This window comes from Eleutherodactylus coqui, chromosome 2 (genome assembly GCF_035609145.1).
Source record: "Eleutherodactylus coqui strain aEleCoq1 chromosome 2, aEleCoq1.hap1, whole genome shotgun sequence".
Classification (NCBI taxonomy): domain Eukaryota; kingdom Metazoa; phylum Chordata; class Amphibia; order Anura; family Eleutherodactylidae; genus Eleutherodactylus; species Eleutherodactylus coqui.
The window spans coordinates 319,971,506-320,115,684 of record NC_089838.1 but is presented as its reverse complement, the minus strand read 5'-3'; the positions used below and the strand labels follow the sequence as shown (position 1 = coordinate 320,115,684).

General features: G+C 43.4%; 1 protein-coding gene across 1 annotated transcript; it reads right to left on the bottom strand.

Moving 5' to 3' along the window:
• Window positions 1-33,558: 33,558 nt before the first annotated feature.
• LOC136612969 (complement C3-like) lies at window positions 33,559-142,035 on the bottom strand. The gene is made up of 41 exons (XM_066593743.1): window positions 141,944-142,035; window positions 137,539-137,731; window positions 133,961-134,123; window positions 130,717-130,787; window positions 110,449-110,540; window positions 106,449-106,531; window positions 102,107-102,194; window positions 101,453-101,555; window positions 100,941-101,061; window positions 100,500-100,615; window positions 97,959-98,102; window positions 82,352-82,564; window positions 82,061-82,261; window positions 79,437-79,592; window positions 78,428-78,557; window positions 77,507-77,572; window positions 77,063-77,269; window positions 71,909-72,065; window positions 69,810-69,895; window positions 68,454-68,593; window positions 63,209-63,421; window positions 58,797-58,860; window positions 58,545-58,634; window positions 57,430-57,633; window positions 57,252-57,327; window positions 55,140-55,299; window positions 51,543-51,638; window positions 49,093-49,243; window positions 47,846-48,009; window positions 47,598-47,756; window positions 44,062-44,121; window positions 43,706-43,796; window positions 42,801-42,852; window positions 42,605-42,692; window positions 41,377-41,466; window positions 38,456-38,561; window positions 38,238-38,327; window positions 37,197-37,283; window positions 36,165-36,248; window positions 35,529-35,664; window positions 33,559-34,238 (listed from the first exon to the last, which is right to left on the bottom strand). The coding sequence occupies exons 1-41, from the start codon at window positions 142,009-142,011 to the stop codon at window positions 34,100-34,102; spliced, it is 4,998 nt and encodes a 1,665-aa protein (XP_066449840.1). The 5' UTR covers window positions 142,012-142,035; the 3' UTR covers window positions 33,559-34,099.
• Window positions 142,036-144,179: the final 2,144 nt, after the last annotated feature.

Sequence of the window (144,179 nt, the reverse complement as noted above, 5' to 3'; positions counted from 1 at the left end):
ACAGGATAAGTAATGTATATACACAGTGACTCCACCAGCAGAATAGTGAGTGCAGCTCTGGGGTATAATACAGGATGTAACTCAGGATCAGTACAGGATAAGTAATGTATGTACACAGTGACTCCACCAGCAGAATAGTGAGTGCAGCTCTGGAGTATAATACAGGATGTAACTCAGGATCAGTACAGGATAAGTAATGTATGTGCACAGTGACTCCCCCAGCAGAATAGTGAGTGCAGCTCTGGGGTATAATACAAGATGTAACACAGGATCAGTACAGGATAAGTAATATATAGTCACAGAGGCAGAAAAAAGTCTAAATTATTTCTCAAAGCCCTTCACAGTTTAGACATAAATTATTGTAATGTAACTGTATAATCACAAAGTTACTCAATTGACAATCATTGGAAATAAACTTTTGGGGTTTTTCTTTCCCAATACCAATGAAACTGTTTAACACTCCACTCTCTGATACAGAGAGATCATGAGCCCCTATATATTTATACTTCACCTGGAGTAAGAACTATTTGTTTATACTGCCAAAATATAGGGTACACGCTCTCTGTATTTGAGAAATCTTCCCTCTTATAATACTTCACATAAAATACTAGCTCAGTGTCGCAGGGTAAAAGGGATCCCATAAGGCTGCTGTGACACATGAGCTGAGTACAATAGTGACAAATCCTTATTATGAGATAGAAAAAAATATGGGAGGAGAGATATAAGAAACAAATTTGATTTCTTCCGTATCTGAGTTCTTTTGACACCGCGACAGCAGTCATACTGTCTAATACAGAGTGCTCTTTCCTTATCGAGGAAGGGCACACAAATAGCATTAAGACAGTACTAGTCGCTTACCTTCAATTAAGGTCTATACACCTCTGGTAACTCAGAGGGCTATCTGTAGTGCCCTGTTTTTTGTTTATTGTGTTTTTAAATTATCTAATAAAAGGAACTGATTTTAATTTATGTCTAAACTGTGGAGGATAAGTAATATATGTACACAGTGACTCCACTAGTAGAATAGTGAGTGCAGCTCTGGAGTAGGTTGTGTCTTGGAGAGCTCTGCAGGGTCCAGGGTGTGGTCAGAGTCACAGATCAAAGTTTTGTTGGGATCCTAGTAACAGTGCATGTTTTTCGGCTTTGTTTGCTATTGAGTCCCGAACCTTCTCCCTCTCATTTCCGTCAGAGGGATGACAAAGATGGCAGCAACAACATCAGCAGTGGTGCCATTGGCTGCTTCAGCTTCAAGGGGTTCAGCAACAAAATCCAAGAAACCAGGAGCTGCGGGTGAAGCACTAAAGAGAACGGGTCCAGGTCATGGAACTGGTGACACAGCCTCAGGTTGCGGGCATAGTAATGTGGCGCAGTTTGTCAGTGCAGATGCATCTGCAGATGGTGACTCGCACTAAAGGAGGTAAACAACAGGCGTCTGCAGCATCCAAGGAGCGGGCCCCAGCCTAGTAGACAGCGGGGTAGAGTTTGGGCCTTGTCACAGTGGCTCTACCATCTCCCACCCAGAGTGTAACCAGGGACACGTCCAAGGGGCTGAGGCCAGGCTATTAAACAGGGGAACCCCATGATAAATTACCTTAGTGTTTTGTGTCACGCGTGACCCCACTGTTCCATCCTCTGCTGTGAATCCAGTTGTTGGTAATAAAGAGTCCACACACAGGGAGTTAACTTTCTGAGCCAAACCGGGAACGGTCGTTGAAGCTTGTTTGCTTAGAGATAACTTTATAATACACGCCAGCAGGTAAAACAGTGCAAAACGTCAAAGTGGTGTGACCGAAAGGATTCATGGGTGAACAGGAGAAACCAGTCCTGTTATCTGTGGGTCCTGGTCCCGGCAACACACTCTCTTCTCTTCCACACTCTACCGGTCAACACTCACATTTGGAAAAAGGGTGCGCTGCATGGCGGCTCCTCATTCTCTCTCTCTCTTAGCATTGAAGGGGTACGTTCACATCTCCTGAGTACAGCAAGCCCAGGGCAGGCTGTGGATTTCTTTCAGCCTCCATTCTGGGCCACACAGGCTGAAGGTGCCCATGTGGCTTTCTTGCAGAACTCCTCAGAACTCCTCTCTCTTGCAAGCCCAGAACAGAATTCTCCTGCACACACCTTGCAATCACATATATCCAGCATGGTCAGGTGACCACTAACTCACAATATAAAACGATACATTTCCAGACAGACATCTCACATACCAGACGGTTAACCCTTACAGTTCTGCAGCTATGCAATACACATCAATCATGCAACACAGAAGACACTGACATTACAGTGGACAAATGCATGCATACTGTTATGGAGGGACCCCATTGTTCTGTGCCACTACACATCTCCAAAGTGGAGTGACAAACAAGAGGGAGAGTCAGTAGTAGCGCTGGCCTCCCATCTAGCAAAGAACATTAACCCTTTGCAATCCAAGTTTGGATTCAGGGTTTCCTAGGTGGCTTTCTCTTTCTGGCATTATACAATGGCGCCCTCTGCTGGCTAGAGCCAGTACTGCGGTGTGGGACATGCTGGAGAGGCCCCCGACAACAGAGCGGCCAGTAATATACAGTAAGAATATCCTGCCGGACGTCTTACGACATCGGAGCTGTACAGCCTTCAATCAGAATGTCTTCAGACGTCAGACAGTGGATTGGAAAGGGTTAACGCCTATGAGACTGCAGGGAAGCAGATAGTTTTGCAGAGGGAGAAGCTGCGGTCTGCAAGGCTGCAAAAAGACGGCTTCTAAAGGAAAAAGAGTTTCTTAAGTAATAGAAAACTGCAAAGACTGCGTTAAAGTGTGAAAGGAGGTGAGGGAGGATTTTGGAGGAGAGCGGTCTCTTTAAGGAGAAACTCATAGCCAGCAATCAGTTTGCCAAGGTGGCTGCAAGACACAGTGGCCACAAGCAGACTGATCCGACCAGTGATGGTGACGACAGCTCGGATGAGGATGCCTATGAGGATGTGCAGGAGAGTCTGGGGGAGCAGCCTGCATGTTCAGCTGAACAACCCCTGACACAGAGCAGCACTACAATGGTTGTTGTTGCAGCTGCACAAGCAGGAGCAGCAGTGTCGCCCGCTATGTCTACCAAGACCCAATTGGAACCTGATAATAACCCAAAAATCTGGTCCGGATGGTGAATATGCGTATGGGAATTAATCATGTGAATGCTGAAAATATTCCTGGTACGGCTCAGGTTTCTTAATGCTATTAGGCGCTCAGAGACCCAGGGAGCTCTTGGCATTCCTAGTACAGCAGCAGCAGGTACGGTTTATATGAGTAGTCAAGAGGGGTCACAGGTTCCAGTCGCCCCTCCAGTAGTGACAACATCTGGTAGGAGTTATGCCAGTGTCGCCACTGGAGAGAGGGGGTTCTCCTTGTCTCCAGGCTCTAGGGAGGGCATTTTGCAACAGCACCTTCTGGGGGCTTTATGGAGAAGAGTTCAATTACACTTGGAGGAGGAGAGGTGGACCTATCTCTCTGGATAGAGAGAGCAGCTTAGGTGCCTTCCGAGAGCAAAGGGGGAGATCATATGGTCCGTACTGACACCTGGGCAGGATATAGGCTGTAGGAATGTAGTCAGTCTTCGTGGAGAGGCAATCATGCATGTCCCCAAAGGGGGAAGGTAGTGGAGCTTTGTAGTGAGACACTGCCATCCAGGTGGTGTCTTGCCAAAGCAAGATCAAGACAGTGACCATTTTGACCCATAACAAGTTGCTTTATTGCTTTGATATAATGACGTGGCTCGATTGGTATGGAGAAGTGACAGACATGCCCAAGAAGAACAGGGACAAGTATGGCATCTGGTCCAACGCCTGGCGCATCTGGTCCAATGGTGGCGCACATACCATCTTCAGCCTTCCTCGGCAGGGATAGTATTCTGGCCTTTTGCCGAGGTCAGCTTAAACTCTGCCACAGGTTCAGCGACCCCTCGCACTTGTACAATGCTCATAAGACCTTGACGTTGCTCTGTGTGGGGGGTGTTGGTCATCTAGCTGCCTCCTGTGCAGAGATTAGGTGTAACCTGTGTGGTGATCTTTGTCACCCATCTAGCCGCTGTCCACACTCCTTTGTCAATGCAGTCTGAGCCTTTACGGATGGGGGCTGTGATGTGGCCTCTGGGGAAGAGGGGGCTAGCAGAGGTATGGAAGCTCAGGAGCCAGGGAAGAACCGGCAAAAGACAGCTGTTCAATAGAGGCATCTGGAGAAACAGATAGAGCAGGGAGCCGACAGGAGCTCACGTGGCAGGTTGGTCAATGGTGGCTCCTGTACCAGAAGTGAATCTCGCAGCAGAGATTTTGAGGGACAGCAAGTTGGATGAGGAGGAGAGGAGGGTCCAAGTGGAGGAGGATGAGACCAACTCTTCAGATTAATTATGAAAGTGTAGATGAAGAAGGCAAGATATGTTAGAGAAAAGGTGTAAGCTAGGTGCGACAAGGAGGAAACGAAAGGGGGATTCAAGATCTTCTCCCACCTTGGGCCAGGTGCTGGAAGGAAAAGCCTGCTCACCTGCAGTTGGACTCTCCAATGAGTTCCGAACCCCCCAAGACATCTCTTCCTCCTCTTCTGAGGGGGAGGCAAAGGACAAGGTTCCTAGGGCGAATAAAGGATCAATGGGAGGGGGGTGCTGAGTCTTCTTCTCATGGAGGTGTACTTCCTTCTGGGGAAGGGGATACTCTAGAGCCTGGAGACATGGGCGACAGGGTTAGGGGGACCCCTTGCTATGAACACATTTGTATACAAATAAAGAAGCAAGGGGCTTTCCTCTGACCCCGAGAAAGGGAGTGTGAGGAAGAAAACCAACTAATTTAATCACTAATGATGGTGGCAATCACTCCCCTGATGCTGGCATCGACTAACGTTGTCAGCATTGAGTCAGATCCAGCTAGATTTGCTGCCTTTGATTTTCTTGGCCGGGTTGAAGACGACATTTTATTTTAACAGGAGACCAGGCTGTTAGATATGCCAGTCATACATAAGAAAAAAAAGAAGTGGAGGTCAGGTCTTTCCTTTTGGTCTCTTGCAGCCGAGCCGAGTTATTGAATTAGAAACGGAAAGGTGCCTGATCTTAGATGTCCTCATGAAGGCACACGAACTAAGACTCATCAACATCTGTAATCCCCAGTCAAAAAAGGACAGGAAGAGTCCTTTCATGAGAATCAAGCCCTGCCTTTCTATTAGCCATCAAGTTATCTTTGGAGGTGACTTTAATACAGACACAAAGGCCTGTAATAGAGGAGGCTGCAAAGGCAGACGGTTGGCTTTTGACAGTGTCGCACTTAATAGCATAGCTAGTGAAGCTTGCCTGGTGGATGTCCACATCCGGCACACCCCAGGCCACGAGGGATTCACCTTTCATAGAGGCAGCAGCAGGTCTAGAATAGACAGATTTTATTTGAAGGGGGAGGCGATCTCCTCACCAGTGTCCATCGTTGAGGTAAAATTCTCCAACCACTGTCTAATATTGTTTTTTCTAAGTGTTTCAGAGATACCCCGGATGGGCAAAGGCCTATGGAGACTGAATTCGTCACTCCTGGAGGAAGCAGAGATAGGATGGCCTTTTGAGATTTTCAGCAGGTACTATTACTGCATCTCTCTAGAATCAAAGAATGGTGGAGTTGGAAGGGACCTCAAGGGTCATCTGGTTCAACCCCCTGCTCAGTGCAGGATTCACTAAATCATCCCAGACAAATATTTATCCAGCCTTTGTTTGCACACTTTCATTGAAGGGGATCTCACCATCTCCCGTGGTAACCTGTTCCACTCATTGATTGTAGTAAGTCAGAGTGGTGGGAGAAAAAAGCTGATGAGAGACGGCGCTCCAACCGCTATGGTATAACAACTATACAGATAATGCAAAGTGGGACTTACCTAACCTTAGGTGCCTGGACAAGTATCACCTGCATCAGGGCCTGAGGAGGAAACTTGAACATCTTGTTTTCACTGGAGGTAGCCATGAGATCTCCAGGGGAAAATATTTATTCAAGAAATGCCAGTACGATAGACACGCATCCTTGGTTTTTGGGAGGGGTTTTGGGAAGTACCCCTTGCCCGACCCTTACAGAAACGGTAGCATGTCAGTGAATAGTAAAGTGGTCACTGGACTGGTTAATAGCACAGTGGCCCTGAATTGATCCAGATCAGGAATTCTGGAGGTTGTCACATTCTACTGCTCAGAACTATTGAGAAAAAGGGATCTGCATTCAGACGGGATGTCAGCTTTCCTGACTGAAACTTTCCTTCAGCCAGGGCTAAGACAGCTCTCTTGATGTTTTGAGAGAAGAGATCAGGGAAGAGAAAGTTAGACAGGTAATTGATGGGCTCCAGCTCAAAAAGTCACCAGGTCTAAATGGCTTAACATTTCAGTATTATCAGACCATCAAGGCCCTGTTGAGTCACCTCTTGATGAAGGTATTAAATGAATGTATTTCCTCGGGCACTCAGCCTAGGTCAATGTGAGGGTCAGCCTTGATCATTCTGTCAAAGGGAAAAGATTTGAGGCATATTGAGAACTGGTGTCCCATAGCTCTTCTCAATATTGGCAGGAAGGTTATGGCAAAAGTGCTGGTGACGTTTGTGCCCTGGCTCTTCTTGGGGGCCCAGTATTGCTCTGTTCCAGGCCATAGCACCTTAAGTGCTGTTATTGGTGTCCGGGAGGCAGTGGAGTAGGGTAAGGCTGGTCACTGGGAAGGGAACTTGCTGTCTCTGGATCAGACAAAAGTGTTTGATTGGATTAATCATCAGTACCTCTGGTCAGTCCTTCTGAGATACAACCTACCATGGGGGTTTGTTGATTGGCTTTGAACATTGTATGCAGGGGCTGAGACTTTCCTGTGGGTTAACGGTTGGCTTGGCTGCCATTTTGAGAGTTGAGCGGGGGTTGGGATGGAACGGGTGGTCCCCGGGGCAATTTTGGGGGCAGTAGCATAGGCCAATGGTGTCACATTCTTCATGTCCTAGAGAGGGGAGATTGAGTTTGTGGTGTTGGAGAGTCTCTGGGATCAACTAGGATAAATGTTAGAGTCTCTGGTTAGGAAGGGGAAATCCTACGTTTTATCTTCCGGACACCGATGCCCCAGACTTCGTCAAAAATTCTCAGCATCAAATTTGGCCAGGGGGATTGCACCATGCAAAATTGAGTAGGCAGGCTGGATGGTTCCACTCAGAAGTTGAATTAGTTGAAGGGTTGGTCTTTGACCCTTCGGGAAAGAGTTAGCGTCATCAAAACATACCTGCTCCCTTTATTCATCTACTTGGGTAGTGTATACATTTTCCCAGAACCTCTCTGGACCTGGGTTTACAAACCTGTTCCTCCTAATCTTGTGAGGGAATAGGTTGAACCTAATCAGGAGAGCTGTTACTTATCACACGAGGAGACTATGGGGGTTATCTATGGTCAAACCTGTGGTGTTTCTTGTAAACACCTTTTTTTAAGATCAACATAGGTAACATTTGGCAGGAGAGGGCTCCTCAATGGGTATACTCCTACAGGAAATGGCTTTGGTCCTTCTTCCAGAAATGGGAGACAGAAGGGCGGATGAAGGATCTTCACATGCAGCACGAATATCTCCCGGTTTATGCTACTCTGGCTCTGAAGGTGATATGTGGTGGAGTCTGGGAATGTTGGAGATCAGGACTCTGACTAGGAGGTTTCCCGATGATAGAGTCTTGTTGACCCATTTCCAGAAGCCCTGGCGCTCAAGGACTGCCCAAGTTGGAACCTGGAGGGAGGGTAACGTTTACTGAATTCAACCTAGATCGCCTTGAAATTTTGGAATGTGGCTTGGCACTGCTTTCACAGGAGACTGTATGCAAGAGTTAATCTGAACTGCAGACCTATGATTGATAGGGTTGCCTCCTGTCAGCAGTGCAGCAAGGTACTGGAAAGCATTTCCAGCTTCAGTGCCCCTTTAATACAGAGGTATTCGAAAAGGTAGGGGTCTCAATAGGCTGGCCTCGGCTGGCAGACCTCTCCTATGCGGAGTGGGCTTATGGATCATTCAGAGGCATTGACGTTAGTTAACCTAATGGTTAGGTTACACATCCGGCGTGTACGGTGCTTAATCTCAATGGAGCAGAAAATCCTCCCCATGGATAAGGTATGTAAGAACATCTTGGGTGACCTGGTGTGGGTATGTTCTGTGGAGTATGAGAGCCTTGGCAAGTTTAAGGCCTATCTCTTATGGAGAGGGTTTATTTTTCATTCTGGATAGTCTTTTCTTACAGTTCTAGAGAAGGGAGAGAGTAGGGTCAGAATAAAGAGAGGAAGGATAGGATAGGGACAGTTTTCTATGAAAGGACAGACTGAGGGGCAGATTAAGGACAGTCTAGGGTAAATTAGGGAAATAACAGGGAGACCTTTTTAAAAAGAAAGGGAAAACACATTGTCATGTCTGTGCCTGGCCTATCATCCCCAATCCCGGTGGGGGGGCTGCGAGTGCACCATGAAGCTTTTTGTTTTGATTTGAGCAAAATGGAAAAAAGTAGGGCTGAGGGTGAGCTGACCTTGCGCTTTCGGCTTATGTGAATATTATATGATATGTATATTGGTGTATGTTGGTTTATTGGCGTTTATTATGTGTTTGTGTATATTGTTTATATTTACTTTTTGGATGTTAGGTAGGTTGGGTGGGGAGTGGGATTCATGCCTTGAGCCGTAGCCTGGTACGTCCGGAACATTGAACTCTGGGCATGGACTGGTGGAACAGGTGTGGCCGCCACCCTGTGGAGGGCACAGTGTTGTACTGTTATTAAAAATGAAACATAAAAACCCCTGATGTGGCTTCGTATGTCCTGAACTTCGAACTCTGGGCACGGACTAGTGGAACAGGCATGGCCCCCAAGCTGCACTAGGGACCCCAAAAAATTATAAAAATGTAGGTAGTTTGTTTATATGCTACTTGGCTTAGTCCTTTATGTTAGTATGTTTTGGTTAATTATTTATGTTGGTAACATAGTATGTTAGGCTAAATGAAGACAATGTCCATTGTAACGTTATGGAGGGTTAATGTATACACCAGTCGGTATTTTTATTTTCTTGGTCGGTTTATTCAATGTTAATTTAGTACAACAGAAATGACTGGATCTCCAGGAAAATCAGAAAGTTTGCCAAGTCCATGAAATTTTATCCTTCCACAGTCCACTGGAGGAGCGACTAAGTCCACAACTGATTTCAATAGCAGTAAGTCCGTTTTACATTTGCAGCATCCCATAGGGACACCCCGGACACCTGACATACGTTGGAAGCTGGGATGGTAAAGTGATGGGTTGTCACGGCGGCACTTACCAGGCTCCTTTCCCTGAGCGATGACACGCAGCCAAGGCCAGAGTAGAACTGCAGGCCACCGTTGACACCCTTAGGATAGGGAATGCTAATAAACAGGATGATGGAGGTTGTAGTTGTCACGGGTGACGCCACCATTCCTACACACCGGTATGATACATGGCAGAGAATAATCACAGACACAGTCTCTGAGTACCTTGGGTCCCTAGGAACGGTTAGGGCTTGGTATAAACTTTACTTGCGTAAACTTGCAGAAAGCAATTATCACAAGGCAATTCAAGTGGAGTCTTTACAGTGCAGGTAAGAAAGAGATCAGAGGTCAGGAAGGAAACATAGGATGACACCATTCCTGCAGTCTACGTTATCTGTCAGGTACCGCTCCTGGAAAAGGGAACACTCCAGAGGAGGAAGGGGTTGGGTCACTCCACAGATACTCTGGCAGCAATTATTGACTTTCAGTATTTGCACCCCACACTGGAGATGCATGGGTGTGACAATTAAAGAGCTAATTCTACGCGGTCATCCTGGCTCTGGATGGCCACGTAGGAAAACTTGAAGAAGTATTAAGTACCTTTGCACTGGCCTTGTCAGTAAAAGTGATTACTTACAATTGTTCTCTCTCTTATTTGGGGGGCTCACTCCACTCACATCGAGAATTCAATCATTACGGGATATCTCTCCTCCTCTTCCATCTTCACCACAAGGAAGCTGAAGGTGCTTCCATGTGGCTCTGTGTTTGGTGGCAGTCAGGTAGCAGGCAAGATGGAAGACCTTTTCCTGCTCTCAATCACTCCTATTTATACCTTCTCTCATACCACATGACATTACAGATTGATACATTTACAGGCAGACTATGATTTTATTAAAGTTAACCTCTCAAGCGCCACAGCTGTGCAACACACACACTGGATATAACAAGACAAGCTTTTCACAGTGCAGCAACAAAGGACAAACATGTATGACATTTATAGAAGAGACTAGGATTATGTACTGGGCCGCTACACATTCACAGACCTGTAGCCTTCCGGAGGCGCAGCTTGTCTTATGGTATAGGGTCTCCAAGCCCCAGTCCCAGAGCCAGGGTTCCCCAAGCGTCCTGCCGGGACAACTTGGCTCTCCGTCTGTTTACAGCCTTCGTTTGCTTACAACAGAAGTCTGGTTCTCCCAGACACACACCCTCACTTCCACCTGTCTCTATATAGCTTGCTGGTTGAGGTGGAAGATCTGTCCCGAAGTAAAATTGGACCGATCTACATCACAGAGGCTAACAACCACTGTGACATATATCTTCCATTCCAGACCACATCTCCCACCCTGTTACACCATCTTGTTTAGCCTGTTTCAAGCCCCTCCTCTTGGTCCAGAGGAAGGCAAAAAAAAACCCCTAATAAGCCAATTTAGAGGAATTTGGAGGAAAAATGTTCCTTCTTAAGGGTGACTACCCACTACAGTTGTTTTTTCACTGCGAAATTCGCAGCGTTTTTTTTCTGCAGGGGTCTATGGGACTTGTAATGTTAAAATCGCGATTTTAACATTACAAGTCCCATAGACCTCTGCAGAAAAAAAATGCTGCGAATTTCGAAGTGAATAACAAAAACTGTAGTGTTTAGTCACCCTAACTCTATTACTCTATTCAGAGTAATCCCTGGATCAACATTTAAGATCAACAACCCCACTGGTCACCTAATGTCTATATCCTGTAATATCCTTCCACTCTAGAAAGACATCTAGTCCCTCTTAAACTCCTCTATAGATTTTGCCATGCCCACATCCTCAGGCAGAGAATTCCACAGTCACACTGCTCTTACAGTAAAGAGCCCCTTCTGTGTTGGTGATGAAACCTTCGATCCTCCAGACGTAGCGGATGTTCTCTTGTTACCGTCGCAGTCCTGGGTATAAACAAATCATGGGAGAGATCCTTGTATTGTCCCCTCATGTATTTATACATAGTTATTTGGTCGCCCCTTAGCCTTCTTTTTTCCAGAGTGAATAATCCCAATTTTGATAGCCTCTCTGGGGATTCCAGTCCCGTCATTCCATGTATTAGTTTAGTTGCCCTTCTTTGAACCCCTTCAAGCACTGCAACATCTTTCCTGACCAGTGGGGTCCAGAACTGTGCACCGTATTCCATGTGAGGCCTGACAAGTGCCTTATATAGTGGGAGGATAATGTTCTCATCCTTCGCCCCTATACCTCTTTTAATGCACCCCAAGACTTTATTAGCTTTTGCAGCAGCTGACTGGCATTGGTTACTCCAGTTTAGTCTACAGTCCACTAGTACCCCCAGGTCTTTTTCCATCTCACTTTTCCCTAGCAATACCCCATTTAGTGTATATTGGTGACATCCGTTTTTGCTGCCTATGTGCATAAGCTTACATTTATCAACATTGAACTTTATTTGCCATTTTTCCGCCCAAGCCCCCGGCTTATCTCGGTCTGTTTGTAGCCGCACATTGTCCTCCTTTATCAATTATCTTGTATAATTTCATATCATCTGCAAATATTGATATCTTACTGTGCAGCCCCTCTATCAGGTCATTGATAAATATATTGAACAGAATGGGGCCCAATACTGAACCCTGTGGCCCCCCACTAGTAATGGTGGCCCAATCAGAGTATGAACCATTTATCACCACCCTCTGCTTTCTATCTCTGAGCCAGTTCTTTACCCAGATACACACGTTTTCACCCAATCCGAACTGTCTCATTTTATATATCGACCTATTATGCGGCACAGTGTCAAATGCTTTAGAGAAGTCCAGATATACGAGATCAATAGTCTCCCAGGTCCAGCCTAGAGCTTACTTCATCGTAGAAGCTGATCAGATTGGTCTGACATGATCGACCCCTCATGAACCCATGCTGATGAGGAGTTATTCCATTTTTCTCCTTGAGGTATTCTAGGATTGCATCTCTCAGAAACCCGTTGCATATTTTTCCAGTTACTGAAGTGAGACTTACCAGCCTGTAGTTACCAGGCTCTCTTTTAGACCCCTTTTTGTATATTGGAACCACATTGGCAATGTGCCAATCCAGTAGTACAACACTGGTTTCAATAGTGTCCATAAATGTAAGAAATAGCAGTCTAACTATCACGTCACTTAGTTCCCTTAGAATCCTTGGGTGTATTCCATCTGGGCCTGGCGATTTATCGATTTTAATCCTCTTTAACCAGCTCTGCACTTCCTCCTGTGTTAAGCATGCAATATTTATTGTGTGTGTGTGTGTGGAGGGGGGGGGGTCGAGAAAAAACTATTTAATAGATTTGCCTTCCCCCCATCGTCTTCTATGATTTCTCCTGCATTTTTTGCTAAAGGGCTAGTGCTTCCAATGCAAATCCTTTTACAGTTTATATAACTGAAGAATAGTTTAGAGTTATTTCTGCTCTCTTTGGCGATCAATCTCTCTGCCTCCTTAGCAATTTTGATCTTTTCTTAACATATTTTGTTTTTTTCCCTGTATGATTTTAGTGCTTCTTCGCTGCCTTCTTGTTTTAGTCATTTAAATGCTTTCTTTTTTTTGTTTATTTCCCCCCTTACAGTCATTGGTTTCCCCTACTTGTAGTTTTTTTGTTTTTAAAGGTCATAAACTGGATGTTTTTAAACTTCTCCTATTTGTTGTCTATACTGTTATCTTGGAGGATGTTGTCCCAGTTAATGTTACCGATAGTGGTTCTGAGCTGATCAAACTTTGCTTTACTAAACTTTAGTTTTTTTGTTGCTTCCTGATAAGGCTTCTTATTGAAAACCTGGAGAGAGCAGTGTGCTTTTGGTCAATGGAGCAAAGCATACTGAGGAGGAGTTTGTGGTCAACAGTGTTGAATGCTGTGGAGAGGTTGAGGAGGATCAGTAGGGAGTAGTCACCCCTCGATTTGGCTGTCAGGAGGTCGTTTGATACCCTTGTAAGGGCAGTTTCTGTCGAGTGTTGTGGTTGGAAGCCACACTGTAGGGGGTCGGGAGAGAGTGCTCTGATAGATTGCCTACTTTACTCCCGTCTTGTAAGCTTTCTAGTAGGGGAGATTAGAGATGGGTTGGTAGTTGGCAGCATCAGTCGCGTCAAGAGTCAGCTTCTTTAGCAGTGGGGATATGATGGCTTGTTTGAAAGAAGAGGGAAAGAGGTCAAAAAGAGGTTGAATATAGTGGTAAGATGGGAGATGACCACTGAGGAGAGGGATAGGAGGAGGTGGGAGGGGACAGGGTCACTAGCGCAGGTGGTGGGGCGAGTAGAGGTAAGCAATTTGGAGACTTCTTCCTCTGTCGTTGGTCTAAGTACAGACAGTGAGCAGGAGCTAGATGCAGTGCTGACAAGACTAGGGTCAGGGCTAGTCTGGGATTGGGAAGTTATTTCCTGATGGATGTCATCAATTTTCTTTTTGAAGTAAGCAGCCAGCTCTTCAGCACTGAGATCCGTCACCGGGGGCTGTGGTTTAGGGCTGAGAAAGGAGTGAAAAGTGTCAAAGAGCCATTTAGGGTTGTGCGATAATGAGGAGACGAGAGAGGTGAAGTAGACTTGTTTGGCGTGGTAGAGGGCGAGGTTGTAGGTTCTGGGCATGAATTTGTAGTGGAGAAAGTCCGCGGACGTTTGTGACTTCCTCCACAGCTGTTCAGCACTCCTAGAGCACCGCCAGATGAAACATGTTTGAGGCGTGAGCCAGGGTTGCCGCGTTCAACATCGGATGGCTTGGGTCATGGGGGGTGCCGCTTCATCCAGGGTATGTTTGAGAGTGATGTTGTAGTGAGCGGCAGCCAGGTTGGGGCAGGAGAGGAGAGAGATAGGGGACAGAGAGAACTGTAGGGACTCAGCAAAGTCCTGGGTGTGAATGGCCTTAAGGTTCCTGTAGGTACGGTAGGTAGATGGGTCTGGAGAGATGTTAGGGAGTGTGACAGAGAAAGAGAGGAGGTTATGGTCCGAGAGGGGAGTTAGTGAAGTGGGAAGCAGAGCAGAGACGGAGGAAGACCAGAACAAGAGTGTTTCCATCCCTGTGAGTTGGAGAGGCTGTGAGTTGAGAGAGACCAAGGGAGGAGGTGAGCGAAAGAAGCTGAGAGGCAGATGGAGAGATGGGGTCATTAGTGAGGATGTTAAAATCACCGAAGATGAGGGTTGCAATTTTGCAGGATAGGGAGTGGGGAAGCCAGGCAGCAAAATAGTCCTAGAACAGGCAAGGAGCACCTGGGGGGCGGTAGATAACTGCTATTCGCATGGACAGTGGACGGAAAAGCCGTAGCATACCTCAAATGATGGGAAAGTGAGTGAGGGTACGGGGGGGATGCCCTGTTAGGTACATTTCGGGGAGAGAAGAGCACCTACTCCTCCACCAAGCCTCTCATCTGGTCTCGGGGTATGGGACAACTGCAGGCCATTGTAAGACAGTGCAGCAGGGGAGGCCGTGTCAGACTGCTGTATCCACATTTCTGAGAAAGCTAGCACATTTAGAGATTTAGCAATAAAAAAGTCGTGGATGGTGGGGAGTTTATTACATGCTGACTGGCAGTTCCAGAGCACACATTTAATGGAGTCAGGGGAGGGTTCGCACGGGCTAGCAGTTGGGCTTGAGGGTTTTCTTAGTGAGTCAGGTAGGGGGTAGTAGTTAGGAGTCTAAGTTAATAGTGAGTCCAGAGTAGCTCTCCCTCTAGTTGGCTCCCGTACAAGTTGAGTCATTTAGTTATTTTTAATTGTTCTCAAGAACTTATCACCCTTGTGAGATTTACAGGTTTCCTCTTCCCATATTATATCCGGATAATTAAAGTCCCCCATAACAATTACTTCATTGCGGTTTGACACCTCTTCTATTTGTCCTAATAATAAGTTTTCAGTTTCTTCTGTTATTTTTGATGGCCTATAGAAAACCCCTATCAGGATTTTATTTTTTTCTCAGAGATTCCATGTGTTCATCTCCTACACCTATATCTTCTCGTAGTCTCCACATTAGGTAGGATTTAACGTACAGACATACCCCTCCCCCTTTCTGGTTTCTACGGTCTCTTCTGAAGAGATTATAGCCCTGTAAATTCACTGCCCAATCGCACTTATCATTAAGCCATGTTTCCGCTATTCCCATATTCGTTGCTATACAATTTACCGTATATACCGGCATATAAGATGACTTTTGAACCCCGAAAAATCTGCTCTGAAGTCGGGGGTCGTCTTATACGCCGGTAATACAAAAAAAAGAAAGTGTCAAAAAAAAAAAATCATTACTCACCTCCCCTGGCGTTCTGCGGCGCTGCTGCAGGCTGTCGCTCCCTCCTGGTCCCCGGCAGAGCATTGCTTTCTGGACGCAGGGCTTGAAATCCCCACCTCCAGAAAGCTAATACTGTGATTGGCTAACACACGCTGTCAGCCAATCACAGCTATTCAATGACATCATTTAATGACTGTGATTGGCTAACACACGTGCGCCTTCAGCAAATCACAGCCATTCAATGATGTCATTGAATGGCTGTGATTGGCTGAAGGCACGTGTGTTTTAGCCAATCACAGCCATTCAATGATGTCATTGAATGGCTGTGATTGGCTGAAGGCACGTGTGTTTTAGCCAATCACAGCCATTCAATGATGTCATTGAATAGCTGTGATTGGCTGACAGCGTGTGTTAGCCAATCACAGTATTAGCTCTCTGGAGGCGGGGATTTCAAGCCCTGCATCCAGAAAGCAATGCTTTGCCGGGGACCAGGAGGGAGCGACAGCCTGCAGCAGCGCCGCAGAACGCCAGGGAAGGTGAGTAATGATTTTTTTCTTTTTGCTCCACTGTATTCCTGGCGTAAAAGGTGACAGTTGGGGGGTCGTCTTATACGCCCCGTCGCCTTATACGCTGGAATATACGGTATATGGTATTTATGTTATTGCTTAATTTGATTTGTGTTCTTTCAGTGTGGTTCGGCTGGACCTGTAGTTTTAGTTTCTGCAGCTTTATGTTCCCTTTTAGTTGCATGAGTTATATGCTGTGTGTGTGAGTGGAAGGGAGTCCGGAGGTAGACAAGACCTGATTTTATGAAAATTCTTGTTTGTGGATCATGGCCTGGTGGTGAAGGGCCTTATCTTGCTTGATACAGTTATGTTATTGTTACCTTTTGATATTTTTGTTTTCCACTTTTCTAATAAGGCCTCCTGCACAAGGGCGGGTCGGACCCCATCTGCAGGATTCCCGCAGCGGAGTGTGACCCGGTGCCCGTCCAGTGACCCCTGCGTACCTGTCAGGCACTCCATCGCGCATGTGCAGTAGTCGACGGCGCTCTGCGATGACTCCAATGGAAGCCGGCTGTGCATAGCACGTACAAAATAGAACACACTGCAATTTCTCAGTTGCGACTGGAAAATTACAATCGATTTCCGCTTGTGGGCAGGAAATCAGGTATTGTCATACCCTGCTATGGGCTGGATTTGTTGCAGAATCCTGAGGCAGAATACCGATCTGGATTTCACAATGCAAATCCACCTGTGTGCAGGAGGCCTAAAAGATATATAGGATGACTCTACCCACAAATAACAGAGCAGAGGAGAAACAGGTACAGCAAGAAATTACTCTACTCACAAAGAACTGGGTAGTAAACTCACAGTCATCTTGAAAGGAGAAAAATAAGTGCTGTTGTGAAGAATAAAGGGGGAGTGGTGGTTGTAGGGGATTCCCTACTGAGAGGAACAGAGGCCGCTGTCTGCAGACCTGTTACCTCATCTGAGGTGTGCTGTCTTCCAGGTGCACAAGATGTGTTTGATAGGTTGTCAGGACTCTTCAGTCCTACAGAACACCACCCATTCCTACTAATACATGTAGGGACAAATAACACTGCAAAAAAGGACCTTGCAACTATCTGCAGAGACTTTGAAGACCTTGGAAAGAAGGTGAAGGAACTAGGAGCACAGGTGGTCTTCTCATCCATCCTCCCAATGGATGGCCATGGAATAAGAAGATGGAGCAGGATTCTAGAGGTGAACAACTGGCTACGTCGGTGGTGCTGTCAGCAAAGATTTGGATTTCTAGACCTTGGAGTGAATTACCACTATGATGGACTTCTTGCTAGAGACGGGTTGCACCTTACAAAAACAAGTAAGCATATATTTATACTAAAACAATCTGGGAAGGGAAGTGAAAGGCCAGGAAAAATATACAGATAAGTAATTCATTTGAGAACCTCGCTATTAGAAGTGGAAAGAAAGAGCAAAGACAAAAAAATCTGAAGGAAAGTAGAGGAGCAAGAGACACCGATCACAAACAAAAATGCACAGAGCATGGAAAACAGACAAGGAGAATTGGAGCTCCTAACACAGGAAGAGAAATATGATGTCATAGGCATCACAGAAACTTGGTGGAATGATACACATGACTGGAATACAAGGCTTAAAGGATACAACTTATTTATAAGGAACAGACCTAAAAAGAGGGGAGGAGGTATTGTGTTGTATGTTAGGAAAACCTTCATCTCCACAGAGATTCAAGTTTCAGAGGTGGGATTCTCTAGAAACTGTTTGGGTAAGAATTCAAGGAGAGAACAACAGGTCGGACACCATTGTGGGCATTTACTACCACCGGGACAAGCAGAAGATATGGATGAACTCTTTCTACATCAGATGGCCAAGTTCTCAAAAAAGTATGACATAGGTAAAATCTCCCATAATCACTATTAGACATTTGTTGGGAATCTCTCTCAGGTAAAAGTAATGGATCCAACAAATTCTTACCCACTCTTGCTGATAACTTTATCCTCCAAAAGGTAGAAGAGAAGACAAGGGGATCTGCTATCTTTGACCTACTTCTTACCAATAGGGAGGGAATGGTGGAGGAAGTAAGGGTGGCTGGGACCTTAGGAGTGATCATGGTATCCTTGAATTCTGGATAAAAAGGGGAGGAAGACCTGAGAAAACTTAGACCTCAAGGTTGGATTTCAGAAAGGCAGATTTTAATGAATCCAAAAAAAGGGTAGGAAGAATTCAATGGCTAGATGTTCTTAAGGCCAGAAATGTCCAAGAAGGTTGGGAAATATTGCGAAATGACATTCTCAAAGCACAATCGTTAACAATCCCTAAAAGAAGGAAGAGTGGGAAGCATTTAAAGAGACCAGGATGGATGAACACAGAACTTGCACACATGTTTTAAAATAAAGAAAAATATGTTTATCAAATGGAAAGAGGGGGGAATATCTAAAGAAGAATATAATCCGGTCTGCAGAAACTGTAGGGCAAGTGGCAGAACAGCTAAAGCTAATAATGAATTGAGGCTTGCAATAGAGGCCAAAAGCAATAAAAAAGGATTTGGGGGTTGTGTCAAAAGCAAAAGAAAAGTCAAAGATGCTATAGGATACTTACAGGATGAAAATGGTAAATTGGTTAAAAATGATGTTGAGAAGGCAGAACTTTTAAATTCCTATTTTGTATCTGTTTTCTCTCAGAAAGTAGATGTAGCATTAACTGATCTTCCCTGTGCTATTGGGGGAATAAAAGAATGCAGGCTACCTATAAGCAGACAGATGGTGAGGGAACACTTAGCTAACTTAAATGAATTTAAGTCTCAAGGTGCAGATGAATTACATTGTAGGATACTAAAGGAAGCAGCGGAGGTAATTGCTGAATCACTGGCCATAATCTTTGAAAATTCCTGGAGAACAGAATAAGTCCTAGAAGATTGGAAAAGGGCAAATGTTGTGCCTATATTCAAAAAAGGGAAGAAGGTGGATCCAGGAAACTACAGGCCTGTGTGCCTGACTTATATAGATCTATGAACAAATTATTAAACAGCATGTATGCAAGTACTTAGAGAAAATGGAGTAATTAACCAGAGCCAGCATGGGTTTGTAACAAAAAAGTTGTGCCAGACAAATCTAATTTCCTTCTATAACAGAATCACCGACTGGGTTGATCATGGAAATGCAGTGGACATAGTATATTTTGACTTTAGTAAAGCATTTGACAAAGTATTTCATACCATACTTATTGAAAAAATGACCAAATATGGGATTGACAAGACAACTGTTAGGTGGATTCACAACTGGCTGAGTGATCGTACTCAAAGAGTGGTCATAAATGGCTGCACATCCAAGTGGAAGAATGTATCAAGTGGGGTACCACAAGGCTCTGTCCTGGGCCCAGTGTTGTTCAACATTTTTATAAATGATCTGGCAGAGGGAATTGAGGGGAAACTGATCAAATTTGCCGATGACCCAAAGCTAGGAGGGATAGCTAACACTAGGGAAGAGAGTATTCAAAAAAATCTAGAAAAGCTTGCACAGTGGGCAGCAACTAAAAGAATGGTATTTAACAAGGAGAAATGCAAAGTCCTACATCTGGGCAAGAAAAATGAAAAAAAAAACACATACAGAATGGGAGGAACTGGGCTAAGCAGCAGCACATGTGAAAAAGACTTGGGTATACTGATAGATCATAGACTGAACATGAGTCAACAATGTGATGCAGCAGCCAAAAAGGCAAACACAATTCTGGGATGTATTAAGAGAAGCATAGCGTCTAGATCACATGAGGTAATCCTCCTCCTCTACTCTTCCTTAGTCAGACCTTATCTGGAATACTGTGTCCAGTTTTGGGCATCCCACTTTAAAAAAGACATAGACAAACTGGAGAAGGTTCAGAGAAGAGTTACCAAGATGGTGAGCGGTCTGCAAATCATGGCCCATGAGGAGCGGTTAAAGGATCTGGGAATGTTTAGCTTGCAAAAAAGAAGGCTGAGAGGAGACTTAATAGCTGTCTACAAATATCTGAAGGGCTGTCACAGTGCAGAGGGATCAGCCCTATTCTCATCTGCACAAGGAAAGACAAGAAACAATGGGATGAAACTGAAAGGGAGGAGACACAGATTAGATATTAGAAAAAAATTTCTGACCGTGAGGGGGATCAATGAGTGGAACAGTCAGCCATGGAAGGTGGTGAGTTCTCCTTTAATGGAAGTGTTCAAAGACTGGACAAATATCTATCTGGGATGATTTAGGGAATCCTGCACTGAGCGGGGGGTCGGACCCGATGACCCTGGAGGTCCCTTCCAACTCTACCATTTTGTGTAACTCAGGATCAGTACAGGATAAGTAATATTTACACAGTGACTCCACCAGCAGAATAGTGAGTGCAGCTCTGGAGTATAATACAGGATGTAACTCAGGATCAGTACAGGATAAGTAATGTATGTACACAGTGACTCCACCAGCAGAATAGTGATTGCAGCTCGGGGTATAATACAGGATATAACTCACGGTCAGTACAGGATAAGTAATGTATGTACACAGTGACTCCACCACCAGCTGAATAGTGAGTGCAGCTCTGGAGTATAATACAGGATGTAACTCAGGATCAGTACAGGATAAGTAATGCATGTACACAGTGACTTCACCAGTTCCTTTTGCTCACAGAAAACTCAGCACTGCATATGAATGGGACCCTTATTTGCCACGGATCTCTAGTGTCCAGTGCCATTGAGAAGACACCACTTCTAGTGTACCAATTATATCACCGCACTTCCCAGGTACAAGATGACCCAAGTGGGTCTGGGCTACTGACCACTTGTGACCAAAATAAGATGGCTTTAAGGGGTTAAAAAATAAAAATTTGCAGGATGTGTTGATGAGTCACAGATGGACGGCCTCCAAGAGCGCAGACAAAAAACACTTACTAGAAATTCCTGTAGTAGGATGAGGGAGCGCCGCGCCAGCATGTAATACTTGTGACGGGAAGGCAAGGAAGAGCGCTCAGCTTCTTGGAATTGTTCACTGAATGCTGTGTGTGCAGAACGGCGCTGGATTATCAAATATTTTGGATTATTTGGCGGCCATAGATGAAACTTCCTATCAGTGGTAGTACTCCTCCGAGAGGTTCTCTCTGCTCAGTCATTGGGGCCTATTTACATAGACTGGTGTTTCATACTCTGGTCTAAGAAATAGTTGTGCCCTGCTAACTGTGACAAATGTATAAGAGGCTTGCGCTTTTTAATACATTAATCCCATCTGGCGGCGCCAGATTAACACCTACGCTGGCTCCAAACTGGGGTAGACTTCAGCTATAATATACCCAGCTTCTGAAGTAAATTGTAGTGGATGTGATAGGCCATGCCCCCTGTGGTAGGCACTGCCCACTATTTCAAAAATTAGTGGGCTCAGCATGAGAGCCCAAAAAGTTGTCATTTGCAGAAAAGTTGTGCCCTCTCAGAAATCTGTTGTATAGATTTATCCTTTTATCATTATGTCTTGGAGTTTAGCGCTGTAAATACCGGACTATCAAAATTTTGGGATTTTGGATATGATGCTGCAACAGACAGACAAATATGAGAATATAAGATAGATAGGATAGGATTAGAGATGAGCGAGCACCAAAATGCTCGGGTACTCGTTACTCGGGACGAAATTATCGCGATGCTCGAGGGTTCGTTTCGAGTAACGAACCCCATTGAAGTCAATGGGCGACCCGAGCATTTTTGTATATCGCCGATGCTCTGCTAAGGTTTTCATTTGTGAAAATCTGGGCAATTCAAGAAAGTGATGGGAACGACACAGCAACGGATAGGGCAGGCGAGGGGCTACATGTTGGGCTGCATCTCAAGTTCCCAGGTCCCACTATTAAGCCACAATAGCGGCAAGAGTGGGGCCCCCCCCAACAACTTTTACTTCTGAAAAGCCCTCATTAGCAATGCATACCTTAGCTAAGCACCACACTACCTCCAACAAAGCACAATCACTGCCTGCATGACACTCCGCTGCCACTTCTCCTGGGTTACATGCTGCCCAACCCCCCCCCCCCCACGACCCAGTGTCCACAGCGCACACCAAAGTGTCCCTGCGCAGCCTTCAGCTGCCCTCATGCCACACCACCCTCATGTCTATTTATAAGTGCGTCTGCCATGAGGAAAAACCGCAGGCACACACTGCAGAGGGTTGGCACGGCTAGGCAGCGACCCTCTTTAAAAGGGGCGGGGCGATAGCCCACAATGCTGTACAGAAGCAATGAGAAATATAATCCTGTGCCACCGCCATCAGGAGCTGCACACGTGGGCATAGCAATGGGGAACCTATGTGCCACACACTATTCATTCTGTCAAGGTGTCTGCATGCCCCAGTCAGACCGCGGTTTTTTATAAATAGTCACAGGCAGGTACAACTCCGCAATGGGAATTCCGTGTGCACCCACAGCATGGGTGGCTCCCTGGAACCCACCGGCTGTACATAAATGTATCCCATTGCAGTGCCCATCACAGCTGAGGTAACGTCCGATTAAATGCAGGTGGGCTTCGGCCCACACTGCATGCCCCAGTCAGACTGGGGTTCTTTAGAAGTAGACACATGCAGTTACAACTCCCTGTGGACCCACAGCATGGGTGGCTCCCTGGAACCCACCGGCGGTACATAAATATATCCCATTGCAGTGCCTAGCACAGCTGATGTAACGTCAGCTTTAATGCAGGTGGGCAAAAAATTAATTGGATTACACTGTAGGCGAGGGCCCCAAAAAATTGGTGTACCAACAGTACTAATGTACGTCAGAAAAATTGCCCATGCCCAACCGAGAGGGCAGGTGAAACCCATTAATCGCTTTGGTTAATGTGGCTTAATTGGTAACTAGGCCTGGAGGCAGCCCAGTTAAAATAAAAATTGGTTCAGGTGAAAGTTTCAACGCTTTAATGAGCATTGAAACGTATAAAAATTGTTTACAAAAATTATATGACTGAGCCTTGTGGGCCTAAGAAAAATTGCCTGTTCGGCGTGATTACGTGAGGTTTCAGGAGGAGGAGCAGGAGGAGGAATATTATACACAGATTGATGAAGCTAAAAGGTCCCCGTTTTTGATGGGGATAGAGAACGATGCTTCCATCCGCGGGTGCAGCCTACGTATTGCTTAGGTATCGCTGCTGTCCGCTGGTGGAGAAGAGAAGTCTGGGGAAATCCAGGCTTTGTTCATCTTGATGAGTGTAAGCCTGTCGGCACTGTCGGTTGACAGGCGGGTACGCTTATCTGTGATGATTCCCCCAGCCGCACTAAACACCCTCTCTGACAAGACGCTAGCCGCAGGACAAGCAAGCACCTCCAGGGCATACAGCGCGAGTTCAGGCCATGTGTCCAGCTTCGACACCCAGTAGTTGTAGGGGGCAGAGGCGTCACGGAGGACGGTCGTGCGATCAGCTACATACTCCCTCACCATCCTTTTACAGTGCTCTCGCCGACTCAGCCTTGACTGGGGAGCGGTGACACAGTCTTGCTGGGGAGCCAGAAAGCTGTCAAAGGCCTTAGAGAGTGTTCCCCTGCCTGTGCTGTACATGCTGCCTGATCTCCGCACCTCCCCTGCTACCTGGCCCTCTGAACTGCACCTTCGGCCACTAGCGCTGTCGGATGGGAATTTTACCATCAGTTTGTCCGCCAGGGTTCTGTGGTATAGCATCACTCTCGAACCCCTTTCCTCTTCGGGTATGAGAGTGGGCAGGTTCTCCTTATACCGTGGGTCGAGCAGTGTGTACACCCAGTAATCCGTAGTGGCCAGAATGTGTGTAAAGCGAGGGTCACGAGAAAGGCATCCTAACATGAAGTCAGCCATGTGTGCCAGGGTACCTGTACGCAACACATGGCTGTCCTCACTAGGAAGATCACTTTCAGGATCCTCCTCCTCCTCCTCAGGCCATACACGCTGAAAGGATGACAGGCAAGCAGCATGGGTACCCTCAGCAGTGGGCCAAGCTGTCTCTTCCCCCTTCTCCTCATCCTCCTCCCCCTCCTCCTCCTCAACACGCTGAGATATAGACAGGAGGGTGCTCTGACTATCCAGCGACATACTGTCTTCCCCTGCCTCTGTTTCCGAGCGCAAAGCGTCTGCCTTTATGCTTTGCAGGGAACTTCTCAAGAGGCATAGCAGAGGAATGGTGACGCTAATGATTGCAGCATCGCCGCTCACCATCTGGGTAGACTCCTCAAAGTTTCCAAGGACCTGGCAGATGTCTGCCAACCAGGCCCACTCTTCTGTAAAGAATTGAGGAGGCTGACTCCCACTGCGCCGCCCATGTTGGAGTTGGTATTCCACTATAGCTCTACGCTGCTCATAGAGCCTGGCCAACATGTGGAGCGTAGAGTTCCACCGTGTGGGCACGTCGCACAGCAGTCGGTGCACTGGCAGATGAAACCGATGTTGCAGGGTGCGCAGGGTGGCAGCGTCCGTGTGGGACTTGCGGAAATGTGCGCAGAGCCGGCGCACCTTTCCGAGCAGATCTGACAAGCGTGGGTAGCTTTCCAGAAAGTACTGAACCACCAAATTAAAGACATGGGCCAGGCATGGCACGTGCGTGAGGCTGCCGAGCTGCAGAGCCGCCACCAGGTTACGGCCGTTGTCACACACGGCCATGCCCGGTTGGAGGCTCAGCGGCGCAAGCCAGCGGTCGGTCTGCTCTGTCAGACCCTGCAGCAGTTCGTGGGCCGTGTGCCTCTTATCGCCTAAGCTGAGTAGTTTCAGCACGGCCTGCTGACGCTTGCCCACCGCTGTGCTGCCACGCCGCGCGACACCGACTGCTGCCGACGTGCTGCTGCTGACACATCTTGATTGCGAGACAGAGGTTGCGGAGGAGGAGGAGGGTGGTTTAGTGGAGGAAGCATACACCGCCGCAGATACCAGCACCGAGCTGGGGCCCGCAATTCTGGGGGTGGGTAGGACGTGAGCGGTCCCAGGCTCTGACTCTGTCCCAGCCTCCACTAAATTCACCCAATGTGCCGTCAGGGAGATATAGTGGCCCTGCCCGCGTGTGCTTGTCCACGTGTCTGTTGTTAAGTGGACCTTGGCAGTAACCGCGTTGGTGAGGGCGCGTACAATGTTGCGGGAGACGTGGTCGTGCAGGGCTGGGACGGCACATCAGGAAAAGTAGTGGCGACTGGGAACTGAGTAGCGCGGGGCCGCCGCCGCCATCATACTTTTGAAAGCCTCCATTTCCCCAACCCTATACGGCAGCATCTCCAGGCTGATAAATTTGGCTATGTGCACGTTTAACGCTTGAGCGTGCGGGTGCGTGGCGGCGTACTTGCGCTTGCGCTCCAACACTTGCGCTAGTGGCGGCTGGACGGTGCGCTGACAGACATTGGTGGATGGGGCCGAGGACAGCGGAGGTGAGGGTGTGGGTGCAGGCCAGGAGACGGTAGTGCCTGTGCCCTGAGAGGGGGGTTGGATCTCAGTGGCAGGTTGGGGCACAGGGGGAGAGGCAGCGGTGCAAACCGGAGGCGGTGAACGGCCTTCGTCCCACCTTGTGGGGTGCTTGGCCATCATATGTCTGCGCATGCTGGTGGTGGTGAGGCTGGTGGTGGTGGTTCCCCGGCTGATCTTGGTGTGACACAGGTTGCACACCACTGTTCGTCGGTCGTCTGCACTCTCAGTGAAAAACTGCCAGACCTTTGAGCACCTCGGCCTCTGCAGGGTGGCATGGCGCGAGGGGGCGCTTTGGGAAACAGTTGGTGGATTATTCGGTCTGGCCCTGCCTCTACCCCTGGACACCGCACTGCGTCTTGCAACCTGCCCTGCTGATGCCCTTGCCTCCCCCTCTGAAGACCTGTCCTCAGTAGGCGTAGCAAACCAGGTGGGGTCAGTCACCTCATCGTCCTGCTGCTCTTCCTCCGAATCCTCTGTGAGCTCCTCCCTCGGACTTACTGCCCTTACTACTACCTCACTGATAGACAACTGTGTCTCATCGTCATCGTCCTCCTCACCCACTGAAAGCTCTTGAGACAGTTGCCGGAAGTCCCCAGCCTCATCCCCCGGGCCCCAGGAACTTTCAAAAGGTTGGGCATCGGTCACGACAAACTCCTCCAGTGGGAGAGGATTCGGGACCCTTGCTGCCCATTCTGAGCAGGGGCCCGGGAACAGTTCCTGGGAGTCTGCCTGCTCCTCAGAATGTATCATTGTAATGGAGTGAGGAGGCTGGGAGGAAGGAGGAGCAGCATCCAGAGGATTCAGAGTTGCAGCAGTGGACAGCGCAGAACTCTGGGTGTTCGATAGATTGCTGGATGCACTTTCTGCCATCCACGACAGGACCTGCTCACACTGCTCATTTTCTAATAAAGGTCTACCGCGTGGACCCATTAGTTGTGAGATGAATGTGGGGACGCCAGAAACGTGCCTCTCTCCTAATCCCGCAGCAGTCGGCTGCGATACACCTGGATCAGGAGCTCGGCCTGTGCCCACACCCTGACTTGGGCCTCCGCGTCCTCGCCCGCGTCCATGTCCTCTAGGGCCACCCCTACCCCTCAGCATGGTGTATTACCAGTAGTGCAGAAACAGAACGCTGTAATTAAATGTGCCGCTTATTGGCCTGTGATTGGAGGCTGACTTCGCTTAGGGAACGCACAGCAGAGCCAGGAAATAATTTTGCGCAAGCCTGCTGTAACACTTAGCTGGCTGCGTATGAATTAGGAGGACAACTACCCCCAGCACAGACCCAGTACACTGAGGACAGTCACAGGCAGCCCAAATAGATTTTTTTTCCCAAATGTTTTTGGAAAGGCCCACTGCCTATATTCAATAAATATGTCTTCTGTCCCTGCCTCACCACTACTGGCCCTGGAGTATGTAAAATAACTGCAGACTGTTGCACTGTGGACTGGAATACAGCGGTGATGTAACAGCCAACACAGAGCCAGGAAATAATTTTGCGCAAGCCTGCTGTAACACTTAGCTGGCTGCGTATGAATTAGGAGGACAACTACCCCCAGCACAGACCCAGTACACTGAGGACAGTCACAGGCAGCCCAAATAGATTTTTTTTCCCAAATGTTTTTGGAAAGGCCCACTGCCTATATTCAATAAATATGTCTTCTGTCCCTGCCTCACAATATATGTCTTCTGTCCCTGCCTCACAATATATGTCTTCTGTCCCTGCCTCACCACCACTACTGGCCCTGGACTATGTATAATTACTGCAGGGCGCAATGCTCTGCACGGCCGATATACAAAAAAAAAAAATGTGCAACACTGCAAAAAGCAGCCTCCACAGTACTGCACACGGTTAGATGTGGCCCTAAGAAGGACCGTTGGGGTTCTTGAAGCATAAAATACTCCTAACACTCTCCCTATAGCAGCTCCGGCACCAACAGCACTTTCCCTCCTCTATGTCAGAATGCATCTGTGGCGAGCCGCGGGAGGGGCCGATTTATATACTCGGGTGACACCTGATCTCGCCAGCCACTCACTGCAGGGGGGTGGTATAGGGCTTGGACGTCGCAGGGGGAAGTTGTAATGCCTTCCCTGTCTTTCTATTGGCCAGAAAAGCGCGCTAACGTCTCAGAGATGAAAGTGAAAGTAACTCGAACATCGCGTGGTGCTCGTTACGAGTAACGAGCATCTCGAACACGCTAATACTCGAACGAGTATCAAGCTCGGACGAATACGTTCGCTCAACTCTAGATAGGATAGATATGAGATAGATAGATAGATAGGAGATGGATGGATGGATGGATAGATAGATAGGAGAGATAGAGGAATGGATAGATAGATAGATAGGAGATGGATAGATAGGAGATGGATAGATAGATAGATAGATAGATAGATAGATAGATAGATAGATAGATAGATAGATAGATAGATAGATAGATAGATAGATAGGAGATGGATAGATAGGAGATGGATAGATAGATAGATAGATAGATAGATAGATAGATAGATAGATAGATAGATAGATAGGAGATGGATAGATAGATAGACAGATAGATAGATAGATAGATAGATAGATAGATAGATAGATATGGGATAGATAGATAGATAGATAGATAGATAGATAGATAGATAGATAGAATCATAGAATGATAGAGTTTGAAGGGACCTCTGGGATCATCTGGTCCAACCCCATGCTCAGTGCAGGATTCACTAAATCATCCCAGTCTTCATCATGGGAGAATAAAGAGTTGTCTATTTTCTACTACACCTTGATGCTGCCATTCTTCATTTACTATTGATACTTAATATGGAATTGGTCTCATCCGTGTATGGCTGTTGCATCTACCATCAGGATCCAACCACAGGTGTGGGTTTATTATTATTTTTTTGTGCTGCTGGCAACGTATTATATAAATCATCCCAGTCTGTCCAGCCTCTGCTTGAACACTTCCATTGAAGGATAACTCACCACCTCCCATGGTAACCTGTTCCACTCATTCATCACTTTCACTATCTAATATCTAATCTGTGTCTCCTTCCTTTCAGTTTCATCCCATCTAGTATTTTATTGTGCAAATGAGAATAGGGCTGATAGCTTTGCACTGTGATAGCCCTAGATCCTTTAACCATTCCTCATAGGACATGATTTGCAGACCGCTCACCATCTTGGTAACTTTTCTCTGAACTTGCTCCAGTTTGTCTATGTCTTTTTTACTTTGGGGTGCCCAGAACTGGACACAGTATTCCAGATGAGGTCTGACTAAGGAAGATAAGAGGGGGATAATGACCTCATGTGATCTAGACTCTATGCTTCTCTTAATACATGCCAGAATTGTGTTTGCCTTTTTGGCTGCTGCATCACATTGTTGACTCATGTTCAGTCTATGATCTATTAGTATACCCAAGTCTTTTTCACATATGCTGCTGCTTAGCCCAATTCCTCCCATTCTGTATGTGCTTTTTTCATTTTTCGTGCCCAGATGTAGGACTTTGCATTTCTCCTTGTTAATTACCATTCTGTTAGTCGCCGCCCACTGTGCAAGCTGGTCTAGATCTTTTTGAATCCTCTCTCTTCTTCGGTGTTGGCCATCCCTCCTAGCTTTGTGCTGTCAGCAAATATGATTTTCCCCTTAACCCCTTCCCACTCCAGGATGTACATTTATGTCCTGCAGCATCGGCGTATGTATGAAGAGAGGTCGTGCGGCGACCTCTCTTCTTATAGCGCGGGCGTCAGCTGTTTATTACAGCTGACACCCACGGGCAATAGCTGCAATCGGCCGTGCAGCTGATTGCGGCTATTAAACCTTTAAATGCCGCCGGCATTTAAATCCCCCGAACATCCGGTACGGATCCCCAGTGATGAGATCGGGGAGCCGTGCAGGTGTCATGGCAGCCAGGGGCCCACCTGAAAGCCCCAGGGCTTAGCTATAGCATTACATCATACCGCAGGAGCGATCAAAGTATCGCATGTTGTAGTCCCCCAGGGGGACTTAAAAGTAGAGTAAAAAAAAGATCAATAAAGTTGTTTTTTTAATTGTAAAAAAAAAAGTTATAAAAGTTTAAATCACCCTCCTTTTGCCATATCTATAATGAAAAAATCAAAATCATAAAATAAAAATACATATCTGGTATCGCCGCATCTGTAAATGTCCGATCTATCAAAGTGGCGCATTATTTACCACGCACGGTGAATGTTGTCCTTAAAAAAAAATAATGCACTTTTTCACTCACCCCATCTCCCAGAAAAAACGCAATGAAAAGCGATCAAAAAGTCGTATGCATGCCGAATTTGTACTAACGGAAACTACAGGACATCCCACAAAAAATGTCAACTACATCGACGGAAAAATAAAAAAGTTATTGCGCGCAAAAATGGCGGCAGAAAATAATTGAAAAAAATTAAATGTCTTTGAAAAAAAAAAGAGTAGTTAAGTAAAAAAAAAAACTATACAAGTTTGGTATCGTAGTAATCGTACCGACCTATAGAATAAAGTTATCAGGTCATTTTTGTTGCATTTTTTGTGCTGTAGAAATAAGACGCACTAAAAGATGGCGGAATGGCTTTTTTTTCATTTTACTCCACTTAGAATTTTTAAAAGGTTTTCAGTACATTATATGGTACTTTATATAGCACCACTAAAAACTACAACTCGTCCCACAAAAAACAAGCCCTCATACAGCGATGTCGATGGATAAATAAAGGAGTTATGATTTTTCTAAAGGGGGGAGGAAAAAACGAAAATGGTAAAAAAAAAGGGGGCAGCGTCATTAAGGGGTTAATTCCCTCTGCCAGATTATTTATAAAAATGTTAAACAACACTGGGCCCTGGACAGAGCCTTCTGGTACTGCACTTGGCACATAACTCTAAATGGATGTGCAGCCCTTTATGACCACTCTTTGAGTACGGTCACTCAGCCAGTTGTGAATCCACCTAACAGTTGTCTTGTCAATCCCATACTTGGTCATTTTCCCAATAAGTATGGCATGAGATACAAATGCTTTACTAAGGTCAAGATATACTATATCCACCGCATTTTCCTGATCAACCCAGTCAGTGATACTGTTATAGAAGGACATTAGATCAGTCTGGCATGACTTGTTTGTTACAAACCATGCTGGCTCTGGTTAATTACTCCATTTTCATCCAAGCACTTGCAGTTTCCTGTAGTTTCCTGGATCCACCTTCTTCCCTTTTTTGAAGATAGGGACATCCTGTTCTCCAGTAATTTTCAAAGATCACAGCGAGTGGCTCAGCAATTACCTCTGCTGCTTCCTTTAGTATCCTAGGATGTAATTCATCTGAACCTCGAGTCTTGAATTCATTTAAGTTAGCTAAGTGTTCCCTCACCATCTCTCTGCTTACAGATAGTCTGCATTCTTTTATTCCCCCAATAGCACAGGGAAGCTCAGTTGCTGTTATATCTAGTTTCTAAGCGAAAACAGATACAAAATAGGAATTTAGAAGTTTGGCCTTCTCAACACCATACTTAGCTAATTCACCATTTTCATCCTGTAAGCAGCCAATAGCATCTTTGACTTTTCTTTTGCTTTTGACATACCCCAAAATCCTTTTTTATTGCCTTTGGCCTCTGTTGCAAGCCTCAATTCATTATCAGTTTTAGCTTTTCTGACACTTGCCCTACAGTTTCTGCAGACCCCATTATATTCTTCTTTAGATATTCCCCCTTCTATCCATTTGATAAACATATTTTCTTCCTTTTTACCATGTGTGGAAGTTCTGCTTTATTACTGTACCTTCTATATAGCATGGTGCACCCAAATACTGACCTCTGGAAATAATGGTGCCATAACTATTTTTAGCCCCCCCAAAAAGTGCCACACAGACTGTTCTTTAGGTCCCACTCTCTCATCTAGACTACTGTCCATGCTTCCATATCTTGTAAGGAAGGAGCCCAGGTTCGAGTTTGTGCTGTAATGAATTATCTCATGGTTCCTATAGTTATGTAATTTGGGTAATAAAAGGGCGACCTCTACTATCCGTTATACATTACTGCAGTGTATGTATTTCTCTATGGAGTGTTGCATGCGACATCCCATTGGCTGAAGAGGTCAGGTGGGAGATCTGGAGGACTAGATATCATACAGAGCTGCAAGCTGGAGAGTAGTTCCACTGATATTGAGTCTTAAGAGAGATAGCATTACCAAGAGAGCTGCCAAAGCATTGGGGAGTCGGCTGAAGGAGCCGCATGAGACATGTCCTGGGGAATCTGTGCCTTTTAGAGAGGGACAGTGGCACAAGAAAGGAGACAGCCGGTGTTTGAGACGCACAGCTCCATAACGCATCAGAACGGATGTCACCGGGAGAACAAACCTGCAGCGACTACAGCTAAAGAGACTGCTACAAAGTATTTACATCCTACTGCGCTCTGCGAATTGGGGAACCCCCAACAGATGTACGAAGATATGTACCTATGCTATGGTGCTGTACATACTGGAGATATGTAAGTGAGGTGGGTCCTCGGGAAAAGCCCCAACGTGTGCACACATGACTCAAAAGCAGACTTGCCAGTGAAACTAAACAAGAACCATCCCCAGAGGAACACATATTCATCCGCCAGTTGCAGGCAAGTTACTGGATAACACTTGTGTTACTTTTAGCTTGTGTGCGGGCGACCGCCATTGCTGGGATGAAACATTCAGTGGTTCTACCACGTGTCCTACAGTGAGAGGTGTGTTGCTGATCTTAGTGATTTATAACAGATTGCTGCCCCCCCCCTCCCCCCTCACATTAGAGTTCGGCAGACTCTTAGTTGGAGTCAGTTAGACAACCTAACGTTTCGGAATAGCCGCATACTAATTATCGGTTAACAGAAGTTTCTACGGCATCTTCACCTCCAAGATTATTAGTTAAAATTAAAAAAATATATATTTTTGTAAGCGTGCTCTCTGCATCGTACTCTGATTTCTGAGTCGCCTGCACCAACTGCATCAATCTCATAGAAAACTCTCCATGCATCCCTCTTTTACAGACTGCTCCCCATTTCTCACTCTCACATAGACTATTCTCTATACTTCCCTTACGCTGTACCTCACAGACTGCTCACCATGGCCCTATATATTACAGACTGCTCAGCATGCTCTCCCAGACTGCTCCCCCATATCCCACAGACTGCTCCCCATTTCTCACTCTCTCTTACATAGAGTATTCTCTATACTCCCCTTACGCTGTACCTCACAGACTGCTCACCATGGCCCTATATATTACAGACTGCTCAGCATGCTCTCCCAGACTGCTCCCCCATATCCCACAGACTGCTCCCCATTTCTCACTCTCCTCACATAGACTATTCTCTATACTCCCCTTACGCTGTACCTCACAGACTGCTCACCATGGCCCTATATCTTATAGATTGCTCAGCATGCTCTCCCAGACTGCTCCGCCATATCCCACAGACTGCTCCCTATATCTGACAGACTACACTCTACCCTTACCTCCCAGAGTCCGTACCAGATGGCTTATCTTCCCGTTTCCTACTTGCACTGCTCATAGAGGTGAGTACAGATGAGGCCCCTTTGAGGATGTGCGCCCTGTGCAGTTGACCAATTTGTCCCCACATTCAGGTCAGCTTCACAGAGGCGTATTTGTGCGCACAATATGCAGAGAATAGAACCCATTTTGCGTGCGTATTTCTATGTTCAATTTTTCTGCATATTTGTACACCAAAGGTCGCCATAGAAGTCAATAGGGGGTGGGCAAATGCTCGCACAATACGCAAAGAGATGCGTGAAACACTGCGTAATTCCACTGGAAGAAGAAGAACACATCTCAAACTCATTAAGACTAATTAGCCTTTTCAATAGGTGCGTCTTTGTTTGCCGCATGCAAATGAACATGCCTAGTGGGCGCAAAAGCTGCAGTTAAATACACCGATGCGGGTTACTGAAAAGTTCGTTGGGCAAAAGCGCTATGCTCAGGCACTCGCGAGTATACCCTATAGATCAGGCACGTAAGAATACACGTGTGATACGGGGCGTAAATACGGTCATATGAATGAGCCCTTGAAGATATTTTGCTTTGCAGCCCACGAGCTTCACGTTACATCGATGTCCAGAAAGTGATCTCTTCTTCATCTTGAAAAGTCCAGATTATCTTGCAGACTATCAGAATTTCCGGACTAGTGGAATTCTCCAGAACACGCAGCAGCAGCCGGAGCCGTGTCTTAGTTGGCCTCACCATTTAATAATACATATAATATTTCACACCAGGAACCTTATAAAATCACATGACTACTTAGTGATGATAGTAAAACGGGGGGTGACAGCGACAAAAGTCATTTACTCACACAAATAAAAAGTGCGCGGCTATGAAAACCGGTCCTTCATTTACGTGAAAAACACCATAAGAGGATTCTTCAGCCACAATATTACCGTCTCCAGCAAATATAGATCTATTAGCGAAGATGTCTGACAACCAACATGGCCGACATTATGGCACCCGCAGGAGTTGTCATCTTAAATGGTAAATATACCTAGTTAGTAAGTGATGAATATATTAGTGATGCACAGGTGGGAACCGCGCCATTAAGGCAATTCTGGAAGTTAGAAAAGTTGGATGACTGCTAGGATGGCGGCCATGTTGGTTGTCATCTAGCTTTCCCAGAAATACTTGCAGTATGCAGGCAAAGTCTCATTGAGTTGTGTTAGGAGGCTGGAAGCAGTGGACACTAGCACCCCCTAGTGGTGAGTATAGTCGAGGGTCTCAGGTTCTGCAGCCAAACAGTCGCAGGTCATCCGCAAACTTGTAGATCTCTTCACACTCGTCCTTCTCGGTGGTGGCACATTTCTCCTTAGTGGGGACACTTTCAAACCACGTATCACCATTTATGATGTAGGTCATCCTGAAGAAAGGTAAAGCAGACAAACCGTGAGAGCGCTGCGGAATATGTTGGCGCAATACAAATAAAGAATATTGTTGGAGATCCATCTATCTATCGCTCACTGCATTCTGGGAGATATAGAGGGACAAGACCAGTGTTCTGTATGGTGGTCTTGATAGGACCCCCACTGGGGCACAACAGGGCACCTTACCTTAGACCAGTGTTTCCTACATTGGTCTAAGTAAACTGAGTTTCTGGCTAAAAGCAAGCTGGGAAGGGGTCACTCCTTAAGGAGAGCACCTAGAAGGTGAGTGATGAGACTTTAAGTCCATTCATCCTCCTCTGGGTAATATGCAAATAAGGAAGATGGAGCAATACCTCCGCAGTGCCACTAACTGGATGGCAGCATTCCTACAAATCAATGCCCGACCCCTTATACAGGTCTGTAGAGCAATGATTGGGAATTGAAAACCAAGCCAGAATACCATACACGGACAGCTGCTTCAGGGTTTTATTGGCTAGTGAGAGGCCTATGAGGTGAGTCAGGAGCGGTATCATCACTCCTTAGGGAGAGCACCAAGAAAGTGTGTGAGACCTCTCACCAGCCAAGCCAGAAACCTACTGCACACTGATAAGGGCAAACGCCCGAAACAGCTGTCTGTGTATGGATACTGGCTTGGTTTTAAAAACCCAATCATTGTTCTAAAGACCTGTATAAAGGGTTGGACGTTGATTTGTGGGAATGTTGCCTTCCAGTAGGTGGCACTGCGGAGGCATTGCTCCATCTTCCTTACAGGCTAAGAGCAAGAAATGTAAGAAGCGACATATTCGCCTTAACACAATTGGCTCATCTGGTGGCAACTCCTTGCACCATATGGCTGGAGTAAGTCTCCGCTATAAAGGTATGTCAGTTACTAGTGTACATTATAGTAAATTTTATGAGCTGTGCAAAGGTAGCCCTGCCCTCTAAAAAAAGAGAAAAGAGTACGCCAAACATTATGACCTTTTCACTCTAGGTTCAATGTGATATATCCCCCCCCCCCCCCCCACACTGCTTCTTTCAGCCGGTGTATGAAGGACAAGACAGGTGATAAATGTATTATTGCTGGGGGTCTGACAAGGTTCCTGAGCTCCCGGTGTGAATGGAGTAGTAGTGTCCATGTATCATGTACACAAGGGACTCGGGCCCCCCTGTCTTATGATCAGAGGTCAGAGGTCGGACCCTCAGCAATCGTACATTGGATATGTGATAAAGGTTTATTCATGCCATGCAGGCCTGTGTAGAATATTCTATGGCCTCGTTCTACTCACTCGTTCCTCATCTCCCAGATATCCTTGCTGCGCCCCCAGATGATGTAGGTCTGGTTGATGTTCACCTCCACGGAGTCTCTGCAGCTTTTGTGCATGAAAAAACGCCGTTTATCACCATCTTGTATCTCATCTGATCCTGTAAAGAGAAAATCGGGAAGGTCTGATCATCTGGCACAGTATGTCACTCATTGGAACAGCGGTTTGTGCTCCAGAGCTGTTCTTCCTAACTAGAAACAGGAAGTTATAGCCATCTACAGACATTTTTGGCACTTTGGAGACCTGTCCTTTATCATCTGGTCATGGGATATGCAGGTATCCCCAGGCACTTTATACAGTGTTTAGTATAGACTTCAATACACAACCAAGAGGGATAAAACACCCACATGACAGCCTGAGGAAGAGCCCTGAGTAGGTTGGAAAGCTCGCTATAACATCATGTATTTTTGTTATCTATTAAAAGGTATCGTATCTACAAGATTACTTGGTCTCTCTTAGTGAGAACAGTCACATCTTACACCCTGAAAACTAGAAATGCCAGTTCTTTGGGTTTCCATTTATTTCATTGGGAGAAGTCTTGCAATAAACTGCTGTAAATACCCCCACAGGCAGATGTCCAGTGATGGCGGATGTACATACCCAGTTTAATGACCTGTGTGACTACCATGGTGTGGACATCATAGGCCCCGGGCTTTTCAATATGCTCCACTTTGCATTCATAGACTGTAAGGAAGAGAGAAAATAAATCCATCATGTCCTAGAAATGGGGGTCAACAGACAGAAATTCTAACACTAGGGCTCCATTGTGTTTATCTCATATCTATCTAGCTATAGATAGATATCATTGAGTGGTGGACATCTTGGAAGGGATCCTTATGGAAACAGGCTGGATTATCGGAAGTTTATTATGTATCCAGCATGGGAACAACGATATACAGCAAACTAAAGAAACTGATAAGACTTCTTGAATGCCTTAGAATTGAAGAGGTCTCCACAGAAATACCATTATGGGTCCTGGATGAAAGGCCACATATATGTGGTTGTACAGTGCCATACAGTGCTGTAATATATATAGACGTCAATAGGGACATAATGTACCTCCATATGGCTCTGTTCCATCATATTACATCTAAGGGAGAATACCTCCGTAACATGGTCCCATATGGAGGCACATAGGGTGCCGTAGAGCCTGCACTGCTTCCATATGGGTTCTATATGTGTGACTGTGCCTTATGTTTAGACTGGAGCTAGTAAAGGCAATGGGGTCTTTAGACTGATACAAACTGCACTAGTTTGGGCATCCCATTATGGCCACCTTTGGTAGATAATGTTTATAACCATCCATATATTGTCGTGTTTCTCCCATATTTACCATCTGCCTTAGCACTAAATACCCAGACCAAGGCAGAGTGGCTTTCTGGCACCTGAGCAGCCATGGCACATGCCATACTGGCTTCCCTCTATCTATTTTCCACTATATAGAAATATATACAAGAAAATGGATTAAGACAATCGAAGAAAGCATCTACACATTTTTGAGAAACCTGAAGATTCAACCACAAGATAAGACATCATGAAGAACCACCACTCATATCCCATATCGTTAACAGGTGTCACAGCCAGCTTGCAGCGTGGAGATAATTCATGATACAAAGAGAAGTGTCTCCTCACCAAAATCCACCCCATGGACACAAGCCAGTTCCACCCGAGCAGTAGCGTTCAGTGGGCCACTGTGGGCGTTTTTAAGGTTGCATCTTTCTGGAAGAGAAAATGTTTAAACTTGTGTTTAGTATTACGTTCACCTTAAGTCACGTACATGAAGGGGCAAAATGTCAAGAAAGGCACTTCCCAAACCATTTGTAGCTTAAGAGCTAGCTGAGTTGTCCATCTCAAGCAGCCTCATTAATATGAATAAAGTGGCGGTGCACACGCATGTCCTCTGCCGCTCCATGCTTCAAGACGCGCTAGGCTGCATTCCAGGTATCGGAAGTCATGCGACAACCCCCTTAAGCTCCATAATATCAGTCTTCGCTGTTCTTGAGTTCTTTAGGATCCTTGTCGATGTTTTATACTGAAGCTCTGCTTGTTCTGATTGACTGCTATATATAAGCACAAGCCCTCCACAACCTCAGCTATATCAGTGCAGCTGGAGAGCCGATTTCCTTTGATATAGATCTTAGTTCATTTGTTTTGACCCATGAACATTAGAGGACTAATGATATGGAAATAACAACCTTAGAGTACTGGGGTATTAGTATCATCAATGCCCAAATGTTAATGCTCTAGAACCACTTACATTAGTACTAGTGTTCTGCTGACACCAACATTACATTGGTAGTGATCAGGGCTACAGACAAGTGATAATACTCTGAGACTTGAGGCAATGGATAACTACTATTCTGGGACTATTAATATTAGAGGTCTACTGGTCAGGATTCTAGGACTACTACAGTGGGTATTGGTACTGGGCCATCATTAAATCCCGCTATTCGAGAGTCATGAAGCAAGAACAGTTTTGAGTGTTGAGATAAAGTCTTTGGAAGATTGCATTGGCCCAAACTATAGGCTCAACTGGGGCAATAGTGTGGTGGTCTTTCTGCAGCCCTGAAATTATAGTTGGGCGGCCCAGTGTCAGATTTTGTCATGGGGCCCAACTATGCCTCAGACACAATCCTAACTCTGTAATGTTATCCACAATATCCTATAAGGTACCTGAAATACAGTGACATTCGGCATCCTTGCAGATCTTTCTCAGCTCCCCCCCTTCTTCAGTTGGATGATAAAACTTGGTACAACGGTTTTCTAGAGGGGAAGAAAAACAATTTTGTATTACTTTAATAATTTATGGGACATGATCAGATATAATGGAGGTCCAGTTATATTGTCCTCTCTCAATGCTACCGGTAAGTCTATAGAAGTTTATAAGTTACCTAAAGCATAATATTCATAGATGGTGGCTGCTGCAGGTTGCAAGACTGCGACTTCGAAATTCTTATGGATCTTAAATTTCAGACATTCTTCCTGGGACATGGAAACCTAAAAATGAGATGAAATGAGAATGCTAAAATTATGTAATATTTTACCACAGTTTTACTATCGGAACAAAGGGAAGTCTACAGGAAACCTCAAAATGTGGCCTTATCTAGCTGGTTCATACCGCCACTAAGTCCCCATCCCAATAAGAGGGCCTGTACCTGAATGTCTGACATCATATCACCTTGAGTTCATTTTGCCTGACATGGCCCTTTGCCTTGTGTCCCTGTAGCGTATATGAGGATTTGCAGTAGCACATTCATAGATTTAGAACAGAGAAAAATATTACTTGGAGCAGTTGATGCGATGATTTAGGCTGGGTTCACACGGGGCGGATTTTCGTCGGAAATCTCGCGGTTTGGCCGCAGCAAAAACCGCGAGATTTCCGCCGGGAGAACCGCCGCGGTTTAAGCCGCGGCGGCTTTGAAGCATAGAGGGGAGCGCGGCCGCAGCGAAGAATGGACATGCTGCTTCTTTTGAAACCGCGGCTGCGCCCGCCACAGCCGCGGTTTCAACCGGATTTACCGCAGCGGATTAGCCGTCCCGTGTGGACGAGATTTCTGAGAAATCTCATCCACATGGCTGGCTAATCCCGGGATTAGCGGCCGCGGGCGGATCTGCTGCGGCAAAACCGCGGCAAATCCGCCCTGTGTGACCCTAGCCTTAGAGTAGTCAATGAGATAATTTAGAGTAGTCAATGAGATGATTTAGAGTAGTCAATGAGGTGATTTAGAGTAGTCAATGATAAGACCCAAGGAGGTGGAGCAGTTCGAGAGAAGATAAGAAGTCAACAAAAAGACTAAAGGCTTTAACATGGCCTGATTATCGGGCATGAATGTTCCTCTGAACCTTCCTACTGGTTTATCAGTTGACTCTTCACTTTAAACAACCATAAAAATGCTTGCCGATTGTCTGTACATCTCCCAATGTGAACAAGGAGGTCTTCAGCCCACTTATGGGATCACACAATTGTTTGCTCCCATAGCAGTAGCTCTCGGCCCGTGTAAAACAAAAGCAAATGAGTTTGGATCGACATGCTTGGGTGTTGGCATTCATTTACATTGGCACCGGAATCAGCCCAAGTAAAAGTACCCTAAGGCTGGCCATATACATTAGATAGCTTTCGGCCAAACACTGGTTCAGCTGACAGCTATCTCTACTAACTCCCTTCATGTTCTGTTTGAGGGGAGAAGAGTAAGCCGCTGTCAGACATATCTGGTAACGGCTTATCTCCATAAAAAGAGAAGGTCCGGGTACATTGAAATCCAAGTGCCCAATCGTTCCTTCTCCCAACATCTACCATCGGGGCGAGTTGGGCAACCCTCATACACAGATGATCCTGCTGTAATCAGCAGCAAAAAATAGAGAAGATTTAGAGAAATATATGAGAAGATTTGGAGTAGTGAACAAGAATATATTGAGAAGTTCATGAGAAGCTTTGAAGCTGTCAATTGGAAGATTTTGAGAAATGCATGAGTGTAAAAAAGCACTGTTCCAGCGCTCCAGCAGACGTTCCTCTTCTCCCTGGTATAATCTTTCGGCTTTTTGCAGTGCTAGAACTTCCTCTAGTGACCAACACATGGTACTACAATGCCCAGCTCCATCTAGTGATTGGCGTGTAATATTTAGAAGACCTTCCTCTCATACTATATGGTTCAAAAGGATTGTGTACAAAAGTCTTTGAGTGTCAACAGTTATTATATCCCATCCTGACTTCTGTCTTTGTATCGGAGATAGTCTGTTCATGTACCTGACCTTGGCTTGTGACTTCGGTTCTGAACTTTAGTCTGTGACCCAGTCTCATGCTTGTTCACCATCTTTGAACCTGAGCTCATGACCCTGACTTTGGAATCATCTTGACTATTCTTTTGGATCTTGATTTGGCACTGCAACTTCATACTGTCATCTGTCTCTATCTAGCCACAGGGTTGTGCCTAATACACAATCTCTCCTAGAATGCAGAACAACTGATCACCCCACGTCTTGCTCTCAGCACCCCCAGAAATCAGTTGATTTTGCTGGTTAAAGTCATGGCCAGCTGCACAATTGCTGCAAGGAAAATGTAGTATTACATTATATATCATAATATTGGCTGTCCTGTAATACCAGGGTGGTTGAAGGTCCACCAAAACAAGAGCCACTCTCACTGAGCAACTTCTGGGTCACAGAGGGGGGTTCCTGAGTGGAGGACACAGCTCTATAGCTCATATATCCTAAGACAGCATATAAACAAGGGTTGTGCTATTGGCCCAATCCCTTTGAGAGGACAATTACAGGGCTGCAACCTGCAGGTCTAAGGAAGCTAAGTCCATACCACCTTGTAGTGGTCCTTGGTGGAGATCTAGGAACCTGTTAGACTTTGCATCTTGACATTTCCAGTGTTAACCTTAAACTAGCAAAAAGGAATCCAATATGTTCTGTTAGCTTCATGTTAATGAGTAGAATTTGACAACTTCTTGAGAATATTTGGAGCAATGCTTTAAAAGACTTAAGAGAAGTTCATGAGAAGATAGGGATAAGTCAATGAGAGATATTTAGCAGCTCATGAGAAGATTTTGAGCACTTAATGAGTAGATGTGGAGTAGTCAATGAAAAGACCTGGAGCATCACATAAGATTTAGAGAACTATATGAGGACCATAGACATACTAGTAGGAGATTATGAGAAATGTACTGTATATATGCAACATATTTAATATAGCTGGAGCCAGTGTAGAATATCCTTGAGTAGACACTGGGTAAGACAAAACAAGATGAAGACGATAATCAAGAACGAGTACATGAGTGATCTCTACTGAACTTCTTGAGTGATCTCTTACCTTGTCCAGGTATAAAATCAAGGAGCCTTTTTCCGAACGTTCTGTGTCCATCTCATATTTAGAAATGTATTTGTCCGCACGATTCGTGAGCTAGAGCAAAGGTTTCAAATCAGAATCAGTAAGTTGTTACGCAGTCGTTTAATAACCATAGAGGATTCTAAGATTTCGGGTTACATGTGACCTCATACCTGAAGATGGTCAAATGCAAGAAGACATTTCTCAGAGACTAAAATGGACTTCTCTGCGGTCCTGATAAATGCATATGATAAAGGGTTGTCCAAAGTGGTCATGTCAAGTTCCCATCTCACTGTTCAAGTCCTCAAATCACTATTGTTTATGCACATTAAATGGGCACTCAACAACTTCCTTAGCTTCCTCCCATCCCAATTTGGCACCCACATCCTTCCAATATTAAAGGCCATTTAAGCAGATTGTTTTGGTGGTCCTATAGCAGGGAACACGGGATGTGTGTTGATGTAGTGAAGAGTATATATCCCATAAGCACCCTATGCGCTCTGCATCTGCCACGTGCCTTATCTTTGGTATAAACAGTACAGTTACACCCAGAGACGTAACTTGAAGCTCCTGGGCCCCAATGCAAAATCTGTAACAGGGCCCCCAACTATAATGCTTTATTCATAGTACTGGGCTCCCTATATGGAGAAGAGAGGCCTTATGGGCCCCCTAAGGCTCCTGGGCCCGGGTGCAACCGCATCCCCTGCATCCCCTATAGTTACACCCCTGGTTACGCCTATTTTGCGCTGCTGTTCAGTCAGTTGTGCACAATAGCAGCACTAATATCATTGCACAGAGGCTTTTCTCATACAGGATAGGTACAGCTGAACGGGGCATGTGTGTCCGAAAGTGCGCATGTGCCATTTCATTGGAGAGAGCCGCTACGTGCTGAACGGGTGACATCTGCGCAAACTCAACTGCTTACTGATTCAACTACTGCAGGATGTGTCCATTGGCAACAGTAGGAAGACAATCAGAGGATGGCCTTTCCACAGTGGGTGGAAACCCAGGCCTCCTTTACTTCCGACAAAGGATTGTATTTGCGAAAACATGTCTATCATTGAAACTGGCTGAGGTTTGGGGAAACAGTCTTTACGTCTAGGGATGCCACCAAATATCCTATTAGATACTGTTAAGAAGCCCAAATTCTATGGAGTTAGGTTCTTTGAATTCGGACTCATTGGAGTTCCCTTCAGCATTGATCGTAACAAACCTTATCCAGGTCATCCATGTCAGGTGTGAAGCCTGTGAGAAGAGTCAAATCCACGAGAGTCATTGTAGAGTCACTGGCCCCGAGGTATCTGCAATGGAAACCAATCATGAGTTCATGAGGATCACACAGTACACACAACACGTCAGTGATGCCAATCAGCGTCCCCCCCCCCCCCCAAGTATCCCAATCTGCTTACTTCATGCACATATTTACAAACATGGATTTTAGGGCTCCGACCGGCTTCTTATCTGAAAAAACATAAAATATGAGGATAAATGAAAAACATTTCAAAAACTTTTCAAATTTTCTACGTTTTTGGACTGACCACGTCTCATTTTTGGTGGAAATGATATGAGCAAAGAAATACGGACACAAAGGAAATCCCATGTATCACTCTGATGTCTATTTACGAGACAGAGCAGTCTTCAAGAGCTTTGAGGCACTAGGGTCTGAGTGCAACTGCCAGCTCTACACCCCCTATTGCTACGTCTCTGTTGACATCATTGGCCTTGGACCATGTACTGTAGGGTTAACGTTCATCTCAGTTGCTATATTATTTTTCAATTTAGAATTTTTTATTTTCGGTAATTCTATGACCCTAAATACAGCTGTAAGTGAAGTGAGCCAAGCTTTGCTCCCCTCAATGCTACTCTGGAGTGGAGGCCTGTTCACAGCCACTATCAGTCACTCTGTGGCATCCAGGACAAAGCCTTGGAAAATCCTACAGGCCACAGTACTGAGTTTGACAAAAGAAGGAGCCTTAAATCTCATGCGCGAACTGGCTGCTAATAGGAGTCCATTGTGCTGTATTTTTGAGGCCGTCTTCTTTGGTAGCAGCACAGAGGCCACCAAAGGCCCTGATGACCTGGGGGCTGAAGTGAGCATCAGCCATTAAAAATGGGAGAGTGACCAGATCACTAGGGTGAAGGATGTGACCCCATCTCTGCGGGGAAGGACAACACACGGGAGGCAAAGGAAGTCTTCCTCCCTGCAACTCCCGGCCCAGAGGCTGTGTAACATTTGGCAAGGTGCTTTATTGAAGCGCTATATACAACACCAGCAGCTGTTTATACAGTCTTCTTTTGTTAATTAAATGTTCACCTTGTGGTGCATCCTGAAGCGTGATCGAGAAATTGAAGTTCTTGCATGGGAGGGTTCCTTCAGCTAATGGTGCGTAATAGACTGACATCACCTGGGATGAGAAGGGTCAGACATAAGACAGCAGTGATAAGGAGGGAGAAGAGGGAGCTCTTACGTTTTATACTTGCTCTTTTATACCTTCATCACGCTTTATGGAGGTATTAGAGCTCCCACAATGCATATATAAAACACAATGACCCACATTTACTACGACTAGTGTGTTTTTCACCAGTCTAGTAGAGAAGGCCCAAATGTTTATAAGATTTGGATAAATTCTCATATTGCAGACATAGTCCATCCGCCATACTGTTACTCACCGTTAAGGTGCCCGTTCCTTTTCCTTTGGCTGTGACTTTAATCTTGTCTTTCAATGTGGTCTAAATGTAAGATAAACACATGTATGACTGCGAGAGCCACAAACAATGCAATAGTCACCAAAGACCATCAACACTGGAGGCACCAAGATACTTCAAAGGTCACATTCATATCCGGCACAGATCCAACATCTGGAGGGCATAACAGAAACTGGATGGACCTAATTATAATCAATTGGGACTGTTTGGCACTGTTTGATTCCAACACAGGACAAATATGTTTGGGCAGGGATTCCATTTTCCTGCTCCTATTAAGGTGTGGAAAATCAGAAGCCCCAACACAGATGTGAATATGACCTTATCTGTCCCACCCAGTATTAAAATCTATGGGTACTAGTGACATATAGGACACACTATGGCACGACCATCCATTGACACAACTTCAAAGATGTGGGTGCACTCATGTGGCCTGGGCATAGCTGCATTACACCTGAAACAATGGGATTTTTATCAACTGCACAACTGGACCATGAAAAGGGTATTATATAGATTTTCCCACCAGAAGAAGTAATGGTATATAGCCAGGATATGGCACTTCTTCAGTGGTGGAGGTGACACTGATCCTTGGAATGAAGAGGCTCCTGCGCTAGTTGAACTCTACAGTTCCTTCACAGGAAACTTGAACACACTTAAAGGGGTTATGTCAAGATATAAAATCACCCGCTATCCAACTGCTGGGACCTACACTGATCCTGAGAACAGGGGTCCTGAAGGTCCCTATATGAACGGAGAGGAGGTTGTACAGGCGTGACTCAGAATAAGCAGAGAAACTGCAGAGGAGACTTTAGTTTTGTGGAGAGCTCAGAGACTGGATAATGACATGATGGCATATTCTTTTTCTGGGGCTTTAAAGGGATTGTTTGACTGTAAAGTATTGATTGCTATCCTCAGAATAGGCCATCAACAATAGATTAGTGGAGTTTGGCTGTCCGGGACTCCTGCTCATCAGCTGTTTGCTGGGCCAGTGAGCTCATGCACTGAGTGGATTTCTACAGGAAGCAGATAGCTCCATCCTCTCTGCAGTGGCCAGTTTTTTAATTACACCCATTCACTTCAACTGGAACTTGGCCTGGAATACCAAGACTGGCCACTACAACGGGAACAGAGCTGTCTTCTTCTTGCAGAAATCAGTTTAGTGCATGAGTACACCAGTCCAGTGAACACCTGATCTGCAGGGTCACCCGCCGATCTACTATTGATGACTTATCCTGCGAACAGGCCATCAATAGTTTACAACTGAACAACCCCTTTAACCCTATATGATGTACGTTTACATCCTAGCAGGGTGACACTTAATGCACCAGAACGTAAACGTACGTCATGTGAATGGCACAGGGTCAGAACCGGAGCCCGCACCATCCCACAGCGGGAGTCGGGTGTAACAGATAACTGGCCTCCCGCTGCAACACTGGAGATCGATGAGAATGGCATGCAAAGGGTTCACAGAGGGACGTTATTGGACCTCTGTGATGTAATCTGGCATCCTTGCTTGCCATTGCCTATGATCCCTATTATGAGCAATAAGGCATTGCAGTACAGAAGTCTTGCAATGCTCTATAATGATAATTATCATAGCAATCATAAATGGGACATAGTGTAAAAAAATTACAAAAAAAACTTTTTGGGGTACTGTCTCCTATTTGTATAAAAAAATAAAAGATGTAAAAAATCCCACATATTTGGTATAATCAGAGCCATGTATAGCAAACTGGACACTATTTATCCTGTATGGAAAAAACTAAAAAAAATACCCTAAAAAAACGAACGCGAAATACTGATTTTGTTCATTTTGCCTCCCAAAAAATGCAAAAAAGCCGTATGTACCCCAAAATGGAATTAATAAAAGCTACAGCTCATCACGCAAAAAACCAAACCTGCACAGAGCTCCGTCCACAGAAAAATAAAAAAGTTCTGGGACTTTGAATGCAACAATACATAAAAAGAAAAAAAAAGGGTTTTTAATGTGCTAAAGTGAAAAAAATAATATTTTTGGTATTGTCATAATCGTACTGACCGGCAGAAACAATGTACTGTGTATTTATGCTGCATGATTAATGTTGTAAGAAAATAATCTCAGAATTGATGTTTTCTCTCCCCGCTCTCAAAAGAAATTGATAATAGTTTTACAATACAGTTCCAATAAAAGCTGCAGTTCGCCATTAAAAAAAAAACAGACCCTTATACAGCCAAGCCAACGGAAAAATACAAAAGTTATGGCTCTCGAAAAGTGGAGATGAAAATCCTCAAAAAATTGTTGCGTCTCTAAGGGTCAATATTGAACGATTATCTGTAGGATAGGTGATATGATATATGATGGTTGGGGTACTGAGCTGCAGTACCAGGCTCTGCCACAACTGTCTCTATAGTGCTGTTACTATGGCCTCAAGGTGTTTTGCTGGTGGTAGAACTTGTCATGTTTCCTCCTCCTTCTCCGAAAACAAAAATTTTCTAGAGCAAAAGAAACATCAGTAGCTCTACAGCTTTTCCTTGGAGAAGGTCCGTGCTCGGCTGTTCTGTTCACCAGGTAGAATCTGTCTTTTACAAACTTTGACATTGTCTTTGACACTGCTTTGAAAACAATCAGCACACTTGCTGTCTTCCTTGGTGCAATTTTTGGTCTAGGAGACCCTATGTGGGTCTTCAATTGATTTCAGTGACACCCTTGTGCTATGATTGACCACTACACCACTGTACATTGTTTTGACCAGTTTTTAGGAGGAACACTATCTTCCCAGATGCGTGGCTGTATTTTTGTGCACTTTGAGGGCCTTTGGATGCATTGGGGACCTTCTGGAGGGCAAATTAGTGAAACAGATTTTTACTCCCTTCGACTTTAATGGGAGTCGGAATTGGCCGTCCCGATTCCTGATTTTCATTAAATCAGCCTGATACCGACACAAACCAATTATTCCACTCATCACTATTAATGTCCTGACTTGTGGCATCTTAAAAGCCCTCTAAAGCCCCATTTACATGCAATGATTATCGCTCAAAATTCATTCAAACGATACGATATGAGTGATAATCGTTGTGTGTAAATGCTACCATCGTTCACTTTTCGGCTAAACACTGATTTTAAGGTGAGCAATCAATCATTCAGCCGGACAACAGTAATCAATCATTTAGCAGGAGAGACAGCAGGGATCGCATGCTGTGTTCTACATGGGAGCAGCTGATTACATTGTATTCAGCTGATAGCCCATGCGAGAATGAAGGAGCTGATTGCAGAGTTCAGACTACCTGCTGTGTTCTGCAAGCAGCTCCTGGAGGGTCATTTACATGCAAATGAAGATAATAAAGTGCTAATGGGCATTAGTGTCCATTAGCACTTTATGCAAAATGATCGCTAGAACTGTCAATCTTTCAATCCTTTGAAATATTGTCTTTGCGTGTAAATTAACCTTAAGATGGGAATACCCTTTCTACTAGGATGACATTGGACAATGGAAGGTAGAGATGCATACAGCGGTTGTACTCACTTTCTCACTGCGCTGGAGCATAGCATTATCTGTGTTGATTTTCCAGGTAAAAGGTCTATCTCTCCCGGGAAGAGACAGAGTCACGTCCATGTCAACTTCATTAATTTCTGGTACATGAATCTGGTACTCTGACATAGCCTGGAACACCATGATGGTGGCCTGGAACAATAACAAGATAAGGAAGAAGAAACATGGCTGACATTTATATATAGCTTCTCGAATTTCACAATGATTGAGAGGTGGTCTACCTGTGTTGAGCCATAACCTCCTCCGTAGAATCTCTGCTCAGTCAACCACCGGGCCACTGGCTCAGCCAAGGAGTAGTGTATGAGCTTGAGGAGAGCAAGCAAGGCATAGGAGGTCGCTTCAATCTTGTAGAGATCGGAGGAATAAGCACCCCAGTGGGTGCCACCTAAGAATAGGAGAAGTAATACAGTGATGTCTACTGATCATCTCCCACTTAGTGGCCAACAACATGGAGAGGTAACTTCCACCATCTGCTACATCATCCACGTGATTGCGCCACCACTAACTATCCCATGTTCCTTGCGATACATGTGGCAGTGACATAGCTTTGGGAAGCAATGTAGTCCAGTGATCTACTTTACAATGGTGACAACCCCATATGAAGCTGTAATGGCTAACAATGAATGACAAACAAAAGTATTGACACCTTTTTTTGCTGCTAGGTCATGTGGCTAAGAAGTAAAAGTTGCTAATCAGTTCCGTGCTGACAACAAAGTGCTTCCACTGGGGCTTGAGTACAAGGACAGCGCAAGGGGCATATGCTTGAAGACCAAAGGAGCCTCCATCAAGGCCAGTTCTTTCAATCCATCCCACCCAGTATTTTTAGTTATGCCCCATCACTATACAATATATGTATTGTTAATGTGTGCACTGCTCACCTATGCAACTCCCACCTCTCTAGAAAACTGGGGTCTCCGATCCCACTCAAGAAGATCCAATGATCCTTACTCAAGAGATGGCCATGCATATCTATGGAATTGGCTGGCTAATTGAATTTGTTGGAGAGGTCTGTGCATATATACTGTCACCTTGCCTGTATGTAACTTAAATAGGAGGTCAGGTGAGGTTCAAGTTCCAATAGAGAGGGCCCAATGAATCTTAATCTGGCCAAGGCTGCTATCTCCATAGTATTCAAGCCTTTGGAAGTATGGTTTACTCTGGTCCTAACCAGAAGAAACTCAAAGTCTACATTTTGTCATCTTCAGATGGCTTGGAAGTATTTGAGATGCAACCCTCCTGCTGGCTACTGATATTTTTGGAAGGAAATGCACATATTAGTGAGATGTCTTTAAGACGACCACCCAAAATTGTACTGAAAAATGGTCTTCTAGGCAGCTAGTCCAGGTAAGAGGGCCATCACAGAAGAATCTGGGCTAGTCTAGTCTTCTCAAAGAGGTCTCACTGTTCACAGTCTTCTTCAAGACAAGAAGAGAAATATTGTGATCTGTGGAGCCCATGCAATACTAACCAGTTGAGCTTTTCATCAGGTCAAAGTCCTTGGGCAACTTGTCCACCAGGGTCAGAGCGTAGGATGTGATGCAGATGGTATATGGTTTCTTCAGGGTCTTTATCCGACCCTCCAAGTAAGCAGCACTCTTATCCAGACCAGTTTCCAGATCCTGAAAAAGGACTTAATGCTTTAGTCCTTTCTCCCGAAGACTATACATTGTGCCTCCATTCGTAGCCTCACTCTAACTGCAAATATGTCTCTTCATCTTGTTCAGATGTTCCAATACTCTAGTCAACTCCAGAGCTGTATTCACAATACTGCTACATGCCTTAGGAAATGGTCTGTGATTAAGCTGTACCCAACAGATGGTCATGTGATGTAATAGCTTAGCTCTAACTGGTGATACCCTTATTTCCTGAAAGGTGCTCTCACACATACTGGAATATTTCACAGTACACTGCGGAATATTCTGCACCAAAATCTGCAGGTCTAACATACGGATTTTATGCATTCTTAAAAATGGCAAATTCTTTATCAAAATGGATTTGACAGCGCAATATTCTGGTATGTGTAAAAGTGCCCTAAATACTCTGTGCTACAGGAGGACCCTATGGTCTCCACTATCTGCACCCTCCCTCTATATATCACTAGCTGATATACCCGGCTTCGCCCGAGTTGATTTGGTACTGGTGTTTATCTGGTGTTCACACGGAAAATCTTATGAAGTCGTGGTTACTTTAGAGATACCGGGAAAAAAATATGTTCACCATTTTGCATGGTTCTTTGTGTTACTCAGAAAACACCACGTGGAGGTAACCATGCGACGTTTCCTTCATATAAAATGACATCAGGAAGTGAGAGAATTACATTCCGTACGCATAATTTGGACGCTAATTCTTTTGCGCTTAGAATTGAATAATCGAGTTGGGACCCCTTTACTTTTCCTATTTATGATATAATCAATGCCCGTGCCAAATTTCAAGTTTCTATGACATCGGGAAGTGAGAGAATTAGATTACGTACGTAAAATTTGGATGCTAGTTCTTTTGCGCAAGAATTGAATAATCGAGTTGGGACCCATTAGCTTTCCCTATTTATGACATCATCAATGCTCGTGCCAAACCTCATGTTTCTACGACATCGGGAAGTTGGAGAATTAGTGGCAAGTCAGTGAGTCAGTCAGTCAGTCAGTCAGTCAATCAGTGAGGGCTTACGTCTTTATATATATAGACCAGCTGATATACCCGGATTTGCCCGAGTTAATTTGGTACTGGTGTTTACCTGGTGTTCACACGGAAAATCTTATGAAGTCGTCGTTACTTTAAAGATACCAGACGCTAATTCTTTTGCGCTTAGAATTGAATAATCGAGTTGGGACCTATTAACTTTTCCTATTTATGACATAATCAATGCTCATGCCAAATTTCATGTTTTTATGACATCGGGAAGTGAGAGAATTAGGTTCTGTACGTAAAATTTGGACGCTAATTCTTTTGTGCTAGAATTGAATAATCGAGTTGGGACCCATTAACTTTTCCTATTTATGACATAATCAATGCTCATGCCAAATTTCATGTTTTTATGACATCGGGAAGTGAGAGAATTAGGTTCTGTACGTAAAATTTGGACGCTAATTCTTTTGTGCTAGAATTGAATAATCGAGTTGGGACCCATTAACTTTTCCTATTTATGACATAATCAATGCTCGTGCGAAATTTCAAGTTTCTATGACATTGGGAAATGAGAGAATTAGACTTCGTACTTAAAATTTGGACGCTATTTCTTTTGCGCTAGAATTGAATAATTGAGTTGGACATAATCTATGCTCGTGCCAAATTTCATGTTTCTACGACATCGGAAAGTTGGAGAAATAGTGGTGGGCGGGCTGGCCGGTCGGCCAGTCAGCCAGTCAGTTAGCCAGTCAGCCAGCGAGGGCTTTCGTCTTTATATATATCATGGCATTGCTTCTGTCTCATTTGTGTGGTATCTAACATAAGTGGACATGCCACAGCCTGCAAGATCAACACAGTCATCTCCTGAAATACATTTTTACAATCTTACCTATTACACCCATGACAACTTAGAATTTCAGCAGAAAAAGGAAGAACAAATATAACAATGCTGAAAGCTTCAAAATAGACAGTAGAGCAGACAAAATTATATAATATTAGATATAAAAATAGTTCTGGTATAGCAGAGTTGTCATAGGGACGCTGGGCCTCTAAAACCAAGAAGCGCAGGAGTTGCCAGAAGATTACTTTGATCACATGGAAGTAATCTATCTGATGCTTAAGGGCCATTGTCCCTATGACAGTTCTTAACCAGGGAGTGTCGTCATGGGGGAACCAGAACAGAAAGAAGCTCTTCTCATAGGAAGAGGATATCCTCCCAGATTTAGAAGTGACCCCGGCACTGAATCCCAGGATACTCGAAGATACAAGTAACTCAGCAGCAAACACTTAACTTACCGGGACCTCGTCTTTACAGAAACTCTTTGCCTCCACGAGGGCGATCAAGACAAATGCTGTCAGACTGGCATCGGGGTCGGTGTTTCCAGTTCCACCCTACAGAGAAAGGACAGGTCCTCATAGCTTTTGTATAATTTGACTTGTCACTTAGCACAGAGCGGTGCCATGTGTAAATTTACATAGGACTGCATAATCTTAAAGTGCACCAACCGTTACAAGGTTTTTTTTTAAACAAAACATCAGCATTAACGATTTGGGGCGCTTTCCTGATATATGTGAAAAGGCTTTGCTACTGTGTTTTTCTGCTACAGAGCATCGCTCTCATACTCCTCCACAGATGCTAGAAAAGTCTCACTTCCTGAGACCACCACTAGAGGGTGGTGTATCTACTGTTTATGGCTCCTTTTGACTGCTGTGGTGCAGAGAAAACTGGTGATGGTAATGGTTGTGGTGCTGAGATCTTTTTTGTGTGAATGGATGGGAGACTTATCACATCTTGTATCCAAGCTAGAGGCGGTACAGCAGGGTACTAAAGCCTCCTTACAAGGGGTCAGTTCCCCACAATAAATGTTGCTTTTGCTCTGATATTGTAACCATTTACTTATAACAATGTTACAATCACACAGAAAGTTTCATTCCATCTGACAACTTCTAGGGGAGGGAGTACGGTAGTCTAAGTGTATATAGAATAATACATTATAGAATCCTAGAGCGATTGAAAGGGACCTCTAGGGTTTATTGGGTCCAATCCCCGGCTCAATGTAGGATCACTAAATCATCCCAGACAGATATTTGTCCAGCCTCTGTTTGAAGACTTCCATTGAAGGAAAACTCACCACCTCCCACAGCAACCTGTTCCACTCATAAAATCACCTCACTGTCTAATATCTAATCTTGTATTTTTCCTATCAGTTTCATATACATTGTTTCCCCCCAAATAAGCCCTACCTGAAAAATAAGCCCTACCCTGATTTTGGCAGGATTTTCAAGGAGGCTTGACATATAAGACATACCCTGAAAATAAGCCCTAGCTGCATTACATTAAAAAAGAAAAACCAATACATTACCTAGCAGGCTCAGTACATGCCCCTTACACTGCACCGGCAGGCTTTATGTAGTCCCTGGTCACCAACAGAAGATTGCTTCCTCGTTACAGGATCCATTAATATCGTCTCCAGGAAGCAATGGCTCAGGTTGTTTTTTGAGTGCTGCTCAGTCAATCAATGCATCGCTTGAAGAACCAATGTGATGGCTGTGATTGGTTCATCCAACACTGCATTGTTTGGCTGAGCATCACTCGAGAACCAATCACAGCCATTGTGTTGTGGAGGTGGGATTTATAAATCAGCCATCAATGCTGCCTCCACAATGTGATAGCTGTGATTGTTTCTTGAGCACTGTTCAGTCAATCAATACAACACTGGATGAACCAATCACAGCCATTGCATTGGTTCATCGAGCGCTGCATTGATTGGGTGAGCAATGCTCAAGAACCAATCAGAGCCATTGCTTCCTGGAGGCGGGATTTATGAATCTCGTAACCAGGAAGCAATCTTCTGTGGGCGGCCGAGAATTGCAGGCAGCCTCCCGGAGCTCCTGAGAGCAATGGGAGGGACATGGACTGAGCCTGCTAGGTAAGGTGAGAAGACATCCCCAGAAAATAAGACCTAGTGGCTCTTTTAGGGAAAAAAAATAATATAAAACAGGGTCTTAATTTTGGGGAAACATGGTAATACTCCTTCTAGGGAAGGGATTGTTCTTACAATAAGCACTTCATTCAGTCTCCCCCTCACTGGAGGAAAGGATGGGGTACACGGAACTCCCATTCTTGAGCCTGGCAAAGGTATCAGCAGTGAGACCTCCATGGTCAGCAAGTGATTTCCTATCCTGTAGGGGAGACTTGTAAATTGCTTCACAAGCGCTCTGTCCTCCTGGGTTGCTGCTGACATGTGACTGCTGCAGCCAATCAGTACTGTGGCCGGAGACTGGCTGTAGCAGCAACCATTAACAGGTGGGTGTGGAGCAATTTTAAGTGATGGTTCAACCCTTTTAAGTGGCATAACCTGTTATATTTCCAGACCTCACTAAACTGTATTGCGGATGACCACAGAGGCTCGCAGGCGGTCATGTACGGTACAGTTTATTTTTAGTTTGTTTGTATATCCAGCGCTGTCGCTTAGCGATGACGCAGGGTATCCGCAGTGCATGCACAATGTTAATGGCGTATGGGCTGCGGGGCGAACACCTCTATTGATATCAATTGAGGCCATCCAGACAGATTCCACGGTAAAACAGAGCATGCTGCGATTTTTCTTCCGCTCTCAGAATACGCAATTCTTATCCGCAAGTGTGGAGGAAAAATTCAAAAATGCATGCCTTTCAATGTTGGCGTTTTACCTTGGAAAGTCCGCCCGGATGCTGTGGAATCCGCTATACAAATCCTGCCGTGTGAGACCGGCCTGAGGGTGCATTCAGACCACCGTATATCGGCTGGGTTTTCACGCCAGCCGATATACGGTGTCTCTCTCTGCAGGGGGAGGAGGCTGGAAGAGCAAGGAGCAGGAACTGAGCTCCCGCCCCCTCTCTGCCTCCTCTCCACCCCCTGCACTATTTTCAATGAGGTGAGGCAGGGCAGGGGCGGAGCCAATTTCCAGAACTTAGCCCCGGCCCTGTTCCGCCTCCTCTCATTGCAAATAGTGCAGAGCGGCGGAGAGGGGGTGGAGAGGAGGCAGAGAGGGGGCGGGAGCTCAGAGCACTACTCCCGGCTCTTCCAGCCTCCTCCCCCTGCAGAGAGAGACGCCGTATATCGGCTGGGCGTAAAAACCGAGCCGATATACGGTCGTCTGAATGCAGCCTGAGGCTTGTTTTTTGCAGGACAAGTTGCACTTTTTAATGATACCATTTATTGTACTACATAATGTATTGAAAAACTTAAAAAAAAATCCTAAGTGAGCTAAAAATGGAAAAACAAACCAGCAGTACCATCGCTTCTTGTGTTTAGTTCTTATGATGTGCATGGTACGATAAAAAGTTCATGTTAACTGTCTTCAGTATTGCAGTGTATTATATTTTCGACTTTAGTAAATTAGGCTTAAATGTAGCGCAGCTCTTGTAGTCTTTACTAGATCTAGGGCTGCCATGGCAATCATCAGCAAACCAGCATCACAAGGGGGCAGACAGTGTGCCGAAGGGCATTAACCCCGGCAGCTAAGTGGGTAAGTGGTCACTATTGAAGCTATTTCCAATCGCGGCCATTGAGGGTCGGTGACAATAGTTTTATACAGTCAGCACCCACTATAAATGCACATAGCATTGGGAAAAGGGGCTAATAGTAAGTTGAGCGCTGCTACATTTGTATCATCCACTTTTGCATAGCACATTTCTCCTAATAACGCAGCGATACATCCCGCTCTCCTGCAGTGCTGCACAAATTTACTGTTCAGAAGTCTGAAAAAGCTGGGTGATAAGCTGGATTTTATAATGGCGGCCATAGTGGTTGTCACCCAGCTGTAACCCAAAAAATTGCTAAAAAGAATTAGGGGACATTTTTTTTTTAATGGGGAAGGGGTAATACTCATGAACTGATCCCCAACGTACCACCATCTCTCCATGTATGACAGGGGCATCCTCCCGAAATACGCCATTTGGTTCCTGCTTCTCTGTAAGTAGCCATTTTACGGCTCCACATAGAACGCCTTTATCTATGGGGATCAATTTATAAGCCATGGAGAAGACCTTCACCACATAGGCAGTAAGCCTGCAGGGAAAAACAAAATAGAGGAAAACAGAGGGTGAATGGTTAATTGGAACAAATTTAAAGCGGTTTATCTTGCACCTAAACTTGGTATAAAACAATGATGGCCTATCTTTAGCATAGGCTAACAATAGTAGATCATTGGGGGTCTGCCACCTAGAAACCCTGATCAGCTGTTTGCCAGGTGGCACGCATGTACACTGAACTGATTTCTGCAGGACTTGGGCAGCTCTGTTCCCACTGCTGTGGCCAGGCTTGGTATTACAGGCAAAGTTCCCATTCACTTCAGTAGGAGCTTGGCCTGCAATACCATACCAAGCCAGTGCAGTGAGAATGAAGCTGTCCACTCCTCGCTGAAAGCAGCTTAGTGTACAAGGGCAAACAGCCAATTAGCAGGGGTCTTGTGCTCAAGATCTCCACTGATCCACTAAGTTTGGCTGTACGAAAAATAGCAGTTTTCTATAAAAACTCAAAAATGTGATGTATAAAGTGAAAAAATGTTTAAGATTTGACTTTACTTTGAATGACTAAACTAATATTTATTGGCATCACTACTGTCTCAGAACTGTTGCACTTGTATGTTTCATGGAGTCTACCAACGTCTGGCCCCTCTGAACAGATATATCCCAGTCCAGGAACATTGTTTTACATTCCACAGATCTTATGATTTATAAGGCAAAACCCCCCAAAAAGCACATTTTTGATGTCGCCCCACAAGTTTTCTACGGGATTGAGGTTAGGGGATTGGGACGGACACTCCATTACCTAAACCCTGCTTGTCTATTACCAAGATGTTTTTCGCTTCCTGTTGTGTTTTGGGTCATTGTTATGTTGACACCCAAGGGCATTTCTTCTTCGGCATCGGGCAACATGATCTCCTCAAGTATATTCAAACTGATCCATGATCCTTCATATGTGATAAATAGGCCCCAGATTGTGGTAAGAAAAAACACCCCCACCACCATGTCTTCACATCGTACTGTGGCTTCAATACAGTGCTTTTGGGTCATCTGACATACCGTCTACGGCCTCTAGACCAAAGAGAACAATTTCGCTTTCATCACTCAACAAAATGTTGCATTTATCTTTGGCCAGTCAATGCGCTCCTTTGCAAATTTTAACCCATTCACGACACGTGTGTTTTTTTCAACAAAGAGACCTTGTGGGAAGTTCTTGCCGGTAACTTGTCTTCACTTAATCGTCTTCTGACTGTAGCAGTACTCTCTGGTAAACTCAGATCTTCTAGTCTTTTTGGAGGTGACCACTGGCTGATTCTTTGCCATTTTGGCTATTCTTTTATCCATTCGAACATTAGTCGCTGTTTCCTTTCACATCTTTCAGGTTTGGGTTACCACTTTAAGGCATTTAAAATTTTAGCTGAGTTGCCTATTATTTGCTGCACTTCTCTAGATGTTTTTTCCTCTCGAAGCAACTTTTTAATCTAAGTCCGTCCTTCATCGGAACAACGTCTGAAACGACCCATTTTGATCAGTATTTCAGAAGGAAATGCTCTATTACCAACATATACAACATTTGCCGCCCTCCTACCATAAATAAGGGCTAAAATTAACTTGGAATAATTAATTTGGAAACATATGCGCAGAGGTGGATAATTTTGCCATATCTGTTGTGGGCTCCAAAACATTTGGAAATACCCTTTAAAAATCATATGTTTGCCCCTGGCCAGATTAGTGCCAATCCACAACTGAGATAACGGCTTGAGCCAAGGCAGGCAGACTTGGTAAATTCTTCCTAACAGGTACACCCATAGCAACTAGTGTGTCTCAGATTACTCAGGTCTTTGAGTCAAGGTCAGATTGGCTCTAAGAGGGTGGGAGAGAAGGAACCTTGGCAATACTCAACATTTTATTCTGTGCCTCAAGCTGTCATATGGTAATTATCAAACTTTGTTGGAGAACACCTTCAAGTGATGGCCTATGTCAAATGTATCTCACCAGGTACTCGCTGGTCGGTTGGTAAATGCAGAATAAGAGTTGTCAGCTTTCCGGTAGACCAACTGCTGGACATATCCTGGAATACACATCAGTTAAATATATGTTGATATGTAGTTAAAGCCATCATTATTCTGTACTAATCTTCTCTCCTACCACCCTCTGTAGATTCCTCACTCACCTAGGTTAATGTTTTTAATGGCTTCATCTCGGCGTTGCACTCCAATTTTTTCCCACTGGTTAGTGACATCCAAGTAGTGGGTGGCAATCACAGTTGGAGTCATGCTCATCATGTTCTGCTCTCCACAACCAGATGGCACCATGATGAGGTCTTTCAGTTTGGCACCATCAATAGAATTCTCCAGTGTTTCTCCAAGAAAACCACCTGATATAATTAGGTTAGAGGGTCATTGGACATAGTCACTGATTATGAGCTCTCTCAAGAAAAACAATCTAATCATACTTAAAGTTTTAAATGAGACCATTCAAAGCCCAAGACCAAATAATCTGAGGGGATTCACAAGACCAAACTTAAAGACCTCCACTGGAGAGCAATAACATCACTAATTTAGAAAAAGCAAGAGCTACCAGACAGTCTCAGCCATAATCGCAGCAGCAGATGTTGATGGAGGGACCTTGGATTGAGACTAATTTATAATACATGATCAACGGCTCATAAGTAATGTTTTCCAACTTAGAAAGTGTTGCGTCTTAAGAACGTGCAACCTCAATAAAATAAAACAAAGGCACAACTGTGCAAAAGGAAACAAAAACTAAAGGGGAATGCTCTCCCTATTGTCCCCTAACCCGGGACAGGGCCCTGCCTACTCGGCAGACTGACCGCGCTGATAAGTGCGAGCCTGCACTCGTACCTGGGCCGCTGACCAGTCCCTCACTGGGGGCCCTAGCACAAAATCAAAAGGAAAACAAAAACCAAACCAAAACAGCAAAGCACTTAGCTTTAAGATGCAGAGCTTCCACCTCTGTGTGTTGCACTGTCGCTGTCCAACATAGAACTGCAGCGAATCATTGACCAGCACAGGAGTAACAGTTAGCACTGCTTAAATAGGAGCAGAGCTACTTAGCACCAGGTGCTGACTGACATTAATCTTGCAACCTCCACACCTCTCAGCTCCAGGAGAGGTAGGAATGCTGCTAAACCCTGGTCTGGCCTAAAGACAAGGTGGGAACCTCAGAACGGCTTCAACAAAAAGTAGTTCTATGTCTTGGATACCAAAGTATCTTTCCAACCATTCCTTATCACCAATGATGTGATGTCTGCAGTTGTCTACTTACCTTTGACACTGACATAGGTCTCCGGCTCGGTGTTGGGTACAATATCATTTGGTGGAACAGTGTCAATAGTTACCTCTTGTATTCCAGGGACTGTAAGGTGATTAGGAGAAATAGAGATGGTTATGTCCAGGAGTGTAAAGATACAAAACAAAGGCATTAATACAAGACTGAGAAGGAAAAAGTAATGATCAACCAAAATCAAACTGTGGAAACAAAGGATTTGCTGTACTCTGGATCTTCACATAACCGTACCTGCTGAACGTAGAGGATCCAAGATGAGACTCTGGATATTTCTAAGGATCTTCATACCTTCTGGCTGTGACAAAATGAAATAAGTAAAGGAAGTGATCAGTATTATAGTAGTTACATTCTTGTACATAGGAGGCAGTATTATAGTAGTTATATTATTGTACACAGGGGGCAGTATTATAGTAGTTATATTCTTGTACATTGGGGCAGTATTATAGTAGTTATATTCTTGTATATAGAGGGCAGTATTATAGTAGTTATATTCTTGTACATAGGGGCAGTATTATAGTACTTATATTATTGTACATAGGGGAGCAGTATTATAGTAGTTATATTCTTGTACATTGGGGCAGTATTATAGTAGTTATATTATTGTACATAGGAGCAGTATTATGGTAGTTATATTCTTGTACATAGGAGGCAGTATTATAGTAGCTATATTCTTGTACATTGGGGCAGTATTATATTAGTTATATTGTTGTACATTGGGGGCAGTATTATAGTAGCTGTATTCTTGTACATAGGGAGCAGTATTATAGTAGTTATATTCTTGTACATAGGGGGCATTATTATAGGAGTTATATTCTTGTATTCAGGGGGCAGTATTATAGTAGTTATATTCTTGTACATAGAGGCAGTATTATAGTAGTTATATTCTTGTACATAGGGGCAGTATTATAGTAGTTATATTCTTGTACATAGGGGCAATATTATAGTAGTTACAATCTTGTACATAGGGGGCAGTATTATAGGAGTTATATTCTTGTACATAGGAGGCAGTATTATAGTAGTTATATTCTTGTACATAGGGGCAGGATTATAGTAGTTATATTCTTGTACATAGGAGGCAGTATTATAGTAGTTATATTCTTGTACATAGGGGGCAGTATTATAGGAGTTATATTCTTGTACATAGGAGGCAGTATTATAGTAGTTATACTCTTGTACATAGGAGGCAGTATTATAGTAGTTATATTCTTGTACATAGGAGCAGTATTATAGTAGTTATATTCTTGTACATTGGGGATACTATTATAGTAGTTATATTCTTGTACATAGGGGCAATATTATAGTAGTTACATACTTGTACATAGGAGCAGTATTATAGTAGTTATATTCTTGTACATAGGGGCAATATTATAGTAGTTACATTCTTGTACATAGGGGCAATATTATAGTAGTTACATTCTTGTACATAGGGGGCTGTATTATAGTAATTATATTCTTGTACATAGCAGGCAGTATTATAGTAGTTATAGTCATGTACATAGGGGGCAGTATTAAAGTAGTTATATTCTTGTACATAGGAGCAGTATTATAGTAGTTATATTCTTGTACATAATAAGCAGTATTATAGTAGTTATATTCTTGTACATAAGGAGCAATGTTATAGTAGTTATATTATTGTACATAGGGGCAGTATTATAGTAGTTATATTCTTGTACATAGGGGGCAGTATTATAGTAGTTATATTCTTGTACATAGGAGGCAGTATTATAGTAGTTATATACTTATACATAGGGGGAGAATTATACTAGTTTTATTCTTGTATATAGGGAGCAGTATCATAGTAGTTATATTCTTGTACATAGGGGGCAGTATTATAGTAGTTATACTCTTGTACATACGGGGCAGTATTATAGTAGTTATATTCTTGTCCATATGAGGCAGTATTATAGTAGTTATATTCTTGTACATAGGAGGCAGTATTATAGTAGTTATATTCTTGTTCATAGAGGGCAGTATTATAGTAGTTATATTCTTGTACATAGGGGGCAGTATTATAGTAGTTATATTCTTGTACATAGGGGCAGTATTATAGTAGTTATATTCTTGTACATAGGGGGCAGTATTATAGTAGTTATATTCTTGTACATAGGGGGCAGTATTATAGTAGTTATATTCTTGTACATAGGAGCAGTATTATAGTAGTTATATTCTTGTAGATAGGGGGCAGTATTATAGTAGTTATATTCTTGTACATTGGAGCAGTATTATAGTAGTTATATTCTTGTACATAGGAGGCAGTATTATAGTAGTTATATGCTTGTACATAGGGGAAGTATTATAGTAGTTATATGCTTGTACATAGGATGCAGTATTATAGTAGTTATATACTTATACATAGGGGGCAGTATTATAGTAGTTATATTCTTGTACATGATGTATTTATATTAGTGTAGGGACCCACTACAACGCAAGGAACCATGAAGTGGTTAGTGGGCTCATGTATCTTGGCCAACATTCAACTAATGCCTTGCATTTATTATCTATCATTCACATGCAGTGTGGCATTAAGACTTCAGGGGGAGCCTAGGGTGGCAGTGCCAATGTGGTTCACTGATGGAAATGCAGGGCAACCCACCGAATTATCATGGCATCATTAATAGGTTGCTGGTCTGCATGGTGAACTACATATATCAGAATGGTCTGCCACCCTGTATCCACTATGTGTGGGAGTGTACGCCAAGCATCCACCCCCCTCATTATCAAGAGGCAGTGTGAGTGGTTGTTTTATCGGTGTCCTGCACAGGTGTTATTTGCTCCTCCATTTGGTAGTCAGCTACCTGCATGGTGAGAGGAGGATGCATCTATATGCACTCCTCAGTCAGTAAGTAACGGCCATTTTCTGTGATTGTTTTTAATTTTTTTCCCCCCTTCTGTGATGTATTTATTCTTGTACATAGGGGGCAGTATTATAATAGTTATATTTTTGTACATAGGGGGCAGTATTGTAGTAGTTATATTCTTGCACATAGGGGGCAGTAATATAGTAGTTATATTCTTCTACATAGGGGCTGTATTATAGTAGTTATATTCTTGTACATAGTTGGCAGTATTATAGTAGTTATATTATTGTACATAGGGGGGGCAGTGTTATAGTAGTTATATTCTTATATATAGGGGGCAGTATTATAGTAGTTATATTCTTGTACATAGGGGGCAGTATTATAGTAGTTATATTATTGTGTATAGGAGGCAGTATTATAGTAGCTATATTCTTGTACATAGGGGGGCAGTGTTATAGTAGTTAAATTCTTATACATAGGGAGCAGTATTATAGTAGTTATATTCTTGTACATAGGGGGCAGTATTATAGTAGTAATATTCTTGTACATAGGAGCAGTATTATAGTAGTTATATTCTTGTACATAGAGAGGCAGTATTATAGTAGTTATATTCTTGTACATAGGGGGAGTAGTATAGTAGTTATATTCTTGTACATAGGGGGCAGTATTATAGTAGTTATATTCTTGTACATAGTGGGCAGTATTATAGTAGTTATATTCTTGTACATAGTGGGCAGTATTATAGTAGTTATATTCTTGTACATAGGAGCAGTATTATAGTAGTTATATTCTTGTACATAAGGAGCAGTATTATAGTAGTTATATTCTTTTACATAGGGGGCAGTATTATAGTAGTTATATTCTTGTACATAGGGAGCAGTATTATAGTAGTTATATTCTTTTACATAGGGAGCAGTATTATAGTAGTTATATTCTTGTACATAGGGAGCAGTATTATAAAAGTTATATTCTTGTACATAGGAGGGCAGTATTATAGTAGTTATATTCTTGTACATAGGGGGCAGTATTATAGTAGTTATATTCTTGTACATAGGGGGCAGTATTATAGTAGTTATATTCTTTTACATAGGAGGTAGTATTATAGTAGTTATATTCTTGTACATAGGGGGCAGTATTATAGTAGTTATATTCTTGTACATAGGAGCAGTATTATAGTAGTTATATTCTTTTACATAGGAGGTAGTATTATAGTAGTTATATTCTTGTACATAGGGGGCAGTATTATAATAGTTATATTCTTGTACATAGGGGGCAGTATTATAGTAGTTATATTCTTGTACATAAGGAGCAGTATTATAGTAGTTATATTCTTTTACATAGGGAGCAGTATTATAGTAGTTATATTCTTGTACATAGGGAGCAGTATTATAAAAGTTATATTCTTGTACATAGGAGGGCAGTATTATAGTAGTTATATTCTTGTACATAGGGGGCAGTATTATAGTAGTTATATTCTTGTACATAGGGGGCAGTATTATAGTAGTTATATTCTTTTACATAGGAGGTAGTATTATAGTAGTTATATTCTTGTACATAGGGGGCAGTATTATAGTAGTTATATTCTTGTACATAGGGGGCAGTATTATAGTAGTTGTATTCTTGTACATAGGAGCAGTATTATAGTAGTTATATTCTTGTACATAGGGGGCAGTATTATAGTAGTTATGTTCTTTTACATAAGAACAGTATTATAGTAGTTCTATTCCCGCACATGGCAAGCAGTACCAAAATAGTTTTTTTTATTGTGTATATAGGGTGCAGTTATATTTTGTATGTTTTTAATATCCATGATGTTGGAAATTCAAATTTGTCTCTGTAACTTACCACAACTTTCAGGTCTTTTACCACTCCATCAGTCATAAAGTAATCCTTCACTGATGCCTTTACTTCTACCCGAATATTCCCAATCTCTAGAGGAACAATAACAAATGGTATGACGAGGGAGGCCATTTTATCCAAAGTGACCACTTGGCGGAAGTTGGCTTGTGCTGTTGCTGAGCTGCACATCTTCTCATTGTATGTCAGATCTACTATTACCTAGAAAATGTATGATTGCATTAATGACAATTGTTGCTGATGCTCTTCAACATTGCTTGATCCTTTATATTTTCTATCAGTGCACAAGATATGTGCTAAATATTCTTCAATTGCTAAAACATGATTAAAAAAATATATGGGTTCAAAAAGGGAAATAGCTCATCATATCTGCCGCTAATGAGCCTAATCACACACTGAACAGAACCCCAAAGAGTCCTATTAGATTCTGTCTTGTTCTGCTAAACTCCCTCCTTTTCTCTCCTACCCTCCGGCTTTTTGCAATGGGAGGGGGCGGGACAGGGGTAGAGCTCAGCTCTGCCCCATCCCATTGCTAGCTGCGGAAAAAGGGTGGGGAGAGGTGAGAACTTAGCTGCACCCCTCCCATTGCAAACAGCTGGAGGGGAGGAGAGAGGAGGTGAGCCGGGGTGGGGGAGGGAAGGGGAAGACAGCTAAGCTGCGGCCCAACGGCATTGCGGCCTCAGCGTATATGAGTCGGTGGGCACATGTAGAAATGCCTACGGCCGTGTAAAGGAGCCTTCAGGCCGGCATCACATGCGCATATTTGCCCATTTAAAATTTGTGCAATATTTTCTATGGGTTAATTCACATGCATGTATGTTCTGCGCATTTTGGTCACACAAAAATAAATTGCAGGGTGCTCTTTTTCGTTGTGCATTTGCGCTCCCAAGGTCCCCATAGAAGAATGCATGTGGAACTCATTAGACTAATTTGCCATTTCAATTGGTGCATATTGTTTTGCCACATGCAGCTGAACACGCCTCATGGGCACGTAAAGTACTGTACAAATATGCTGATAGACCAGATAAAGCATCATTCATTCCGCAAATATGCAGCGCTCAGATGTGTGTAGATACGCATACGCTCATGTGAAGGTGGTCTTTGGGTGCATTCACCAAGGGGTATTGTTGTGCCAGTTTGGTGCATTATGAGGGTGCTTTCAGATGAGCGTGGATACTACTACATTTGCCGTCACAAAGCGCAGTTGCGCCTGATTGAAGGGAAATTTTTGCCGGGTTATTAAAATCTGCACCAGGAGTTTGTAAAAGACCGCGGGAAGAGAGGTGCCGCTCGATCCTCCCCGCACCATGTATTCACTACATGAGGGAAAGATAGGGTAGGTCCTATCTTTTCTTGGCCATACGATTAACAGGTGAGAATACCAATAGTGAAAATGAAAGCATTAAAATCCTATTGAGATCAGTGGTTTCGTTTTGTCCTATTATGCAGCTATGATTATCATGGCCGTATAAGGGGAGAATCCGCCCTGAGATGCACAGACTTTTGACGACCCTTCTGAATTCCCTCACATATTTTTGGGTCGGGTCTTGATCCAGTCTGGTGTAGTATCTGGTGTCAGTCAGCTGTCTGTCTGCTTCCTTCTCATAGTCTAATGTATTCTTGAGGACTCTAGTACCACCCTTATCTGCAGGCTTAATGGTGATCTCCTTGTTGTTTTTGAGAGCATAGATGGCTCTTCTCTACTGCATATTGATATTAAATGCTTCCTTTTTCTGCTTGGCCAGTATAATGGATTGCACCTCATGTCTAAAGGAGTCTATATATTTGTCCAAAGTGGGATTGCGGCCAGTGGGGGATGTCCAATCAGATTTCTTCCTGGCCCATAGCTTCTCCTGGGCTTGGTTGCTCCACTTTATCATGGAAGAACTCTTTCAGTCTTAGTCTCCTGAAATATTCCTCCATGTCACTGCAGAGTTCTATTTTGTCAAACATTTTAGTAGGACAGAATGAAAGTCCCCTGGAGAGAACTCTGAGCTCCAAATTACTAGGGTTGTGAGATGACAGATTGATAACACAGCTGATTTTACTGGTGTCCATGTCCTGTTGGGATTCTGTTCTATCCTGACGGACTCGGGGTGTTTGAGTACAGGCCTGCTCTGGACTTGGGGGGTTCCTGATCAGTGTTTGGGTACAGGCCTGCTCTAGACTTGGGGTGTTCCTGGTCAGTGTTTGAGTACAGGCCTGCTCTGGACTTGGGGTGTTCCTGATCAGTGTTTTGGTACAGGCCTGCTCTTGACTCAGGGTGTTTCTGGTCAGTGATTGGTTACAGGCCTGCTCTGGACTCGGATTGTTCCTGGTCAGTGTTTGGTTACAGGCCTGCTCTAGACTCGGGGTGTTCCTGATCAGTGTTTGGGTACAGGCCTGCTCTGGACTTGGATTGTTCCTGGTCAGTGTTTGGTTACAGGCCTGCTCTGTACTCGGCGTGTTCCTGATCAGTGTTTGGGTACAGGCCTGCTCTGGACTTGGATTGTTCCTGGTCAGTGTTTGGTTACAGGCCTGCTCTGTACTCTAGGTGTTCCTGATCAGTGTTTGGGTACAGGCCTGCTCTGGACTCGGGGTGTTCCTGATCAGTGTTTGGGTACAGGCCTGCTCTGGACTCGGGGTGTTCCTGATCAGTGTTTGGGTACAGGCCTGCTCTGGACTCTAGGTGTTTCTGGTCAGTGTTTGGTTACAGGCCTGCTCTGTACTCTAGGTGTTCCTGATCAGTGTTTGGGTACAGGCCTGCTCTAGACTTGGGGTGTTCCTGGTCAGTGTTTGAGTACAGGCCTGCTCTGGACTTGGGGTGTTCCTGATCAGTGTTTTGGTACAGGCCTGCTCTTGACTCAGGGTGTTTCTGGTCAGTGATTGGTTACAGGCCTGCTCTGGACTCGGATTGTTCCTGGTCAGTGTTTGGTTACAGGCCTGCTCTAGACTCGGGGTGTTCCTGATCAGTGTTTGGGTACAGGCCTGCTCTGGACTTGGATTGTTCCTGGTCAGTGTTTGGTTACAGGCCTGCTCTGTACTCGGCGTGTTCCTGATCAGTGTTTGGGTACAGGCCTGCTCTGGACTTGGATTGTTCCTGGTCAGTGTTTGGTTACAGGCCTGCTCTGTACTCTAGGTGTTCCTGATCAGTGTTTGGGTACAGGCCTGCTCTGGACTCGGGGTGTTCCTGATCAGTGTTTGGGTACAGGCCTGCTCTGGACTCAGCGTGTTCCTGATCAGTGTTTGGGTACAGGCCTGCTCTGGACTCTAGGTGTTCCTGGTCAGTGTTTGGTTACAGGCCTGCTCTGTACTCTAGGTGTTCCTGATCAGTGTTTGGGTATAGGCCTGCTCTGAACTCGGGGGGGTTCCTGATCAGTGTTTGGGTACAGGCCTGCTTTGAGTCGAAGTCTTTGGAGTTTCTTTTCCTTGTTCTTTATCAGGTACAACTATAGTGTTGTGTAATAGCATTGCATTTTTAGTTTAAAGTCCTCTGTAAGCTTGTTCCTTAAAGTTTGTATCTCCATAAGGGCCTTTTTCTTGATGCTGTGAAGATGTGAATAAGGTGGTTCCGCAATCTCTCAGAAGTCCTGAAGCAAAGACGTTGTGCATAAAGAGTATTATAGGTGTGCAGAATGGGATTCCTTAGGCAAAGCCTTTTGGGAAGTAAATAATTCTTGAGAGTACAAGTTCATAATAATCGCTGACACTCTCAAGATAGGAATTAAAATCGGAGGTGGTTTCATGCATCACTGGAGAATATGAGAAATCTATAGCTGTGATAACACACAGGCCTGGTGACCCCCTAACACTAATTTAAAGACCATAAAACTTTCACATCCCTTATCAATGGACTAATTAAGTATTTACCCTTCCATTCACCCTGTTCTGGTATTGTTTTAAGCGCAAATTAATCACACCATGTCTGTGCCCTTTTCATATGTATGTGTATATATACTGTATATATATTTGTGTAGCGGTTTCAGGCACTGGGTTGGAGCCTCAGATGTAATAGCCACAGGTCTGGAGAGTAGTCAGGGCAGAGCCAAGAGTCAGCAATGGGAGGTCTTAATTTGCAGTACAAGTGGATGAAGTGAGTAGCATAGTCAGAAGGGAAGCCAGGGGTCGATATCAGAAGGTCTCAGTAGAATCGCAGAGGAGCAGGCAGCAATGGAGCTTGATGAAGGTTTGGAGCATAATAATCACGCAATGCATTAAGGGACAGGGACAGGTTTATATAGATAGCTTAATTAGTGGCAGGGCGAGGCCAGGACAGGAGGCAGAAATATATAACAAGGCCAGGTATTCATGGGAACATATCCAAAGGCCTGAATGGCTCAGCAGGGTGCAGGTTCAAGTCCCGACAATATGCCTCTTTGGATCTATTCCATTAAACCTGCAGAAGAACCCTAAGTAGGTTTAAAAGCTCCCTATAACATCATGTCTTTTTGTTAGCCATTGAAAGGTATCACATCTACAAGATTACTTGGTTTTTCTTGCTAAGAACATCACATTTTGCTCTACTGGCTAACACAGTACCAAACTTTTTTCTTTTTACCTGTCAGGTTAGTGTAGTGAATCTGAAGGATTAACATATTTACTGTACTGCTCTCTAAAAAGTGCAGAACCGTTTTGCTTTTGCAGTTTATCTGTAACTTCGGTGTCTGCTTCGTATCCTGGTCCCTGTATTACCTACCACCTACTACGACAGTCACAAGGTTTGTTACCCCTGTGAACTGTTAACTAAAGTCACTGTGTCCTCTCATGGAGAGTCAACATGCACATAATATATAGTTTTTGTGTGCCACAAATTGAATGTTGTCTCCACATGCCAGTTATTCCTGTGCCATCCAAGAGAACCTGCTTCCTAAATACTACATCCTTACAGCATCTACCTCCTGATGGCCTGGGTGTATGTGGCCTTTAATCATTCCCTGCAATTGGGCTCCTATCTTTGAGGGAGCCATACCTAATTTTTGGAGCTTAGGCAGTTTAGTCAGACCAGAGTATGGAGGGGTGGCCACTTGTTTTGACCCTTGCAGGGTCTTCTGACCTACATGGTTAGCAAGTGGGTTTGGAGATCTTTTCACCTTCGAAAAAGGGTTTACAATAGACTTTATAGCTGAGCACTTTTTGTGTTTCACATCAATTTTTTGGCTCATTGATCTTGTATCAGATCTCAGTCAATCTCATCCAACTGACTGGACATTATTAATAATAATAATGCCAACATATTCCGCAGTGCTTACATTACCTCAATTGGACTGTCCACATAACTATATAGGATGGCTCGGATTTCCACTTGCTCATTACGAACCACTGAATGGGGAAGCCGAAGATCCATGAAGAACTTTTTCTTGACCAGCATTTCGTAAGGTTTAGAAACGCAAATTCCTGTGAGCCAAGAAACATATTAAGAATATAAGAGATCTATTATAAATGTTGGACCTATTATAACATATGCACTAATTTTGGACCCTCTAGTGGCTGTTATAGTGATGTTTGTCTATTAGCTGGTATTTAGAAAGGATTGCCCATTTTTTTCATTAGAAGGGTCATCTAATAATAAACTGAGCCCTATGTGACCAGATGTGATCTGTGGAAGGATTCGGCACCAAGAGTTCACCTGCAGTGCCTCCACTGGAGAAGTGAAGCATTACATGCTTCCCATTTTAATCAGTGGCCAGACTGTGTAATCAATAGGTGTTTAAGGTCCTCCAGAGTAAAAGAAGCATCCTGTATACCTTCTTAGATCCAGATAATAGCCGAGGGTCATGAATAGGGGAATCTCCTTGGAATATGTTCATATGGTTGAATCCAACACAGATTTTTCAGCACAGATGCTGCCTCTAAAATCATGGCAGAAATCTGCAGCAAAGTTGTGGATTTCTACTGCATATTTTGCCATGGATTTGCACATAGATTTAACCCTTTTGAATTGGGCAAAATCCATGCGCGGAATTCCCTACGTGGATCTGTGCTAAAAAGGGACATGGATTACCTTTCTACTGAATGGGTCATGGATTTGTCGTGAATTTTGACATAAAATCTGTGCCAACATCTGCAGTGTGAACATATCCTTGATTATCCGTTTGGTCGCATCCGACCTTCGGTCAGTCTATGGATCAATGTTCTCCGTTACCCTTAGAGTATTTGAAAATAGGTTTTCTAAATGATGCAACTTCTTTACTGATGTGAACATTTCAATGCTGGTATATCATCATGTCAGCATCTTTAGTAGCTGATATCTGACAATAACACCATTATTATATATGTAATCATGTGGGTACCCCTACTCAGCATCATGTTAGAACACCTCCAATTTCAGAGTCAGACACAACACAGTACAACAAAAATTGGATGCCTTGGAAGACAATGAGAGAAATTATGTTTTTGAAGTTTAACTTTCTACTCTTTACAATTTTTACTGTCTTTGTCCATGCTATAAGAAAACGTTTTGATAAGTTCTGAAGATACTAGGGTCACCATTGGGGCAATGAGTATTCAGATACAACTGAATGTTGTGATTGCTGGTCCCAAGAGACTCGGGGCACTAAGCTATGGACTCAGGTGCCAGGTACTAATAATGCCACTATTTGCAGGAAATTACCTGAGGTTGGAGAAATGCCGATTGCCAAAAATTGCCAGGTAGTGATTGACTCTGGCAAAACGGCCTTAACAACCAATGATGAATACCTGTGTGAGTTAAAACAGAGAAGAATTGAGAGGAGCAATGCCCAAATTGTATCACAATGACTTCAGCTAATCATTGACATGAGATATTTGTTGGCAAATCATCCCGTTTTTTTGGGATCCGCCAGCAATCTAATTTGTTTAGGCCACTGTATCTCATTTATATGGACAACTTAAAGAGGCAATTAACTTAATGGGACTTAAAGGTTAGGGGTTCTTTTTTCATTATTTATTATCAACTTCTTTAAAGGCTCCTGGTGTATGTGGTCCCTTGAATCGCAATCCCTTGCAGTGAAAATGATTACTTGAGTTACCATTGGTTCTTCGACCCCTGGCAATTGCCCAGGTTCACTCATCATAACATGAGTGTTCACTACCTTTTAATCTTGCCAAATCTTCTGATTTGTCTCCATGACAAGTAAAACATTGCTAAAGTTTAAAGGCAGTATGTTAGGGCCTGAGAAAGATTAGTGTAGGCCCTTGGGCATTTTTTTTTTTTTTTTGGTTGAAGGCCTTCCTTCTCAGTAGCAGTTATATAATGAGTGAATGACTTAATATTTGTGTCAAAGATCCTGGAACAGCACGGCCACATTGAACTGTCCTCCAACCTTTCATCTAACTAGCTATTTGACCAACTGCAATCTGGCTTCCATTCTCAATACTCTACTGAAAAAGCAAGACAAAAGCCTCACAACATTAACCCTTTCCAATCCACTGTCTGACCTCTGAAGACATTATGATTTAAGGCTGTACAGCTCCAATGTTGGAAGACGTCCGTCGGGGTTCTCTTACTGTATATTGCCAGCCTCTCTGCTGTTGGAGCCTATCCAACGTGTCACCTCATGCAGTACTGGCTTTAGCCAGCATATAGCGCCGTTGTATAACAGCAGAAAAAGAGTAAGCCCCCTAGGAAAACCAGGATACATATTGGATTGGAAAGGGTTAATCTGTGCTTCTTCTGAACCTGTCCTCTGCCTTTGGCACAGTTGACCACTTCCTCCTGTGACAACCTCTGTCATCCCAGACTTGTCCTTCACTGGATATCCTTGTAACTTAATGACCAAATATGTATTGTCTATCACTCACACACCACCTCATCGTCTTGCACTTTCTTTGTTGGTGCCCCCCAACACTCTGTCTTAGGCCCCCTAGTGTTCCCTTCTACACATTCAGTTTGGACAGCATATAGACTTCCATAGATTTCTGGAGCCACTTTTATTCTAATGATATATTTACCTCTCTGACCCAAATATTACCCCTCTACTATCCAGACTCCCAGAGTGTCAGCCACATTCTTCTCCTTTTCTATCCCCTATCTAAAACTGAACATGGAAAGAAATGAACTATTTCCTCATCTCACTCAGTCCCGCACAGAACTATCAATCACACTTTCATCAGTCTCTCTGATACCCCTGGGTAAACTTTGATTCCACCTTCTCCTTCAAACTGTATATACAAGCCTCACCCCCTGCTGCTCCCAACTCAAAAATGTCTCCTGAATCTACTTCTTTGTCAACTTCTAATCAACAAAAATGCTCGTCATCATCTCCTGCCTAGACTACTGCAACATCTTCCTCTGTGGCCTCTCATCCAAGACTCTTGGTCCTCTCCAATGCAACCTCAACTCTGCTGCCTAGTTACTCCACCTCTTGCCTCCTTCCTCTACCTCTGTCAATCTCTTCATTGGCTGCTCGGTGTCCAGAAAACTCATTTCAGGATATTATCAATGACATTCAAGGCTGTCCACGACCTGCTCCCCTCCATACATCTCTGATCCCCCAAAGGCAAGTCTGATTGACAGCTTTCTTCTACTTAAGAGTCCAGACAAAACTCTGGATGGCTGAGGTCTAGGGGTAATTGCCCCATTTGCCTTTCCTTATAACCTAGGCTATAGTCAGGGGCCATGTTACATTACCAGGATGGGAATAGAGATGAGTAGAAAGCCATAGACTGACAATGGATGGAGCAGGATCCACATAGGACAGACATATATTAGAATTCTAGAGGAACACTTACCCGTGTGAATCAGCTTTCGCAGGGAGAGTCTCCACCTTCCACAGCCAGCTCTCATAAAACATACTGCGCGAGTTAAAACTTTCCATATTTGCATATGAATCCTCATCAAGATCGTCTTTTCCGAGTCCTGTGGATTCTATCTTGGAGGCAGGTCGTGCTAAAAGGGATCAAAGACAGAAAAGAGAGACAAGAGAACAATATGACATCTGAGAGATCAAGAAGAACATCAGAATAAGATGAGCCTCATGCCATCCAAATGTCTCCTTCAGCCTAAGGGTTTTTGTCATCCGTGCCCCTTTTTTCTTCTGACAATGGAGTCTATACGGGTTCAGGCATCTTACGACCTTGTTAGTTTGCATCGGTGCCACTTTTGGGTACATTGACTACATTGTAAAACTTTTATTATTTTTTTATGATAACAGGGAGAGAAAACGCATCAATTCTGACATAGATTTATTTTTTTTTGCAGCGTTAATTATGCAGCATAAATGACACAATCCATTTTTTCTGCGGGTTGGTACGGTAACAACGATACCAAAATTCTTACATTTTTGGGGGAGTTTTCCACTTTTCTGCAATAAAAACCCTTTTTTGGAAATCTTTTTTCTTTTCTAAATCGCTGCATTCAAAGTCCTGTAACTTTTTCATTTTTTTATGTACGGAGCCCTCTGAGGGCTTATTTTTTGCGAGATGAGCTGTAGTTTTTATTGGTACCATTTTGGGGTACATACTGGTTTTTTAATCACTTTTTTTTGCGTTTTTAGGGAGGCAAAATGCTAAAAATTAGCATTTTGCCTCAGTTTTTTAGCGGTTTTTTTAACGCTTTTTTCCCCTGCACAGTCAAAAACGTGCAGCTTATTGTACGCGTAGCTACAGATGCGACGATACCAAATATGTGGGGTTTTAAATTTTTTTAACCTTTTTTTATGCTAATATGAGAAAAGCATAAAAAAGATTTTCTTTTACTTTTTTTTTACATTTTTCGTTTTTATTCATTTTTTAAAATATTTTTTTTTTACACTATTTGTGTCCCTCTGAGGGACTTGCAGCACAGCACTGATGATCGCTGTGATAAGACAGCCTTATCGCTTATACAGCGATCATAGGCTCTGGCAACACAGGACGCCAGTGTCTGGCGTCCTGTTGCCATGGCAACAGGCCGGGCTCTCTGCGATTATATCGCGAGAGCCCGACAACTTCACAGAGGGAGCGCGCTCCCACTGTGAACCCTTCCAATGCCGCGATCTACATAGAACGCGGCAGGGAAGGGGTTAACAGCGGGGGGCCGGCTGTAACTGACAGCCAGCTCCCGCTGCGGGATACTTATGATCTCGCGCTTTCCCCAGGACGTAAGTTTACACCCTGTTGCAGGAAGTACCCCGCTGCCAGGACGTAAACTTACGCCCTGCAGCGGGAAGGGGTTAAAAAAAATAACCTTTTCATTTTTCCGTTTAGGTAGCTATACGAGGGCTTGTTTTTTGTGGAACGAGTTTTATATTTCAATGGTACCATTTAATGTATCACATAATTTACTGGAAAACTTTTAAAAAATTCTAAGTGGACTAAAATGGAGAAAAATGCAATTCCGCCATCTTTGGAGACAGCCGGCACCAGATGTTTTTGGGGTCGATCACACTCTGTTCAAACGTTAAACCCCCCATGACATAATTGTATGTCCTGGGGAGTGCAGGGGTTAATGTATTAGAACCTTTTAAAAAATTGTTTCTGCTGCACATTCTGAGACCAATAACTTTTTTATTTTTCCTATGGCTGTATGAGGGCTTGTTTATTGCAGTGAGACCGGTAGTTTTTATTGGCCCTATTTTAGGGTAGATTTTTTAACATGAGAAATAGGAAAGGGTTTTACTCTAAAGTTTTACACTTTTCAAATATATTTTTAAAAAACGTATTCAACTCATTCCCATAGAGAACTTGGATTTAAAATAGCTTGATCATTTCTACAATAGACCACAATACTTCAGTATTACAGTGTATTGTTCTTTTTAACAATAGTCTATTAAGCTTTGCCTGTGGTAGAGCTTCATAGACTGCAATGTATGGCAGCTATGATAGTCTTCACTAGGCTCCATTCTGCCTGGTGAACCCATCGGCACCCTACAATTGCATTGTGGGGTGCAGAGTTGATCCAATACCAAAGTGGCCTCCCCTCGGACTAGCTGCTTAGATGCGCTGCACAACTTTCACAGTGGCATCTAAATAGTTAACTGCAGTGATCATCACTAGCTTTGATTGCTGCAATTACAGGTGAATGTCAACTGTCACAAACACACGGCACCCTCCAGGCATGGAGCAGACTTGGCTCCCGTGCCCTCTCCATATACCACCTGCGACTTCCTGACATATATCTATATAGGGTGAACCTTAAGGGATTAATAGCACTGGCATTGCCTACATCAGCTCCTCATCACTGGCACCACTTACATCAGCTCCTCAGCAGGGGCACCACCCATATTAGCCCTTCAGCACTGACACCAGCTACATCCTCTCCTCAGCACTGGCACCACCTCAATTATCTCCTCAGCACTGACACCGCCTACATGAGCACCGATACTGCTTACATCAGCTCCTCAGCATTGGCATTGCCTACATCAGCTCCTCGTCACTGGCACCACTTACATCAGCTCTTCAGCAGGGGCACCACCCATATTAGCCCTTCAGCACTGACACCAGCTACATCAGCTCCTCAGCATTGGCACTGCCTATGTAAGCTCCTCACACTGGCACCGCTTACATCAGTTCCTTGGCACTGGCACCACCTACATCAGCTCCCCTCTCTTATTTTGCATATACAGAGCTAAAGGACTAATTAAGTAGCTCTGCTTTCTCTTGTACCCCAGTAGTACACACCTAATTACCATTATTTAGGGGTCCAACAAGCCCTAACCTTGTTTGCTACTCATTCATGTACTTAAACAATTTTTGAGGGATTTGTTTTAATAATTTCACATATAATGTTAAAAGCATGGGCATACGCACCATAGAAGTAGATCATGCGTATGCTATGGGGCCCATGGAGAATGGGAACACGGTGATCTTTGCACCCAACCCTACAGGGTGACTGGAACCGATTCAGGACTTCCCTCCCCAGAGGAAGGGAATTGCTCAACAACAAGGGGGTTGGAAATTGTCTTAAGGTTAAGGGAAAAGGAGTGGAGGCAAAAACAAACACTAGACCCTTCTGTCCTGGGTGCCAAAATCCAGAGCCTTAACAAGGGACCTCTTTGGGCTTCGCTATCGGGTCCCTCCTTTTCTGTGTACTCCACTGGTCAAAAGGAGTGCAACAAATACAATGCCCTCAGGATGTGCCATATAGTATCCAAGTAACAATGCCTAAACAATACAACTATTACCATGATAGACCTGCAGGAGTACGCTGCATGAGGTGTTGGATACACCGATGCCCAAAACTGTACACAATTTTCCATGTATGGTCTGACTAGTGACTTGTATGATGTACTCATCCCGTGCGCCTACATGTAGCTAAATACACTACCAGTCAAAAGTTTCAGAAAGCCTCAACTTTTCCAGTTATTTTTTACATTAACGTAATTCAAGTCCAGCAAATAATGTGAAATAGTTCAAACGTAAATTAAAATTCTAAAAATATTATGACTTTTTAATCTGCTAGCTGATCGTTGAATTCAGTCCAACCTAAAAGTTGTCATTCAGCCTTATCAGCAGTTCTCCGCGGGTAGTGCTGATAGCATTGTTTCCCGCTGGAGAACAAAGGAACTGAAAGCAGATAAGAGCCCTCCAGCTATTAACTGCTTTCAGCTAAGGCTTCATTTGCACACTTAACTTCTTTTAAGTAGCTACTTTAAAGTTTATGCAAAATGATCGCTCAAAGCTGTCACTGAAACTGTCGTTCGAGCGATCATTGCTCCGTGTAAGTGGGCCATTAGACAGTTTTGCTCTTAAGAACAGAGCAGATGGCTATCATAATGGCAAGAAAAGAGCAATTAACTATAGAATACAGACAGATAATTATAACCCTGAGAAGTGCAGGTCTGTCCTACAGAGAAATTGCCATGAAAGCCAAGATGGCAGTGAGTACAAATTTCTAAACCATCAAAAGGCACCTGGAAACTGACAGGAGGAGATCCGGAAGACTAAAGGCCACTACAAGTTTTTGAGAGTCAGTAGTTAATGTGATCGGCAGCTCACAGGAAAAAACTTCAGGCACAGATTAATGCCGCAAAGAATAAACAAGCTTCCATTTGTGAGTAGAGAAGACTTCTATCTGCAGGTCTGACAGGTAGAGAATCAGTAAGAAAGCCACTGCTAAGATTGCAAAATAAAAAAAAAGTCTTGCCTGGGCCAAGCAGCATCTCCAGTGGACTACGGAAGAGTGGAAGAAGGTCTTATGGATTGGTGAATCAAAATTTGACATCTTTGGTGCATCATGAAAGGTTTTGGACGCCATCAAATTGGTTCCTGAGTGTGTGACACCAACTGTCAACCATGAAGGAGGAAGCGTGATGGTCTGGGGCTTTTTTGCTGGATCCCGAGTTGGCAACCTGCACAGGGTGACTGGCACACTGGTCAAAAAGCGTGTGCGCATAGTTAGTGTGCGCATAGTTGGTCAGGGGTTCATATTCCAGCAAGACAATGATCCAAAACATTCTTCTAGGTTCTGTCAGAACTACTTAAGGAGATAAGAAGCCAGCAGGTCTCAAAGAATGCAATGGCCTGCACAGTCTCCAGACTTAAACCCCATTGAGCTTGTTTGGGATCAATTGGACAGAAGGGTGAAAGCAAAGCAACCTACAAGTGCGGCACATTTGTGGGAACTTCTGCAACAATGTTGGGAAGAAATGTCTGAGCAATATCTGAGTGTAACTGTAGAGAGAATGCCTCTATGGTGTAAAGCTGTTATATAGGCCAGAGGGGCGACTGCAAAGGGTCGCAAAATCTAGAATTAATCTAGTGAACAAAGTTAATCCATTATTATTATTATTCATCTTAACTTGTTTTTTTTTTGCTGTAATTTCATTTTAAAGAACATTTGAGACATTAAACTGTAAATATCAATAAAAGCTGGAAACATTGAGGTGTTCTAAGATGTCTGACTGGTAGTATTAATCCTGTATGTGGCGCTATGGAGTACATCGGTATTAAGCTCGTCATACTTACCAATGCTTATTAATTTCTTTCTTATCAGTTTAACTTTGATGGCCACTTCGGGCTCAAATATAAACTTGCAGCATTCCAAAAAGATCCTGGCACATTCCCCGGCCTCTAAGACAAATTCAGAACGCCTCTGGCATGTGTAGCCCATAGGATTTTCCAACATCCCGTCCTCACAGCACTTCTGCAGGCGTGGATCACTATACTGACGGACTGGTGATGCAAAAGAGGAAAGAGTTAGACTTTACTGCAGAGCAATGAGCTGTCACCAAGGCTGTAGATACCAAGGAGCAGGATGGCACTAAGAGGCGATACAGGGGGAACCATTGTGTACAAGAGGGCCTAAAGGCCTAAAGGCCACATATAGAGCCTCTAGTATTATAAAAGGCACATGGTAAAGTTGCCCGCAAGACCATGACTAAACCAATGGCTTATGTTTTAGACAAATACCTTTCTCAGCTTTGTTTTCTGCTAGTAGAGACCTCTTTCTTCTCTGAGGTTTTTCACAGCTCAACTCTGCAGATAAAAACAAATCAGTCAAAAATGGGAAAAATTTCACAAATTACAGTATAAGGTGCCCATAAACACTAAATAGAAATGGGCTAATTCCGCTGGCCAGCTGACTAATGCATACCCAGGTGTCCCAACTCTCCCTCCAACAGCTAATGTTGAGCAAAGAAAGATTGGGCATGTTAGATTTCATTATGCCCAATCCTTCGTTCCCTGAAGGGATACACTACTGCTACAGAAGTCTGGCAGCAGTTATTTCCCTGTCCTCATTGAAAGTATATGTGTGGAGGTGCTCCATACTCCTCAACTAAAGAAATGGGCACACGGGCGCTGGAAGAGGAGTGTAGCTCACAGCTGTGATGCGGGTACGATCTGGCTAGAGGTCACAGCCCGAAGTAATGGAAAGGGAAGGATCACCACATCAATTGACGTAGTAGCAAGTCATTACACAAAGTCAGTTGATCTGAGTATGCATGTGTTTGAGGGAATTGGGAGGAACAGCATTTGGATGAAGGCAATCTAAAATATATGATCACTTTCAAGGATATTTCCATCTCAGAACAATTTATGGTCACAAAGGCTAGCTTGCTCAGCTGTTTCTGTGACTCCCATAGTCTTAAAGCGGCGAGCACATTGGCAGCTTTTTCTCCATTCATTCGCTGGGTGGATGCATTGCCATTAGCTGCTTAGCCAGGATTGCCCTATTCCTCCGCCAAGTGGGCCTCCTAGAGGAACATGACATAAATATATGTGGTGGGAAAACTAATTAAATCACTACCAAAGCTTCCTCAGGCCCTGCACTAAGTATAACTCTATGTATCAGTTTTATCTGAAGTGTTAATACAATCTTCCAAACCTCACCTATTCGGGTTGGAGTAGTAAGGCGTATAGTGGATTCCACCGAAAGACCAGCATCCGTAAAGACTCCTGCATTATCTTTGCCGCCACCTGGGGTACATCCAAGGTCACTTTTGTCTACTTCTTGCCACACCTTAGAAACATGAAATAAAGGGTTATATTTTCTTTAAAACCAGGCCTGGACTGGGAATCTGCATGGTGGGCTGTCTGATTTTACTGGTGTTACTATAGAGGCTGGAAATGGCTACAGATGTGAGAATCCAAAAAGATGTCTCAGCGGAAAACTCTGCAGTTGTCAGGGGATGTCGTCATGGTGGTCTGGACTTGGTGGAGAAGAAAAGGTAATAGAATATTTAGAGTCAGAGAAGGCATCACCTGTGAGTCACTGGATTTATAGAGAAGCTGTCCACTCTCCTGATATGTTTGTTTTCAGTACCTCATTAGTAACAATTCTGGAGAATCTACTCTTTGTGAATTTCCTCTATTATTACTCCTGTAAATGTATACCTAAGGCCTGACCTACACAGAGACTTCTTTGGGATGCAACAAACTGATTTTAACTATAGAGCTACGGCTGCTGTACAAAAGCCATACACTAAGCAGCTGTCACAAAATAGTTGAAATCAATCAGTAGAGCTACAGAAATTCTACGCCTAACTCAGGCCTAACTAACAACTGGGGGTTCCCATTCCCTATGTCAATAGGATGTCTCCCTAGTCTGATGCCATTGGTAATGAGTGGACACTGTCAGTATGTAGGAACACCACATTTTGTAATTTAGAATGGTAACACCCATCTCTCAAGTTTTTCATAGATTTCCAGGAGGAATAACAGAGGAACGGCTGAATGCACAATTCTAAGAAATACTACAGAATTGTTATTTCATGGATAATACAAGGGACATAACCAAGTAAAGCAAATGTTATCGCGGCGTGGGCGCTGCACCGCCCCTTTTTCGATATATGGGGGGACAATACTGACTGTCATTCATCACCAGTGTCAGATGTCTTACCTTGTTCTGAGACATCCTATTCTTCCTGTTCAGCACAAACACAGCTTTGTCCACAGCCACCAGCCCGACGCTGGCACCGGGTTCTCCTGTCAGTTTCATGGGCATCGGTGTTCCTGGTTGAGGGTCGAGGACCGGGTTGTTTGGAGAAATTTCAAGCTGCAAGAAAGAAAATCCAGTACAAAACTGACATTGATCTCAATGATCTTACAATAAATCCATCGTGTATCTTATAAACACTGATCCCTTCAAACTGCATGCTTGCTGGACCAGTATGCCTGTGCAATGAGCTGATTTCCATAGTAAGCAGACAGCTTTGTTCCCCCTGTAGTGGCCAGTCTTGGTATTACAGGCAAAGATTTCAAAACTACATAACACAACGTTATTGTGAACTGATTAGTTAGTAATATTTACCCTGGTTTTGGCTTGAAGGTCTTCAGCTGCTCAGGCTGAATGTGAGTCAAAGGGCTTATATTTTCTCCTCTTGTTATTACAGGCAAAGTTTTCTTTGAAGAGAATAGTAACTTTACATGTAATACCACACCTGACCCCTGCAGTGGGAACCACACTGTCTACTTCCTGCAGGAATCCGCTGAGTGCGTGAGCACACTGGTTTAGATCTATGTAGATTGTGGCATTGTAAAGGGATCTTAGCGGGAGCGTGCTCCCTCTGTGACGTCATCGGACCCCTGCAATGTAATGGCTGAGAGCCAATGAGACATTCAACAGGATGCCACATACTGGCGTTCCTGATTGCCATTGACTATGATTGCTATTGCAAGCGACAAGGCATTGCAAGACAGAGGTCCAGCAATGCATTATCATGGCAACGAGAGCTGATATGGTTCAAGTTCCCTACAGGGATATAAAGAGTGTAAAAAGGAAATAAAAATAGCATTAAAAAATGTGAAGAAAATTACCAAAAAATGTAAAAAAAATTACCACTCTCCTATTTGTATAAAAAAAATAAAACATTTTAAAAATCCCACATATTTGGTATTGTCGTATATGTAACGACCTGTACAATAAATACACTATTTATCCTGCAGGGCAAAAAAAGTGTAAAAAAAAACCCCTACAAAACTAAGATGAAATGCTTATTTTTTTCATTTTGCCTCCCAAAAAATGCAATAAAAGTGATCAAAAAAGCCATATGCACCACCAAATGGTACCAATAAAACGACAGCACATCACACGAAAAAGAATCCCTTACAGAGCGCTGTCCATGCAAAAAAAAGTTATAGGACTCTTACAGAAAAGAGTGTTTTTTGTAAAAAAAAATTTTAAAAGAATAAGTAATTTGGTATCGTCATAATGTAAGAAAAAATGTATCATGTCATTTATGCTACATGAATAACGCTATAAAAAAACCCCCAAAAAAACAATGGGAGAATTGATGAGTTTTCTCTCCGTGCTTTCAAAAAGAATGTATAAAAGTTTTACAACATAGTATTTGTACCCAAAAACGGTATCAAGAAAAGCGTACTGCTTGGCAAATAATAAACAAGCAGTTGTAAGGCTATATCGACGGAAGAATAAAAAAGTTATGGCTTTTGAAAAGTGGAAATAAAAATCCCCAAAAATCATTCCATTATTATGCCCAAAATAGGCCTTAAGGGGTTAATGATTGGGCAGAGTTCTCCTGAAGAACACAGCCCAATCACGGAGAGGTTGTAGCAGTTGTGCTCCCATTAAGTTAGGGCTCTTTCACATGACTGTATGTGTATTCGCGCACATCTGAGTGTAGCGTTTTGTGAAATGAACAATTTTTTTTTGCGCGTGCGTCCGCGTATTATACTGTACTTTATGTGCACACAAGTTATGTTCATTTGCGCACTGCAAAAATATATGCGCCTATTGAAATAGCTAATTAGTCTAATGAGTTCCAGATATGTTCTTTTTCCTAGCATATTGCACATGAATTTGCGCATCCCCATTCCCGTCTACGTGGGGTTTGGGTGCGCATGTGAACGAAACCATTGAAATCAATGACTTCCATTCTCTGCGTATTGTGCGAGCAAGTTTACGATGGCAAATACGCCCATGTGAAGGAGCCCTTACAGCTGCTCCGTCCTCTCGATCGCCTCCCCTCCCTGTACTCTTCTCTGTTTTCTGACACGACTCTGCTGGATCAGACTCCATCTCTTCTGCACTGGTTGCATAGCCATTTTGAAGACTTAAGACAGCCAATGGCTGAAAATGACATCAAGCCTGTTGGCCTATACAAAATGTAATCTCCCTGCCGTACTTCACCTCCTGATTGAGGTTAATTTCCTGCCCTGACTCTCATTTCTTGTGCTATTATTCGGATTCTGACTCTTAAAGGACCCTGATTCTAGCTCTGACCCTTGGTTCAATCTTTTACTTCACTTTAGTCTGATTCTCTGACGCACCCTGACCACTTTCCTGCTGACGATATCTCAGTACCATTTCTGACTACGCTACTACTCCATCAGTCCTACTGCCACCATGACTGTTCTGGGGGGCCACGACCTGGGATGCTGCCTGTAGCAAAGTCCATAGGTCCTTGCAGTGGTTAAAGGTAAAGGCCATGCGATTTGTTGGATTTGAAACATTTCAAACCAACCATAAACCATAGAGTGCCGTCCAACAATGTTGGTCCTTACTTTTTTTATGCAAGAGTTCACCGTGTTCACCCACACCGAATCCGACACAATCTCATTCTCGTTGCCCGGCACGGTATAATAAGCCACAATGCGGAAGGAGGGCATGTATTTTTCAGAGACCACCAGTGACAAAACAGTAAGAGTCTGTTCAGGATCTCGCTTCTGTCGGTCCATTTTTATGAGCTGGCCCTTACTCAAGATCTGAGGAGACAACAGAATATAAACTCACGGCTGTAAACTGAAGAAGATACTGAAGGCACTGATGGTGCAGCTATAATTACTATCCATTACCATATATGTGATAAAACTGAAGCTTTTTTGGATGTTTATGTTCTTGGTCTTCACCACAAATTGAATGGAAAGAGTATCCCCAATACTGACTTTGGCGGATGGGATACCAATATGCAGATAATTCTGTGATCCCTGCTGTGGGGTGTAGGCTGTCACAGCCAACAGGTTGAACGCCTGTCTGTGGGAAGGAACACCTACGGCCTTTGTGCTCATCTAGATGAAATAAAAAATACTACAGTCAATGTGCATAGCACAGATAATATGACAGCTAAAGTACTGCTCCCATTTACAAGAACATAACTACTATAATACTGCCCCTATGTACAAGAATATAACTACAATAATACTGCCCCATATGTACAAGAATATAACTACTATAATACTGCCTCCTATGTACAAGAATATAACTACTATAATACTGCCCCCTATGTACAAGAATATAACTACTATAATACTGTCCCCTATGTAGAAGAATATAACTACTATAATACTGCCCCTATGTACAAAAATATAACTACTATAATACTGCCCCCTATGTACAAGAATATAACTACTATAATACTGCTCCTATGTACAAGAATATAACTACTATAATACTGCCTCCTATGTACAAGGATATAACTACTATAATACTGCCCCCTATGTACAAGAATATAACTACTATAATACTGCCTCCTATGTACAAGGATATAACTACTATAATACAGCCCCCTATGTACAAGGATATAACTACTATAATACTGCTCCCTATGTACAAGAATATAACTACTATAATACTGCTCCCTATGTACAAGAATATAACTACTATAATACTGCCCCCTATGTACAAGAATATAACTACTATAATACTGCCCCCTATGTACAAGAATATAACTACTATAATACTGCCCCCTATGTACAAGAATATAACTACTATAATACTGCCCCCTATGTACAAGAATATAACTACTATAAGGCCTTAGTCACACGGGCGTTTTTTCACGCGATTTGCGCATCGCATGACGGATGCGCATGCGCAAATCGCGTGACCGGCGCCGAAAAATCGGCCCAAAAATCGCCCGAAAATCTGCTCCTAGCCGCGTTTCATTAGAAACGGGCCGGAGCTGTCCAGCGCATTGCATTCAATGGAGCCGGCAATACAGCGGCTCCATTGAATGCAAGCGCTGCGGGCGAGTGTGGGATGAATTGTCGGGAAGGGGTTAAATATATAACCCCTTACCTGCAATGCATCCTTAAATGTGAAAAAATTAAAAAAAAGGATGTACTCACCAGCTCCCGGCAGCTGGAGATCCCGGCGGTCGGCCTGCAGTGGGTGTGAAGGAGGTGTGACTCAGGCTTGCCCCTGATTGGCTCAGCGCTGAGCCAATCAGAAGCAAGTCTCAGTCACACCCATTCATGAATTCATGAATGGGTGTGACTGAGATCAGCCTCTGATTGGCTCAGGCTGAGCCAATCAGGGGCAAGCCTGAGTCACACCTCCTTCACACCCACTGCAGGCCGACCGCCGGGATCTCCAGCTGCCGGGAGCTGGTGAGTACATCCTTTTTTTTTATTTTTTCACATTTAAGGATGCATTGCAGGTAAGGGGTTATATATTTAACCCCTTACCGACAATTCATCCCGCGCACGCCGGCAGCCCATTGCTTTCAATGGAGTCGGCTGTATTGCCGCTCCATTGAATTTAATGGGCAAACATTGTTCTTCTCTGCCACAGCTGTTCCAGCTGTGGCAGAGAAGAATGATTTGTCTTCTGTATGTTCTCAATGGGGTCGGCGCTGCTGCCGCCGGCCCCGTTGAGCGCATATAGAGAAGAGAACAGGAATCGCAGATCGCAGATAGGTGCGATCTGCGATTTCTGTTCTCTAATTTATCGGACGAGCGCATAAAAAGCGCTCATGTGTCCGATACCATTGCAAAGCAATGGTTTTAAAAAGTCGCCGGACGCATGCGCATGCGCAAATCGCGGCAATAAACGCCCGTGTGACTAAGCCCTAATACTGTTCCCTATGTACAAGAATATAACTACGATAATACTGCTCCTCTGTACAAGAATATAACTACTATAATACTGCCCCCTATGTACAAGAATATAACTACTATAATACTGCTCCCTATATACAAGATTATAACTACTATAATACTGCCTCCTATGTACAAGAATATTACTACTATAATACTGCTCCTATGTACAAGAATACTACTACTAAAATACTGCCCCTATGTACAAGAATATAACTACTATAATACTGCCCCTATGTAAAAGATTATAACAACTATAATATTGTCTCCTATGTACAAGAATATAACTAATATAATACTGCCCCCTATGTACAATAATCTAACTACTATAATACTGCCCCTATGTACAAGAATATGACTACTATAATACTGCCTCCTATGTACAAGAATATAACTACTATAATACTGCCCCTATGTACAAGAATATAACTACTATAATACTGCCCCCTATGTACAAGAATATAACTACTATAATACTGCCCCTATGTATAAGAATATGACTACTATAATACTGCCTCCTATGTACAAGAATATAACTACTATAATACTGCCCCTATGTACAAGAATATAACTACTATAATACTGCCCCCTATGTACAAGGATATAACTACTATAATACTGCCCTCTATGTACAAGAATATAACTACGATAATACTGCTCCTCTGTACAAGAATATAACTACTATAATACTGCCCCCTATGTACAAGAATATAACTACTATAATACTGCTCCCTATATACAAGATTATAACTACTATAATACTGCCTCCTATGTACAAGAATATTACTACTATAATACTGCTCCTATGTACAAGAATACTACTGCTAAAATACTGCCCCTATGTACAAGAATATAACTACTATAATACTGCCCCTATGTACAAGATTATAACAACTATAATATTGTCTCCTATGTACAAGAATATAACTAATATAATACTGCCCCCTATGTACAATAATATAACTACTATAATACGGCCTCCTATGTACAAGAATATAACTACTATAATACTGCCCCCTATGTACAAGAATATAACTACTATAATACTGCCCCTATGTACAAGAATATGACTACTATAATACTGCCTCCTATGTACAAGAATATAACTACTATAATACTGCCCCTATGTACAAGAATATAACTACTATAATACTGCCCCCTATGTACAAGAATATAACTACTATAATACTGCCCCTATGTATAAGAATATGACTACTATAATACTGCCTCCTATGTACAAGAATATAACTACTATAATACTGCCCCTATGTACAAGAATATAACTACTATAATACTGCCTCCTATGTACAAGAATATAACTACTATAATACTGCTCCTATGTACAAGAACATAACTACTATAATACAGCCTCCTATGTACATGAATATAACTACAATAATACTGCCCCTATGTACAAGAATATAACTACTATAATACTGCTCCCTATGTACAAGAATATAACTACTATAATACTGCCCTCTATGTACAAGAATATAACTACTATAATACTGCCCCCTATGTACAAGAATATAACTACTATAATACTGCCCCCTATGTACAAGAATATAACTACTATAATACTGCCCCCTATGTACAAGAATATAACTACTATAATACTGCCCCCTATGTACAAGAATATAACTACTATAATACTGCTCCCTATGTACAAGAATATAACTACTATAATACTGCCCCATATGTACAAGAATATAACTACTATAATACTGCCCCCTATGTACAAGAATATAACTACTATAATACTGCCCCCTATGTACAAGAATATAACTACTATAATACTGCCCCCTATGTACAAGAATATAACTGCTATAATACTGCTCCTATGTACAAAAATATAACTACTATAATACTGCCTACTATGTACAAGAATATAACTACTATAATACTGCCCTCTATGTACAAGAATATAGCTACTATAATACTGCCTCCTATGTACAAGAATATAACTACTATAATACTGTTCCCGTGTACAAGAATATAACTACTATAATACTGCCTCCTATGTACAAGAATATAACTACTGTAACACTATCTCCTATGTACAAGAATATAACTACTATAATACGGCCTCCTATGTACAAAAATATAACTACTATAATACTGCCCCCTATGTACAAGAATATAACTACTATAATACTGCTCCTATGTACAAGAATATAACTACTATAATACTGCCCCCTATGTACAAGAATATAACTACTATAATACTGCCCCCTATGTACAAAAATATAACTACTATAATACTGCCCCCTATGTACAAGAATATAACTGCTATAATACTGCCCCCTATGTACAAGAATATAACTACTATAATACTGCCTCCTATGTACAAGAATATAACTACTATAATACTGCCTCCTATGTACAATAATATAAGTACTATAATACTGCCTCCTATGTACAAGAATATAACTACTATAATACTGCCCCCTATGTACAAGAATATGACTACTATAATACTGCCTCCTATGTACAAGCATATAACTACTATAATACTGCCCCTATGTACAAGAATATAACTACTATAATACTGCCCCCTATGTACAAGAATATAACTACTATAATACTGCCTCCTATGTACAAGAATATAACTACTATAATACTGCCTCCTATGTACAAGAATATAACTACTATAATACTGCTCCTATGTACAAGAATATAACTACTATAATACTGCCCCCTATGTACAAAAATATAACTACTATAATACTGCCCCCTATGTACAAGAATATAACTGCTATAATACTGCCCCCTATGTACAAGAATATAACTACTATAATACTGCCTCCTATGTACAAGAATATAACTACTATAATACTGCCCCCTATGTACAAGAATATAACTACTATAATACTGCCTCCTATGTACAAGAATATAACTACTATAATACTGCCCCCTATGTACAAGAATATAACTACTATAATACTGCCCCTATGTACAAGAATATGACTACTATAATACTGCCTCCTATGTACAAGAATATAACTACTATAATACTGCCTCCTATGTACAATAATATAAGTACTATAATACTGCCTCCTATGTACAAGAATATAACTACTATAATACTGCCCCCTATGTACAAGAATATAACTACTATAATACTGCTCCTATGTACAAGAACATAACTACTATAATACAGCCTCCTATGTACATGAATATAACTACTATAATACTGCCCCTATGTACAAGAATATAACTACTATAATACTGCTCCCTATGTACAAGAATATAACTACTATAATACTGCCCTCTATGTACAAGAATATAACTACTATAATACTGCCCCCTATGTACAAGAATATAACTACTATAATACTGCCCCCTATGTACAAGAATATAACTACTATAATACTGCCCCCTATGTACAAGAATATAACTACTATAATACTGCCCCCTATGTACAAGAATATAACTACTATAATACTGCTCCCTATGTACAAGAATATAACTACTATAATACTGCCCCCTATGTACAAGAATATAACTACTATAATACTGCCCCCTATGTACAAGAATATAACTACTATAATACTGCCCCCTATGTACAAGAATATAACTACTATAATACTGCCCCCTATGTACAAGAATATAACTGCTATAATACTGCTCCTATGTACAAAAATATAACTACTATAATACTGCCTACTATGTACAAGAATATAACTACTATAATACTGCCCTCTATGTACAAGAATATAGCTACTATAATACTGCCTCCTATGTACAAGAATATAACTACTATAATACTGTTCCCGTGTACAAGAATATAACTACTATAATACTGCCTCCTATGTACAAGAATATAACTACTGTAATACTATCTCCTATGTACAAGAATATAACTACTATAATACGGCCTCCTATGTACAAAAATATAACTACTATAATACTGCCCCCTATGTACAAAAATATAACTACTATAATACTGCTCCTATGTACAAGAATATAACTACTATAATACTGCCCCCTATGTACAAGAATATAACTGCTATAATACTGCCCCCTATGTACAAAAATATAACTACTATAATACTGCCCCCTATGTACAAGAATATAACTGCTATAATACTGCCCCCTATGTACAAGAATATAACTACTATAATACTGCCTCCTATGTACAAGAATATAACTACTATAATACTGCCTCCTATGTACAATAATATAAGTACTATAATACTGCCTCCTATGTACAAGAATATAACTACTATAATACTGCCCCCTATGTACAAGAATATAACTACTATAATACTGCCCCTATGTACAAGAATATGACTACTATAATACTGCCTCCTATGTACAAGCATATAACTACTATAATACTGCCCCTATGTACAAGAATATAACTACTATAATACTGCCCCCTATGTACAAGAATATAACTACTATAATACTGCCTCCTATGTACAAGAATATAACTACTATAATACTGCCTCCTATGTACAAGAATATAACTACTATAATACTGCTCCTATGTACAAGAATATAACTACTATAATACTGCCCCCTATGTACAAAAATATAACTACTATAATACTGCCCCCTATGTACAAGAATATAACTGCTATAATACTGCCCCCTATGTACAAGAATATAACTACTATAATACTGCCTCCTATGTACAAGAATATAACTACTATAATACTGCCTCCTATGTACAATAATATAAGTACTATAATACTGCCTCCTATGTACAAGAATATAACTACTATAATACTGCCCCCTATGTACAAGAATATAACTACTATAATAGTGCCCCTATGTACAAGAATATGACTACTATAATACTGCCTCCTATGTACAAGAATATAACTACTATAATACTGCCCCCTATGTACAATAATATAACTACTATAATACTGCCCCTATGTACAAGAATATGACTACTATAATACTGCCTCCTATGTACAAGAATATAACTACTATAATACTGCCCCTATGTACAAGAATATAACTACTATAATACTGCCTCCTATGTACAAGAATATAACTACTATAATACTGCCCCCCATGTACAAGAATATAACTGCTATAATACTGCCTCCTATGTACAAGAATATAACTACTATAATACTGACCCCCATGTACAAGAATATAACTACTATAATACTGCCTCCTATGTACAAGAATATAACTACTATAATACTGCCCCCTATGTACAAGAATATAACTACTATAATACTGCCCCCTATGTACAAGAATATAACTACTATAATACTGCCCCTATGTACAAAAATATAACTACTATAATACTGCCCCCTATGTACAAGAATATAACTACTATAATACGGCCTCCTATGTACAAGAATATAACTACTATAATACTGCCTCCTATGTACAAGAATATAACTACTATAATACTGCCCCCTATGTACAAGAATATAACTACTATTATACTGCCCCCTATGTACAAGAATATAACTACTATAATACTGCCCCTATGTACAAAAATATAACTACTATAATACTGCCCCCTATGTACAAGAATATAACTACTATAATACGGCCTCCTATGTACAAGAATATAACTACTATAATACTGCCTCCTATGTACAAGAATATAACTACTATAATACTGCCCCTATGTACAAAAATATAACTACTATAATACTGCCCCCTATGTACAAGAATATAACTACTATAATACGGCCTCCTATGTACAAGAATATAACTACTATAATACTGCCCCTTATGTACAAGAATATAACTGCTATAATACTGCCCCCTATGTACAAGAATATAACTACTATAATACTGCCTCCTATGTACAAGAATATAACTACTATAATACTGCCTCCTATGTACAATAATATAAGTACTATAATACTGCCTCCTATGTACAAGAATATAACTACTATAATACTGCCCCCTATGTACAAGAATATAACTACTATAATACTGCCCCTATGTACAAGAATATGACTACTATAATACTGCCTCCTATGTACAAGAATATAACTACTATAATACTGCCCCCTATGTACAATAATATAACTACTATAATACTGCCCCTATGTACAAGAATATAACTACTATAATACTGCCCCCCATGTACAAGAATATAACTGCTATAATACTGCCTCCTATGTACAAGAATATAACTACTATAAAACTGACCCCCATGTACAAGAATATAACTACTATAATACTGCCTCCTATGTACAAGAATATAACTACTATAATACTGCCCCCTATGTACAAGAATATAACTACTATAATACTGCCCCCTATGTACAAGAATATAACTACTATAATACTGCCCCTATGTACAAAAATATAACTACTATAATACTGCCCCCTATGTACAAGAATATAAGTACTATAATACTGCCTCCTATGTACAAGAATATAACTACTATAATACTGCCTCCTATGTACAAGAATATAACTACTATAATACTGCCCCCTATGTACAAGAATATAACTACTATAATACTGCCCCTATGTACAAGAATATTACTACTATAATACTGCCTCCTATGTACAAGAATATAACTACTATAATACTGCCCCCTATGTACAATAATATAACTACTATAATACTGCCCCTATGTACAAGAATATTACTACTATAATACTGCCTCCTATGTACAAGAATATAACTACTATAATACTGCCCCTATGTACAAGAATATAACTACTATAATACTGCCTCCTATGTACAAGAATATAACTACTATAATACTGCCCCCCATGTACAAGAATATAACTGCTATAATACTGCCTCCTATGTACAAGAATATAACTACTATTATACTGCCCCCTATGTACAAGAATATAACTACTATAATACTGCCTCCTATGTACAAGAATATAACTACTATAATACTGCCCCCCATGTACAAGAATATAACTGCTATAATACTGCCTCCTATGTACAAGAATATAACTACTATAATACTGACCCCCATGTACAAGAATCTAACTACTATAATACTGCCTCCTATGTACAAGAATATAACTACTATAATACTGCCCCCTATGTACAAGAATATAACTACTATAATACTGCCCCTATGTACAAGAATATGACTACTATAATACTGCCTCCTATGTACAAGAATATAACTACTATAACACTGCCCCCTATGTACAATAATATAACTACTATAATACTGCCTCCTATGTACAAGAATATAACTACTATAATACTGCCCCCCATGTACAAGAATATAACTGCTATAATACTGCCTCCTATGTACAAGAATATAACTACTATAATACTGCCCCCTATGTACAAAGAATATAACTACTATAATACTGCCCCCTATGTACAAGAATATAACTACTATAATACTGCCCCTATGTACAAAAATATAACTACTATAATACTGCCCCCTATGTACAAGAATATAACTACTATAATACTGCCTCCTATGTACAATAATATAAGTACTATAATACTGCCTCCTATGTACAAGAATATAACTACTATAATACTGCCCCCTATGTACAAGAATATAACTACTATAATACTGCCCCTATGTACAAGAATATGACTACTATAATACTGCCTCCTATGTACAAGAATATAACTACTATAATACTGCCCCCTATGTACAATAATATAACTACTATAATACTGCCCCTATGTACAAGAATATGACTACTATAATACTGCCTCCTATGTACAAGAATATAACTACTATAATACTGCCCCTATGTACAAGAATATAACTACTATAATACTGCCTCCTATGTACAAGAATATAACTACTATAATACTGCCCCCCATGTACAAGAATATAACTGCTATAATACTGCCTCCTATGTACAAGAATATAACTACTATAATACTGACCCCCATGTACAAGAATATAACTACTATAATACTGCCTCCTATGTACAAGAATATAACTACTATAATACTGCCCCCTATGTACAAGAATATAACTACTATAATACTGCCCCCCTATGTACAAGAATATAACTACTATAATACTGCCCCTATGTACAAAAATATAACTACTATAATACTGCCCCCTATGTACAAGAATATAACTACTATAATACGGCCTCCTATGTACAAGAATATAACTACTATAATACTGCCTCCTATGTACAAGAATATAACTACTATAATACTGCCCCCTATGTACAAGAATATAACTACTATAATACTGCCCCTATGTACAAAAATATAACTACTATAATACTGCCCCTATGTACAAAAATATAACTACTATAATACTGCCCCCTATGTACAAGAATATAACTACTATAATACGGCCTCCTATGTACAAGAATATAACTACTATAATACTGCCTCCTATGTACAAGAATATAACTACTATAATACTGCCCCCTATGTACAAAAATATAACTACTATAATACTGCCCCCTATGTACAAGAATATAACTGCTATAATACTGCCCCCTATGTACAAGAATATAACTACTATAATACTGCCTCCTATGTACAAGAATATAACTACTATAAAACTGCCTCCTATGTACAATAATATAAGTACTATAATACTGCCTCCTATGTACAAGAATATAACTACTATAATACTGCCCCCTATGTACAAGAATATAACTACTATAATACTGCCCCTATGTACAAGAATATGACTACTATAATACTGCCTCCTATGTACAAGCATATAACTACTATAATACTGCCCCTATGTACAAGAATATAACTACTATAATACTGCCCCCTATGTACAAGAATATAACTACTATAATACTGCCTCCTATGTACAAGAATATAACTACTATAATACTGCCTCCTATGTACAAGAATATAACTACTATAATACTGCTCCTATGTACAAGAATATAACTACTATAATACTGCCCCCTATGTACAAAAATATAACTACTATAATACTGCCCCCTATGTACAAGAATATAACTGCTATAATACTGCCCCCTATGTACAAGAATATAACTACTATAATACTGCCTCCTATGTACAAGAATATAACTACTATAATACTGCCTCCTATGTACAATAATATAAGTACTATAATACTGCCTCCTATGTACAAGAATATAACTACTATAATACTGCCCCCTATGTACAAGAATATAACTACTATAATACTGCCCCTATGTACAAGAATATGACTACTATAATACTGCCTCCTATGTACAAGAATATAACTACTATAATACTGCCCCCTATGTACAATAATATAACTACTATAATACTGCCCCTATGTACAAGAATATGACTACTATAATACTGCCTCCTATGTACAAGAATATAACTACTATAATACTGCCCCTATGTACAAGAATATAACTACTATAATACTGCCTCCTATGTACAAGAATATAACTACTATAATACTGACCCCCATGTACAAGAATATAACTGCTATAATACTGCCTCCTATGTACAAGAATATAACTACTATAATACTGACCCCCATGTACAAGAATATAGCTACTATAATACTGCCTCCTATGTACAAGAATATAACTACTATAATACTGCCCCCTATGTACAAGAATATAACTACTATAATACTGCCCCCTATGTACAAGAATATAACTACTATAATACTGCCCCTATGTACAAAAATATAACTACTATAATACTGCCCCCTATGTACAAGAATATAACTACTATAATACGGCCTCCTATGTACAAGAATATAACTACTATAATACTGCCTCCTATGTACAAGAATATAACTACTATAATACTGCCCCCTATGTACAAGAATATAACTACTATAATACTGCCCCTATGTACAAAAATATAACTACTATAATACTGCCCCTATGTACAAAAATATAACTACTATAATACTGCCCCCTATGTACAAGAATATAACTACTATAATACGGCCTCCTATGTACAAGAATATAACTACTATAAGGGCTTAGTCACACGGGCGTTTATTGCCGCGATTTGCGCATGCGCATGCGTCCGGCGACTTTTTAAAACCATTGCTTTGCAATGGTATCGGACACATGAGCGCTTTTTATGCGCTCGTCCGATAAATTAGAGAACAGAAATCGCAGATCGCACCTATCTGCGATCTGCGATTCCTGTTCTCTTCTCTATATGCGCTCAACGGGGCCGGCGGCAGCAGCGCCGACCCCATTGAGAACATACAGAAGACAAATCATTCTTCTCTGCCACAGCTGGAACAGCTGTGGCAGAGAAGAACAATGTTTGCCCATTAAATTCAATGGAGCGGCAATACAGCCGACTCCATTGAAAGCAATGGGCTGCCGGCGTGCGCGGGATGAATTGTCGGTAAGGGGTTAAATATATAACCCCTTACCTGCAATGCATCCTTAAATGTGAAAAAATAAAAAAAAAGGATGTACTCACCAGCTCCCGGCAGCTGGAGATCCCGGCGGTCGGCCTGCAGTGGGTGTGAAGGAGGTGTGACTCAGGCTTGCCCCTGATTGGCTCAGCCTGAGCCAATCAGAGGCTGATCTCAGTCACACCCATTCATGAATTCATGAATGGGTGTGACTGAGACTTGCTTCTGATTGGCTCAGCGCTGAGCCAATCAGGGGCAAGCCTGAGTCACACCTCCTTCACACCCACTGCAGGCCGACCGCCGGGATCTCCAGCTGCCGGGAGCTGGTGAGTACATCCTTTTTTTTAATTTTTTCACATTTAAGGATGCATTGCAGGTAAGGGGTTATATATTTAACCCCTTCCCGACAATTCATCCCACACTCGCCCGCAGCGCTTGCATTCAATGGAGCCGCTGTATTGCCGGCTCCATTGAATGCAATGCGCTGGACAGCTCCGGCCCGTTTCTAATGAAACGCGGCTAGGAGCAGATTTTCGGGCGATTTTTGGGCCGATTTTTCGGCGCCGGTCACGCGATTTGCGCATGCGCATCCGTCATGCGATGCGCAAATCGCGTGAAAAAACGCCCGTGTGACTAAGGCCTTATACTGCCTCCTATGTACAAGAATATAACTACTATAATACTGCCCCCTATGTACAAAAATATAACTACTATAATACTGCCCCCTATGTACAAGAATATAACTGCTATAATACTGCCCCCTATGTACAAGAATATAACTACTATAATACTGCCTCCTATGTACAAGAATATAACTACTATAATACTGCCTCCTATGTACAATAATATAAGTACTATAATACTGCCTCCTATGTACAAGAATATAACTACTATAATACTGCCCCCTATGTACAAGAATATAACTACTATAATACTGCCCCTATGTACAAGAATATGACTACTATAATACTGCCTCCTATGTACAAGCATATAACTACTATAATACTGCCCCTATGTACAAGAATATAACTACTATAATACTGCCCCCTATGTACAAGAATATAACTACTATAATACTGCCTCCTATGTACAAGAATATAACTACTATAATACTGCCTCCTATGTACAAGAATATAACTACTATAATACTGCTCCTATGTACAAGAATATAACTACTATAATACTGCCCCCTATGTACAAAAATATAACTACTATAATACTGCCCCCTATGTACAAGAATATAACTGCTATAATACTGCCCCCTATGTACAAGAATATAACTACTATAATACTGCCTCCTATGTACAAGAATATAACTACTATAATACTGCCTCCTATGTACAATAATATAAGTACTATAATACTGCCTCCTATGTACAAGAATATAACTACTATAATACTGCCCCCTATGTACAAGAATATAACTACTATAATACTGCCCCTATGTACAAGAATATGACTACTATAATACTGCCTCCTATGTACAAGAATATAACTACTATAATACTGCCCCCTATGTACAATAATATAACTACTATAATACTGCCCCTATGTACAAGAATATGACTACTATAATACTGCCTCCTATGTACAAGAATATAACTACTATAATACTGCCCCTATGTACAAGAATATAACTACTATAATACTGCCTCCTATGTACAAGAATATAACTACTATAATACTGCCCCCCATGTACAAGAATATAACTGCTATAATACTGCCTCCTATGTACAAGAATATAACTACTATAATACTGACCCCCATGTACAAGAATATAACTACTATAATACTGCCTCCTATGTACAAGAATATAACTACTATAATACTGCCCCCTATGTACAAGAATATAACTACTATAATACTGCCCCCTATGTACAAGAATATAACTGCTATAATACTGCCCCCTATGTACAAGAATATAACTACTATAATACTGCCTCCTATGTACAAGAATATAACTACTATAATACTGCCTCCTATGTACAATAATATAAGTACTATAATACTGCCTCCTATGTACAAGAATATAACTACTATAATACTGCCCCCTATGTACAAGAATATAACTACTATAATACTGCCCCTATGTACAAGAATATGACTACTATAATACTGCCTCCTATGTACAAGCATAAAACTACTATAATACTGCCCCTATGTACAAGAATATAACTACTATAATACTGCCCCCTATGTACAAGAATATAACTACTATAATACTGCCTCCTATGTACAAGAATATAACTACTATAATACTGCCTCCTATGTACAAGAATATAACTACTATAATACTGCTCCTATGTACAAGAATATAACTACTATAATACTGCCCCCTATGTACAAAAATATAACTACTATAATACTGCCCCCTATGTACAAGAATATAACTGCTATAATACTGCCCCCTATGTACAAGAATATAACTACTATAATACTGCCTCCTATGTACAAGAATATAACTACTATAATACTGCCTCCTATGTACAATAATATAAGTACTATAATACTGCCTCCTATGTACAAGAATATAACTACTATAATACTGCCCCCTATGTACAAGAATATAACTACTATAATACTGCCCCTATGTACAAGAATATGACTACTATAATACTGCCTCCTATGTACAAGAATATAACTACTATAATACTGCCCCCTATGTACAATAATATAACTACTATAATACTGCCCCTATGTACAAGAATATGACTACTATAATACTGCCTCCTATGTACAAGAATATAACTACTATAATACTGCCCCTATGTACAAGAATATAACTACTATAATACTGCCTCCTATGTACAAGAATATAACTACTATAATACTGCCTCCTATGTACAAGAATATAACTACTATAATACTGCCCCCCATGTACAAGAATATAACTGCTATAATACTGCCTCCTATGTACAAGAATATAACTACTATAATACTGACCCCCATGTACAAGAATATAACTACTATAATACTGCCTCCTATGTACAAGAATATAACTACTATAATACTGCCCCCTATGTACAAGAATATAACTACTATAATACTGCCCCCTATGTACAAGAATATAACTACTATAATACTGCCCCTATGTACAAAAATATAACTACTATAATACTGCCCCCTATGTACAAGAATATAACTACTATAATACGGCCTCCTATGTACAAGAATATAACTACTATAATACTGCCTCCTATGTACAAGAATATAACTACTATAATACTGCCCCCTATGTACAAGAATATAACTACTATTATACTGCCCCCTATGTATGTGAATATGAATGGTTAGTACACTGATTCTCTATGACAATGAGCTGTTGTTCAGTCACTTACGTAAACTTGCATCTCTTGGATGTTTGGATCGGTATTAATGATGAGCTGAGTTTCTCCGTCTGCGTTGGTTGTTGCACAGTTGTTGTCCGTTGTACAGATCTCTATATCTGATGCTGAGGACCCGTCTGCGTTCTGCAGTAAGAGCTGGATAAAGAGTAAACATGGATGACTACTTTACAGGCTGTAATTACTCTCCTAATGGGCCCTTCAGAAGGAGACAACAGGCACATTTACATTATTGTTGGGGCAATGGCTGCCCACGTTGGACATCTTCTGCCTATATGTCCTGTTAGGTGATACGGATATCTTAAAATTAATTTCATTTCTTGCTCTTGAGGACCTGGCACAATAACAACTTCAGTGGGTTCCCAGTATCACTACCGTGTGAAGTGTGAGCATCCTCCTAGCTGTTCTGGTGAACATTGGATGAAGCTTTCCTTGTTGGACAACCCTTGTAATAAACCCCTCTCATATAAAGGCATCATGTCATACGGAATCTTCTGCACATAACTGCCTATACTCCTAACTCACTGGTGGATGGAGTCTGTTATATACCTGCAAGGTGAAGGAAGCAAAAGTGCTTGGGGGGACTTTGAGAAGTCCATCTTTAAGACTAACACTGCTTGATCCCCAAAGATATGTGGAGGACTTTGTGTCACCAGTTACTGTGAACACATTCTCACTTAGATAGGCCGCCTGCAGACGGGTGAGTCGGATCCGGCGGCGAGGATTCTCGCCGCTGGACCCGACCCGAGCGCCTGCAGGGACCAGCACGTACTCACCCGCGCCCGCGGCTCCGGCTGTTCGATGTGCCGGCTTGCCGGGCAGCCGGCGCATGTGCAGACCGGAGCCGGCGGCGGGTGAGTGACGTTTCTGTGCGAGGCTCTGCGAGTCCCGCACAGAAATAAGACATGCCGCGGTTTGTTTTCCAAACCGTGGCCGTCTGCATAGGATTGCGTTTGTTAACGCAATCCTATGCAGGCTTCCAGCGGCGGAAATTCTGTAGGAAATCCCGCCGCGGAATTTCCGCTCGTGTGCAGGCGCCTATATACAGTAAAACCTCTACTGGCACTGACATCTACTAAGGTCGATAACATAGTGATAACGCTGAGGACAGATAATGATGTCACCTGCAGTCCTATGTAACAGCACTTACACTGGTTGGGGGGTATTTAGAGCACTTACACTGGTTGGGGGATATTTAGAGCACTTACACTGGTTGGGGGGGGCAACCGAGCACACTTGCACTGGTTGGGGGGGATATAGAGCACTTACACTGGTTAGGGGGGGGGACCGAGCACTTACACTGGTTGGGGGGGGGGGGGAATAGAGCACTTACACTGGTTAGGGGGGGGGACCGAGCACTTACACTGGTTGGGGGGGGGGGGGGGAATAGAGCACTTACACTGGTTAGGGCTCCAGACTTCTTAAGTTTGTGGCCAGCTCAAGCAGTGCAATGACATCACCGCTTTATACTGCCAGCGTCAGGCTCCGGGCAGAGGACAAATACCTACTAGTTGCTCTCCATGAAAATTGCTGTTCGATGAGTTTTATTTTTTTTAATTGGCCCAACAAGGACACTATCTGTATATGGGGATATTATTTGTATACAGGGGTACAATGGGAGCACTATTACTATATAGGGGGCATTATTACTATATGGGGCACCATTATATGGCAGCACAATGGGCACACTGTTACTATATGGGAACATTATTACTGCATTAGTGCACATTGGAAGCACTATTACAATATGGGGGCACAATGAGAGCACTGTTACTTTATGGGGAACACATTGGGGTTAATATTATTATTTCAGTGCACAACAGGGGCATAGTTAACATATGGGGCTACTATTACTATATGAGAACACAATGAGGGTACTATTACTATATGGGTGCACTATTATTATAAGGGAGCACAATTATGGAGACATTTTTACTAAGTGGGGCACTATGAGAGCGCTATTACTATATGGGGCACAATGGACGTACTATTACTATATGGAGCCACAACGGGGCACAAGAGTCTGACTATTAATATATGGAGATACTATTACTTTATTGGGGTATTATTATATATTATATGAGGGCACTAGTACTGTATGGGGGCACAATGGACGTACTATTACTATATGGAGCCACAACGGGGCACAAGAGTGTGACTATTAATATATGGAGGTACTATTACTTTATTGGGGTATTATTATATATTATATGAGGGCGCTAGTACTGTATGGGGGCATATAGTACTATATATATTCTATATGGGGCAAAATGGAGGCACTATTACAATATGAGGGTGCAACAAGTGCACTATCACTATATGTGGGCACTAAAACTGTTTGGGGCACAAATGAGACACTTTTACTGTATGGGGGGCACAATAAAAGCACTATTTATGTATAGGAACACTGGAGGTACTATTAGTGTATGGGAGCACAATGGGGATACTATGGCTGTATGGCGGCACAAACGGGACGGGGGTGACCTTCAGGTCCAAGATTTGCCCTGCAGTTACCCATCTGGATGATACACTTACATTTGCTATGTAGGGTAGGCCAGGCTTGAAATATTTGGAGGTCTTGGTGAAAAGCAGTTTGAATGCCTTCTTCACTACAGGAATGTCCGACCTCTCAGCCACTACCAAGTCACTGCCTGTAAGAAACACGTCATGATATAATTATCCTGGTTTTGTAGTCGAATGATTCTGACTTGATATCGGTGATGGAGTTTGTTCAATACTTGTAAGCAGGGGTGGGGATGGGTGTGCATGGGCGGAGCATCTGCAAGCCACTCTCATTTGGCCAGGATATTTAGCTAGGGCAATGAAATAAACCATTGCCTTGAGTGAGAAACACTTAGCTACGACTAAGAAGTAAGGGTTGCAGCCCTCTTGGTCAACCTAGTCCTCCTTAATACTAGTATTTCTGCTGTGCTTTTTTCTCTTAAAGACACATGAGCCCCCAACTCCTCTCCATACCTGCATTTGTTAACACCGTGACAGTGACATAGAGCGACTTTCCAAGGAGGATTTCAATATGCGGGTACCTAGTGGTGATCATGTAACGATGCAGCATTGCTTGTGCTTTTCCACCGGTCATCTGTAAGGACAATAATACATTGCTTTCTTGGAGACAAACACAACTACCATGAGAATTTTTCAAGCCCCCTTAGAAACACCCATCTTGGGGCTCATTTGGAGGTCCGTTTTGCAGGATAATCCTGCTAAAAATGGCATGATGCAGTATTTGTTCTTATCAGTTGTCATAAAGGCGCCCCCTGTAGATGACTGGGGGTTTAGGGCTTTTCAGAGTAGTGTGACCTTCTGGGATGTCCATCCAGTTGGTCAAGGAGGAAGCTATTGTGTCCTCTATGCTCCTCCCCACCCAGCATGGGAGCTGGGGATACGGGGGATGTAACCTAGATTCATATGGGATCTATAAGGGCCTTCTGGTCCAAAGGGCCCTTTCTCTTTGTGACAAATCGTATTACCTTGATCTTGGTTATTGAATTCGGGAAACTCTTTTTCTCATTGTTAACAATTGCGCCAAACATCACAGTACATATCCCCTCCACTGGTTTGCCGTGCAGAAAGCTAAAATCAAAAAGAGTCAAAAAGCAAGCAAAAAGGCAAAACATATAGCATAAATGCGTGCCCCCTTCCCCATTATATCCAACCCATAGCTTAATCATGCTGCCATATTAGTTCTCATATTAACCAGCAGTTCTAAATATCAATATATTTAATGTGCCACATCTGTCTATCCTGGGTGGAGTGATGTTTCTCCTTGTGGAGAGCACCAAAAGTGTGAAGGAAGTCTTATAGGTCATGCAATGCTCCCTGGGAAAAAAAGATATGCAAACGAGTAATGGAATAATCCTCCACAGCGCCACCCATTGGAAGTAGCTATCCTATGAATCAATATCAGACTTTGCAACAAGGGATATAAGACAAAGCAGAATCCCCATGTACAGATAGCTGTTTCGGGGTTCTTGCGCCTCATCAGTGTGCAGTAGGGTTCTGGCTTCTCACTGACACAGCCAGAATACTACAATGAGGGGCAAGAGCCCCGATACCCTCTGGAGTCACAGGTCAGACAGGATACGGTATTTTTTACAGTGATGTGTGGTAGAGAAATGTCTTACTTTGCAGTAATATCCACGGTGAAGTGATCGTCATCCACAAAGTAATAATTCTGCGGGGTCTCCAGAAAGACTTCAAAACTTGGCAGAACTAAGAAGGAAAGAAAATACCGCATTCAGATATGAAAATAGAAAATTGCTCTGTTTGCTTGGAAGCAAGCAGAGGTCTTGAAAATGGTATATTAGTTAAACAAATACAGTATACATCAGAAAGTTGCATAACTCTTTATAATCCAATGATTAAAGGGGTTTCCAGGACTTTAGTTTTGATGACTGGGTCTGCCGCTAGGGATCAGCTGATTGCTGTTTACGCTGTCAGTGCAGGCAGAGCTGGAAGCAGCTAGCACTGTTCACATTGCAGTGACCCGGTTTGGTAGTAGTATATTGAATTCTATGGGAGCTGCATCTGCAATACCAACCTCGGCCACTGCAATTTGGACGGAGCTCTTAACTTCTGGCTCTGCCCACACTGAAAACAGGTTGGATAACAGCTGATTGTTGGGGATCCCGAACAGCGGACCATCAGCGGATGATCAAAAATTGATGACCTAGGTCATTAATACAGGTTATTAAAAGTTACATCCGGGAAAGCCCCTTTAAGCTTTAGGCAATTTACATTGAACAAGCCCTTTAAGGCCAAGTTCATTAGTCTGTGTGACATATTGCTCGTGTATATGCAAGGGGCTGCCCTAAATGGCTAAAATGTTGCCATAGAAATGGACTGAAAATGCAACAAAATTATTGCGTGCACCAAACTTTGCCCAAGTTTAGCTGCAGTGAAACTGAGCATGCTCAATGGGAACTTTCTAGTGGATGATACCTGGATATAAAAGGGAAAATGTATGCTGAGTAACTGCACATAGGGACTGTGTACAAGTGAGCTGGAGGTGCTGCTAAGGGTGGTGCAATAGCCTGCAGAGGAGCTGCTGATAGTTAAGCTTTAAGGAGAAGAGATCTCTTGGAGGGGAGGGGACAGTGGGCACTGGACTGAGGAACTGGAGACTGCCTGCTACCTGGAACCAACTGAGAGAGAGTGGCTGAGCTACAGCCGCCAACCTGGTAGACATTACTGGCCTGCCACAAGGAACTAATGGAGCCATGGTAGAGCCACGCTCCTAACCTCAGACCAGCCTGGATCAGTAGTTGCGGTGAATCCCATGCGGTGAACTGTAAGTGAGGCCAGCATCAACTATATATATATAAAGACGAAAGCCCTCACTGACTCACTGACTGACTCACTGACTGACTGACTCACTGACTGACTCACTGACTGACTCACTGACTGACTGACTCACTGACTGACTGACTCACTGACTGACTCACTGACTCACTCACTGACTGACTCACTGACTGACTGACTGACTCACTGACTCGCCAAATGTTCTCCAACTTCCAGATGTCGTAGAAACATGAATTTTGGCGCGAGCATAAATTATCTCCAAAATAGGAAAAGTAATTTGGGTTCCAACTCGATTACTCAATTCTAGCGCAAAAGAATTAGCGTAGAAATTTAACGTACATAATCTAAATCTCTCACTTCCCAATGTCATAGAAACTTAAAATTTGGCATGGGCATTGAATATGTCATAAATAGGAAAAGCTAATGGGTCCCAACTCGATTATTCAATTCTATGCGCAAAAGAATTAGCGTTCAAATTTTACGTACGGAATGTAATTTTCTCACCTTCCGGTGTCATAGAAACGTGAAATTTGGCACGAGCATTGATTATGTCATAAATAGGAAAAGCTAATGGGTCCCAACTCCATTATTCAATTCTACGCGCAAAAGAATTAGCGTCCAAATTTTACGTACGGAATGTAATCTCTCACTTTCCGGTGCCATAGAAACATGAAATTTGGCACGAGCGTTGATTATGTCATAAATAGGAAAAGCTAATAGGTCCCAACTCGAATATTCAATTCTATGCGCAAAAGAATTAGCGTCCAAATTTCACGTACGGAATGTACTTTTCTCACTTTCCGGTGTCATAGAAACGTGAAATTTGCCATAAGCATTGAATATTTCATAAATAGGAAAAGCTAATGGGTCCCAACTCGATTATTCAATTCTATGCGCAAAAGAATTAGTGTCCACATTTTATGTATGTAATCTAATTCTCTCACTTCCTGATGTCATTTTATATAAAGGAAACGTCGCATGGTTATCTCCCCGTGGTGTTTCCTGGGTAACGCAGAGAACTATGCAAAATGGTGAACATATGTTTTTCCAGCATCTCTAAAATAACCACGACTTCATAAGATTTTCTGTGTGAACACCAGATAAACACCATTACCAAATTAACTCGGGCGAAGCCGGGTATATCAGCTAGTAGTATATATGTGAGATGGCTCTGCCCTCTAGTGGCTGCATGAAAGTAGGCGTTGTGCCATTTAATGAAACTATGAGAAACTGTTTATTGGTTCACAGGGCTTAAGTGATTGGCCGTCAGTATGCTAGAAACGTAAGTTATGTCTATATGACACAAAAGGAGGGACGTGCGTTTTGGTTGGAGTCAGACATAAGATTTAGCAGTGTGTATCCAAAGTGCTGCTGTACTAACACTACAGTTACGGACCTGTTCCAGTGCTCGGTATCCAGGACTGGTGAACGGAGCTAACCCCTGTTGGGGACTCACCTAATAGACTACTTTAGCGAATGCCGGAAGATGAGCTGTGTGTGGCCTGTGCTCCTAAGCACTCTGCCCAATCACACAACCCAGAAGGAGATGGGCTAACTGAGCCTAATACTCTTCCAGGATACTCTGTATTCGAACTCGTTGCTGGCTGCTGCTATGGTAAAAGTTCCAGCATCATGTTTGAACCTCGGCCCGTTTATTGTTGGAAACCCATGGCAACTCTATTCCAGTCGTGTGATCGTGCCTTCCTGACAAGGTATGAAGAAGAGGTCTCGGCTCGCACAGCGGTCCTGCAAATGGCCCCATGGACAGAAGCTGGTCCCACATTGACCCTGAAAGTGCCTGGCGCTGAACGCTCTCGGTCGAAGGTAAGACCCCTATCCGCTGAACGTACTGAGGGTCCCACCACTATGCAGGAGCTCTCTGTTTCACCCAATAACAAATAGCTAAGGGGATGGGACCAGCCTTAACCAGGCACTTTCTAGGGTTCCCGTAGCACAGGCTCTGCTACACTAGCTCTTGCGTAGGATGTGGTAGATAATTGTGAACCCAAAATCTGCATTTTTCCTAATAGGAGCTCTTGATCTAACGTTTCCGGATAGAGTCCATCCATAACTCTTCATCTAAAGCCTCGATGCTAGCTCCACTGAGATCTATATAAGGAGATAAACTGGGGGCTTGGGTAGAAGAATGACAAATGAAGTTCAATATTGATAAATGTAAGGTTATGCACATGGGCAGGAGAAATGGATGTCACCAATATACACTAAATGGGGTACAGCTAGGGAAAAGTGATATGGAAAAGGATCTGGGGGTATTAGTGGATAATAGACTAAACTGGAGTAACCAATGCCAGTCAGCTGCTGCAAAAGCTAATAAAGTCTTGGGTTGCATTAAAAGAGGTATAGGGGCGAGGGACGAGAACATTATCCTTCTACTATATAAGGCACTTGTCAGGTCTCACTGTATACAGTTCTGGACACTAGTGCTCAGGAAAGATGTAGCCGTGCTTGAGGGGTTCAAAGAAGGGCAACTAAACTAATACATGGAATGAGAGGACTGGAATACCCTGAGAGGCATCAAAATTTGGATTATTTACCCTGAAAAAACAACGGTTAAGGAGCGACCAAATAACTGTGTAAATACATTAGGGGACAATACAAGGATCTCTCCCCTGATCTGTTTATACCCAGGACTGTGACTGTAACAAGAGGGCATCCTCTACGTTTAGAAGAAAGCAGGTTTTATCACCAACACAGAAGGGGGTTCTTTACTGTAAGAGCAGTGAGACTGTGGAACTCTCTGCCTGAGGACGTGGTGATAGCAAAATCCATAGAGGAGTTTAAGAGGGGACTAGATGCCTTTCTAGAGAGCTATGATATTACAGGATATAGACATTAGGTGAACAGCAGGGTTGTTGATCCGGGTCTTGGAGTCAGGTAGGAATTAATAATTCTGCGTGCCGTTATGGGGTCAGGAAGGAATTTTTTCCTCTAAATGAGCTAAATTGACTTCTGCCTCAGTTTTGTTTGCCTTCCTATGGATCAACAAGGAAGGGGGGGGGGGGGGGTCGAATCAGACAGAACTAGATAGACCTTGTCGTCATTCAGCGTAATATACAATGTTACTATGTATATGGATTGGAGTATGTGAAGGTCTATACTGTGTATAATCAATGGCATTAATGAATTTTCACTAATTCTACTCACCATATTCTTTGACCTCAAACTCCGTCCGGAACACTTGTTGAGGAGCCACCTGAAACTTGCAAGCGATCTGCCAAATTCCATCACTACAGAATAAACACATGGCATGAAATACCCACCCAACTGCTAAACCAGACTGTGTAAGAGGGGTGAGCAGTGCCCTGCTTCCCTCCTACTGATGACAGCAGCCGAGTTGCTTCGTTGGGTCTTGGCCACACCATTTCACAACACCTGCTTCATTTTTGGCATAGTTAGCAGGATGTCGTAGGCGGTGGCAGAGAGCAGCAACCCCCTAATGTGTCAGGTTACCCGAGGATGGGCAATGTAAAAAGGAGAGGGTATGGAAGAGGGGTGAGCAGTGCCCTGTTACTCTCTTACTAATGACAGTGTGGTGCCCCGCGGTGACCAAGACACGAGACCCATACTGAGGAGCTAGCAGGGGTGGAGATGTTACTTGTTACAGGGGCTCTACCAGACTCCTCCTCGGAGGGACGCACAGAACCTCAGCCAAGGCACTGCTAGGCCTCTTTCAGGCAACGCCGGATGGTGGTTACTTGAATAAGTGTAGTGGACTTGAAGTTGTCACACGTAACGCCACCGTTCCTTTCACACCGGCAAATCTTTAACGGTTAAATAAGAGAATCCACACACAGTTAACTTTAAATACCTCAATCACTGGGAACGGGCAGTGACTGGAAAATTTGACCTGAGACAAGGCAAGCTTCACACACCAGTGCAGGAATTACAGTTTGGCAAGGTCAGGGAGGAGAACACAGGATGAAATCGGACCTTCAGGCTTAGTTATCTGAAACGGCTCCGCTTCTGGAAAGGGAACACTCCAGAGGAGGACGGGGAAAGGGAACACTCCACTGACACTTACTTATACTCCATAGGAAGAACACTGTACAGTGGACTCCTCTCTACTCTCACTCATCAGAGGTGGTGCCTAGAATGGTAGGTCTCAGGATACCTCTCCTCCTCTTCCATCACTTCACCCCATGAGGGTTGAAGGTACCCCCATGTGATCGGCACTCTCAATCCTTTCTCTACCGTTGAAGATGACAGACGTCTCACCTTGCTCACAATCACTCATACTTATAGTCATCCGACACCATGTGGCTAGACAAACTTGTTACATTTTCCAGACATATCCCAGCCACTTTCAGACATTAACCTCTTACATGCTGCAGCTGTGCAATACACATAACTAGAGACAGGACAATTTGCACAGTGCATCCACACACTGAAGACATGACAGAAATTATGGAGGGGCCAGATATATATGTTTTGGGCCTCTACAACAACAGCTCGTTGGGTCTCGGCCACACCATTTCACATCACTCCCTGGTTCATATACAACGTAGCACAATGATTGGGGCAACAGAGAGCATGAGACCCTGACGAATCACAAGATGTGAAAGAAATCAGGAGGCTGCAAAATACCTTGAATAATCAATGCATTTATGTCACCTACAGCCCTATATTCAAAATATTAGCCCTGTTATCTCCAGTTAAGAAATATGTCAAAAATATGTCACTCAACCAAGACAGATGCAAATTTCTAATTCATATCCCTTTAATTTCCCACCCTGGCTCCTGCAACCTCCTACTGTTGGGTCTCTTACTATCGAGACTTCCTCGATGTCATTCAATCATGAATGCTGCTTCTAGGCTACTAATTCAGTTCCTTCCTCTTCTCTCATCACCTTCTCCTACTTTCGTCTACAGCTTGCCCCCCGTTCTCTAGAACTCTTACCATCTGAAACCTGCATGTAAGGGGGGAGAAAATGTTAACATTTGTGTAGTCAGGACAGTGCTATAATCCTGAGGTTTAGCCTGGTTGATGTAACAGCCTCTTGTAGCTCCCATGGATATAGAATGATTGGTCTCAATCCCAGTCAAGGTGGCCATTCTGAAGGCCTACATAACCAGTCATCATGCTGGGTGGGGTATGTGCGTCTGTTGGATTAATGGTAGGGCATATCATGTCCCACAGGGTGATGCCTGTGTTAGTGGATAGAACAAGTACGAGAGGTCTGGTGCAAGGTAGGGTGCAGCCTGAGTCGTGAGCTGTGAGAGGAGTCCTGGAGTGTTCTGAAGAGACATTGGGTGCAGCCCAAGGGTGTAACTATAGGGGATGCAGGGGATGTGGTTGCACCCGGGCCCAGGAGCCTTGGGGGGCCCATAAGGCCTGTCTTCTCCATATATGAAGCCCAGTACTATGAATAAAGCATTATAGTTAGGGGCCCCGTTCCAGGTTTGGCATTGGGGCCCAGGAGCTTCAAGTTACGCCTCTGGTGCAGCCTGAAGCTTATGGGGTGGAGAAGCCCTGGAGCCCCCTGATTAAAGCAAAGGGAACATCCACACCGGTGCTTTCACGTATGCGAAAAACGTACATGGAAAAAAAGTGTAAAAATGCACACAGTTTTAAGCATAAATTTTGTCTTTAAATCATATTTGTGGTATACGTATGTTATCATATGCGTGGTATATGTATGTTATCATATGCATGGTATACATATGTTATCATATGCGTGGTATACTGTATGTATGTTATCATATGTTTGGTATATGTATGTTATCATATGCGTGGTATATGTATGTTATCATATGCATGGTATACATATGTTATCATATGCGTGGTATATGTATGTTATCATATGTGTGGTATATGTATGTTATCATATGCGTGGTATATGTATGTTATCATATGCGTGGTATATGTATGTTATCATATGCGTGGTATATGTACGTTTTGGTCCATTTTGTGATATGAGAATCGTATACATTTTCACTGTAAACTTTTTTTTTCCTTCATAAAGTTTTAACGTTCAACACTTTTTTTTCTTTTAAGGCATTGGATTACAAATTACGTATATGTAAGAGTATGGAAATGTACGATTCCATACGGTTTACATTAATTATAATGTTAAAAAAAGTAGAGATTTCCATACTTTTTTTGTGGGACAAAATCTCACTAAATAAATGCATGGAAATGTTTGTCTAGCTAAACATATGCATTGTCTGACTCTGTTTAACCTATGGGCCCATTAAACGTATGTTCTCATCCATTTATTTAGTAATAAAAAGATATGCATTTGATAGATGATGATATATCAGTGTGGAGCGGCCCTTAGAGTGTCCAGTCAATCGGGATCACCAGGCTGAGGGGGCTCTGGTCATGGACCTACTGTATTGTTGAGAGAGAGGGGAAGCCTTTAGGCCATAGAAAATGTGCCCACCATTGTCAATGTTCCCACGGAGCCATGCCAGACCTGCTGCATATTCAAAGAGACTGTACTTTGATCTGGCAAAGGCAGACAAACCCGAATAGTGTAGTCAAGTTCTAGAAGCAGCATTGCCAAGAACTGAAACTATGTTGCAACATTCTGAAACTGTGTGCCAAGTTGAAGAGACTGTACCAGCTGCCAAGTAAAGACTGTTACTGTTTACCAGAACAGGTCTGTCATACTCTTAACCGATCTGCTTGTGGAATCCCACATGGTCCTACTTTCAAAAGTTTACAAAGACCTTCAAAACTCATCTATTCTCTAAAGTCTACCTATGTGCCCCTCCACTATGATCATCCCTGAACCCTAAATCAGCCCCCAGCAGAGCTCTTCACCCTCTTCTGCTGTAGATTACATGAGTCCAACATAGTGTGGAAATCACTGATATAGTGAAGGTGGATGCAGATACAGACTTATTTAATACCAGGAAGTCATAGCACTATGAGTACTAATGGGGAAGGCTATTGGAGGGCTCCGGAGGACCCAGCCCCTCTCTAAAACATTAGCAAAAAAGGCTCAGTCATTCTGCTCTTGTGTTGTACATGACAAGAGAGAGGTTGCTGGGCACAGCATGGGATGGGGTGAAGGGTGGGAGTTCGGTGATCCATTTTGATTTTGTTATGGAGTCACAATTGGATATACAGAAGATGTTGCTACAGCTTAGTCAATGGTGGACACTTATATACCTGGTCATACAGATGGTATATACTCACGTGGCAATCTCTGGAAGGGTGAAACTCTTTTGAATGATCAGACTTTTGTCGTTAGATAATTGGTCCTTCTGCACAACTATGCCATCAGGATTCTGAAAAGTCAGAAGTTAAAAATGTGAGCTCCAACCCTTAATACTATGCATTGTGTGATCATGTGATTGAAGTGTGTGCACAATTACGGGGTTGTCACCTATAGGTGAGTAAGGGGGTTACGCTATTGGGATGTGTAAAAAAAATGTACTATTGTTATAACTGGTGAATTTATAAAGACTAAGTTAAAGCTTGGTGCTACAGTGGCATCTAGTGGCCATTTTGTATTATAACACCTCTGGAATGTTTTGCCTTGGACAATTTTTTGAATGGTTGTCTTCAGGTAACCTGGTCATTAAGGGGAGGAATGGGACTTTTGAGCACACTCTGAGAGAACTGGTGGTGCAGTAAGTTAAAATAGCTCAGGAGGAGTGAGTGCGGGTCACCTAACCCTACCCTGCTGTTGGGAGATAGCTACCTGAGCTGAGAGGAAACTACTGAGAGCAGGGAAGCAAAGCTCAGTAAGAAAGCTGAGAGCAGCGGGACGCCAGTGTTTACAGATAGGATGAGTTGGTGCTACCGGAGAGAAAGGAGCAATGACGTCAAACATCACTCCCAGGAACCTGCAAACGCTACAGAGGACGCCTTTGGTGGTTGTGCAGAGGCTGAACTTAAACAAGTATAAGTAGAGAACAGTGTCTAAGGCTGCCTGCACACGGCAGAGTCGGATTACGCATGCAGAACCCTGCAGCAGAATCCAGCCCTGACCACAGCCGGTGACCCTGCGTACCAGTAAGTTGTCTTCTTTTTCTGCACTGTGGATGGTCCAGATAGCTCACCGTTTGACATACATAATACAGATTTTCCCGTACCGTCGCTAGGCGATAACTCAGAATCCGCAATGGTTTCAATTGACTTTAATGGAAGTCGTCTGCGTGGAATTTTTCCTCTGCGAGCGGAAACAATTTATTTCTGCTCGTGTGCAGGAAGAATCATTTTTCCATAGCATGCAATGAACGGTATTTGCTGAGGAACCCAGGGGGCGGACGCCTGGCCCAAATTCAGCAATGCAAATCCGCCCGTGTGCACGCGGCCTAAGACAGAAGTGAAGCGTGAACACTTAGAAATAACTAAGACAAACCTTCTCCGTGGTTGACCACTATTGTTCTGCACTTATTACTGTTACTGCCTTCATCCACCCTGCTGTGTAGGAGAGTGCTCCTCAAGTAGAGCGGGGCACCCACACTATTAAGAGAGGCCCCATGATTAGACTCTATGTATTGAGCAGGCTCAGATGTGTTCACCCTGCTAAGCACAACATAAAGGGGTTAATCAAATATGGCTTATACTATCTTGGTTAACCCTTTCCTGCCCCAGGGTGTAAATGTATGCTCTTCCCTCCCCAGGGTGTACACTTATGTCCTATGGAGCCCACATCATCCACAGCAGAAGCTGGTTGTGACTGACAACAGTGAGGATCAATGAGAACACCAATCCCCACTAAATAAAAAAAAAAGTTGGCACATCCTCATTATTAACCCTTTACATTCAGCGATCAATGCTGATCGTAGCATGTAAAGAGTTCACAAAAGGAGGGCGCTCCTAATGTGATGTTATCGATCCTCTGCTGTATAATCGTGGAGGGCCGATGGGTTGCTATAGAAACTGGATGCTAGACAATGGCGTCGGGGTCTGCCATGGCTTATGATAGATAGTAATAGTGATAATGCATCGCAGTACAGCTCACAGGATCAAGTCCCCTGCAGGGACATAACTAAAGTAAGAAAAAAAATATCTAAATATTTAAAAAAGAAATGGCATGTAAAACATAGTAATCAAGAAAAGCCTTCTTGTCCCCTCTCCTTTGTTTTAAAAAAAACATGTTTAGGTATCGTCACATCTGAAACAATCTGTACAATAAATTGAACACACTTTTTATCCTGCATGGCAAAGGCTGCAAAAAACAAGGTAAAATGCAGCCAAATGCAGTTTTCATTTATTTCCCCTCCCAAAAAACACAATAAGGGCTTATTCCGTATATCGGTCGGGTTTTCACGTTCCGTGAATTAGCCCCGCCCCCGTCCCACCTCCCCTCATTGCAAATAGTGCAGAGGGGCGGAGAGGAGGCAGAGAGGGGGCGAGAGCTCAGTTCTTGCTCCTGGCTCTTCCAGCCTCCCCCCCCCCTGCAGAGAAAGACGACGTATATCGGTTCGGCGTGAAAACCGAGCCGATATACGTTTGTGGGAATGCACCCTTAAAGTGATTAAGTCAAATGTACCCCAAAATGGTAACAGTAAAAAAAAAAACTACAGATCGGCACACAAAGTAAGCCCTCAATGAGCTCCGTCGATTTAAAAATAAAAAAGTTATTCAACTTTGGATGCAAACAAAAAATCTGTTCCAAAAAAAGTTTTTTTTGTGCAAAAATGGAAAAACAAAATATATATATAATTCTAGTATTGTCCAAATTGTACCGACCAGCAGAATAAAATTATCATGTTATTTATGCTGTATGATTAACGGTGTATAAAAAAAAACCCAATGAGAGAATTGAAGTGTTTTTTCTCCCTGCCCTCAAAAAAAGTTAATAAAAGTTGTGCAAAAATGGTACCAATAAAAACTACAACCCACCACTCAAAACACGAGCCTCGTACGTCTTTAGAAAAATGAAGATAGAAATCCCTCCAAATTGTTGCATCTTTATATCTAAAGTAGGCCATGTCCTTAAGGGGTTAAATGGTGCACTGTTAAGTCACTATAACTACTAGTTGGAGGAATAGAGGATCGTCCCTGAGGTGCTTTCTATTTGGCATGGAGCATCAGATTCTATAACCCATTGTTAAATCACCCTGTTAGTTGTTATTCTGTGAAATCTATTTGTTTCAAGACTTCTCCAGAGCAGCACCGGTCCTCTGGAACGCACTATCCCAAACTATCCGGGAAATCCCCGACACACAAAACTTCAGGCGTGCCCTAAAAACGAACCACTTCAGGGAGGCACACCATATTCCCTAAACCAAACCCCTCTGTACTCCCCCTGATAACATGCTCCCAGTCCTACTGACTGCAATCCCTGCCAGCCGTAATCAACCACCCCCTGCAGTCATACCGATTCAGCCATCACACGGCTTATGTCTAACCTTTAACTATGTGTATAGCATTCCTCACACTCCACCTTGCCATACCTGCACATCTCCAGCCCCTTTACCTTCTGGATCACCCCATTATCTGTAGTATGTAAGCCCGTTGGAGCAGGACCCTCACCCCTATTGTTTCCATCAATTGATTATTACGTGTAACCGTGGTTCTGTATCTGTTCCCCCAGTCTTGTAAGTGCTGAGGAACATGTTGGCATTATATAAAGATTATTATTATTTACTGTTAAATAAGAAATACTCAAACTGTGCTCTTCATGCCTACAGTCTTTCTGTTGTATCCTGTAGTGAAACAGCACCAGGGTTAACCACTAGAGGGCTCTATAGTACTATATTTGGCAAAGAAAGGGTGTCTCCATTAGTTAACTAAGAGGCACCTGTCAATGTGTTGTAAAAATGGAGGTGTGTCCCTCAGGAGTGAGCTTGTTAGATCTGTGCAGAACTATTTTGCATACTCTTTCCCAGGAAGCACTGCTCTAAAGATCTCCACAAGGAGAATCAATATCCTCCAAGAGTTTAGAGAAATGGATAAGACTTGACCTCCTTTGAGCAACTGCAGACAATAACAAGGAGTTACAAACAATATCTCATTCAGCTGCTTTGGACATAAGAGAGTGTTCGTCCAGTCTATAGTAGTCCCATCCCATCTATAGAATATATGACCTCCCCTATTCACTATTGTACTACCTGAATAAGGAAAGTGAGCGGGACAAAGTGCCTGCTTCCCCTACCACACTCCTTCCACAACTCTTGAGACAATTCTTACCTCCCAACTTTTGAACCACAAAAGAAAGGGATAATGGCAGCATATTTTTATGACAGATCACGTCCCTTTACATAAAGCCACCCCCTCTGTACCCCATAATATTACCCTTCAGTGACTCACTCACAGTAATAGTGACCTCCTTAATGGCCTCGCTAGTAATAGTAACCCTGTTACTGGCACCAGTAGTAATGGTGATCCCCATAATGGCCCCTGTAGTAACATTGCCCCTTTAGTGGTCCCATTTGTAACAATAACTTCTATAGTGGCCCCAGTAGTAATAGTTTCCCTATAGTGGCCCTAGTAATAATATCCACCTACATAGTGACCCAAGTAGTAACCGTGATCCCCAGAGTAGCCCAGTTATAATAGTGCCCCCATAGCAACCCCTGTCGTAATAGCAACCCTCACAGTGGCCCTAGTAGTAATAAGAACTCCCAATAGTAGCCCCAGTCTTAACAGTGACCCTCAAAGTGAACCTCCAGACACCTGACAAGCATTTAATTCACTGGTAGTCCCAGTTTGGCAGCATTGGCACAGTGTGGCTTCTGACCTCTCTGCTGGAATCTGCATGCAGCAACTGGCTCTGCCGCTGGACTACCAGTGAGTTAAATGCTTGTCGGGGGGTGGGACATGCTTCCTGCTGCCCAGAACAGCATCCCAAATCCAGGACTGTCCCACAGAGTCTGGTGCTCACCACCCAATACCAAAATGTCCGGAACAACCCTAAGCTAGGCCTCTTCTCTTCAAGGTCCCCATAGCAGCTGCAAAAGGTATGTTAGTTGCCCCCTTGCCAGGGTAGTAACAATGAGGCTTGTTATGTGTTGTGGGGTAATAGCGTCTCTCGTCTGACCGTTGGTTTCCATCCAATGTCTACAGCCAACTTTCTATTTATGATAAATCCCCGTCCTCCATCCGGAGCTTATCTCATGTTGATACAATACATCATGTAAACCTCTGTTTGTAGATATTATGTATATTGGCGCAAGTTCAGCAGGAACTACGATAACAAGAAATTGCCTCAGTTTGTTTAATGCCTGAGAAGAGCGCCAACGTCTGTCATTTCCCATCAGCCCCTACCTGCTCTTAGATAAAGGTAACACCCCACATGTCTCCTATTTACTATTATGTATATGCCAGCTTCCGGGAATACAGAAGACTTCTGACATTTTAAACCGACCCTATCAAAGTGGGCGGGTCTAGTTTTAGGGGGTGTGGTCACACACTTCCCATCACATCCATATAATAGGAGCAACCTCAGGTCCGCCGACCCCTTGATTCTAAGCGCCACGCGTCTCTCAGAGCTAGAGATACGAAGTCACGAGTAAGAAGCTAGTTTACTATAGTTTGTGCCAGAATCTGGCATACATCATAGCTGAGGCCCATGTCAGCTTGTAGGATTCAATCTGGTGCTCGGAGGTCCTGCCAGATGCAAGTCATGTTCAAAAGTTTTGAGATTAACACAAATTTTGGTTTTCACAAAGTTTGCTGCTTCAGTGTTTTTAGATCTGTTAGGCCGGGCTCACACGAGCGTATTTGAATTGCGTTAAGTATCTCCCCCACGCTGTCATTCACAGTCAAATAGCGCTGCCATACGCAGCAATAGTAAAACACTGTGTTATACATGCAGAGCTTTACCACACGCTTGTATGATTCCAGCCTTAGAACACTCTCACACATGCGATTGTAAAAATACTGAGTTTTTTAACACTGCATTTACTGCGCTTTCAGCTGCGTTATCATGCGATTTTTATTTACAGCGTCTGACTGCTCCCGGGCGGTTGGGGGACCTTGTTCCTGAGTGGTTGGCAGACCTTGCCCCTGGGCGGTTGGGAGACCTTGCCCCAGGGTGGTTGGGAGACCTTGCCCTCGGGCGGTTGGGAGACCTTGCCGCCGGGCGGTTGGGTGACCTTGCTCCCGGGTGGTTGGGTGACCTTGCTCCCGGGCGGTAGGGTGACTTTGCTCCCGGGTGGTTGGGTGACCTTGCCCTTGGGCGGTTGGGAGACCTTGCCCCCGGGCGGTTGGGAGAACTTGCTCCCGGGGGGTTGCGTGACCTTGCTCTCGGGCGGTCGGGAGACCTTGCTCCCGGCGGTCGGTAGACCTTGCTCCCTGGCGGTTGGGAGACCTTGCTCCCGGGCGGTTGGGTGACCTTGCTCTTGGAGGATGTTTAGATACCATTCTTTATGGCCGTTCTCTTAGTCTGTGAGTGACTCCCTTGGATGCTTCACTGTTGGTATGACACAGGTCTCATGGTAGCGCTCACCTTTTCTTCTCTGGACAATCATTCTACCAGATGGTCCAAACAGTCTGAAGGGGCTCCATCAGAGTAAGTAACTTTACCCCAGTTATTTGCAGGCCAATCCTGTACTTCCTGCAGAATGTCTGTCTCTCCTTGATGTTTTTCTTGGAGAGCAGTGGCTTCTTTGTTGCCCTTCTTGACACCAGGCTGACCTCCAAGAGCTTTCTCTTCATTGAGAAGCGCCGGAATATTAGCCGCAGGCGTATATATGTAGGCAGCACATGACAGGGTTAACGGGGAGGCTAGGGGTTAACAGTAGTGCAGAGGTGTGGGGGGGGGGGGTGAGAATAGGGAGGGGGGAGCAGTTAGAAAGTGCGGGAAAAGCAGGAGGAGGAGTTTCAGTCGGCAGCAGAAGGAAGAAGGAGCAGAAGAGAAGAAGACGATGACAGCGAGGAAGAAGAGAGAAGAAATCGTGAGTAAAGAAGAGTGAAGACGGCTGGAAGCACCGAAGAGCCCGAAGAGGAGCGTCTGGAAGAGCCCAGAAGACGACTTACCGGTATGGACGGCGTCATGGAGAGGATCCGGGCAGCGGTGGAGGAGCGGGGCTTAGACTGGCTGGTGAGCTTACTGGATGCAGGGGCCCCTGGCCCGGAGCACGTGGGAGCGGGTCCGGCACAGGCTGCAGGAGCGGAGGAAGCGGCGCCCGTTGTAGCAGCTGCAGCGCTGGGCAGAGGAAGAGGACGGAGCCCGGCTGCTGCTGGGAGCCGAGCGACTGAAGCGGCAGCGGGACAAAGCCCAGGGACAGACCATGGCCGCAATGCCTCAGCGGTGGGGAGGCGCGGGACACAGGCAGTGGAGAGGAGAGAGCCGAGGCCACGGAGGGCTCGCGCCCCAGCGCGGCTGAGCCCTGATTTAACCCCTCAGCGTCGGCGCCGCATTGAGAGTCCCTCACGGGCCCCTCCGGGCCGGCTCCCAGTTTCCAATTCAGCAGGTGGGGAGCGCAGGCCCGGGAGGAATCTCACCAGGCGGGTCGGTGCAGCGTCTGGCTCCAGGTCCCGTGCCGCCAGGGGGGCGGGGCCTGGCACCGGACCGTCGGCGGAGAGAGCTGGAGCAGCGTGGGGCCGCTCGCCGGGAGAGGTGGTGGTCGGCGAGCAGCCTCACAGTTTTCTTTCAGTCCTACAGGACACGCGGCCCGTGGGAGCCAGTTCGAGCAGCAGAGGAGCGGCTGCGACTCCGGTGGCGCGACTGCAGCCAGATGAGGACCTCGAGTGCCAGCGCGGATCACCGTCTGACGAGGACTCGGATCCGCTGGAGGGAGGATCGGCGGCTGGTGGGACTACAGCCCCTACGCAGCCAGGTGAGCGAACACACGGGGACACACATATCGCAGTTAGCCGCGTTGCGCCAGCGGCAGATAGTGTGGGGGGGCGGACAGGGGGCGGGGGGGCGACGGTAGGCACACGGGGCGCAGCGAGCGATTTGGGGTTAATGTTAGGGGGATTATTGGAGCTTTGGCGCAAGCAACAGACAGGGCCAGGGCCGTCGCCGGTATCCGCCTGGACTTTACCGTCCAATGCGGTGAGTGGTCGCGATAGCGATACGGGGGGAGTTGGGACGGGATCGTCGGTGGGGCAGCAAACAGCTCCTGTCACGGTAGGCGTTCAGACAGAAAAGGAAGGGGACAGGATTCGCCTTGATGACAGAGCGAAGGGGGAGGTATATGTTTGCTTTGAGGGCCCCCTAGGTGCGCACTTGAAAAAGGAGGTTAGAGAAAAGATCTGGCGCGACGAGTACGTTGAGATCTTTTCCCTTCTCCCTTTAGAAAAATTTAATTTGGATAAAGGGAAAAGGACGGAATACAAGAAGGAGGAGGAAGAGAAACGTCGGTGGCGACTGATTCCACAGACTTTCTCTAATTGGATGCAAGCTTTCGCTATTCTGGCTAGCGTTATAGGGGAAAAGGCGCCGGAGAATTGTTCCGGCCTCTTTTGTTACCTCGATGCGATAGGTGAGGCGTACAGGGTGTATGGGGGCCAGACGTGGCTTAGGTATGACGAGCAGTTTCGTCAAAGAAAAGCGATCCGACCGTCTATTCGGTGGGATCAGAAAGACATAGGGCTGTGGTTGAGGGTAATGGCCCCAGTTAGGTTCGGGCAGCCCTTTCAGGGAGGGGCCGGGACGAGTAGCTCGGCCAGCGGTTCCCAGGGAGGAAGTCAGGGCGGACAGTCGGGGAGTCATAGGCTCGGATTGTGTTGGCAGTTTAACGACGGCCAATGCAAATTCGGAAATAGCTGCAGGTTCAAGCACGTTTGCTCCCTGTGTAACGCTACATCACACGGAGCAGCAAAGTGCTTTAAGAAGGGAAAAGGAAAGTTTTTCGGGGCAGCTGGAAAAAGGGATGACACCAGTGAAACTGGCAAAGATGGTGCCGTTTCTAAATAGGTACCCCGACCGAGAGAAGGCGAGTTTATTATTAGAAGGTTTTAGGGATGGTTTTAAAATTCCCGCCCCAGTTCATAGGGTTCCTGTTACTACAAAAAATTTACCGTCGGCGCTCCGGTATTCGGCGGTGGTAACAGAGAAATTGCGTAAGGAGGTTCAGTTAGGACGGATGGCGGGGCCGTTTAGCTCCCCTCCGGTTACAGAGTTGGTAGTTTCTCCGCTTGGAGTAGTTCCAAAAAAAGAGCCAAATAGGTTCAGGCTCATACATCACTTGTCTTACCCGAAAGGGGCGTCAGTGAACGACGGTATCGACCCGGAAATATGTTCCGTGGTGTATACCTCGTTTGACGCCGCTACGAAATGGGTGCGCAAGTACGGGCAGGGGGCTAGGTTGGCTAAAGTGGACATTGAGTCCGCTTTTAGGTTATTCCCAGTGGCCCCAGAAAGTATTCGTTTGTTAGGCTGTTTTTGGGAAGGAAGTTACTTCGCGGATAGGTGTCTACCCATGGGCTGTTCTATTTCGTGCGCTTATTTTGAAGCGTTCAGCTCATTTTTAGAATGGGTAGTTAGGGATTGCACAGGGATTAGGTCGGTTATCCATTATTTGGATGACTTCCTATGCATAGGTCCGGCAAGTTCGCCACTTTGCGCAAACTTGCTGGGGTCCCTTCAATGGGTTACCGGTCAGTTCGGGGTGCCTTTGGCACCAGGGAAGACCGAAGGGCCCACAACGTGTTTGAAGTTTCTGAGCATTACCATTGACACTGAGGCAATGGAATGCAGGTTGCCCGAGGACAAAGTGGCGGAATTAAAGGCTGAAGTCAACAGGGCAAGGGTTGTCACAAAAGTTACGTTAAGAGAGCTGCAATCGTTGTTAGGCAAGCTCAATTTCGCCTGTCGCATTAGGCCGATGGGTCGGATTTTCAGTAGGAGATTAGCATCAGCCACAGCAGGGGTTCGGTTACCCCACCATTTTATACGGCTGGGCAAAGGCCACAAGAAGGACCTGGCAGTATGGGCGGCGTTTTTAGAAAATTATAACGGAAGGTCAGTGATGATGGAGGAGGTGGTGGACAATTTCGATTTGGAATTGTTCACTGACGCCGCAGGTAGTTCGGGTTTTGGAGCATACTTCCAAGGCCGGTGGTGCGCGTCAGGGTGGCCAAGCGAATGGTTTTCGTCGGGTTTGGTAAAAAACCTGGTGCTGCTTGAGCTATTCCCCATAATAGTAGCTGTTGAGCTATGGGGAGCTCAGTTTAGAGATAAAAGGGTGCGCTTTCACTGCGACAACTTGGGGGTGGTGCAGGCAATAAACAGATTGTCTGCATCATCCCCCCCAGTGGTAGCATTATTGCGCCACCTGGTGCTGCAGGCGTTGTCGCTGAATGCTTGGATTGGGGCAGTACACGTGCCAGGGGTAAGCAACTCAATAGCGGATGCTCTTTCTCGCTTTCAGTGGGAGCGATTCCGACGGTTGGCCCCAGGAGCAGAAGAAGAAGGGGTGTCTTGCCCGAGACACATATGGAGCGTGGTCAGCGAGCAGTGAGGCACCTGATAGGTGCCTCCTTGGCTCGGAACACATGGGCGGCTTACAGGGCAGCATGGGTAGAATGGGAGGAGTGGTTGAAGCAGTGGGGCAATGTACGGACGGACGAGGATGCGGCAGGGACGTTGTTGGGGTGGCTGGCAAAAAGCGCGGAGGCTGGTTTGTCGGTGGCTACAGTTAACAAGTTTATGGGGGGGGTGGCGTTTGGCGCTAAGTTGAGGGGTGTAACGGATGTAACGAAGAACTTTGTAGTGAGGCAGGCGCTTAAAGGTTTTAGAAAGGGGCGGGGTAGTCCGGATACGCGTCGCCCGGTTTCGTTTGAGTTACTACAAAAATTGGGGTTCGCGTTGCAGGAGGTTTGTGGGAACGGGTTTGAGTATTCTCTTTTTAGGTTCGCTTTTTCGTTTGCCTTTTTCGGGGCGTTACGAGTGGGGGAATTGGTTTCCCCAAGCAAAAAGATAGGGGGGGGGGTTGAAAGCCGAGGACACTAGAGTTGTAAAGGGACGTTTAGAAATAGTCATTCGGCGTTCTAAGACGGATCAGGTCGGAAGGGGTCGTCGGGTGTCGCTGGGGCGTATTCCAGGGGAAAACATGTGCCCGGTTAGTTGTTGGGAGAACTACTGTTCTTTAGCAGGGGCCAGGGTAGGGCCCCTGTTACAGCATCAGGACGGTCATTATTTATCAAGGTTCCAGTTTGAGGCGGTGTTTAAAAGAGCGATAGCTGTTCTGGGACTGGATGGGTCAGGTTTTGGAACGCATTCGTTTAGAATAGGTGCGGCGACAGAGGCGGCAGCGAGGGGTATGGATAGTCAGGCGGTGATGGGAATCGGTCGGTGGAAGTCGGAGAGGTTCAGACGGTATATTAGACCGCATTTGCTGTAAGGGCGGGTAGGGGGCACATGGTGGGGGCATTATTTACGGTTAGTTTTTGTTCTTTTTTGTTACAGATCCGCGTGCTGCACTCGTGTGGATAATGGGCCACTCGTATGTTTTTTTGGGGGGGGAGAGGTCTAAGGTTAGGCCTAATGGGAAGCAACTTAGACTGAGTAAGGATGTGGCGGTACTTCGCTGGATAGGAGTGCGGGGCATGGCCTGGTCGCGGGTCTTGCAGGATGTACAGCGCCTAGTCTCCCTGGACAGGACGCCCGACATTCTAGTATTGCACGTCGGGGGCAACGACTTGGGGCGTAGACCGTTCAGGGAGCTAGGCAGAGACATACGGTATGATATGCTTCGGTTATTGCAGATGTACCGGGGCTTGACCTTGGTCTGGTCCGAGATGGTCCCTCGTAAGGTTTGGCGGAATGTGCGTTCGGTGCGCGGTATAGATAAGGCAAGGATCAAAGTGAATCGTGAGGTGTCTCGTTTCGTGGTGCGGAATGGAGGAGTCGCCGTGCGGCATATTGATCTTGAGAAAGGAGCGGGAAATTATTGGAGAGGCGACGGGGTCCATCTCAACGAGATTGGGACAGATCTTTGGTTAGAGGGCATACAGGAGGGGATAGAACGCGCATTGGTTCTGTGGGGGGCTGCGCAGGCATGAGGTGGTCATGCCATGCTGGCTGTGGCAGTTGGAGGGGGGGTGGAGTTCTCGGAGCCAGTTAGGATGCGGGGCGAGGGGGGGGGAGAGCGGAGGGCCGATGGCTGCCTGTCCCCCCTTCCCGCCCCATTGTTGATTTACAGTGTGCGGTAGGTCTGTCGCCTCCCGGCTCTGTCAGGCCGTAGTCCCTGCGGAGACCAGTCGGCTGGCCTAGGAACGGCTAGCGGGTCTCTGAGTCGGGAGGTTGGCGACTAGGGGCAACCGTGTGTGTGTTGCCTCCCGAGTCGGCGGTCTCGCGACGGGAGGGCGGTAGCGGGAGGGATCTTCGGTCTCCCGAGTCGGATAGTGGGAGAGTGGCGGGAGGCAGTACGGAAGATCCTTTTCCCTGTAGTGAGGCGACAGAGGGGGTTGTAGGCTCCGGGGACTTCCGCCTTTTGGTGGGTTGTCTATTCTTGTATTTTTTACCCATTGTTAAACTTAAAGTTAAATAAATGGCCGCTGTGGCCAAAATTATCCAAACTAGAAGTAGTAGCGTATTGTTTTGGTGGGTTACAGGGAAGTGGGGGGATAGGTCACAGAGTCTCACTCCGTGATACCCGCGTCAAGAAGCGCCGGAATATTAGCCGCAGGCGTATATATGTAGGCAGCACATGACAGGGTTAACGGGGAGGCTAGGGGTTAACAGTAGTGCAGAGGTGTGGGGGGGGGGGGGTGAGAATAGGGAGGGGGGAGCAGTTAGAAAGTGCGGGGAAAAGCAGGAGGAGGAGTTTCAGTCGGCAGCAGAAGGAAGAAGGAGCAGAAGAGAAGAAGACGGAGACAGCGAGGAAGTCCCACCCACCCGCCCGTTGGTTAGTAGCTAGGGGTTAAAGTTTAGTGAGAGGGAGGGGGGGGGGCGCTTTGGAGGTGATATGTAGATTGTCATAGCGGCAGTTGGAGGGGGGGTGGAGTTCTCGGAGCCAGTTAGGATGCGGGGCGAGGGGGGGGGGAGAGCGGAGGGCCGATGGCTGCCTGTCCCCCCTTCCCGCCCCATTGTTGATTTACAGTGTGCGGTAGGTCTGTCGCCTCCCGGCTCTGTCAGGCCGTAGTCCCTGCGGAGACCAGTTGGCTGGCCTAGGAACGGCTAGCGGGTCTCTGAGTCGGGAGGTTGGCGACTAGGGGCAACCGTGTGTGTGTTGCCTCCCGAGTCGGCGGTCTCGCGACGGGAGGGCGGTAGCGGGAGGGATCTTCGGTCTCCCGAGTCGGATAGTGGGAGAGCGGCGGGAGGCAGTACGGAAGATCCTTTTCCCTGTAGTGAGGCGACAGAGGGGGTTGTAGGCTCCGGGGACTTCCCCCTTTTGGTGGGTTGTCTATTCTTGTGTTTTTTACCCATTGTTAAACTTAAAGTTAAATAAATGGCCGCTGTGGCCAAAATTATCCAAACTAGAAGTAGTAGCGTATTGTTTTGGTGGGTTACAGGGAAGTGGGGGGATAGGTCACAGAGGCTCACTCCGTGATACCCGCGTCATGCGTGCAGATGCACCGACGCCTCCGGCTGCCATTGCTGAGCGACCTATGCACTGGTGCTGAGCGATCCTGTAGCTGAATCCTCTCTAGGAGACGGTCCTGGCACTTGCTCAATGAGAGCTCTAAAGCTCTCTTCACAGCAATAGTAAAAAAGTATTTTTTGTGATTCAGTTAATTTTCATGGCAAGGAGTGACCTTACAATGTGTTGCAATGCATCTTATCACTCTTCATAACGATCTGGAGTTCATGCAAATCACCGCTATAAAAACTGAAGCAACAAACGTGAAAACCAAAATTTGTGTCAGTCTCAAAACGTCTGACCACAAATGTATGAAGATGCAAAACCACAATTAGTGCAGCGCATAGTTTACCTAGACCTACATATGAATCTCCAGTGTAACTACAACCCATATCTATTATGCCATGTACTGGCAAGCAAAACTCCATGAAGAGGGTGTCACGCTCTTGTGACTCAGGGGCAAAACCCTGATTATAACCCTCCCCAAACCTCACTCATGTGCAAATACGCTGCAGCGAGCATATTTGTGTAAACGCTCATGTGAAGCTGCCCTGAATACAAGCAGGAAATACGCCTGTGTGAACGCACCCGTGAGGCTGGATGTGATGATGACTCTAATAACATAGTGTCCCTTCTCAGGGATCAGATTGGGCGTCCTTTCTCTCAGATTAGTAAATAGGCAATGATGATCAACTGCTGGGAGTTGTGCCAAGGTTACATTCAGTGAAGGCTACGAGGAGGCCGGCTCTTCCCGTGCTGTTGGGAAATACTAATACAATCAGTAAGTATTGTACCGAGCAGTGTGGAGGTGAAGAAGGTGTCGGGTTCCTGTAAAGTACAAATAGGTTCCAAACAAAGAACACTGGAGGGGGTGGGCTGAAATAAGGAAAGCGGGGTTCAGGATAGTGAGAACTCAACTGGGTTGTACAGTATAATGAAAAGTTCTCTAACTTTTTAACCCCTTAAGGACGTGGCCCTTGTTCTTTTTCGATTTTTGGGTTTTTCCTCCCCACTTTCAAAAATTCACGGCTTATATTTTTCTGTTGACTTAGCTGTACAAGGGCTTGTTTTTTGGGGGGGATGAATTGTATTTTTCAGTGTTACTACTTCATGAACCATATGATCTGCGAAAAATCTTTAAAAAAATCTAAAGAGTGGAGCGAAAAAGAAAAAAATCTGCAATTTCCCCATGTTTGCAGGGGTCTTGTTATTACAACGTACACACTGCGCAAAAAAAGACCTGATGATTTATTCTGTGGATCACTATAGATTACAACTAGAGATGAGCGGGCAAGTACTCGCTAAGGGCAATCACTCGATCGAGCATTGACTTAGCGAGTACCTGCCCGCTCGGGAGCAAAGGTTCGGCTGCCGGCGGCGGGCGGGGAGAACGGGGAGGAACGGAGGGGAGATCTCTCTCTCCCTCTCTCCCCCCTGCTGACTGCCGCAACTCACCTGTCACCCGCGCCGGCAGCCGAACCTTTTCTCCCGAGCGGGGAGATACTCGCTAAGTCAATGCTCGATCGAGTTATTGTCCTTAGCGAGTATGCTCGCTCATCTCTAATTACAACGATATCAAATTTACTCTTTTTTTTAATATATATATATTTTCTCTTGCCGCAAGTATTTTCTCATTCCATCAAAGGTCTTCTGCTCGTTTTTTGTGGGGTGGCCTGTGGCTTCTATTGGTACCATTTTGGAGTATACAGGACTTTCTGGTAGCTTTTTAGTAAATATTTTCTTACAAAAAGGGTAACCAGAAAAAGCCCAACTCTGCTGTTGTGTATTTATTTTTTCTGATAACGTTCACTATTCGGGATTAATATTCCATTATTATTGGGGTCCTGAATGCCAACTGAGGCATTTAAATGGCTCTGTCAGAATCACAGAGACATTTAAAGGATTAACCACTTGTCTGACTCCGTCGTCAGGCACGCATTCGGGAAAAAAAATTCAAATTTGTATGTATGACATGCGATGCACTTAAAAAGGTTGTTTTTTTTGTGCTAGTGGTGTCTGATGCGTTTTTTGGTTTGCATCATGTAGTTTTCCTTCCTACCAGTAGATGGCACTAGTTTGCAGTTTCGTTTTTGGTTTGGTTCATGGCAGTGTTGTTATTGCTGTCATTTTGTGCAGAAAAGGATAATGGAGGTAAATGAGTTTATTTAGCGATTCAGATCCTGAAATAGACATCTCTGATTCGGGGAGTGGGTATTCCACTGAATATTGCCAGTGATGAGGATGATTCACCTCAATCAGCTGGACCATGCTGTGATGTAAAGTCCTCTGATCCAGCCCCACCGCGCTTTCCATTCACGGAAACTCCAGCCATTCGTGGTAATTATGAAAATCTTTTAGATTATTTTGAATGTTTTTTGAGTGAGAATGTAATCAATCTGAAAAGCCAAGAAACTAATAAATCTGCAGAGCAGCAAAGAGAATGTCAGGAATGAGTAACTGGTATGCAACTACCCCAAATGAAATCCGTGTAATTCTCTCCATTTTTATACTTCAAGGAATAATTATAAAAGCCTGTGGAAATGTGGCATTGGTCTCATGACCAGCTGGTTGCAACGCCTTCCTTCCCCCTTTTGATGTCTTATCACAAATATGTAATTTTGAAACATTTTTTCCATTTTTCGGATAATAGTACTTATGATCCTACTTTACACCCCAATCCAAAAATAAATCAAATATGGCCTATTTTCAAAAACCTAAATGAATTGTTTCAAAACGAAGTAACATTAGAAAGGGACGTAAGTATAGATGAGAGCCTTATGCCTTATAAAGGAAGACTCGAGGGGATTCAGTATTTGCCTTTGAAAAGGGCCAGATTTGGGATAAAAACATTCATCGTGTGCAAGGCCAAATCTGGATACATATGGTCAACCATAATGTATACCGGCAAGGGGACAGTGCTGGATCCGGAGTATGAAGACCGGCCAGTCTCTATGCAAGTTGCTAGGACTTCGATGGAACCTTTACTTAGGAAAGGCTATTGCCGCACAACAGATCATTGTTCTACGGCACGGATACTTATGGGACTATGAGACTAAACAGAAAGGAAATGCCACCACAAGTCCTAAAAAAGAAGGGTGAAAGTGTTCTTACCGAGGAGGGAAAGTATTGGCTCTAAAATGGACGGACCAGAAAGATTGTGGTCAACTGTCCACACGTCAGCGATGGTGGAAGTGGAAGAGTACAGAGGGGCAAAGAAAAACCTGCAGTTGTCGATGATTATAATGATAACATGGGAGGAGTTGATCGAGTTGATCAACACCTCACTAACTATCCAGCCGCACGAAAAAGGGGTAAGCGATATTACAAAAAAATCTTTTTCCCCCTCATGGATCAGACTATGCCTATGTATTATATGAGAAGCAGGGTGGTACCAAAACCATTAGACCTTCAGGTTGGATCTCATAAGGGAAATTGTCTATATATACTATGTCTACCAAGAAGGGAAGACCCAGCGCAGAGGGAGACAATCTTCAACCGACGGCACGTCATTTCCCCAAGTATATTCCACCCACACCAAAGAAAGATAAGCCAGCAAGGAGGTGTGCTGCAATAACAGAGATGCTAGAGGGAAGAGAGTTCGAGAAGAAACAAGATACTGCGCTCAAGAATGGGACCTGGGAATGTGTGCCACACCATGTTTCAAAGAATATCATACTAAGAGCAACTATTAGGGAAGTCCAACATGTAATGCTCCGCATCTAAAAACATTTCTTAAAATTCTCTTGACAATTTAAATGTAATCTATTATGTAAAAGGGTTAAAAAGCTTCACCTCGTGGCATGTGCAGGCTTTTAGGAAAAGCATCCTATCCCCTAAGTTATACTAAATATAAAAATTACACTTCCAGGTTCAGAAAGAATAATAGAATTTAAATTGCTAATAAAAAAAGTGACATTTTTTGACCCATAAATAACTAAAAAATGCGTCACCTAATGGGGGTGCAGGTTAAGGGACACTTTGGAAATAGCGACCCCAATATAATTAACTTCCAGCTGTCATTCAATAAGAAGCCTTATCAGGGAGCGACAAACAAACTAAACTTTAGTAAAGCGAAATTTGATGAGCTCAGAACTACTATCAGTGACATTAATTGGGACAACATCCTCAAAAATAACGGTACAGAGGACAAATGGGAAAAGTTCAAAAGGATCCTAATCACCTCATGTGAGCAGTTCATTCCCTTTAAAAATAAAAAAAACTACAAGTAGAAGGAAACCAATGTGGCTCGACAAGACGGTAAGGGGGGCAATAAACAAAAAAAAGAAAGCGTTCAAACTACTAAAGCAAGAAGGCAGCGAAGAAGCGCTAAAATCGTACAGGGAAAAAAACAAATCATGTAAAGAAAAGATCAAAATAGCTAAGGAGGAGGCAGGAAGACCGATCGCCGAAGAGAGCAAAAACAACCCAAAACTATTCCTCAGTTATATAAACACTAAAAGGATTTGCACTGAGAGTACTGGCCCTATAACAAATAATGCAGGAGAAACCATAAAAGACGATGGGGGAAGGCAAATCTATTATATAGTTGTTTTTTTTCAAGTGTATTCATGAACGCAAAATAAATGTCACACGAGATGCAAGGGAATAAAATGACCTCCCCACTAAATATTGTATGCCTAACACGGGAGGAAGTGCAAAATCTGTTGAAGAGGATTAAAATCGATAAATCGCCGGGCCCAGATGGAATACACCCAAGGGTTCTAAGGGAACTAAGTGACTTGAGAGCTGGACCACTATTTCTTATATTTATGGATACTATTGAAACCGGGGTTGTACCAATGGATTGGCGCATTGCCAACGTGGTTCCAATATACAAAAAGGGGTCTAAAAGAGAGCCTGGTAACTACAGGCCGGTAAGTCTCACTTTAGCAACTGGAAAAATATTCGAGAGGTTTCTGAGAGACGCCATCGTAGAATACCTCAAGGAGAACAACAGTATAACCCCTCATCAGTATGGGTTCATGAGGGAGTTGATCATATGAGACCAATCTGATCAGCTTCTATGATGAAGTAAGTTCTAGGCTGGACCTGGGAGAGTCTATTGATCTCGTATATCTGGATTTCTCTGAAGCATTTGACACTGTGCCACATAATGGGCTAATATACAAAATGAGACAGCTCAGACTGGGCGAAAACATGTGTATCTGGGTAAGGAACTGGCTCAGAGATAGAAAATAGAGGGTGGTAGCAAATGGTTCATACTCTGATTGGGCCACCGTCGCTAGCGGGGTGCCAAAGGGTTCAGTATTAGGCCCCACTCTGTTCAATATATTTATCAATGACCTGATAGAGGGGCTGCACAGTAAAATATCAATATTTGTAGATGATACAAAATTATATAAGACAATTAATACAATGGAGGACAACATACGGCTGCAAATTATGGAGCCAGGAAGGAATTTTCTTTTTCCAAGTTAGCTAAATTGGCTTGTTGGGGGTTTTCTTCCTCTAAACCAACAAGGGGGCAGGGGGGTTTGAAACAGGCTGAACTAGATGGACATTGTCTTCATTAAGCCTTACATACTATGTTACTATGTCCAATTCTGGACGATGCAATTTAAAATAGATAGACAAACTGGAGCAAGTTCAGAGAAGAGTTACTAAGATGGTGAGCGGTCTGCAAATCATGTCCTATGAGGAACGGTTAAAGGATCTGGGAATGTTTAGCTTCCAGAAGAGAAGGCTGAGAGGAGACTTAATAGCTTTCTATTATTAAGGCCTATTTAGACAGGACGAGTGTCGGGCAAACGATGGCCCCGCACACATTCGCCCCCGCACACACTCGCTCCCGTGCTGCTGCATAATCGATGGATGATGAGCTGATCACTGATCGCTCAGTGTAAACATCAGCCGTTCAGTACTGAACAGCCGCTATGTTAACTCATTGGAGAGGGGCGGGGGAGAGTGAGGATAGAAATCTCCTGCAGCCGCCCCGCTGTGAGCCAGCAATACTAGCTCCCCTGCAGGTGCACGGGAGCAAGTATGTGCGGGGACGGGTGTCGAGCATCGTGTGATCGACACTTATCCCGTCTTAATGGGCCTTTAGACATTGAGGTGGATCAATGAGTGAAACAGGTTGCCACGGGAGGTGTTGAGTTCTCCTTCAATGGAAGTCTTTAAACAGAGGCTGGACAGACGTCTGTCTATGATAATTTAGAGGGGGTTGGGAAGGATGATCTTGGAGGTCCCTTCCAACTCTACGATTTTATGTTTCTCGCCAAGAACATCATCTATATTGAGTTTTTATGTTCTCTTTGTGTTTATTCTTCTTCTCTGGAGAAGAAAGAACAGTCATGATGGATCAGTCCTTAGCATTGCTGCCTTGCAGTGCTGGAGCTTGGGGTTCAAATCTGCCGAAGGATAACATCTGGATGGAGTTTTTATTTTCTCCTTGTGTTTATTCTTCTCCTTCTTCGCCTCCTCTGGAGAAGAATGTACCAGTGTGGTGACTCAGTACTGCCCCCAGTGCTGGATTTCTAGGCTCAAATCTCACCAAGGACAACATCTATTTTGAACACATGTTGTCCTTGGAAAGATTAAAAACCTAGAACTCCAGCACTACACAGCAGCAGAGCTAACAACTGAGCATCATCGGAGAAAGGAAAGAAGGAGGAGAAGAAGGAGAATAAGCACGAAGAGAACATAAAGACTCTATAGAAATGTTGTCCGTGGTCAGATTTGAGCCAAGTACCCCAACACTATAAGGCATCAGTGCTAACCACTGAGCGTCCACACTTCTTCCTTCTCCACGGTATAGGGGATAACCAGCTGATTGATGGGGGAACTCCTCAATCTCTGGTGCTATCAATGAAAGGAATGGAACAGCAGTGTGCCAGCACAACCTCAGCTCCACTCATTTGGGACTAACCGAACCCCCATCCTAAGGACAAGTGCGGGTCCCAGCGGTCAGAACCCCCCAGCTCAGACCGTTCAGCTGGTGATCCCATATCTTGTGGATAACTATTACCAATACTGATGGCTCTTTAAATAGAGGATTTCACAGTCTTACTATAAACTCCACATCCACCGTCCGCGTGTCGGGCTGCAGCGAGAGTCCAGTGACGAAGAGTCGGAACAGAACTGGAAAACACAAGAGCAGATCAGGAGTTTAGTGAGAGTCACATCCAGAGCGGAGCTGATTATACTCCAGTCACATCCAAAGCGGAACTGATTATACTCCAGTCACATCCAGAGCAGAACTTATTATACTCCAGTCACATCCAGAGCAGAACTAATTATACTCCAGTCACATCCAGAGCAGAACTGATTATACTCCAGTCACATCCAGAGCGGAACTGATTATACTCCAGTCACATCCAGAGCGGAGCTGATTATACTCCAGTCACATCCAGGGCGGAACTGATTATACTCCAGTCACATCCAAAGCGGAACTGATTATACTTCAGTCACATCCAGAGCAGAACTGATTATACTCCAGTCACATCCAGAGTGGAACTGATTATACTCCAGTCACATGCAGAGCAGAACTGATTATACTCCAGTCACATCCAGAGCGCAACTGATTATACTCCTGTCACATCCAGAGCCGAACTAATTGTACTCCAGTCACATCCAAAGCAGAACTGATTATACTCCAGTCACATCCAGAGCGGAACTGATTATACTCCAGTCCCATCCAGAGTGGAACTGATTATACTCCAGTCACATCCAGAGCGGAACTAATTATACTCCAGTCACATCCAGAGCAGAACTGATTATACTCCAGTCACATCCAGAGCGGAGCTGATTATACTCCAGTCACATCCAGAGCGGAACTGATTATACTCCAGTCACATCCAGAGCGCAACTGATTATACTCCAGTCACATCCAGAGCAGAACTAATTATACTCCAGTCACATCCAGAGCAGAACTGATTATACTCCAGTCACATCCAGAGCGGAGCTGATTATACTCCAGTCACATCCAGAGCGGAACTGATTATACTCCAGTCACATCCAGAGCGGAACTGATTATACTTCAGTCACATCCAGAGCAGAACTAATTATACTCCAGTCACATCCAGAGTGGAACTGATTATACTCCAGTCACATCCAGAGCGGAACTGATTATACTCCAGTCACATACAGAGTGGAACTGATTATACTCCAGTCACATCCAGAGCGGAACTAATTATACTCCAGTCACATCCAGAGCAGAACTAGTTATACTCCAGTCACATCCAGAGCGGAACTGATTATACTCCAGTCACATCCAGAGCGGAACTGATTATACTCCAGTCACATCCAGAGCGGAACTAATTATACTCCAGTCACATCCAGAGAGGAACTGATTATACTCCAGTCACATCCAGAGCGGAACTGATTATACTCCAGTCACATCCAGAGCGGAACTAATTATACTCCAGTCACATCCAGAGAGGAACTGATTATACTCCAGTCACATCCAAAGCAGAACTGATTATACTCCAGTCACATCCAAAGCAGAACTGATTATACTCCAGTCACATCCAGAGCGGAGTTGATTATACTCCAGTCACATCCAGAGCGGAGTTGATTATACTCCAGTCACATCCAGAGCGGTACTGATTATACTCCAGTCACATCCAAAGCAGAACTGATTATACTCCAGTCACATCCAAAGCAGAACTGATTATACTCCAGTCACATCCAAAGCAGAACTGATCATACTCCAGTCACATCCAGAGCGGAACTGATTATACTCCAGTCACATACAGAGCGGAACTGATTATACTCCAGTCACATCCAGAGCGGAACTGATTATACTCCAGTCACATCCAGAGCGGAACTGATTATACTCCAGTCACATCCAGAGCGGAACTGATTATACTCCAGTCACATCCAGAGCGGAACTGATTATACTCCAGTCACATCCAGAGCAGAACTGATTATACTCCAGTCACATCCAGAGCAGAACTAATTATACTCCAGTCACATCCAGAGCGGAACTGATTATACTCCAGTCACATCCAGAGCAGAACTGATTATACTCCAGTCACATCCAGAGCGGAACTGATTATACTCCAGTCACATCCAGAGCGGAACTGATTATACTCCAGTCACATCCAGAGAGGAACTGATTATACTCCAGTCACATCCAGAGCAGAACTGATTATACTCCAGTCACATCCAGAGCAGAACTGATTATACTCCAGTCACATCCACAGCAAAACTAATTATACTCCAATCACATCCAGAGCGGAACTGATTATACTCCAGTCACATCCAGAGGGGAACTGATTATACTCCAGTCACATACAGAGCGGAACTGATTATACTCCAGTCACATCCAGAGCGGAACTAATTATACTCCAGTCACATCCAGAGAGGAACTGATTATACTCCAGTCACATCCAAAGCAGAACTGATTATACTCCAGTCACATCCAGAGCAGAACTGATTATACTCCAGTCACATCCAAAGCAGAACTGATTATACTCCAGTCACATCCAGAGCAGAACTGATTATACTCCAGTCATATCCAGAGCAGAACTGATTATACTCCAGTCACATCCACAGCAAAACTAATTATACTCCAGTCACATCCAGAGCGGAACTGATTATACTCTAGTCACATCCAGAGCAGAACTGATTATACTCCAGTTACATCCAGAGCGGAACTGATTATACTCCAGTCACATCCAGAGCAGAACTGATTATACTCCAGTTACATCCAGAGCGGAACTGATTATACTCCAGTCACATCCAGAGCAGAACTGATTATACTCCAGTCACATCCAGAGCGGAACTGATTATACTCCAGTTACATCCAGAGCAGAGCTGATTATACTCCAGTCACATCCAGAGCGGAACTGATTATCCTCCAGTCACATCCAGAGCGCAAGTGATTATACTCCAGTCACATACAGAGCAGAACTGATTATACTCTAGTCACATCCAGAGCGGAATTGCAACTACTTCCCACTAGTGATAGCTGCGAATAAGCTTTGATGGGAGTCTGACCTCCTCTGCTGGCAGACCACTTATCTTGGGAGACTCCGGACATTTTAGCACAGTGGATGCAACATTTGCAATTCTGCTTTAGATGTGACTGGAGGAGACAACAGAACTAAAAGCCAGAACAACATGCATGACTAACGAAATAATGGGGTATAAAACTTGTTATTCTGGTGATACGTATAGCTGAGGTCATGGTTTTCGGCATCTCCTATTAGGACATATAGCAGAAGGGTATAAATCAGAGAACACATTTAATTACTTATATAATGGTCTGCCCAATGAGGCCTACAAAAGCATGACGTCCAGCGTATCACCTGTAGTCCCGGGGTTGTAGATGGGCTTGTCGGTCTGTATGAAGATATAACCAGTGTGGAATGACACCAGCACTACTTTGTTCAGATTACACATATTCGACTTGACATTCACCGAGACGAATTGCTTCTTCTTACTATCTTTTTGGAAGAAATTAGAAGGAATCTAGAAAGAAAGGAGGAAAGAGCACATTATGGAGGAGACCTGAGAGGAAATACACGGGACAAGTCTACAGGTAATACGTACATAAGAGGCAGTATTATAGTAGTTATATTCTTGTACATAGGGGGCAGTATTATAGTAGTTATATTCTTGCACATAGAGGCAGTATTATAGTAGCTATATTCTTGTACATAGGGGGCAGTATTATAGTAGTTATATTCTTGTACATGGGGGCAGTATTATAGTAGTTATATTCTTGTACATAGGAGGCAGTATTATAGTAGTTATATTCTTGTACATAGGAGGCAGTATTATAGTAGTTATATTCTTGTACATAGGAGGCAGTATTATAGTAGCTATATTCTTGTACATAGGAGACAGTATTATAGTAGTTATATTCTTGTACATAGGAGGCAGTATTATAGTAGTTATATTCTTGTACATAGGGGGCAGTATTATAGTAGTTATATTCTTGTACATAGAGGGCAGTATTATAGTAGTTATATTCTTGTACATAGGGGGCAGTATTATAGTAGTTATATTCTTGTACATAGAGGCAGTATTATAGTAGCTATATTCTTGTACATAGGGGGCAGTATTATAGTAGTTATATTCTTGTACATGGGGGCAGTATTATAGTAGTTATATTCTTGTACATAGGAGGCAGTATTATAGTAGCTATATTCTTGTACATAGGAGACAGTATTATAGTAGTTATATTCTTGTACATAGGAGGCAGTATTATAGTAGTTATATTCTTGTACATAGGGGGCAGTATTATAGTAGTTATATTCTTGTACATAGAGGGCAGTATTATAGTAGTTATATTCTTGTACATAGGGGTCAGTATTATAGCAGTTATATTCTTGTACATAGGGGGCAGTAGTATAGTAGTTATATTCTTGTACATAGGGGCAGTACTATAGTAGTTATATTCTTGTACATAGGGGTCAGTATTATAGTAGTTATATTCTTGTACATAGGGGGCAGTATTATAGTAGTTATATTCTTGTACATAGGGGGCAGTATTATAGTAGTTATATTCTTGTACATAGGGGGCAGTATTATAGTAGTTATATTTTTGTACACAAGGGGCAGTATTATAGTAGTTATATTCTCGTACATAGGGCGCAGTATTATAGTAGTTTTATTCTTGTACATAGGAGGCAGTATTATAGTAGTTATATTCTAGTACATAGGAGGCAGTATTATAGTAGTTATATTCTTGTACATTGGGGGCAGTATTATAGTAGTTATATTCTTGTACATAGGAGCAGTATTATAGTAGTTATATTCTTTTACATAGACGGCAGTATTATAATAGTTATATTTTTGTACATAGGAGGCAGTATTATAGTAGTTATATTCTTGTACATAGGGGGCAGTATTATAGTAGTTATATTCTTATACATAGGGGGCAGTATTATAGTAGTTATATTCTTGTACATAGGGGGCAGTATTATAGTAGTTATATTCTTGTACATAGGAGGCAGTATTATAGTAGTTATATTCTTGTACATAGGGGCAGTATTATAGTAGTTATATTCTTGTACATAGGGGGCAGTATTATAGTAGTTATATTCTTGTACACAGAGGGTAGTATTATAGTAGTTATATTCTTGTACATAGGGGGCAGTATTATAGTAGTTATATTCTTGTACATAGGAGGCAGTATTATAGTAGTTATATTCTTGTACATAGGGGCAGTATTATAGTAGTTATATTCTTGTACATAGGGGGCAGTATTATACTAGTTATATTCTTGTACATAGGGGGCAGTATTATAGTAGTTATATTCTTGTACACAGAGGGTAGTATTATAGTAGTTATATTCTTGTACATAGGGGGCAGTATTATAGTAGTTATATTCTTGTACATAGGAGGCAGTATTATAGTAGTTATATTCTTGTACATAGGGGGCAGTATTATAGTAGTTATATTCTTGTACATAGGAGGCAGTATTATAGTAGTTATATTCTTGTACATAGGGGGCAGTATTATAGTAGGTATATTCTTGTACATAGGGGGCAGTATTATAGTAGTTATATTCTTGTACATAGGAGGCAGTATTATAGTAGTTATATTCTTGTACATAGGAGGCAGTATTATAGTAGTTATATTCTTGTACATAGGAGCAGTATTATGGTAGTTATATTCTTGTATATAGGAGGCAGTATTATAGTAGTTATATTCTTGTACATTGGGGGCAGTATTATAGTAGTTATATTCTTGTACATAGGAGCAGTATTATAGCAGTTATATTCTTGTACATAAGGGGCATTATTATAGTAGTTATAGTCTTGTATATAGGAGGCAGTATTATAGTAGTTATATTCTTGTACATAGGAGCAGTATTATAGTAGTTATATTCTTGTACATAGGGGGCAGTATTATAGTAGTTATATTCTTGTACATAGGAGGCAGTATTATAGTAGTTATACTCTTATACATAGGGGGCAGTATTATAGTAGTTATATTCTTGTACATAGGAGCAGTATTATGGTAGTTATATTCTTGTATATAGGAGGCAGTATTATAGTAGTTATATTCTTGTACATTGGGGCAGTATTATAGTAGTTATATTCTTGTACATAGGAGCAGTATTATAGCAGTTATATTCTTGTACATAAGGGGCATTATTATAGTAGTTATAGTCTTGTATATAGGAGGCAGTATTATAGTAGTTATATTCTTGTACATACGGACCTGTATTATAGTAGTTATATTCTTGTACATAGGGGACCGTATTATAGTAGTAATATTCTTGTATATATGAGGCAGTATTATTGTAGTTATATTCTTGTACATTGGGGGCAGTATTATTGTAGTTATATTCTTGTACATAGGGGGCAGTATTATTGTAGTTATATTCTTGTACATTGGGGGCAGTATTATAGTAGTTATATTCTTGTACATAGGAGCAGTATTATAGCAGCTATATTCTTGTACCTAGGGGGCAGTATTATAGTAGTTATAGTCTTGTATATAGGAGGCAGTATTATAGTAGTTATATTCTTGTACATGGGAGGCAGTATTATAGTAGTTATATTCTTGTACATAGGGGGCAGCATTATAGTAGTTATATTCTTGTACATGGGACGCAGTATTATAGCAGTTATATTCTTGTACAGAGGGGCAGTAATATAATTTTTACATTCTTGTACATAAGGGTAGTATTATAGTAGGTATATTATAGCAGATAGAGAATATGGAATCTTCTCTCCAGTTTGAGGTATGATGAAAAGAATAATTAGAAAAGCTTTATTAACTGTATGTTTCACATCCTGTACGGTTTTGTTTCTTTACCACTTCATCTACTGATCTCCCACCATTCTAAAAAGGAAGTTATAATCTCCATGTCTATCACTGTAAAATATTGATCTACAGGTGACTACATCATAGTGATCACTTATCTCACCTTCATCTTCACTGTCTCCAAGAAGCTATTAGCGCTGTTCAAGGTCACTGTGGTCTGGGCTATAATAAGTGTTTTCTGTGGAAAGTCTTGGATAACAATTTCAGCCTGGAAAGGAACTTTTTGTAAATGGGCATCTAACACAATGGTCTCCTCAACCTCCACATGGAGGATGCTGGGCATGATGAGGGCACATCTGTTGGCGAAGACATAGATATCACTGTGAGACGAGCACATAGTCCTGTTTATTTATAAATGATTCAATGATGTTATGTGCTTTACACAATCGCAACACTTTTTTGTAACTAGTTAAGGGTGCCTACCCACTAGCATTTTTTTTTCTTGCGCTGCGAGAGCCAGTGAAAACATACGCCTCGCAGCTCAAAGAAAACTCAGCAATATCGCTAAATGCTTTCAATAGGGCCGGCAGCAGCGCCAGCCCCATGGAAAACATAGAGAGTATATCGCAGACTTCTGCCACAGCAGTGACAGGGGTTTCCTTCATTCCTGCGGGGCCCAGGGGGATGAAGGAAAAGTCTGCCACAGCTGTCACAGCTGAGGCAGAAGTCCAAGATGCTATACCGTTGCTTTCAATGCACTGCTGCAGCCCCATTGACAGTAGTGGGTTGTAGGCAACCCCTGCAGGGATGATTTTCGGGGAAGGGCTTGAAATATAAGCCCTTCCCTGAAAATCGTCCTTAGCTGGTGAAAAAAAAAAATTATATATTCACCTCTCCGCCATTCAGGCGCGTCCTCCGACTGGCTCCCCGACACTGCTGTGAAGCTCTTTCAGCAGGCGGAGATATAAAAATCCCCGCCTCCAGAAAAGGCGCACTACTACTGAGCGCACAGCCAATAACAGGCAGCGCACAGCTATTCATCAATGGTGAGTATATAATTTTTTTTTCACCAGCTAGGGATGATTTTAAGAGAAGGGCTTATATTTCAAGCTCTTCCCCGAAAATCATCGCTGCAGGGGTTGCCTGTCATCCACTGCTTTCAATCGGGCTGCAGCAGCGCCGACCCCATTGAAAGCAATGGGATGGCATCCTGGACTTCTGCCACAGCTGTCACATTTGTGGCAGAGGATTCCTTCATCCCCGCGAGGATGAAGGAAACCCCTGCCACAGCTGTCACAGCTGGCAGAAGTCCATGATGTACTCCCTATAGTTTCAGTGGGGCTAGCGCTGCTGCCGCTGGCCCCATTGAAGACACTGAGCGAGGCTGCAGTGAAAAAACGCATATGAGTGTGAAACCATTGAAAATCATCGGTTTCATAATCATCGCTCTCGCATCGCAGGAAAAAATATTGCTAGTGGGTGTCCACCCTAATAGATACTTGAAGATATTACTAGGAGAATGACACCTATAATCAGAGCACTGGATGTGGCCATAGTATAATTCCATAATGATTTTGTTTACCACCAACATATTCCGCAGCACTTTACAAATCAGAGGGTGTATGTACAGACAGAATCAGTCTGATAGTCCATGAGGAAGTAGGAGTGAGGGCCCTGCTCAGAAGAGCTTACAATCTATGAGGAAATAGAGTCAAGGGTCCTGATCACAAGAGCTTACAATCTATGAGGAAATAGGGGGCTATGCTAGAGGGTGGTTCCCTCTAGACCCGCCCTCTCTCCCCCTGCTCTTAGGGAATCCCTTGGGGAAGACCTATAGCCCCACCCTCTTTTTCTCCGCGCTATGGGGATTCCATCGTTCTCCGTGGTGGAAGAATGCGCCGGTGTTCGGGGACAGCTGCAGAGCAAGTTTAAAATGTCCTGCTGTAAAATCCTGTTAATCTCCGCTGCAAGAGGGGAAGCACCGGGGCGATAAAGGGAACCCCAGAGGAGTCCCCTCATCTCCACGGGAGCTTACAGGGGGACATTTAAAATGTGCTCATGGATTTAGAGGCATGGCAGCTCTAGCTTCCCCTTATATCTCTTCCTCTCCCATTCCCATTGTTTAGAAGTTTAAACTAAATAATAGGACAGTTTACCTAATCACCCTCCCCCTTGTTACCCAGCTCCCATAAGAAAACTCCTGTGCCTCGCTCCTCAAAGATAGGTCAGGTCCAATTTTTGCACGTAGCAAGGAATTTCAGTAGTGGGATTTGAGTCATGCATGTCCTATTTTATATTAGCTGTAGAGATGAGCGAGCACGCTCGTTTAAGGCTGATGTTCGAGTGAGCATCGGTCTTTTCGAGTAATCATTTACTTGAAAAGACTGATGCTCACTCGAGCATCAGCCTTAAACGAGCGTGCTCGCTCATCTCTAATTAGCTGCGATTTTTTATTTGTGTGCCTAAAATTCTTTTGTGTGAACGTTTCCATAGGAAATCATTGGTTCTAATAGTCACAATTTTTTTGTGCTCGAAGTTAGCTGCGCTAACACAATGTGAATGAGCCCTTAACCTGTGATACATGTTGCTCCTGGGACCTGTAGTTCTTCGGGTTACCGGTAGCAGACTTCCACATCTGTGGGATCATTCAGATGGCTGTGTGGATCGCTCCAGTCAGCCAATCACCACCAGACTGTGCAGATAAGTTCCAGCTCCATTTACATCATTCCCTTTCAGAACTTTGGTGTTTTGTGCCAATCATGCTGCTTGTTTGAGTAGTTTCCAGACCTTCCCTGAAGATGGTCTGAACACCTGATCTCCCTGTCTGCATGTTCTGCAGCCATTTCTCCCTTCCCTTTTATTAGGTGCGGCCTCCAGGCATCTGATGTCCTTTTGTTCAGTCAGCTGGGTTATTTTTAACACCATGTTGCCTGCTGTCAGATGGGTGATGTTTGACGCTCTTAACCTTTTCTCGGTGTGTGGACACTTGTACTAGCTCCTGTTTATTTATGCATGCATGCATCAGGATCTGAGTGCGGTTTCTCTCTGTCTATAAGGTGAACAGACATCAGGTGTGAATAATGACTTATTTGGTGTATGTCTGAAGGTGTGGATTACACTAGGTGTGAACAAGGTCCTGTTGAATGTAGGTCTGAAGGTGTGGACTACACTAGGTGTGAACAAAGTCCTGTTCAGTGTAGGTCTGAAGGTGTGGACTGTACTTGGTGTGAACAAAGTCCTATTATTTAGTGTATGACCAACAAGACAATGAGGAGCCTTGACGTGGGCTTGTGAGCTTACATGTTTTGGCCAAAATACAAACCAATACCTTGTACCTACTTATAGATATTTCCATCTGTCTGATTGTTTTGTACATCTTGTAAGTATTTGGCTATTTGGTGTAGTGTTCTGTCTGATGATTCTGTTTTCCCTGGGGGTGTTTGTATGCACGTCTGGTTTAGGCTTGTTGATTGTTGGTCCCTAGTCCAAACTCCCCTTTCCTCTCTCCAGCCATTATTTAGGTTGCGTTTGTGTGGGTCATTGTTCCCACAGGCTGCAGAGATGTAACAGAACTGGTGCAGCTCAAGAAAAGTCTTGGAGATGGGAGAGGGAAGTTTGGACTATAGTGAAACTTAGGGCCCTTTTACAAGGGACGATATATCATTCATATTCCCTCTATCAGTGGGAATCTTAATTATTAGGAATGAGTGAGCACGCTCGTTTAAGGCTGATGCTCGAACGAACATCTTCCTTTTCGAGTAACTGATTACTCGTCTGAGCACCATCGGGGAAGCGGCAGGGATCGGGGGGAGACAGAGAGATCTCTCTCACTCTTGCCCCCGCATGGTGCTCGGACGAGTAATTAGTTACTCGAAAAGACCGATGCTCGCTCGAGCATCAGCCTTAAACGAGCGTGCTCGCTCATCTCTATTAGGTCAGTCAGTAGTTGGTAGAAACACAAGAAGTCCAGTGTTTGAGATTTAATGTCCAGTAGAGAGAGGACATGGCAGAGACAGTAGGTGGGGAATCACTGGGGTATTGTAGTAGTGAGGGGTGACATCTCGGAAAGAGGTGTAGGTGTCATCAGTGTAGAGATGGGACTGAAAGCCAAATTTGCAGATAGTTTGTCCAATAGAGGGTGAGTAGATGGAAAAGTGGACAGGACCAAGGGGTATACTCTATACATATAGTAGAACAGTATACCCCCAACATAACTCTGATAAAGTTCTATTACACTCCATGCAATGCATCACTAACCCCCAATAACCAACCACTGGACATAACCAAAAACACGCCACAATTCTATACTCCTATACACACTGCACTACAATCCCCAACATGACCACCAGACATGATTATAGTACAATTTCACATATCAGATAGCACTACCACTCCCAATATGACCACCAGACATGACCAAAGTACAGTTCTATTATACAATATCATAGAGCACTACAACCCCCAGCATGACCACCAGACATGACCAAAGTACAGTTCTATCATATCACACAGCACTGCAGCCTTCCCCAGGACTTGGCTACTGGACATGACCATAATAGAAATCTTACGGTGGTTGAGCGTTGGTTCCCGTCAGGCAGGTGAAGAGCGCGAGGCAGAGGACTGCTCTCCCCATCATCTCGGCAGGACTGTGAGCAGTCAATCCTTCATTCAGAGTTTTATGTGGGATTAACATTTTTAACAAACACTCCAATCCATCAGAAACTGGGAGATGAGCCAAAAGCCGGAGGAAAGTCCAAACTTGTGCAACTCTTCACAACACTAACCAAACACACTGACAGGTACAGCATGGCGGCAGCAAAAAAGTATGTGCCCCTTCCTGATCCTTCTGGGTTGGCAGATTTGTCTCATTTAATTCTAAATAGTTTTTATTAAAGAATTTCAAGCAGTGGAGACCAATGAGGAAATATTCTCTCTGGGATTGGCGAAATCTATTAGCCTGAATGTCCATCATACAGAAATGGTAGGATATTGCACAATATTTCTCCTCTAGAATGTTTTGCAAAAGAGGGGAGGGGGGGGGGGAGGAAGAGGGGGTCATAAAGAGCCCAATACATCCTTAATACAGAAAATACAGTCTGAAAAATACCGTATTTCTAGATGATATAAGACACACCCAGGTTTAGACAACAGAAAATAGGATAAAGATATTTCATACTAATTAAAACTTCTCTGGTGGTCTAAAGATGTGAAGGGTTAATAATAATCGAGTCCCCTCTCCATTGCACTAAAATAACCACACCCTTTCTGAGTGGCCCTTATAGTAATTGTGCCCCTACTCAGTGGCCCCTATAGTAATCGTGCTCCTACTTAGTGACCCGTATAGTAATCGCACGCCTTCTCAAAGACCCTATAGTAATAGTGGCCCCCAGTGGTCCCAGTAATAATAGTAAACCACAGTGGTAATTGTGCCCCCAGTTCTTCCGCTGCAGCAGCAATCCCACCAGGGATTACTTTACATCCCTCTGAAGTTCCGGTCCGGCATCTACTGATATCACAGGTTCTGATCTCTGACCCCTCCTCCCAGGCACCTGCATTATTTTATGTCTTGCAGCGCAGATGCAGGGGAGAAGGCGTAGAGGTCTGATCTTTAAAGTATACAAAAAATGCCTCAGGGCGTACAGCAGACTTATTAACAAGAAACTCCCTGATTAAATATCCTCATTAAAATCTAACTTTTATCAAACTAAATTAAGGTAACCAGATTTTCCCAGGGACAAAGGGGTGTGGTCAGGGGGCGGGGCTTATCACAACTTATTATTTGACCTCCGTCGTTATAAAAAGTACAGCAGCGGTTCAAAAAAAGCCAGGGAGCAAATACCACAGGATTTCTGCATCCAAAACCAGTCAAAATACACATAATTGGTGCAGATTTTGACTGGAAATTAGCCACGTATCCACAGCTGATTTCATACTATGCTGCTGCAATGACTGATCTGAATGTGCCAAAGTGGGTGAGAGCACGAAGATTTAAGATGGTTGTCACTGGTGGCTCTGTAATCCCTACCGACAGTGGCGATAACAATGCCCTGCTCAGCTGTCGCACAGTGGCCAAAATAATGTACCAATGTACGCTTAACAGGAAGGCCTGTTTTGTCACGGGTGATGCCAGTACTCCAACCAGGAGCCTTGGGATGGAATGCCGATGAAATAATTGAGACGAGTCTGGTAGCTTGTGTAGTAATTCTGGGAGAACGCAGATTTACTGAGCTGGTATTTGTAAAAGTTGAATACACAAACTTTCAATGCAGCGCTTGGTGATGGTAAAAGTAGACACAGCAATATGCAGTAAATTGAACACAATGAATGACAATGGACTTCAATGATCTCTCCTTCACTTTCACTGAAGCTAACTTAAGACAATTCCCCACTAGTTTATCTAGCTGATGGGATGAGTAAGATTTAGGCAGAGTGTAGATGAAGTTGAGTGTAAGGTGATCGCTAGACTAATCCTGGCTTTGAGTTCACCGGGTAGCTTTAGACTTACTGTTTTAGTGGAAGATGGATCTCGAATACTCTCTCCTCCTCTCTGCTGTGAAACACCAAGGGAGCCGAAAGGGACCTCACTAACCCTCGGGAAGACTTGTAAAGATCCTGCTTTCTGTTACCGTGTGGCGGCTGCGGGTCCTCCCGGGACAGCAGGGCGCTGGGTCCCGTGGTCAGGGCGCGTACCTCCTGGCTGGTTGTCTGGCTGCCGGGGGCACAGGTGGCTGGTCGGCGTTGCGCTGTTGGTGTGCTGCGCGAGCACTCGTGGGTCCGGGCAGCGCCGTGCGCACGTGCACCTGT

Coding starts and splice junctions, on each gene's coding strand:
- LOC136612969 (XM_066593743.1), bottom strand. CDS start 142,011: ATGATGGGGAGAGCAGTCCTCTGCCTCGCGCTCTTCACCTGCCTGACG. Junction 42,693..42,800: donor TTTGTAAATATGTGCATGAA/GTAAGCAGATTG, acceptor TTTCCATTGCAG/ATACCTCGGGGCCAGTGACT. Junction 37,284..38,237: donor CGAATGTCACTGTATTTCAG/GTACCTTATAGG, acceptor TTTCTCTTCCAG/AAAGATGCAACCTTAAAAAC.